The sequence below is a fragment of the Ursus americanus genome, chromosome 17 (assembly GCF_024610735.1).
Source record: "Ursus americanus isolate L20-20 chromosome 17, mUrsAme1.1.p, whole genome shotgun sequence".
NCBI classification, from domain to species: Eukaryota; Metazoa; Chordata; class Mammalia; order Carnivora; family Ursidae; genus Ursus; species Ursus americanus.
In genome coordinates, this window is record NC_142143.1 from 54,929,390 (window position 1) to 55,053,450 (window position 124,061).

General features: G+C 51.6%; 6 protein-coding genes and 2 long non-coding RNA genes across 13 annotated transcripts; 5 read left to right on the forward strand and 3 right to left on the reverse strand.

The window, feature by feature from the left end:
- Nucleotides 1–27,692: 27,692 nt before the first annotated feature.
- Nucleotides 27,693–33,661, forward strand: LOC123787192 (uncharacterized). The gene is made up of 3 exons (XR_006778129.2): nucleotides 27,693–27,869; nucleotides 32,112–32,245; nucleotides 33,580–33,661. It is a non-coding gene; the product is annotated as an uncharacterized LOC123787192 (long non-coding RNA).
- A 7,364-nt stretch (nucleotides 33,662–41,025) lies between these two features.
- On the reverse strand, nucleotides 41,026–49,989 carry LOC148108688 (uncharacterized). 2 transcript variants are annotated; one of them, XR_015727209.1, is made up of 3 exons: nucleotides 49,790–49,989; nucleotides 45,722–46,052; nucleotides 41,026–44,937 (listed from the first exon to the last, which is right to left on the reverse strand). It is a non-coding gene; the product is annotated as an uncharacterized LOC148108688 (long non-coding RNA). The 2 variants fall into 2 exon arrangements; XR_015727208.1 differs by lacking the exon at nucleotides 41,026–44,937 and adding an exon at nucleotides 49,130–49,207 and having other exon boundaries at nucleotides 45,536–46,052.
- Nucleotides 49,990–50,338: 349 nt separating this feature from the next.
- Nucleotides 50,339–73,741, forward strand: CTDSP2 (CTD small phosphatase 2). Its single transcript, XM_045789720.2, has 8 exons — nucleotides 50,339–50,689; nucleotides 63,978–64,126; nucleotides 66,169–66,207; nucleotides 66,623–66,724; nucleotides 67,278–67,334; nucleotides 69,311–69,403; nucleotides 69,527–69,712; nucleotides 69,902–73,741. Exons 1-8 carry the CDS (start codon nucleotides 50,626–50,628, stop codon nucleotides 70,025–70,027), a joined length of 816 nt encoding a protein of 271 aa, XP_045645676.1. The 5' UTR covers nucleotides 50,339–50,625; the 3' UTR covers nucleotides 70,028–73,741.
- Nucleotides 73,742–75,793: 2,052 nt separating this feature from the next.
- Nucleotides 75,794–93,170, forward strand: AVIL (advillin). Of its 2 annotated transcripts, none has more exons than XM_045789710.2 (19): nucleotides 75,794–77,040; nucleotides 78,366–78,440; nucleotides 79,121–79,317; nucleotides 80,750–80,858; nucleotides 80,938–81,048; nucleotides 81,368–81,570; nucleotides 82,023–82,101; nucleotides 82,206–82,304; nucleotides 82,947–83,100; nucleotides 83,202–83,302; nucleotides 83,784–83,921; nucleotides 84,027–84,185; nucleotides 85,221–85,400; nucleotides 86,789–86,934; nucleotides 87,127–87,304; nucleotides 88,786–88,974; nucleotides 89,616–89,684; nucleotides 90,906–91,022; nucleotides 92,400–93,170. In XM_045789710.2, exons 1-19 carry the CDS (start codon nucleotides 76,855–76,857, stop codon nucleotides 92,511–92,513), a joined length of 2,604 nt encoding a protein of 867 aa, XP_045645666.2. In that variant the 5' UTR covers nucleotides 75,794–76,854; the 3' UTR covers nucleotides 92,514–93,170. The 2 variants fall into 2 exon arrangements, with proteins under 2 accessions (XP_045645666.2, XP_045645668.2); XM_045789712.2 differs by having other exon boundaries at nucleotides 75,804–77,040; nucleotides 87,160–87,304; nucleotides 92,400–93,168.
- Nucleotides 93,171–93,870: 700 nt separating this feature from the next.
- TSFM (Ts translation elongation factor, mitochondrial) lies at nucleotides 93,871–104,427 on the reverse strand. The gene is made up of 6 exons (XM_045789714.2): nucleotides 104,280–104,427; nucleotides 103,841–104,014; nucleotides 103,098–103,226; nucleotides 101,807–101,929; nucleotides 96,525–96,612; nucleotides 93,871–94,462 (listed from the first exon to the last, which is right to left on the reverse strand). The coding sequence occupies exons 1-6, from the start codon at nucleotides 104,334–104,336 to the stop codon at nucleotides 94,056–94,058; spliced, it is 978 nt and encodes a 325-aa protein (XP_045645670.1). The 5' UTR covers nucleotides 104,337–104,427; the 3' UTR covers nucleotides 93,871–94,055.
- Nucleotides 104,428–104,600: 173 nt separating this feature from the next.
- Nucleotides 104,601–112,078, reverse strand: EEF1AKMT3 (EEF1A lysine methyltransferase 3). The gene is made up of 3 exons (XM_045789721.2): nucleotides 111,756–112,078; nucleotides 111,522–111,633; nucleotides 104,601–106,552 (listed from the first exon to the last, which is right to left on the reverse strand). Exons 1-3 carry the CDS (start codon nucleotides 111,930–111,932, stop codon nucleotides 106,161–106,163), a joined length of 681 nt encoding a protein of 226 aa, XP_045645677.1. The 5' UTR covers nucleotides 111,933–112,078; the 3' UTR covers nucleotides 104,601–106,160.
- METTL1 (methyltransferase 1, tRNA methylguanosine) lies at nucleotides 112,073–115,774 on the forward strand. 4 transcript variants are annotated; one of them, XM_045789716.2, is made up of 6 exons: nucleotides 112,073–112,177; nucleotides 113,372–113,535; nucleotides 114,480–114,664; nucleotides 114,755–114,868; nucleotides 115,027–115,128; nucleotides 115,291–115,774. In XM_045789716.2, exons 1-6 carry the CDS (start codon nucleotides 112,092–112,094, stop codon nucleotides 115,444–115,446), a joined length of 807 nt encoding a protein of 268 aa, XP_045645672.2. In that variant the 5' UTR covers nucleotides 112,073–112,091; the 3' UTR covers nucleotides 115,447–115,774. The 4 variants fall into 4 exon arrangements, with proteins under 4 accessions (XP_045645672.2, XP_045645674.2, XP_045645671.2 ...); XM_045789718.2 differs by having other exon boundaries at nucleotides 112,134–112,265; XM_045789715.2 differs by lacking the exon at nucleotides 112,073–112,177 and adding an exon at nucleotides 112,320–112,648.
- Nucleotides 115,775–115,877: 103 nt separating this feature from the next.
- CYP27B1 (cytochrome P450 family 27 subfamily B member 1) lies at nucleotides 115,878–121,629 on the forward strand. The gene is made up of 9 exons (XM_045789713.2): nucleotides 115,878–117,139; nucleotides 117,789–117,979; nucleotides 118,497–118,699; nucleotides 118,779–118,979; nucleotides 119,065–119,237; nucleotides 119,444–119,616; nucleotides 119,821–119,899; nucleotides 120,183–120,380; nucleotides 120,699–121,629. Exons 1-9 carry the CDS (start codon nucleotides 116,945–116,947, stop codon nucleotides 120,810–120,812), a joined length of 1,527 nt encoding a protein of 508 aa, XP_045645669.2. The 5' UTR covers nucleotides 115,878–116,944; the 3' UTR covers nucleotides 120,813–121,629.
- Nucleotides 121,630–124,061: the final 2,432 nt, after the last annotated feature.

Here is a 124,061-nt window from a genome sequence, read left to right on the forward strand (position 1 = left end):
GAGTGTAAAACCACTTTGAAGAACAACTTCTAAAATCATCAAAGATTCTACTATTCCAAGAACCAGCCATTCCCTCCTAGGCAATAAATACCCTAGAGTAGTCCCGCATACTGACAACAGAGAGACACACACAGGAACGTGCCTAGTGGGGGCGCCCAGCCGGCTCAGTGGGTACAGCACAGCACTCGACCTCGGGCTTGTCAGTTCGCGCTCCATGTTGGCTGTAGAGGTTACTTAAAAATAAGTTCTTAAAAAAAAAAATGTTCATAGCAGCATTGTTGGTAGCAGAAAAGATGGATACAACCTTAATGTCCATTAGCCAGAAAACGGATGCATAAGTTGTGATATATTCATATAATTTGAAGTTATTTGGTACTGAAAGGAAATTAACTCAAAAATGGTATCAAGACGGAAGAATGTCAGAAATATAATACTGAGGAAAAGATGCAAGTCTCAGAAGAATACATACAGCAAAGTGCCCTTAACGTACAAGGTTAAAACATTCGAATCATTGATAAATACCAGGATCCTGGCATCCTTCAGGTGGAATGGGAGGGACGACAAGCAGGGCTGTACGAAGGAGCATTTGCCTGTGTTGACAATACTGGTTTTTAAGCTCTTTTTATTCCTCGTCTTTTTCTTTGTGTGTATGCTTTATGCAGTACAGAATAAAAATTTCTTAAATTTAATGTATACGTACTTTCACTTAATTCCACTGCTAGGAACTTATCTTCTGTATGTGTCAGCATATGCACAAGTGTGCAACGGTATCTACGAAGATGCTTCTTGTCACAGCTTATAAGGGGGGGGCAGGGAAGCAATACCGTCTGGGAATATTATATACAATATTCAATGAAACGCCAGAGCTAGGCAGTCATTAAAAAGAATGAGACAGGCCTGTATGTCAAGATATATATTTAAGTGGAAAAAAATTGTAGGACTAGACCATTTGTGGAAAAATATTAGATTAGCCGTACACACATACACATGTTTAACAAAAAATTTCTGGGTCACAGGAAACCATTAACTTCAATCATCTCAGGGGATGAAGAATGGATAATGAGAGGGGACTTCTACTTTTCATTTTACACCCATCAGAATGATTTGCATTTCTATTTTTACCATTAGTGTGTATTACCTTTATAATGTGAATAAATAGATAAAGCGGTGGAAAAATAAATAACAGCATAAGATTCAGATGCTGCTTTACTGAGATTTTATTTTAACGGTAAAAGTCATATGAAATTCTTTTCATCATTTCTATAATGCTTATCTCCTGGGGAATTGATACCACTCAAAGAAATGACTCCTAACGCTGGCTGCTTTGTACAGGACGATAATTAGTACTGAGTTAGAGTAAATTACCTGTGGCTCTTTCACAGCTTTATGTAACTATCTGCAGAGCATGTCACCAATACTTGCTTTATTTCAAATCAACATTCTAAAAACCATAAACTGGTTGGTTTTGGGTTTTTTTCACGTCAAAGAGTTTGTTTTTCAAGAAACACATTCAAAGAGGAAATAAAGACCCAAAGCACATTAGCAGAGCAGGCCAGCGTACCCCAGGCAAGGTGATACCCGAGCCCTGACATGGGGCACTGCTGTTAGGGTCTGACCAGAGCCGGCCACCTGGCCTTCTGCCTTGGATCGACTCTGGTCCTGCTCAGCTGGTCCACACCCCTGGCCTCCGAGACTCGGGCAGAGCCGAGCTGCTGGCATCACCACCAGAGATTACACTTGGTTCACATCATGAGTACAGCTACGGGTCCACAAAGCCTTCTTGGGCTCCAGCCTGGCCTCTGAAGTCAGGAAGTTTGTAGCTAAAAAGGAAGAGAAAGAAGCTGAGTGTGGAGAAAGAGGCTCCGAGTGCTTCTGGCTTGCCCCAGCTGCAAAGTCCCATTTCCCAGACTGGCCCGGGGCGGGGGGGGGGGGGGGTACAGGAGTGGGAGCATCGCCGAGCAATGGACACTCAGAACCTCCCCACTCCACTGAAGCCAGAACTTGGGTTTTTGTACCTATTTTACCTGCCAGGTAAAATTTATTTCCAAAAAGAAGAGGCTAAAAATAAAAGTTCGGACATCTTTGACCTATACGGTACTCACAGGTGGTTCTCTAACACAAAACTTTTTACAACCATTCTTCTATTTCTTCAGCTATAGGTGTGGGGAAGGACCTCATAATACCTGTCCTCCTGAACCTTGCAGGCTGCTGGAAAGAACAAATGAGGTCATTGTCATCTTCAGCTAAGAGGCCCTTAGGAAACAAATTTATTATTTCCTTCCTTTATTAATGGAGGGTATATCCGGTTCAAATAATTAGTCATGCAAGCAAGACTGTGTGTTTCTTCTAGGAGGAAAAGGAGAAACAGCAGCAACCACAGAACAAGGACAAGGACAAGGGGGGGAGGAGCAGAAGGGGGGTTAAGAAGAAGAAAAATAACCTCAACAACAGCCCAGTTAAATTTTTAAAGGGAGCATTATACTCTGTTCAAGTGCCTGCCCTTCAAGGAGATGAGGGAGGGGGCGAGAAGGGAAGGAGGTGCGGAGAGAAGGACACTTGCTTAAAGCGCTTGCCATGTGCCAAGCACCGTGCCGTGTGTGTGTGTGTGTGTGTGGGGGGGGGGGGGGGGTAAGAGATGCTTCCTACGTTTCCTTTCATCCAAACAGAATATGACGCAGGTGTTGTCATCCCCATTTTACAGATCAGAAAACTAAGGTTCAGAGAGAGTACACAGCTTCACCAAGTTCGGGTAGAACCTCTCCTCACCCAGGCCAGTGCGTCTGCCCTGCACAGCCGGGCCACCGGCTCCGCCTCCCAAACGTGGGTGTTCCCTGGCCCTGTTTCTCTTTCTCCCTTTCTGTTAGCTCCCTTTCAGATCTGTAGTATCGCTTTCATCCTTTGGGTTATTTCCTCTGTGCTGATCCCTGTCCTGATTTCCAGCCCCCTGGACAGTTCCCAGTTAAGATCCCACTGTCCTTACAAATGGTAGCTCTAAAAGGAGCTCCTCCCGTCCGGTTTACACACCCTCTCCACCTGGGGGTAGCCCTCTTCTCCCTGCCTCCCAAGCTCAAAATCGCCTTCACTTTCGGTCATTTCTCTCCTCCCCAAATACACAATCACTCGATTATCTCCATTCCTTCTTCAAAATATCTCCTACCTCTCACTTTCCATTTCTACTTTTTCTCTTAACATCCTAGCGCTGTGAACCTTGTGTTTGCCTGGCTTCTGCAGAAGCCTCCAGCTGGTTCCTTCAGTGCTTCCAGATGATGACGTGCACTGCCGCCAGACACCTCGCACCACCTACCTGCCCTGTACCCCTGTGGGATCCCACACTGCCTTCTTGGTCAAATCAAATCCACACAGCCCTGCACTCCAGGCTGCCCGCATCTGACCCCTGGGGCTTTCCAGCCTCAGGCCCCACTCCTCCACTCCCCAGTTCCTCCCTTTAGCCAAAGGACTGCTTACTGCCCAACACCCTAACACCGGGCTCCTTTCCTCCCTGCCCCGCCTGTGGTCCCTGGGTCCCCCACAGGCTGTCCCCCTCCTCCCTCCTGCCCTCTTCCAGGCCTCCCTAGAAGCCTGCACGCCTCAATTATCGTACTGCTCAACTGGCAGTAATTATGTACCACCTGGAACAGGCATTGACATGGACCAGTGCTACCTCTTCTCTCCCAAGTCTGTATCTCATCGCCCAAACGGTACGAAGCACTTGAAGGTGGAGACTAATAGGTCTCGGTTTCTCCCTGCAGTGCCTCATACTTAGATAGTAGGTGCTTAATACCTGTGTTGATTTTGTCTTCCCACATACGTTGGCCTGAAACAAATAGCCAGGGCTGGTGAGAATAGAAAGCATCGGCCTTGGAAACCTGATTTGGGCCACCCAGATCTCCCACAAGTCAGTTTCATCTGAACCCCTCGACTCAGGATCCCCGACAGGCACCCTGGGCATCAGCGGCTCTCAGGACCCGCTGGTCTCCAGAGAGGTCTCTGACCGACCTCGCCAGCCCAGCTCTGCCTGCTCATTGGGTGATCGAATTTCCAGGTCCTTCCCCGGTTTCCAGCTAAAACGACACGTCTCCGGGGTGGTGACGGATAGGGGGCTCCCCAGACCGGGAGCCCTGGCACCCTCGTGGGGGAAGCCCCCTCCAGCGCAGCTCAGGGGTCGGCAGCAGCACCCCGGGGCACCCGGCCCTGGGGAGAGAAAGGAGACACTGCACCTTTAAGTCTGCAGCCAGTGGAGAAAAACAAGCTGTGATTTATATAAGCGGGAAAATCATGTGATTTGCGGGAACGCTCCCTCCTCCCCCGGCCCCCTCCCCGCGTCGCCTCCAGCCCTTCCCTGAGGGGCCCGGCCGCGGGGCTCAGCGGGAGGGAGTGGGCCGGGGCGCCCGGGGCCTCCCTCCCCGGCGCTCCCTTCCCGCGGCGCTGCCCGGGGGGGCCCCCGACACCCGGGCTGGCGGGCGTTCGGCCGGGCGCGGCGGGTCACGTTCGGCAGCGCGGGCGGGAGGCGCCCCGGCCCGCTCCCCCCGCCGCCCGCGCGTCCCTCCCCGGCCCGCCGCCCAACGTGTGCGTGAGACACGGAGGCTCCCCCCCGGCGTCTCCCGGAGGGAGCAAAGCCGGGGCCCCGCGGCCGGCCTTGTGTGTCCCTGAACACCCGGCGGGGGCGGGGGGGGGGGGCGATTTAAGGAATGATCTGGTAGGGTCGGCGGGATGAAACCCAGGCCTTCCTAGAGAGGAGAGGGGCTCGAGTTTAGCCTAGAAGACCTAGCTTTCAGGGAAAACAAAACAAAACAAACGATGTGGCCTTTTCAGACAGAGCCAAGGAAAATAAATACAAGATCTGGAGGCCTCGAGAACCAGCGCAGATCTTTTAAATATTAGAAGGAGGTAGTGTAGCTACGAGGAGCCCACGCCCACGCGGAGTTCACTCCGACAGCTTCTGAAGAAAAGGAGACGTTTGGCCGCTCCTGAGACGCACAAACGGTGGAGTGGGCAGGGCTGGAAGAGGTCATCTCAGCCATGCCTGTCTCTGGAAGTCTGAACCAAGCCCTTCCAGGAAGAGCTTACAGTGGGAGAGGATGAAAGATCACTGCCAAAACCAAGCCCAGGAGAAGCTGGGGGGCTTTCTGGGGGAGAAGAGCTGGGAGGAGAGGTAAGATCTCTCTCAGTGCCAATACCAGGAAGATGGGCTCTGAAACTGTGCACGGAAGGCGACCCATACCTTCCTGGAGTACCCAGTTCCAGGGGTTAAACCTTGCCAGAGGTCAGGTTTGAATTCCGTTTTCTTTTCCTCCCTTGGTCAGCTGCGGGGACGGGCATGAGCCCCGCTGTCAGGTGGAGGTCAAACAGGGTGCGGTGCAGGAGTCCACTGTGGCCAGCGGACCTGGGCGAATTTCGGTCCACACTCTGTGTCCCAGAGCCAGGCGGGCCCCGACAGGTCATCCCGGCCCTCCTCCAGTGCCCCTTCCTCCCCACATGGAGGGTCCCAAAACAGTGCCTCAATGCCCTCTGACCCACCAACAGTAAGAAGATCCTTCGTGAAGGGGAAAGCACAAGGTAGGCAAATATTCTCCATTAGTCTTTAAATCCCAAAGAAGAAAAATTTCAGATAATTTGGGGATTCAAGAGAAGAACACTCCGTGAGTTCGTTCAGTTATTTGGTGAGTGCCTTCTGTGTGCCTGGCCTGAGCTGGGCACTAGAGGCACCATGGGAACAAGACGGACACCACCCACTGCCCCCTGCCCAGAGCCCTGTCTGCTCCCCCACTCCACCTCTCAGGAAGACCTTCCTCTCCTCCACCAGCATATGTGTGTCCCCTCTCCAGCCCCCACCCAGCGTGTGTTGCCCCCAAGTCCAGCTGAGTATGTCTCACGCATCAAGAGCTTCTATCAGAAGGTGCTAACTCTCTGGTGATTGGGTGGCGGGTGTGAGAAGTAACCCAAAGGCCTCCAGAAAATGAGATCAAAGTTGGCAGCCTCCTGGGCCCCTCCCAAAATCTGTAATTTAGTTCAGGCCCCACCTCACTCCGTGCCACTTGTTTTCTCTCTCTGTCTCTCTCTCTCTCTGCTCTTTTTCTGCTAGGCTGGGTGCTTCCATCTAGGTCTGCTCTTCCCTAAGCTTCCAGAGCCCTCCCTGACCAGCCCAGGTGCCTTCTTCCTAAGGCAGCTTATCTGCTTCCACAGCGGGCCTGAGCCCTCCCGCAGCCCTGCATAGATGCCGAGCCTAGGTCTCTCAGCAGTGAGGCTCCCCGGGAGGGCGCAGACATTCTCCCGTAACCACAGGCCTGGCGCCCACGACCTCGACCTTCCGACCCTCCCGGACCATACCAGCCCCTGCCTTAGTACAGCCTTTCCCTGAGTTTTCCTGTTTCTGGCTTCCCTCAGCCATTCACAAGCCCAGCCCGATAACGTGCAAAGGGAAACCTGGCAATAAGCCTGTGGTGAGCGATCGTTTTAGATGAACAAACAGAAATGATGGCTCCAAGCTGAAAACACCCCGCAAGCCACAAACCCTTGTTACTTTCAAAGAAGCCAGATTAGACCTCTGAGTTTTCTTTAAAACGCACCAAGGAGTGCAGCGAGGGAATGGGTGAAATCAGCTCATCTCAGACACTCTTTCAGGAAATGGGGCCTCCGAAGAGAAAAGGCATCCCAGCCACTGCCAAATTCCATTCTGTTTCAAATTAGCCTTCCAGCAAAATGGGGGGGGGGGCTATACTAGCTGGTCTCTAAGATCCCCCTCCCACCGAGGCTCTGAGGCTCTACAGTTCCCCGAAACAACTTCTTAGAACACTCCATGTCTCCTGAGTAGAAAATGCATTTGTACTCCAGGCCTAGGTCCACAGCTGAAGCTCAGAATTGGGCTTTCACTGCCGCTTTTTCAAGCCTGTTTCCTCTTTCTCCTTTCCCTGAAAGGGCCTCTGGTCTTTCCCAAGCTGCCAGAGGAGAAGGGAACACACAGCTCCCCCAGAGCAGAGGGGCCCGCCAGAGGGAAAGCTGGCCCGGGCCCAGGACAGGCTCGCCTTGGATTCTGTAGGGACATTCCACCCTCCCCAACAGGCAGGGAACTTCTGGAACTTCTAAAGACTGTATCGTCTGGCCAGCCCGGGCCCCATGGCATCCTGCACCCTAGTTTACAAGCTTTTAGTGGCAACTAACACATTTGGCAAAACATTCCTCAAGTGTGAGCCAAGCCAGGCCCTTTTCCCCAGGACCCACTGATGAAGGGTTACTGGGCTGGGACAGAAATGAGGTCCAGCCAGACAAGCCCTGAGCCTTGGTTCTCTGGGCCAAGACCGGAGAGGACCGGAGGGAGATGTCCTCGGTCGGCCTCACCGCCACCACGCAGGCTGGTCCCAAGATCTCAGGGCGCATCATTAATTCCAGGCAGGGCTCCACCCCAGCCCACACTCAGCCCAGGACCTGGTCAGGAAAGTTCCAAGCGTTCCCAGCAACATCAGGCTTGCTTTCCATGCCAGGCTTCTCTGGGGTCTCTGGGTAGGAGCAGTCAGACCCTCTCACTGGGCTCCTGCTATGTCTAGGAGGTCCCAAAAAGTATCCATCTCCATCCGAGCTGGTCACAGCCCCAATTCTCTGCTTTCGGACGATTTTAAATAGAATGGTGTTTTGAAAGCTCAAGACATGTTCTGGGCTTGGCTTTGGTTCGAGTTCCATCTCCATCGCTCAAAAACAAGTAGCCATCCCCAGGCACACAGAAATCATAGAAAGGCGGCAAGCTGAGCTGAGGGGACCTCAGGGGGGGGGGGGGGCTGCTTCCTAAATTACCCAGCTGGGTCCTGGCTAGATCTTGCTGCTAGGTCCCCAAGAAGAGAAGATCCACACCCATGCCTTCCTTCCGGCTGTCTACCTGGAATGCCTGCTACCTAATACTCAAGAAAATGACTTGAGCCCCATCCCACTAACTGCAGAGACCCCATCATTGTGTCCCCCCAAACTCACAATCCTCCTAGCCTCCTGCCTCCTCCATCTCTGTGCCCAGGGCTCACAGAGGGTCTATGCTTCCTCTGGTGACCTCTGGCTCTGATACCCTGCTTTTCCCTCTCCCCTCCATCTGCATCTCACCTCCTGCAGCCATTGTCCCTCCCTCCCTCCTGGCACTGCCCCCTTGCTCCCTTCTTAATCCCCCAGTTGCCCCTGGACCCGCAGAAGGCTGACAGAGAAGCAGGCGTTCACTCAAACTTTGGGGTAATAGAGCGGGGGACCACAGTAAGCACATTCGAATCCACAAATAGGCATTACTCTCCTAAAACTTCATCAACCATTCCCCTGCCTCGAAATATTTCTCATGCTATCTTAAGTCCCAACGTATCCTATCTTCTCCAGCCTCTCTCTCCTCCTCCAGACCCTTCTATCCAAATTCCAAGGTCGTGTGGATTTCTCCTGCAGAACCATTTGTCTCACCTTCTGCGTGGTCCAAGGGCCACACTGTTCTCACTGGAGTGGCTTCCCCATCAGGGTCCATCATAGCCTAAGCCTCAAAAAAGAGGCATCCACCTTCAGGGAGGATGCTAGCCCTCCCCCAGAATGATAAAGCACCCTGTTTTCTATGTAACACTTTCTTCCTATCCGCCCGCCACCACCACCCCCTTACATCTGGTACCCCTGACAGTCAAGAATCCACCCCAAATCACTCCTGTTCTTTCTCTCCCTGTTTCGTTCTCTTGGTTTTGTTTTTGTTTTTTTACTCCTCTATGGGCATGGGGCGCTGCTTACCTGCACCTCTGTTGTTGAAAGTGATAAGCCCATTAAAAATAAGTCAGCATAAGGCAGACACAAAAGGGCAAAGACTGTAGGATTCCACTTACATGAGGAACCTAGAGGAGTCAAATTCCCAGAGACAAAAAGTAGAATGGCAGCTGCCAGGGGCTGGGGAGACGGGAGAATGGGAGTGACTGCGTAGCGGGCATGCAGTTTCAGTGGAAGGTGAAAAAGGTTTTGAAGATGGCAACTAACTGATGGTAGTGGCGATGGTCGCGCAATGTGAATGTCCTTACTGCCCCTGAGCTGCGCGCAGAATGGTCAACTTTAGGTTACCTATATTTCACCACAATGCAAAAGTAATGTCAGCAACATTCACTCTGACCCCAAAAGAGATTCGCGGTTAATTTAACAAATGGGGGCTTTTCCCTCTGCTGCCTTGGACCACCGCTGCTCTGGGAACGCCTGTCACAAAGCTCCGGAGCTGAGGGCGGCAGCCTCACCTGCTCTCAGACTCAGTGGTCAGTCGTCTCTGCTGACCCCGCGCATCTTGCTGGAGGCATTCGCTCCCTTCTCAAATTGGGGGAAAACAGAAGAATCACAAAGGGGTCGCCATTGGAACAGGAGCCTTCGGATCTTGGTTCTAAACCTAGTTCAGTCATTCATTAGCGGTGCACTCTTGGACAAGATATTTAATCGAAATATCCTTATAAAGAAGGTGAAGAAGACCATAGCCAGCCTTCAGTGAGATAATGGATGTGAACACACTTCGAGAAGCGTGTGCAAGCTGGTCTCATCATCTCTCATTTCACTTTGTCAGACTAAAAACACGTCGAACATAGGAAGGAAGTTGCTACCTAAAAATGAGGAGGTATACAAATAAACCTAAACTGATACTTGGATCTTCAGTCCACATCCGGAAATCCTCATCCTCATCCAGTGTACAATGGAGCAAATCCTCCACGGGCGGCCCTCGGCCACAAAAGCCCCCTTTTGTTGAGATACTTATTTTCTCCGTGGTTAGCCTTTATTCGGAGCCAGCCTCCAGCCTAGCCCACAGGATGCCCGTAGCGTGGCCGGGATAAAGCGTGGCGTGGGGTTCCGAGCAGGAGCACGGCTGGGGCGGGGAGTGGGAGAGACGCCAGGGAGAAGTGTGTATCCCATGAGCACACATTCAAAATGGCCCCTTCGAATAGTGTTGAAAACACTCCAATACATTGACATGACTGTCGAAAGACTGATGGAAAGGTGCCAGCACACGTAGGGTGGCCACAAGACCACAAACCCCATAAAGAAGGTGGTCCAAAGGTGGCCTCAGTTGGCTGAGTTGGCTGCCCCTCAGTCTGACCACCAGCTGGTTTCCTGGCTGCTAGAGCCCCGCCAGCCCCGGCTCGGCTTGCACGGGATGTAAGAGGCAGCACTTCTTTCTTTTTTTAAAGATTTTATTTTTGTAAGTAATCCGTACACCCAACATGGGGCTCGAACCCACAACCCCGAGATCAAAAGTTGCACGCTCCCCCGACTGAGCCAGCCAGGAGCCCCTAGCACTTCTTTCCAATAAAAGCCTCTCTTTCCCTCAGGCCTAAGGAGGACGTTCAGGTCACCCACAGCCCAGGTAGGGCCACACCCCGCCTTTCCCCTTCCTTTTGCCACCCTACCTCATACAACTGTTTCTGGTCCTTCTCTCAGCCTCCCTTTCCCTTTGAGGAGAGGCTCAACGTTCCCTCCCCACCTCCATAAAACGTTCTAAAAGGAGAGGTCCCAGGACTCCCGGTCTGTGGCCCCCGCCATGCCTCAGGGCCAGCTCATGCGCTTCACAGGGACCCAGCTGGGCCCAGATGGAAGTCATCTGCTTAAGGCTTCATACTGATTTCACCAATAATTACGTTATGCTCATCCACACCCATTCCCACATCACCTCCTCCCGAGTCCCCTTCCCACTCACTGAGGCAGTGCCAAGAAGTGAAAATGGAAGCAGGCCTGAAGGAACCAGGGCGGGCAATCTGGGGACACAACTGGAGCCCAAGGCTCAGACCACGTCCAAGTTCAGGCTCCCGACCTCGTCCAGCCCAGCCTCCCGTGCAGCGGCCTAAGCCCAGCTGCACAATCTGGAACGTCAAGGAGCCAGTTCTTCCCTAAAGGCACAGGAAGGGGTCTGCAGAGATTTCCAGGGAAGCCGGCTCCCTCTGGAGTGGCCTGTTTCCCTTCCCTCCTCTGGGCCTCATGGGCACTGGAGGGAGCCTATCCCTGCTGCTGCCCTGGAGCCCTCCCCCCACAGCCAGCTAGAGGCATCTGTAGCCTTGCCGCGGGGATCCAAGGACCCTGAGGGGCAGAGGGTGGTCGTGAGGTTCTCCAACTGTCACTACAAATGCCAAAATGTTCTTCTTTCCCATGTTGTGGGCTTTTAACTGTTCTTAGTACCCAGGCAGAGCCGATCAAGGGGACTCTGATCCCAGGGGTGCCTAGTAGAATAAACAGGGCCTCATCTCGGACTCCTCTCCACCCTGCCTCTCAAAGGTGTATTCAGAGAGAGAGAACCACATGACCACACCTTCCTGGGAGCTCAGGAGCAGCCTCTGGAAGGGGAGGGAACTCAAGAACCCCCTTCCAGAAAGAGCTAGAGTGGTTCCTCACAAGAAACCAGGAAGTGTCAACAACGTGAGGCTAGCGCAGCCTGAGATGTCTGAGCCACCGGCTGCCTCTCACCTCCTCACTGGAGGCTGGGGGTGGCAGGTGCGGGAGGAGTACTGCTCCCCTCCCCCCAGGAGGCAGGCCCTGGAGAAGCCCAGCCTTCTCACAGGGGCTTTGAGGAACGGGGGCTTTGAGGAAGGGCAGCTCCGGCTTCCCCAGTCTTTGCCCTCACAAAGGCACCCCCTGTCACAGCCTCCCTGAGAACAGGCCTCCTCCTCCCGCTACCCACTCTCTCCCACTCCCCCAGCACACACATGCACTTCCTACGGAGCGGATTCCAAGCTGAGTTAATGTCGGATACTGTCTCCCAACAGCGTGCTCGAACAAAGGCTGCACGTGACTAACCGCGTTGGGGTGCTTGTCAGGGCTTAGGCAAACGTAATTATAGGGAGGGCAGAGCCCCTCTCCGCAGCCACACCTGGCCGTACAGTAAACAGCACTTCTTCCTGTCGAGCTGGGGGGAGTTGAGAGACAGGGAGGCGACAAACCACAATTTGAATCATTTGGAGAGAAGCTATAAATATAATAATGAGTCATTTGTAAAATATAATTTCATCCAAAAGCCTGGAAAAAAAATGGGAAAGAAGTTCTTATGCTATTTCAGGCTAAATTGTTCAAGGGTGTTCTGCCAGAACCTGGGGAGGGGACCCAGCTGCCCACCAAGAGCGAGGCTGGGCTTCACATCCGGGCCTTCCCGAGCCCTCCTCCTGGCAGGGTGCTGCCTTAGACACCCCTTCCCCAGTTCTCTCATAATATTCTGGGATTGGAATGCTCCCTGTTCAGAGCTCTCTCTCAGAGAGCCGATAAGAATCGTGGACAAGCAGCCTAGCGCCCGGGCTGTGCAGCTGAGAACAGTTTAGGGCAGGCTTGCTGCTGTTTTTGGCACTCTTCCCCAGCCCTGGGGCCCTAAGAGTCTTTCGTGCACAGGGTGGCTTTTCCAGTGTGGCTCCAAAGTCTCTTCCAGAGCACTGGGTTCCAGCCCTGAGCCCCAGCTGGCCTGGGGAAGGAAGAGGCTGCACAAAGCTCAGTCTGGGGAGTGGGCTGTCAGTGGTCTGACCCAGGTCGCCGCTGCTGTTCAGGGGAGTTGCAAAGAGCGTGAGCTCTGGAACTAGATTTTCCGTAGGTTTGGTTACAACTGGGCCACTTACTATCTGTGTGACCTCAAGTAATTGACTTCTCCTCTCTACGCTGTTGCCTCGTCTCTTAGATGGGTTTAATCGCAGTACCTTCCTCAAAGCGTTGTTGAGATGAAATGAATACGTAAACCACTTACAGTAGGGCCCAGCATAATGAGCACTCAGTAATGGTAGCTGGTAAGGTTCTTGTTGTTCCTCACTGAGCATGTGGTGCAATGACGAACCACAGAACAGGGGTGCCATGGCGAACGTGGTGGGCCCTGGTTGATCCTGGATGAGCCCGAGTCAGGTCCCCCGGCCTGTCCTTCAGCCATTTCATCACATCAGCTTGCTTGTTGACCCAAGCAAACTCCGTCGTAATCTCTGCAGCCAGAGCATCCCCTCTCTCCCTCCTTTCTCGAAGCTTCGCCCCTGACCTGAACAGCAGGCAGCATGCTGCCATGTTTAGAACCTAAAGTCAAGCGGTGCTTTGAAGCCCCTGAGTGCACACTGAGCCCTAACACCAGCCTCTCCTGCTGTCTTCCCTGTCCTTCCTCCTTTCTTTCCTCTTCTTCTTGCTAGGTCTCCACTTCTTGGTCTTCTCCCCCTGGGGCAGAGCTGGGAGGCGGGGATGAGGTTAGGGTGCTCAAAGCCTCTGTCTCACCCATGTTGCTGGGTCCTTGTTCCTTGTTACTGAGAGTGGCCTTGACAAACCTCAGGACTTCTTCCTCCCAAGGAGGCCCCTACACCTAGGGAGGCTAGAAGAGGTCGACAGAAATAGTCTCCATGTCAGTATCCTGCCTTTTCCTGTTTCAGACACCAGAGCAGCTGAGCCTGCCCGAGCCTGGAGATAAGAGAGGACATGTATGCCACAGGAAACTTCCAGACCGCTCCCCTCTCACTAAGAGGGCATGCCTGGGCACTCCCTCTGGAGTGACTTTCCTCCTCTCTTAGCCTGGGTCACTTTTTTTTCTCCAATAATTCCTTCACATACCTGTCAATGTTCACATTCACCTGAACGCCTTACAAGTTTTCCCTTTTCAGTTAGAATTAGGGATCTAAATAAGAGCCACACGTTGTAATCGACTGATGTATCTCTTAAGTCCCATGCAGTCCATAGATCTCCTTCCTGTCACGGTCAGGCTTTCTCATTCTGTCTCTCCTTGCGAGTTTGTTTGTTTCCTTGTGTATTTGTTTTTGATTTAAAAAAAAATCTGGTGGTTTATCCTACAGAATTTCCCAAATCTGGATTTTTTTTTATTTTTTATTTCTTTTTACTAAAACCAAGTAGTGTCACTTAAATGCTTTCCTGTCCCTTATATATCCTGTAAATTGGTAAATTTGGTATTTAGATCTAGAGGCCAGAATCAGATTTGATTGTTATGACTGCTTTTTGTTTCTGCTTTTTTTGTCAAGGTTATTTCACACAGGTGGTGAAGTACGTCTCTATCGATGTATGCGATATCTGGTTGTCTCCCTTTTTGTCGCATTGTCAGCCATTGTTCATGACCGTCTAGAGCCACTATTCGTTGGGGTTTCAAAATTGTGATGTTCTAATTATATTACTCCTGCATGTATTAGATGGAATACCTCATTTCTAGGGCTCTTAACTGACTTGTGTAGATGCAGACTTCGATCCGGTATAACTTTCCTTCTGCTTAAAGGATTTTGTCAACGTTTCCGATAGTGCAAGTCTGCTGGTGATGAATGCTTTCACATTTTGCCTGAAAATTTTTCATTTCACTTTAATTTCTGAAAGATATTTTTGTTGGGTATACAATTCTAGGGTGACATTTTTTTCTTTCAGTATTTTAGAGATGTTGCTCTATTGACTCCATTATTTTTAAAAGAAGTCTGCTGCCGTGTTCATCTTTGTTGCTTTATAGCTGGTGTCTTTTTTCCTCTGGCTGCTTGTAAGATATTCTATTTAGCACTGCTTTTAAGCGGTTTGACCATGATGTGCCTTTGTATAGTTCAGATTCTCGTGCTGGGGCTTCATTGAACTTCTTGGCTCTGTTTGTTTATAGTTTTCATCAAATTTGGAATATATTTGGTCATTTGTTTAAATTTTATTTACTTATGTACTCTTGAGTAATTTCTACACCCAACGTGGGACTCAAACTCACAACCCTGAGATGAAGAGTTGCACGCTCTTCCAACTGAGCCAGCCAGGTGCCCTGGCCATTATTTTTTTTAACATATTTTCTGCCCTCCTTCTTTTACTGAGACTCCAATTACACATATGTTAGGCCCCAGAAGTTTTCTCAGAGATCACTGATATTCTGTTCTTTTTTTTTTTTTTTTTTTTTTCTTTCCTATGTCTTTTTTTCCCTTGTGTTTCATTTTGGATAGTCTCTATAACTTTGTCTTCACTTTTTTACTGGTTTTTTCTTCCTCGGTGCCTAATCAATGGTAATTCTACCCAGGGTATTTTTGCACTTCATATATTTTTCATCTCCAGAAGTTTGACTTGGATTTTTTTATATCTGCCATGTTTTTACTTAGTATGTTTAATCTTTCTTTTACTTTCTTGAACATTATATGTCTTTGTCTACTAATGTCCTTATTCTAACATCTATGTCATTTCTGGGTCTGCTTCCATTGATTGATTTCTTTTCTTTGTCATAGGTCATATTTTCTTGATTATTTGCGCACCAGGTGATTTTGGACTGAATGGCAAACATTGTGAATTTTACCTTGTTAGATGCTGGACATTTTTGTATTCCTATACGAAATTCCGATACTCTTGAGCTTTGTTTGGGGACACAGTTAAGTTACTTGAAAATAGTTTGATACTTTTAAGGCTTGCTTTTAAGTTTTGTTAGTTGGGACCGCATATTCATTAGTCTAGAGCTAATTTTCCCCACTACTGAGGTAATCCCCTTTGGAGTACTCTGTCCAATGTCTTGTGATGTATGAGACTTGCCATTCTGGCTAGTGGAAACAAATTATTCTTTGCCTTGTGTGAGCTCCAGAGATTATTTCCTATGCTCCTTTTTCATGGTTGTTTCCCTAGACTCAGGTGGTTTCCTCACACACATGCTCTGACCAGTACTCAGCAAGAGACTCAAAGGAACCCTCTGCAGATTTCTGGTTATCTCTGTTTCTATCTCTTTTTCTATTTCTCTCTCTCTCCTCTCCTCCTACCCTTCTCATGTCTCACTCTTCTCTGGTACTCTGTCCTGAAAACTCTAGCTGCCTTGGCCCCCCTAGACTCCCTGGCCCATCTCCTCAACTCTGAGAGACTTTTGAACTCCACTTGGTTCCTCCTTTGTGCTGCAGCCTGGGAACTCTCTCAAGACAGTAGGCTGAAGCTATCACGGGGCTCACCTTGGTGGTTTTCCCTCTCTTGAGGATCATTGTCCTGTGCTGATGTCCAAAACCATTGTTTCACATATTTTGTGCAACTTTTTCATTGCTTCAGGTGGTAGGGTAAATTCCATCCCTGTGATTCCATCTTGGCCAGAAACTGAAGTTGGCCTGGTTAACTTCTACTTAAGTTTATATATTCAGCCCAGGACCCTACTCCCAGAAGATTTCCCTATACCCTACCATCATTTCCACCACTCCAAGTTGTATGTCCTTCCTTAATGAACTTATAATATCTACCTGTGGGTGTGATTATTGTTCCTGGGTCTCTCTGCAGGACCACTATGTTCCTTTCTAGTCTGTGGGCTCATTTGGGGGAGGTTTGTGCCTACACATGTGTGTAACCTCCCTGGTGGCTGGCATACAGTAGGTGCTGAATTAAATATTTAGGAGAATGGACGAAGAGAAATCTGCGGTCACTTGGCAATCACTAGCTAGAACTAAACAACAATATGACCATACCCATAACTGCTGTGCGCTGTTAGACCTGCCATAAACAGTGGCCACTAACCCTGACAGCTGTCCTCTGGCCACTTCTCTCTTCCTGAGCTGAACTGGCAGTGTCCAGAGCACTCCCAAGAATGTGGTTTTAAATATCCTGACCTTGACAGTTCCAAGGTCTTTGATGGTGTGTGGAGTTGAGACACATGAGTCACCCAATGTGCCAGAAAAGTCTAATTGCTTCACTGAGGCTCTCAGAACACTCCCTGTCCTGAGGTGTGGTGGAAGGAAGAAAATAAACATGAGAAGCCCAGTAAACACTCTCTCCAATGTTTGACACATTCCTCACCCCCACAGATGTGTCCAGAACTCTCTGCCTCCATAAGGGGCACTGACAGAGGAGCCCGGGCATATTCACTGCCCGCTCAGTGTCTGGATATGGCTGCCCCAATAGGTGCAAAGCAGGATCAAGCAGAAACAAGGAGCAGGAAGCAGGAATGCAGGGCGGATCAGTCTCTGGAATCACCATCTACATACTTCCCAAATCCACCTTGGCTCTGGAAACCCATGCTTTTCAGGTCTAGTAGACAAGGCTCTGCCAAGCTCCCATTCTGTGTGCCCTACACAGTGCTAGATACTGTGAGGACAAAAGAAGTCCTGTTGCCCGTCCTTAAGGAATTTATTATTTCCCTAAATGCAATGTCTCCCAAAGTGGGGTTCCCTCGTCGCCCGCATGTGAATCATGAGGGACATTTATCAATAATGCTTATTCCTGAACCCAATCCCAGACAAAAGGAGTCATATTTTGGGGGGATGAAGCCCCAAAATTGATACTTGTGATAAAATTCATATGTACATAAAAAGTGTAAGAATTGTGGCTTTAATGTTTTATTTCTATGAAGATTGATTCACTGTGTTTGGGGACCTAAGAGTTGAAAAGTCTCTAGACACTGTCATCTGGGCTTAGAGTTTCTTTAGCACTATAACTCCCTTGGTAGGCTTCTAGTCTATTTGCTTCCGGTGTATTCAATGAGCTAGTATATAAAACCAGAGATCTTGCTGAGACTAGTCTGGGTCTAGAGTCTGGTATGCAACGGGCCTTAGTGCTCTTCCAGACACTCGGCCTTACATTTAATCTTGAACTGTACCTTAGAACAACTGGGGAGGCACCTTAAGTCTGGTCCTTACCTGTAGGCTATATCCCACCTACATCTCTGGTGGGATTGATAGTTCCCTTTGTCTTGGAGGTAGTAAAAAACAGGAGGTGCTGAAGAAAGGGCTAGGGAGCAGGATTAATCTATATCCCGGTCTTATCTCATGCAATGTATTCCCCCACCCCTGTTTCTGCTTATAGTAACATACCTTGGGGCAAAGTTTTTGGGATCGTCCAGTCCTGCCAGTTTCCAGAATCTCAGCTACAGCCACACTAGGCACATGATCTGCACCCCAAGATACAATAGGAAACTGTATAACTAGCTGTATCAGATTACCAATTTCTCAACCCAAGATATAGGGGTTCTTACTGCTTTTCATCTTACTTCCTTGGTTGAATCAATTTCATTGGGGGGGGGGGTCCTGCCTCTTGAAATCCCTCCACACTCATGGTACTAATTTCTGTACTAGTTAGGACTCTTCAGGTTGCAATAAACAAAAACCCAACTCAATAGGCTTAAGCAGTAAAGATAATTTATTGGCTCATGTTACTCTAAAGTCCTGAGGAAGAGCTGGCTCTGAGCAATGCTTAATCCAAGAGTTCACACATTGTCACCAAGGACTCTGTTTCCCCCCTTTGCCATACATATTTCATCACCATGTTTCATGTAGTGACCTTCCAGCAGCTCCAGCTTCTCCCACTGGAGTCGTAAAGTGGCTCCAGCAATTCCAGACTCACATCCTCATACTCGTAACTGCTTTACAAGTCCTGAGACTCATATTCTCCCATTCATTTGAAATGGGTCAAGTGCCCATCCCTGAACCAGCCACTCTGGCCAGTGTGTTGATTAGCTAAGGGATAGTTGGGGTCAAGAGTCCATCCTACCTGAAACCCTTGGCTGGGAATAAGTGAAATCCTCTAAGGGGAAACCACATACTGTGGCAGGCGTAGGGAATGGCAACTGAATAGACAACAAATAAGGAATTTAGAAGACACATGTAGAGGGAAACAGACACCTAAATGCTATTACCGAAATGAAGTTAGGACTGTAACAGAAATGGGGATAACATGAACCAGTGGAATACAAGAAGGTGCACCTAAGTATGCCTGGAGAAACGTAGAAAGGCTTCTCAAAGGAGGAAAAGAAGTTTTCCAGATAGATAGGGAGGCAAAGAATGAAGGAGAGCATGAGGGTATGGAGGCTGAGAGAGTCAGACATATTCAGGGCATTCCAGGTCCTGTTGGAGAATAAAGGGGGAGGGAGTGGCTGGAATAGAGAGGAATGCCAGCTGATGGAGCTGGACAGGTAGGCAAGTGCTAAGCTCCTTGACCATGTTATGGGCTTACACAGTTACCAGGTGGGTGACAGGGAACTTCTAAAGAGATTTGAACAGAGGAATAACATGAGACTTTTGTTTTAGAACAAGGATTTTGGGGGCGCCTGGGTGGCTCAGTTGTTAAGCGTCTGCCTTTGGCTCAGGGCGTGATCCCAGAGTCCTGGGATCAAGCCCCACATCAGGCTCCTCCGCTAGGAGCCTGCTTCTTCCTCTCCTACTCCCCCTGCCTGTGTTCCCTCTCTCACTGGCTGTCTCTCTCTGATAAATAAATAAATAAATAAATAAATAAATAAATAAATAAATAAATAAATAGATAGATAGATAACAAACAAACAAACAAGGATTTTGGCCACAGAGTGCAGGATGTGTTGGAGAGGTGAGAGATCCCAGACCTGATCCTACCCATTTCCCCATCTCAGTGAATGACGTCGTCACTCTCCACCCGTGGTAGTCACTGGTGGTGGTCACCTAACATGCCCAGTTCCCCCACTGCCAATCGCATGGTAAGACTGCATCTCCCTGCCCCCTTGAAATGAGGGGAGGCCATGAGCCTTGCTTTGGCCAAAGAACACTGAGTGTTAATTTTTTTAAAGATTTTATTCATCTATTTGTCAGAGAGAGCGAGCACAAGCAGGGGAGCAGCAGGCAGAGGGAGAAGCAGGCTCCCTGCTGAGCAGGAACCCAACACGGAACTCAATCCCAGGACCCTGGGATCACGACTTGAATCAAAGGCAGACACTTAGCCGACTGACCTACCCAGGTGCCCCACTGAGTGTTAATGTTAAGGGGTTTGCCACATCTCCTTTTGCTGCCTCAAGTGACTGGGGAAGCAAGTACTAAGACACAGGCTCTGTCACACTGATGCTTGATAACAAGAAGCTCTCTTTACAATCTGTGATGGATACACAGCAAGAATGAGAAGTAAACCTTTGTTATATTAAGCTACTGAGACTGGGGGCGTGTTTGTGGCTACTCTTGAGCAGAACCCACGCTAACTGAGGTACCACCCATTTGCCAAGCCATAGACCCGGGCATCATCACAGACTTCCCCCACACTCCCATTTCCCACCTCCAGGTCCTTCCGAGTCTACCTCTAAATATCTCTCCAATTCATCCATCTCCCCACCCCCACTGCCACTGCTCTAGTCTACTGCCTCGTCCTCTCCTGCCTGGTCAGCCGTCACCCTCCCCCAGCTGCGCTCTTCCTCTGATCTGGTGTGACCCGCTTACTTTCTTCCATACTTAAATGAAAGTGCTCTTACTGAAACTCCAGTTCAACCCCAACACTTTCCTGCCCTAAATCCTTCAGGTTTCCCATTTCCTTTAGAATAAAGTCAATACTTCTTAATAAGGCTTGCCAGGGTCTGCATGATTTGGCCACTGTTTACCTCCAATCGCTCTCTCTCTCGTTCCTTCACACTTGAAATGAACCAACCTCCCTTCAGCGTCTTAAATTTGCTCTGTTCTTCCTCAGCTCTCACACTTGCTTTTCCCTTTGTCTGAAACCTCTAACCTTGGCTAATTCTTACCCAGTCTTCAGATCCCAGCTTAGCTGTCACTTCTTCCTGAAAGCTTTCCCTGAGCCTCTGGCACTGAGTTAGATACCCTTCTGTGTACTCCTTTGTGCTTCCAGCACCTTGAACTTTTCATGGCACATCATTCATCTGGTATCATTGGTACTTAATAAAAAGTAAAGAGGTCATCATCATGGTCCTCAAGGAATGACCATCTGTTCTAAGGGGGTGACAGCAGAGGCAAGTTATCACCCCAGATAAACTCCCTGAACCCCCAATCACTCTCCAGATAAACTCCCTGAACCCCCCTGCTTTCACCCCAGATAAACTCCCTGAACTCCCCTGCTATCACTCCCCAGATAATCTCCCTGAACCTCCCTGTTATCCCCCCAGATAAACTCCCTGAACCCCTGATATCACTCCCCAGATAGACTCCCTGAACCCCTTAATCACCCCCAGATAAAACTCCCTTAACCCCCCTACTATCACTCCCCAGATAAACTCCCTGAACCCACATCCAAACCTCAGCCCCTGCTCTCGTCCCATACAGTAGTCACTGAAGATGTTCTGACGAGGAAACAAGAGGAGAAGCAGGCTGAAGGGAAGTTGCCAGCACGTAACTGCCATGTTCACTGTGGGGCCCCCACGGGGCCACAGGAACATGACCCCTGCTAAGTATACAGGACCTTTCTGCCTTTATTCCCCACTGATTACCTCTCTCCTTGACATGCGTCATGGACACAGTACTTGCCTGGTTTTCCTCCTACCTTCCTGGCTACTACTTCCAGTGCCCTTTGTAAAATTAAGTTGACGGTGTTGAAGATGAGTGATGGGCATGTAAGCGGTTGTGATCGTATTTTAAACTTTTGTGTGTTCTACATTTTCCAGAACCACTTTTTAAGAATAACTTTGAAATGGGGGGCGCCTGGGTAGCGCAGTCATTAGGCGTCTGCCTTCGGCTCAGGGCGTGATCCCGGCGTTTCGGGATCGAGTCCCACATCGGGCTCCTCCGCTGGGAGCCTGCTTCTTCCTCTCCCACTCCCCTGCCGTGTTCCCTGTCTTGCTGGCTGTCTCTCTGTCACATAAATAAATAAAATCTTTAAAAAAAAAAAGAATAACTTTGAAATGGAGTTTCTTTTCCATGGTAAGTTCTCATGTCCGTCTTCCCCAGTCGTTCTCAACTGTGTGCAAAATCTAGGTAAACAGCACGTGGGGATTGATGAAAAGCTTGCTCACGTTGCTGTACTTGACCTGGCCCCTGCCATTTTTCTGATCTTATCTCACACCACGCTTCCTCGTGCTGACATTGCTCCAGCCACGCTGGCCTTCCTTCTCATCCTCAAGCACGCTCATAAGTTTGTGGCCTTCGCACTTGCACAGCCGCGGGTGACAGATGCCACGACAGGCGGACCTCATTTTATTGCACTTCACTTTACTGCACCTGGGTGGCCCAGATGGTTATTGTGTTTTTTACAAATTGAAGGTTCGTGGCAACGCTATATTGAGCAAGCCCGTCGGTGTCATTTTTCCACTTCATGTGTCTGTGTCACATTTTGGTTTGTCATGGTGATCTGTGCTCAGTGATCTCTGATGTACTGTTGTAATTGTCTGGCGGTGCCACACACTGCACCCATACAAGATGGCCAACTCAATCAATAAACGTCGTGCGTGTTCTGACTGCCCCACTGTCTGGTCGTTCCCCGGTCTCTCTCCCTCTCCTCCGGCCTCCCTATTCCCTGAGACACAGCAATACTGAAAGTAGACCAGTGAGTAACCCTGCAATGGTCTCGCAGGGTTCAAGTGAAAGAAAGTCACACATCTCTCACTTTAAATCAAAAGCTAGAAATGACTAAGCTTAGTGAGGAAGTCATGTCAAAGGCCAAGACAGGCTGCAAGCTAGTCTCTTGCACCAAACAGTTAGCCAGGTTGTGAAGGCAAAGGCAAAGTCCCTGAAGGAAATTAAAAGTGCTACTCCAGTGAATAGATGAATGGTGGGAAAGTGAAACAGCCTTATTGCTGATATGGAGAAAGTTTAGTGGTTTAGACAAAAGATCAAACCGGCCATAATATTCCCTTAATCCAAAGTGTAAGCCAGAGCAAGGGCCTAAATCTCTTCAATTCCCTGAAGGCTGAGAGATACGAGGAAGCTGTGGCAAAAAAGTTGGAAGCTAGCAGAGGTTGGTTCATGAGGTTTAAGGAAAGAAGCCGTCTCCATAACATAACATAACATAACATAACATAACATAACATAACATAACATAACATCATAACATCATAACATAACATAACATAACATAACATAACATAACATAACATAACATTACAAGGTGAAGCAGGAAATGCTGATGGAGAAGCTGCTGCAAGTGATCCAGAAGATCTGGCTAAGATCATTCATGAAAGTGGCTACACTAAACAGATTTTCAATGTAGATAGGACAGCCTTTATAAGAAGATGCTATCTAGCACTTCCATAGCTAGAGAGGAGAAGTCAATGCCTGGCTTCAAAGGAGAGACTGACTCTCCCGTTGGGGCGAGTGCAGTTGATGACTCGAAGTTGAAGCCAGTGCTCATCGACCATTCTGAAAATTCCAGGGCCCTGAAGAATTATGCTGAATCTACTCTGCTGTGCTCTGTAAATGGAACAAGGCCTGAATGACAGCACATCTATTTATAACATGGTTTATTGACTATTTTAAGCCCACTGTTGAGACCTACTTCTCAGAAAAGAAGATTCCTTTCAAAATATGACTGCTCATTGACAAGACACCTGGTCACCCAAGAACTCTGATGGAGATGTCCAATGAGATTGTTTTCATGCCTGCTAATGCAACATACAGTCTGCAGCCCATGGATCAAGGAGTAATTCTGGCTTTTGAGTCTTATTACTTGAGTAACATATTTCGTAAGGCTCCCATAGATAGTGATTCCTCTGATGGATCTGAGCCAAGTCAATTGAAAACCTTCTGGAAAGGATTAATCATTCTAGATGCCATTAAGAATATTCATGATTCATGAGAAGAGGTCAAAATATCACGAACAGGATTTTGGGAGAAGTTGATTCCAACTCTCAAGGATGACTTTGAGGGGTTCAAGACGTCAGCGGAGGCGGTCACTGCAGATGCGGTGGAAATAGCAAGAGCACGAGAATAAGAAGTGGAGCCTGAAGATGGGACTGAGTTGCTGCAACCTCGCGGTAAAACTGTTCCCGATGAGGACTTGCTTCTTATGGATGAGCAAAGAGAGTGGTTTCTTGAGATGGAATCTACTCCTGGTGGAGATGCTGTGAGGACTGTGGAATAAGATAGTTGAGATGACTGAGACCATCACGTAAACTTAGTTGATCAAGCAGCAGCAGCAGGGTCGAGAGGATTGTCTCAAGTTTTGAAAGAAGTTCTACTATGGGTAAAATGCTATCAATCAGCATCACATGGTACAGAGAAATCATTCGTAAAAGGAAAAGTCAAATGATGCAACAAACCTTATTACTGTCTCGTTTTAAGAAAATGAGATGCCTGGTGCCTCAGTTGTTAAGCGTCTGCCTTCGGCTCAGGTCATGATCCCAGGGTCCTGGGATCGAGTCCCGCATTGGGCTCCCTGCTCAGCAGGGAGCCTGCTTCTCCCTCTGCCTGCTGCTCCCCTGGTCGTGCTTGCCCTCTCCCTCTCCCTCTCTCTCTGTCAAATAAATAAATAAGATCTTAAAAAAAAAAAAAAGAAAGAAATTACCATAGCCATCCTAACCTTCAGGACCCACCACCCTGATCAGTCAGCAGCCATAAACATCAAAGCAAGGCCCTCCAACAGCAAAAAGATTATGACTTGCTCAAAGCTCAGATGATGGTTAGCATTTTGTAGCAATAAAGTATTTTTAATTAAGGTAAATACATTGTTTTTTTAGACATAATGTTATTGCACACTTAATAGACTACAGAATAGTGTAAACACAACTTTAATATGTACTGGGAAACCACAAAATTCATTTGACTCACTTCATTGTGATATTCCCTTTTTGCAATATTCCTTTTATTAAGGTGGTCGGGACCCAAACCAGCAATATCTCTGAGGTACGCCTGTACACGATCTCTGCTCAAATGCCACCCCCTAACACAGTCATGGTAAAATAGTGCAAACACATGCACACGCGAGCTCTGTCACGGTGACCTGTTTTATTGTCTGCATAACACTTATCACTGTCTAGAATTATCTGATTTATTTATTTATTTGAATTTTGTTCACCAGCTCCACATTGTCTAGCACTCCTAGAAAGTGAGTTCCTATTTACTGTTTTATCCCAACTCTTGGCATATTCAAATTGCCCAATAAATATTCGTTGGATAGATAAATAGATGTGGGGCACCTGGGTGGCACAGCGGTTAAGTGTCTGCCTTCGGCTCGGGGTGTGATCCCGGCGTTATGGGATCGAGCCCCACATCAGGCTCTTCTGCTATGAGCCTGCTTCTTCCTCTCCCACTCCCCCTGCTTGTGTTCCCTCTCTCGCTGGCTGTCTCTATCTCTGTCAAATAAATAAATAAAATCTTAAAAAAAAAAAGATAAATAGATGTGAGCCTGCAGAACTCAGGAGAGAAAGCTGAGGGGGGTGGATTTGGGAGGTGGCATCATAATAGGAACAGTTGAAACAATTTCATGAATCGATTTGCCCAGTGAGAGTGGGCAGAAGTTGGGAAGACCAGAATAGAATCCAGGAGATCATCTACAGAGTGGAAAAAGGAAAAGAAGCCTGGGAAGGAAATCAAAAAGACATGGTCAGAGAGACTGCAGAGAAGTATTGGAGGGAGACGCATCCTAGAAACCAGGACAGAAGAGAGTTTGGGAGCAGGAAGTAGGGGACGACACAGCAAAGAAGTAATTGGATGAAATGTGCCCATTGGCTTCTGGTCACTGAGAAGTCACCGGTGATCATCCAGTTCCAGCATAATTAGGGGCAATTGGCAACCAATGGAAGTCATTAGATAAATGCCTTGGCCTCCTGCCATTTGGAGGGACAATTCTGATGTCCCTCAGTGGGTCCCCAGCAGGATTGAGCCCCAGTGGAACAAGTTCAGAAATACACCCTTGGGGGCGCCTGGGTAGCGCAGTCATTAAGCATCTGCCTTCAGCTCAGGGCGTGATCCCGGCATTCCAGGATCGAGTCCCACATCGGGCTTCTCTGCTGGAAGCCTGCTTCTTCCTCTCCCACTCCTCTGCTGTGTTCCCTCTCTCACTGGCTGTCTCTCTGTCACATAAATAAATAAAATCTTAAAAAAAAAAAAAGAAATACACCCTTTATTGGCTTATCTTTCTCTCCTGTTTCATCCTCTCTACTCTGTTTCCCCTGCTCCCTGGGGTCCCCTCCCACATAAACTATTAGCATTCAAGTCCTCTCTCAGGCTCTGCTTTCGGGGAGATCCAAATTAGGAGAGACTAGTTGCATTTCTCTTTCCATTTTTGGGGGATGGAACGAGACTTCCCTTTACATCCCATCATCTGGAACTCACGTGTGTCCATGTGTAAACTTTCATAACCGCAAGGGCAGGGGATTATTACGACTGCCTCAGATCAATATTGACCCATCGCCTGGGGCTGGGTGTACCATTCATTGATAATATCCAAGCCAGATTCCAGCTCTGGCTCCAAGCCATCACAATTCTGTGACTAATGAGTGTGGGGGCCCCTCGCAAGGACGGGACATCTTAACCCCTGCACATCCTCTGCTTATACCAACCCCAAAGGGTGAGGCGTTCAGTTCACACCTCAGCTCTGCAGGGCACCATGCCAAGTGCTGGGGACCGGAACGCAAAGACCATAAAATAGAACTCCTTACCCGAAGGGCGGTATTATCCAGAACGTTACATATACAGGGACGGTAATGCAAAACTACAGAGATAGCACAGTTGATGCCAAATCAGAGAGGGGAGCATTATTAGTCAGGATAGACTAGGTTATGCTGAAGAAACAAATAATCCCTCAGATTTATTTATCCCACACTACGGAGCCCTCGCGGTGGACAGGAGTTTCTAGTCCGTGGCATCATGCTCAAGCCAGAACCCAGCCTGATGGAGCAGCTGATATCTGGGTATTGCTGAGCCAGAGGGAAAGAGAGCTCCAAAGGGTTTTGAATTAGCAATTGAATTCTTGGCCCAGAAACGAAATGTATGACTTCCACTTATAACTCATTGGCTGAAACTGGTCACATGGCCCCATCCGACCTCAGAAAGCCAGGAAGTGAGATTCTACCAGAAGATATGCCAGAAGGCAGGGAGGCGGAGATATCTGGTGAACAGTGTAAAGACTTCCAGAAAGCATGAAGATGAATGACGTTTAACCGAGCCTTGAAAATACTTTAGTCTTCAATAAATGAAGTTAGGGTCAAGGGAGAGGACCCACCAAATAGGGAGCCGCATAAGAGAAGTCCCGGAGGCCAGAGAGCACCTGACGGGTGTGAGCACAGCCAGGCTTCATGAGAGGGTGAGGTCCGCACCAGACTAGGAACCGGGCTGGAAGGCTGAGTTTCCGCGGTGAAGGGCTCTGAATATCCTAATAAGGATTTTAGACTCTAATAGATGATTGGCAATAGGGAGCTACCAAGAGGATTTTAAGCAAGGAGGTAACATGATCTGATTTGTGTTTTAGGAAGATAACACAGTGGCAGAATGGGAAGGAGATTGGAAGGGAGAGAGACCCAAGTCTGGGAAGCTTTGTCGCAGACAGTCCAGGCAAGAATAGGGCGGCAGGAGCCGAGGGCGGGGCTGGGAGGATGCCGAGGGAAAAACAGATGGGAGAAGACACTTCCCATCTAGAAAGGATCACTGCCTTTTTTTTTTTTTAATGAAAATATTCAAACATATACAAGAGGAGAGAAAATAGTTTAACAAACCCCCATCTACCATCACCCAGCTTGAATTGTTCTATCCACATGGCCAATTTCTCTTCACCGATGTCCCCACCCCCTTCGCTCCACTGCATGACTTTAAAGCAAATCCCAATTGCCATTTTGCTTAATCTGTCATTTCTTCTGTATGTGTTCTAAAAGATAAAGACTTTTTAACCACAAGCACAATACCATTATCCCACCTAAAAAAAATAACAATTACTTAACGTTATCACATATCCAGCCATTAGCCCAATTTCCTTACTGGTCTCTTAATTTTTTCCCAGTTGGTTTGTCCGAATCAGGATCCACACGGGGTCCACACATCCCATTTGGTTCTCCCTCTTCCTCTCTCATGGTATTTACTCATTGAAGATTCTGGGTCATCCCTCCTCTGGAATTTCCCCAATTCTGGATTTTGCCAACGGTCTCCCCCTGCCTGCTGACATTTGACATGTTTGTCTTCCCCTCGCATTTCCGGCGAACTGGTGGCTGGATCTGAACCTTCCCTCCTTTGAACAGAAGCAGAGGGAGGAGAAGGGAAGCGGAAAGGGGGCCATTACTGACACGACACCTTCCGTTTGCCAGGCACCGTGTGGATTCCGTATAAAGATGATCTCCTTGAACCCTCACCGCGACTCCGTTGAACCCTCACCGCGACTCTGAGGTGAGTGCTCACGACCACTGTTTTGTCGGACGAGGACACTGGGATGGAGGGGGCGAAGCCACCTGCCCCAGCTCATAAAACCAGAAAAAGAGGGAGGTGGGGTCGTAACCTAGTTCTGTCTGACCCCGAAGCCCCTTCTCTTTCCGCTGCTGCGGCAGGGAAAAGGGACGTGGCCCATGCTGGCCATGCCGGGAGGAAACCCAGCTCTCCTGACTCCTGAGACGGCTTCAGTATTGAGAATAGACATGGCCACTTGCTATGTGGCCGGTACCTTCCATACATCACGAGGACAGGAAATGATGCTTCGTGATCCCCATTTTACAGGTGGGGACACCAAAGTCCAGAAAGGGTGAGTGGCTTGCGCTGGGCCCTGCCGCTGGCGCACAGAGCCGGGATACACCCCCAGGTCCGTCTGACGGCAGAGCCCATGCCCTACACGGCCTCTCCTCATGGGTGGCTGCAACTTTCCTGGGGGCCTTGGGGGTGTGGGGGTGGGTGCAGAGAGGGGAAGGAGCAGGCTGGCTTTTCTGGCTGGAATCGGGGAAATGAGCTGTCACTGTTGGGCAGAGTGGATCTGCTTCTTCCTACCACATTCCCCAACCCAGCACGGCATAGACTCGGCTCACAGCCGTGAGGCCGGGAGGGAGGGCCGGCCCACGCCCAGCCCCATCAATCTTGGTGGCAGGGACTCCCTCCTAGAGCTTTCTCCAGCAGCCGCACTCCCTGCTGCAACGGGGCAAGAATCCAGGAGGACGGCACTCCGAGGGGAGACAGAGGCAAGGCTCCCCATGCTAGGAAGCCCTGCGAGCAGCTCTTCCCCCTCAGAGCCGCAGGGACAAGCGCAGAGAAAAACCAGGACATTCCCCCCCACCAGGATATTTTGTATGCTTTGCACTTGCTGCTGTGTTTCCTTCATCTAAAAGCTCTCAAATTTCAAATAAAAAGGTACAATGAAAGCAGCAGCAGGATAAATAGCCCCAGCGATCTGAGCCGAAACCCTGGAAGCTTTATTCACATCTTTAGAAAAACTCAGAAGGCTCCTAGTAGCAGCTGCGTACAAAGCCTCGCACTTGAATTCGAAGGCTGCCAGAAATAGGCCTGTCAGGCCTGAAATATCACTGCATTTCATTACTCTTAAATGTGCGTCACCATCTCTGCCTCATTACCAGCTGGGGGGTATTCTCCAGACCAACTCGAGAGAGAACTGGGAAGTGGGAGCTGTGGGGAAGGGGACAGGCCGAGCTGGGGCAAGAACACGGGGATGGGAGGGGGACCGCAAAGCCTCACGAGGCCTAGTGTCTAGCGGGAGGCCCACAGCCCTGGAAGATCCTGCTACCCGCATGTCCCCAACAGGAGAGTCTGATGTCACCAGCTGGGGCGGTGAAGCCAGGAAGAGACAGGGAAGAGGCAGGACTGCTGAGGAGGCAGGGAGGACAGTCTTTGAGCAAAGAATGGGGCCCGAAGATGCAGCGGGTAAAGGGCACTGAGGCCTTCACGCCTGGCGGCAGGTAGGAACCAGTCAAAGGCAAATTAGGCCGGCAAGACCTGGGGAGTCTAGAATCACAGGCACAAAGCCAGTGGAAAATCCTGGAGGGAGATGGTGCTGGAGGGTTGGAAGTTTGGAGCCCGGAGCAATCTGCATGTTTATAATAAAACTGACACTCAGGGCAGCTCTGAATAATTCAGTAGGCGCTGTGATCTCCTTACAGTGTGTGTCCCTGGGGTACAAAGGGAAAGGGGCTGGCTTGCCCAGGCCGGCTGCCTTCACTGGGCCCTCTGAAAGGGCGTGACAGACGGGCCAGCGCTGGCCACCACCCAGTCACGCTTTGCACGGTGATTGGTTTTCAAAGGAGGACAGGGTTTGTGAATGGAGCCAGCTTGTTGCTTGCTGCCTTCCAATGGACGCTGCTGGGTCGCGTGGCCAGCCTGGGCCCCCTTGTGAATGGGGCATCACCAGTGGGTGGTGAACAAGCCAGAGGTGACTCCCCATCCCCTCCCCCTGTCACCGCTGAGGCTGAGGTGAGGGAAAGAGGGAAAAGTGCCCCTGACCCTTCTCTCTGCTGACGGGTTTAACCCTCTACTGGTCCTCCTCTGTGCTGGCCCTGTATCAGTCCGAACCAAATTCGGCTGCATAAAGAAAAAAAAAAAAGTTGAAACAAGATGGAAGTTTATTTTTCCCTCACATAAAGAAGTCTGAAGAAAATCAGCACAGACCTCCTTTGTAAGTTCCAGCACCGTCAGAGACCTGGGCCTCTTGCATCTTGTGGCTCTGCCATCCTTAGGCTTTCTGTGCCACTCCTGGCCCAACATGGCTGCTCACACACCAACATCATGTCCACATTCCAGCCATCAGGAAAAAAGAACATGAGGAGAAGGAACCCAGGGTACATGCCAGCCATCTTTTGCAATTTCCCAGAAGCTGTCACACAAACACTTATAGTTAATAGACCACGACTTAGATAAGGTTACCCTAGCTGCAAGAGGGGCTCGGAAATGTATTGTTTGTTGCATGTGGCCGTGTGTTTGCTGGCAGACAATTCTCCACAGTTCTATTGCACTTCTTCACGTCTTACAAGTGAAATGCTGACTGCCCTTTGTTCCAGACTATCGTTTTCAGGATAGGGACCGTGCACAGAAGGTATACAGTGCCTCCCCCTAGAGCAAAGGGCAGGCATGCTGCCCGTTATAAAAGATTCGGTTTCCCCAAGTTTGAGTTCCTCTCCAGAAATGCACCCGGCAGGCGTGTGTCCAGGCATCACCTGGCTCTCTTTGGGAAGCCCCGCAGGAACTGAGGCTGCTGCCGTCCTACTGCTATTACTGAGAACAATAAAACGTCCCTCGTCCCAGGCCCAGGAGCCTCCGCTCCTGCCAGCAGCTATGACATGGGCCAGCGTGCTAGCTTATAAATAGGATAAAATCACAGATGTTCACAATTCTCAACAGTGTCCAGCTAAGAATCAGGGTTTCTGCAGGGATAGGTACTGAAAGTCTGCCACATGTCCCTTCCCAGCTACTTGAACTGTGCGCACAGGTGTTTTCAGGTGCCTCTGCCCCTCCCACAACCAGAGGGAGTGGTCTTCACGTGAACTTCAGCCACTTCCAGAATCCCAGCAGGTCCTGAAATGCCCAGACATGGGGGAGCCACTGCACCGGCTCACCTCCTCAGCTCTGAGTGTTCGCCGGGGCCCCATGGACGGCTTGGTCCCACCGAGTCAGTCCCCACATTAGAGGAGGGTGCTGAGACCTCCTCTAGCTTCTGCATCTGGAGTGACTTGGTGACTTTCTCCTCAGTTCCCTGAACCAAACCGCACCCCTTCTCTTTCCCCACCCCATCTCTTCCAGATCCCCTCCTCCCCACTTCCCCACCAAGGTCTTCCAGGTCAGATCCCCCTAGAACCACAACCCTCAGTTGGCCTGCTCTGCAACTGCCCCCCTGCCCTGAGACGGTCCTCCTCTGGGCAAGAAGGCTGGGACCCAGCCAGGCCATGTGTGCAATACGCATCCTCACCCCCACTCAAGATGCTTGTGTGTGTGGTGAAAACAACTCCAGGTCATTCCACATGCCCCCACCCCAGCCCACCCCCATCCCTCTCCTCTTCATCCCGCAAACCAGATCTCCCTCCGAAGTCACCCTAACTCCTCTTACCCCTTACCCCACTTCACCATCCAGTCACTGGTGGAGCCCTGCCTCTAAGCTTCTCTGGTGTCTGTCCCCTCCGCCCCAACTCCGCTGCCCTGTTTCAGACCCTGTTACCTCTCACCCAGAGTCCAGGCTCCAAAGAGGCGCCCAAGTGACCATTCTAACAAGTAAATGAGCTCATAGCCCTCACCAGCCACTGAACAAAGTTTAAACTCCTAACTGTGGAACCTAACACCCGATTGTTCTGCTTGTCCCTCTCGTGCCATCCCCTACACACTCCCACGCTCCAGCCACACTGGGCCACTCTGCAGGTCCCCAATGCTCCCCGACAATCTTCGATGCACCAGCACTCTCACACCTGCCTTCACCTCTGCTAGGAGCGCCCTTCTCTCCTCTCCCTGCCCCCTTCCTGAACACCCACCAATTTCCATCCGTCTTTCAAGACCCAACTCAAGCATGACTTCAGGAGCTGTCCCAATGTTCCTCCACGATCTAAGTGACCAGGCTCTGCCCCTAAGTGCTGCCCCAAAGTGTGTACACACACTATCTCTATAAAGGCATGTTCCCGATTATTTGTTCATATTACCTGTCTCTTCCTCCAGACCGTAAGACCTCAGAGAGCAAGGATCAGAACTGTTCATCTTTGTGACTCAACCAGGCTCAAGAAATCCTTGCCAACTGAATAAACGGATTGTCCCTCACTTCGTTCATCTCCAATCCCAAGGCCAGCTCAATGGTGAGCTGTGAGCAAGTAACGTGGCCCAAAGCAGAAACCTCAGCTGCTTCCCTGGGGATTTCGGGCTAGAAGAGGATTCCAGGATGGGGGAAAAGGAGAGTGGGGCTGGGGAGAAGTGAATGGGGTCTGTCCCACATGAAGACCAAGGAATGGGTGCCAGAGGCAGGTCCCAAAGGAAACGCAGACGCGGGTCACACCTGGAGCACGATGTCCGTCTTCTTTCTGGTATATGCGTGGGGGGGTGTGCGGGCAGAGAGGGGAGACCCAGGGCAGGCTTCTGGGTCTGGATTTGTACCAGACGCTCCCAGAGCCCGCAAGGAGACCCAGAAGGAATCCCTTAATATCACTCTCAGGAAATCCATGGCTCAAGGTGTTTGCTAGGCCCCAGGACAGGAAGCTCAGTCCAATGCCAGGGACTCTGTCTCCTGCATTATTGCCAAGGAGAGAGACCCTACACGATGAGATCTAGATTACACATTAAAAGGCTTCCAGCCCAAAATGCAAGGAGATATCCCAGATTGGGGCTTGGAACAGAAAAAGCATCTGAGTGAAAAAACATGAAATCCAAGTAAAGTATGTTGTCTGGGTAATAGTATTGCACCAATGTTAATTTCTTCGTTTTGACAAATGTACCAGGGTGATGTAAGATATTAACTTTGGGGGAAGCTGGGCGAAGAGTATATGGGAACTCTTTATACTATCTTTGCAACTTTTCTGTAAGCCTAAAATTATTCCAAATGAACTAAAATAAAACACGCACGCACGCACACACACACACACACTTTAAAACCTAAGCTCAAGATTTAAGAGGCAGGAAGAGAAAGCAAGCATGAGTTTCAATGGAAGGTAAAGGGGCAAGAAGGGAGGATACATGTTTCATTCTTAGGAACCTGAGGACCTTTACCAGAGTCATTCATCCACTCAACAAGTATTTATTGAACATCTGCTATGTGCCAAGCATTGTTTTCAGACCCTGGGATACTGCAGTAAACAAAATAGCCAAATCCCCACTGGGGCTTATATTTTAGTGGGTTGAGAGCTTAATATTACCTACTCACAGCCCCTCCTCGGGGCTCCAGCACTCAGGTCACATCAGGGTGCAGGAAGGGCTTTGCTTGAGCAAGCCTGAGGTGGCTCCAGAGAGGGCGCTCAGTTGGGCTAACTCCTTGGCTTCTAATCAGTCATGGAACTACAGGCCTGGGCTTTCTACTTCCTAAAATAAGGGAAATAGTGAGAAGCCAACTTTGTCCCAGAAATACGTTGTCGCTCAGGATGCATGACAGTCTAGTTCAAGGGCCTGTATTAATATGATTGTTGTAAATATTTGCATTCAGGCCAAGAACTAGGTTAGGACCGCTCTTCTGTAGTTTCTACAAACCTTCGTCTCTCCGTCGTCAAAGAATCCTCAGAATTGGCAGAGAAACTCGAAGCAAAATTTGCGTGCTCACACCGTGCAGGACCACCAGCTCCACGATCAAGGCCAGGATCAGGCCCACGCACCGACCCAGTGCTCAGGCAATCCTGCCACAGCGGGCGGGAACTCAGAGCTGCGCTGGGCCCTGAGCCCCTCACCCCCACCCCTGCGCAGCCTCCGCTCCCGAGCGCAGGGACTGCGCGACCCCCGCCGCGTTCTGCACCGAGACCCGCGCCTGGGGTGCCGCGGGAGGCACCGAGGCCCGGGCCGCGCCCCTCTGGCCCCGGCCCAGCCGCCTTCGGAGGGAAAGTTGTTGCTCAACTCTGAGGAATGCGGAGCCAAAGCGGCGGCGAGAGGAAGCGGCCGGAGATGACGGCGACAGCCGCCGGGGACCGCGCCGGGGCGGCGCGCGGCGAACTTTGCCCAAATGTAAACAGCGGTCCGGCCCGGGAAGCGGCGCCGCCCGACGCCCCGCGGCCTGGAGGTGACAACCACGCGGGCGGCCGCTGGTGCGACGTGGGGCTGCGATGGCCCGAGCCCGGCGCCCGCCCCCGGGCAGTTGGGGAACGCGGGGCCGAGGAAGGCCCCAGGACCGGGCAAGAACCGCCCACTGAAGACTCCGAGGCGCAGGGAGTTTGGGTTTTTTGTTCCCGATGGGTCTCCCACGCCCAAGAGTGCCTTGTGAACACAGTAGGCGCTCAAGACACATTTTTGAGAGACTGACCCCACCCCCCAGCCTCAGTTTCCTCCTGTGTACCGGGAAAGGTTGGATCCCCGAGGCCCCTGGCCACTCTGAAATTCTAGGATGCCGAGATTAAATCCCATGTGTACTGCTGTGGTTTTGCTTTTAGTTTTTCAGGGACATTTTTAGTGCTACCCTTTATGATGTGCCAGGAGTGAATTTGACACCAGATGGCTTTTTTTTTTTTTTTTAAATAAGAAAGAAGACAAAGGGAGGGAGAAAAATATTTTCCAACTGGCAGTGCTGACAGCATTTTGGAAGAGAATCCAGGGAGGCAAAGAGGAGCTGTTTCAGCTTGATTTTTTCCTCCTCCCGCACACTTTGCCACCCTGGACTCCACCGTGGATGGGATAGATCACACTGGAGCTTTTTATAGATGAGGCAAAGGGAACATCATCACAGGAAACGCCACCCCTGGTTGGTTCTTGCTTTGTCCTCTCTGGCTCTCCCAGAGAACTGGCCCCAGCCATGGGGTTGGGGACTGCGGCTACAGGCAGGGCTCTGGCGGAAGACTGACTCTGGTGTGAATTAGAACAACAGAGACACACCTGGCAAATCAAAAGTCAGAGCTCCCTGCCTGGGGAGCATTAAGGAAAACTAGCCAATATGGCAGTGTCTTTTCTGGAATTCCTCTTCTCTTGGATCCCAACTCCCTCTCTTCACACAGGGAGGAGAGGAGCTGGTCCTCACGCAGAATGGCCTCCAGCTCGGTTCTTAATGTTGTGGCAAGAAGGGAAATTCCTAGAATGAGCCGGTTTGGCAGCACGTACAATGGCGTCACCCCGGGATGCTGCAGTCAGACTGCTTGGGTTCGAATCTTGGCTGCACCTGTTGCTAGTGGTTTGACGGGGACACGTGACCTTACCTCTCTGTGCCTTAGTCTCTTCAACTGTGAAGTCGAAGAAAGTCCCCCTCTACTAGGTTTGTTGTGTGGATTTAATGAGATAATACACGACAAATGCTAGTGGTCCGCCTCTTCAACAGACCAACATGGTATGCAATCGGCATTCTCTTGTTCAGCTACAGGACCCCCAAAACTAGGACCTTGTGCTGGGTTGGTCCCTGAAGAGCCCACTGGGGCAACGTCACCTTTGGGCAAAGGAGCCCTGGTCCAGTTGACTGGTCCCTCCCTCCGCCTCCTTCACATCCCTAGGAGACTAGAGGAAGGCAGCACCGAATAAGCAGAAATCATGTGTCAGGCTCCAACTGGATGAACTACCCCTCAAGGGGCCTGGGTGGGGGGCTCAGTAAGAAATAGGCCACTATTAGCCCTAGGGGAAGACGGGAGCAGTGGGCCAAGAGAGGAGGGCTACTGGTGCTAGGTTAAGAGGTTGTGACCAATGCAGTGAGGGTCTTGTCAGGGCCACCCATGGTCTATGACCCTATGGGGTGTCCTGGATTTTCTGCTGATAACTTGTTTTCTAATTGTTTCATATGGAGTACTCTTAAATCCTTGACCAGCACGCTCCGCTCCGTGAGGCCAGATCTTTCTGCTGTGGGATCCACCCCCACACACACACACACACCCAGCAAAAGCCACACAAACACGCTGGAGGTGCTCATTGATCGGGCTGAGCTGTTGTTTATGGCCTGAATGTGAGATCCTAAACCCCAGTGTGATGGTATTAGGAGGCTGGGCCTTTGGGAGGTGATTGGGTCATGAGCCTTCAGGAATGGGATTAGCGTTCTTATAAAAGAGACCCCATAGAGCTCTCTCGCTCCTTCTGCCATGTGAGGACACAGACAGAAGACGGCCATCTCTGAACCAGGAAGCAGGCCCTCACCAGACACCGAAACTGACAGCACCTTGATCTTGGACTTCCCAGCCACAGAACTGTGAGAAATACATTTCTCACCTAGTCTATGGCACTCTGTGACGGCAGCCCAAATTAAGACATGGTAAAACAGGGGAACAGGTTGGACGTCCAGACTCGACGGGCAAGGGGAGACAGCAAGTAGCTGGGCCCTCGGAGACCAGAGGGTCATCTGCTGGCCCCAAGTGTCTTTTCTTCAACCCACAGGCTTGCCCTGCAGATACTCCATTCACACTTTTCCAGCCTCTAGGAAGTCAGTGACACCTAAGGTTCCCAGCCTGTCCTGCCACAGGGGCTGTCTCCTGCTACTCTGTCGCTCCCGGCCCACGTGAGCCTCCGAGGCCAGTTTACTGCCACCTCTTCCCTTTCTGGAAAGCGCACTGAACTCTCGGCCAGGACAGAGCCAACTGCTACCCTGAAACATTCGGGAAATTTCTGTCGTTATTCACATGGCTGGCTCATTCTCCCTCGGTCTCCTCTTCTACCTTGACTACCATCTATCAAAATTAACTACCCCCTTAAAATTACCTACATTATCTTATCCTGTTTATTTGGTTATTTGCACACTCAGTGTCCTCCCCACCACACCTGGGCTGAAGGTTCCACGACGGCAGGGGATCTTGTCTTCTGCTCATCATTATCCTCATCCTCGCCCCTTTCACGGTGCCCGGTATGCAGCAAGTGTCTACTTAATGAGTGGTGACCTCCTCCCTGAATTGTTCTCCCTTCTCTCTAGCATCTTCCATCCATTGTCAACTGTTAGGTAATTCTTGTGTCTCCAAAAGATGTATCGGCCTCCTTTATTTTGAAATCTGATTAATGCTACCCTTTCAGCCGTCAGCTTCTTTTCCCCTCAGTCACCCCACCAAATACCCAGGGAAGATACTTGGTATTTATGTGATAGTTGGGACCCTTTGGTTGAAAGCCACAGAAGACCAAGCAAAAGTGACTTAGACAATGAGCAAGTGTCTCATTCTTCAAGAGGCAGAGAGGGTTAATTCCATCTTTGGTAAAGTCAAGGTTCCATTCAAGCTTCCAGCCAGCCTGTGGCTCTGTCAGGGCCCCTGGCCCAGCGGACTTCCCCTAGGTCTCCTTGGCCAGGGCTGCCCCACATGCCTGCACCTAAACCAGGTGCTGAGAGGGGGCAGAAGCCCCCTGACCGGCTGCCTAGACTTATCAACACTCCTCTCCCATGGCTGACAGGGGGGTCTCCTTCCCTGGGGACAGAGCGATGTACATTCAGAAACAAAATCAAGGCACAGGAAAAAGGAAGGGAGTGCCGTTGAATCCATGAGCTGCCTGCTAACCTTCCAACCGTCTTCCTGCTTAAGTTAGCCAGCGTTGGTTTCTGTGGCCTGTGACCACAGAGTTCTGGCTGATGCAGATCTGCGGCTATGCAGTGACGAGTGACAGGAGCAGTGTTCGTGGCCAGGAGGGTGACGTCAGCACACATCCATGACATAGAATGGTCACACAGAAGAAGAGGCGAGATGGCCCTAAGACCCTGGGAAATGGCTGGTGGGTTCTGAACCTAGGTTGTTAGAGCTCAGAGCCAGAGGCTGAATATTTCAGGTGAGCTGACTACGCCTGTGTCCCCAGGCTCTGTGACCTGGGGAAGGCACTCAATGGATGCTCAGTACGTACTAAAGTGGCCTAAAGTGACCACCCCTCCCTTTTTAAAATCCTTTCCTTCCTTGGTGTCCAGGGGGCCATGCCTCTCGATGACTGGCCTCTCCCACCCGTTGCCTTCCCTTCGGAAGACCTGAGCAAGTGCACAGCCATTTTCCCCGGCTCATCTCTCGCCCTCCTCGGGGACACGCAGCTTCGTGGTTCTGTTCTCAAGCAGCTCTCCCTCCTCTGGACCCAAGACTCCAGCGTCACTCAGACCTGCCCCGTCCCCCAGTCTGAGAGTCAGAACTTCCAGCTGGGACCTTCAACTCCTTTCCTTCCTCCTCTCAGTGCCTGACTCCCACTGCTCCCATGGAGCCCGCTTTGAAGAACTTGGTCCGGTCCCCGGCACACCATCAACGTCTGACTAGTGGTCGTCAATCGTCTCTTATCTTCTTCTGCCTAATGGCCTGCCTCAAAGCCAGCCACTTTGCTGCCCCTTTCTCTGGTTCTAGAATGTCCCCCACCCCTCTCACGTCCTTCCTGTGAGCTGGGGCCTACTCCCCACTGCTCACGACCTCCATCCTTGTTCCACTGATTCTCACTGTCTCACCTCAGTTAGACCTCCCTGGGCCCCAGTAATCCTTGTCACCTCTGGCGGGTTTCCAGTCAAGTTCCCAGAGCAGCTCTTCTAAGCTCCCGAAGCTCCCCTCTTCCCCCGGCTCACCTTTCTCCTACAGATAACCCGCCCCCCCTTTGTCAGCCGGAGCAGGAGTGCTGGTTACAGACATCACTATTCTCTACCTCACGAAGACGGCTCAGACTGCTGGTCACAAGATGGTGGAGCAAAGCTCTTCCCATCTCCTTTTTCCCCTCATAAATTAACCCCCCAAAATGACATGGAGAATAAGAAATAGAAACCCAAACTCCATCTTTAACCAAACTAGGAGACATTTAAAATCCTAAAGTACATCGTATGAAAACAGAAAGTGGATGCAAAAGTGGCAAATGGCTAAGAAAGGCAGGCCCAAAACGTCCAGAGGCATATTCCCAGGAGAAGCAAGCTGATGGGGCGCCTGGGGGGCTCAGCTGGTTAAGCGTCTGCCTTGGGCTCAGGTCAGGATCCCAGGGTCCTGGGATGGAGCCCCCTGCAGTGTCCTGCCAGCTCTCTGCTCAGCGGGGAGTCTGCTTCTCCCTCCCTCTCTGCCCCTCTCCACCCTAATCGTACTCTCCCCACTGCAAATAAATTTCAAAAATCTTAAAAAAAAAAAAAAAAAAAAAGGAAGCAAGCTGTCTCTTCCCTCAGAACCCCCGAGAAGCTTGGGCACTGGAAGCTGCAAGTAAACTAGAAGACGGGGGTCTAAAACCTGGGGGCCTGCTCAAAGATCTATTTAAAGAGCAAGAGCAATTCGATAGTCAGAAAAGTCAGCTGTACCCAACACAATCAAATGACTTATTGTGTCCCCTTCCCCACTCACACAGGAAACAGGAAGATGGATTGTGGAGATGTTCAACTTTCCGGGGGGGAGGCGGTGGGAAGGAGGGGCGGGAACAAACGCAGAGCGAAAGGCAGCCAGCCACGCGCTGCCCCCCCCCCCCCCCCCCGCTCGCACGCTGCCCCCAGCCCCACGACTCTGCGCAGGTGGCCTCACAGCCTTCGACCGGGAGACTCCACCAAAGGATCCTACTCTGGAAAAACCAAACTGGGCCACTGATACTGACGATGGGGGCTCCCCAGTGAAACAGCCCAGCCAGCCCCCTGACTGCCCTACCGTGAGCCCACGTGGAGAACTTCCAGCTGTGCCCAGTGCCACCCCGTCCGTATGAACGGACGGCCAAGGAAGACCAGACCTCTATGCAAAGTCTCCAATGTGATACAGATCAAAACAACAGAACATGCGAAATTGGAGGAAACAAACAATATAGAGAGAACAGTTCAAATTAATATCCTCAGAGAGAAGACACTACATGCGTCCAGAGAACCAAGAACATGAAGCCATTCAAAAGGAAAAGGAAACAAAAAACAGGGAACATGAAAGCACTCTTGAAAATGAGAGAGAGAGAGAGAGAGAGAATGAAAGGGAAAAGGAAAAGAAAAGAAAAAGAAAAGAAAAAAGGAAAGGAAAGGAGAGGGAAAAAAGTTCATGACAACATACTTAGTAAATAAATGGACTGGAATATAACATTAATAAAATCTCCCAGAAAATAGAAAAAAGAGATGGCCAATAAGAGAGAAATAATAAGAAAAATAAAGGATCAATCCAAGAAGTCCAGTAGCCAAATAATAAGAGTTGCATTTTGAAGAAATAATAAATTCCCAGAAGTAAAGATATAAGTTGTTAAAACAGAGGTTCTTAAACCTTAGCATGCACAAAAATACCTGGAGGGCTTGTTAAAACACAGATTATATGTATAAATATATATATTAATATATAATATTACTCAGCAATAAAAAAGAAGGAAATCTTGCCATCTGCGACAACATAGCTGCACGTTGAGGGCGTAATGCTAAGTGAAATAAATCAGACAGAAAAAGACAAATACTGTCTGATCTCACTTATATATGAAATCTAAACAACAAACAAAAAACCAAGCTCACAGACACAGAGAACACACTTGGTGTCTGCCAGAGGCGGGAGGTGAAAGTGGGCCAAGTGGGTAAAGGGAGTCAAGAGGTACAAACTTCCAGTTATAAAACAAGTAAGTCGCAGGGACACATGTACAGCAGGGTGACCACACTTAATAATACTGTGTCACATATTTGAAAGTTGCTAAGAGAGTAGATCTTAAAAGTTCTCAGCATAAGAAAAAAATGTGTAACTGTGTCTGGTGACTAGACTTAGTGTGGTGACCATTTCATGGTGTGTACAAATATCACACCATTAGGCTGTACCCCTGCAACTAATATCATGCTATGTCAATAACATGTCAATTAGGGGCGCCTGGGTGGCTCAGTCGTTGGGTGTCTGCGTTCGGCTCAGGGCGTGATCCCGGCGTTATGGGATCGAGCCCCACATCAGGCTCCTCCGCTGGGGGCCTGCTTCTTCCTCTCCCACTCCTCCTGCTTGTGTTCCCTCTCTCTCTCTGGCTGTCTCTCTGTCAAATAAATAAATAAATAATCTTAAAAAAAAAAAACATGTCAATTATATGTGTGTGACATATATATATGTCAATTACCCTCAATAAAACAACAGTAACACCACCACCACCCCATAGGTTGCTCGGACCTAAGCAGAGTTTCTATTCCTTAGACGTGGGGTGGGGCTCACGATGTGCATGGATACCTACCATGTGCCCACAGGCGATCCTGACGCGGCTATCTGGGGACTACTCTCGGAAAACCACTGTTAAAGAGTCCTATCAAGTGCCAGGAGAAATGACCCACACCCATACCTTATGATGTTTTACTATAGCAGAGATAAAAGAGAAAATCCTAAAAGCCAGGGTGGGGAGGGAGATGAATTCAAAGTCTCAGGAATCAAAAGAGCGTGAAACTTCTCAACGGCAAAATTTTCGAAGCTGCAAGACAAAGGAGCGATATCTTCAAATTTCTGAAGGAAAATGATTTTCAACCTAAAATTCTATACCCAGCCAAAGCTCTGAAGCAAAAGGGAGGGTGGGAATGAAACCATTTCAGGTATGCAAAAGTCTCTAACATGTTACACCTCCCAGGCACTGCCTCGAGAAGCTACTGGAGGATGTGTTTCATCCAAACGAGGAAGGAAACAGAAAGAAAGACACGGAGTCCTTGAAAGAGGAAAAAGGGCAAAGGGAATTCTTAACTACTGGCAATGGGAAGTCCGAGGGTGACAGGCTACAGACCTCGAGAGCAGTGCATCCAGGGAAGAGCGGAAGGATGCGTTTCCCCAGGACAAATGTCTCCAAGGAAAAACAAAACAGAACCGGTAAGATTATATGACAGGTTTGGCCATATGCAAAATTGTACTGAGAAGGCGTTTTACAGAACTGTTGAAGGGTGTGGGAAGACAGAGCCAGAGATTCAAAGAAAACCAAGCGAAGAAAAAAATGAGGCAATTAACTCCAGGAAAAACAAGAAAGTTGTACAAGAAAGGAAATGTAAACAGAGCATACAACAAAAAGTTACATTAGAAGAGGAAATGTAACCAGAATACTTGCCTCAAAAGTAAACAATATTTTCAAAGTCAATAATGAAATCGCGGAGCATGGATTTAACATAAATTATGATCTAAACGTCAAGGGGGTGGGGCAGGGGAGGAGGGGAGCAAGAATCAAAATCCTCGTCTACCAAAACGAGAAGTCCGCAAATGAGCTGGCCGAATCCAGAATGGTAGCGCATAGATTACTTAGAAATAAGGAAGGAAATACCAGAAGAAACAGCTAAAACAGTTGAAAGTGGTTGCCCTTAGGGAGTTGGATAAAGAGTGGGAAAAAGGCCAGGGGACTTCTGTTTTTGTTACAGCCCTTTAGAACTATTTGATTTTTTAAGCTGTATGTAGTATCTTGATAAAAATAAATATTGATTTTATAGAGCAACTAGAAAAGGAGCTGTCACATCCCCCACTGTCGCACTCCCACAGGACCCTGCGTGGACTCCAAGGGGCACCTTCCCTGGGGGCATTCTTTATCAGTTCAGCCCTCTGCCTCTCCCAAATGCAACCTCTCCATCGCCTCCTGTTTTTGTCAGCCAGCAACCGAGTGGCTGTGTGCCAACCCTGCTTCACTGGCGGTTTCCAGAATGTGCCTCTGGGACTTTGCATGCACTATGCCTTCTACCTGGAAGGCTGTTCATTCTTCCCTTCTCTTCTCTCAGCCCAACAGATTAAGGATGGTTATACCTCAGGCCTCTGACACTTTCTCTTTAGCCAGCCTCCTTCCCCACCTAATCGGGGCTGGGTGCTCCTCTCTCCCACCGCCCCTCTGCCCCACTGACGCTCTCAGCACTGTGAATACCCCTTACGCTTTGGTTTTCCCACAAGGCTGTAAACTCTATGAGGGCAGGAATCCTGTCTTCCTCACTGTAGCCCCTGGACAGGATGATTATGCAAGTCAATGATTATGCAAATGGCTGAATGCAGGACCCAACATTTAGTAAGGGCTCAATAAATATTTCAATAAGTGAGTTAATGATTCACCAAAAAAATGCAGACCTCTTCCTCCATCCAAAATAGGGCTCCCTTCTGCCATCTCCATTCACCATCTACTCTCCTTCCTACAAGGTCATACCTCGCAAGCAGGGTGGCTGTGGCCGGTACCTCACCTTCCCATCCACTCACTCCCACCTCAACCCCAAAAGGAAGCCAAGGCCCCCTGATGTGACCAGGGTCAGTTCTAGGACAGGGCTTTCTAACTCTCTGAGTTGGCTCCAGAATGGAGTAAGCAGCTCAGGGACTAGCCCAGAAAGAAAGCAATCTCCTCTTAGTCTCCCTCCCTATCCCTAGACCCAAAGTACAGCTCTCAGAGGTCTGGAACCCAGGCTAACCAGAGGGAACACAGTTAGCTCCTCACTTGGCCTGCCTGACAAGGATAGAGTCCTAAACTAAGAGATTGGATCCACCCAGTCTTCCCGCCTCCCTGTCCACTTCGCAGGCCAAGAGCCAAGGTTCCGGCCCTCTGAACTGCCTGCCATGCCTTGGTAACTCCCTGCTGGCGTCCTCCCCTAGGAAGAGTATGCGGCCCGGGCCTGGGGTGCAGCGAGAGCTAGAGGTAAGAAGCCCGAGTGCTCAGCAAGGGCCAGACACACAGTTGGCCCTGGAGGGTAAAAACCCGCTGTGCATCCCTCCCAGGGCTCCAGAAGCAGGAGCGAATCTGGCCTACACTAGGTCCGGGGAGAAGGGACCAGAATCTGCAACCCTGGAAAGCTGGGTCAGGAGCATCCTGCCACCCCACCCCCCGCGTGCCACGTGACCTCAAAGGGCCGCCAGGGGGTTGGAATGCGGTGACCCAAGCTGTGCCCCCAGAGGGGCCGCCAGAGCGGCGGTGGAGGGAGGGGCCGCACCCGGGAGAAATGACTGGAGGGCTGGGGGTGGGGCACAGGAGGGGCCCCTTCTTTCCTTTCCCACGGCGCCAGCCGTGGGCGTTGGGGGTGGCAGGTGGGGAGCGAGGGAAGGAGGAGGTCTGGCTTCGTCTAAGGAACCTGTAAATGCGGCCCAGAAGCTCGATCTGCTCGAGTAGCTTCCCTATTTAGAAGGGCTGGAGCCGGGCGGTTAGTGGCTGCTGGGGGCGCAGGTCACGTGGCCACCTAGGACTAAGTGATGGGGAAGAGGGGGAGGCTGTGCCGGAGAGGAACCTGGATTGAGGGGGGCGGGAGTCCCCGCGCCCACCCCAAAGAGTACACTGACCGTGGGATGGGGAGGTCTAGGGTCCACCTGCTGCAGGATCGTCCACCCAACGAGCTCTTTACTACCGGGGGGAGCTGTGTCTGTTGGTTTCACCAAGCCTTTATCGGCTTCAGTCTAGTTTCCAAAGTTCCGGGCAGACAGGACTCCCGAGTAGGCTCCGGTGTCTGTGCTGCCGGCTAGGCTCTCAGGCTCCACTCTGGGTCCAGGACTCCCACTTTCTGGGTGGTAGAGAAAGTGCCTAGGGTGCTGGCATCCTGCCTCCCAGCCTTCCTGGCTCAGTGCCCAGGAGTACAGCAAGAAGGAAGATGCCTACTGGAACTGGCCTCCAACAGAGCCTACTATGTGCCAGGCTCAGTGAGAGGCATGGGGGGGATAGTACCTGCCCTCAAGGAACTTATACTGGGGGGTTAACCAAAACCACCAGAATGAAGATAGGAGCACAGAGAAGCATCTCAGACAGACCTGGGTGGATTTGAGGAAGAAGTGGCAATTGAAATGTATTTGATAGGGTGAGGAGTCCGCCACAGAGAGGAAGCAAGGCATCCACGCAGAGAGAACTGTGTGTGCAAAAGTAGACAGGCAAAGGGTGTCAAAGAACCACAGGTGTTCGGTTCCCCTGGACAGAAGCACGGGTGGGTGTGTGGAAGCTGTAGAAGATGGGGTAGGTAAGCCAGTAGGAGCCAGATCCTGGAGACCATCTGTGCCCAGCTAGCATCTGAGCTTCATCCTGAAAGTTCCACGCAGACGGGATGAGAGCTGCATCTTCTAGGAGAGCTAGGATTTGAATTTGGGACCTAGAGAAGGAGAGAGGTTGGTTAGGAACCTGTTGCCAGCCTCCCCTGAGGTAGCAGAAGGGCATGTGAAGGAAAAAGCCTGACTAGTAACGCTTGGGAGGGGAAGAGTCCCCGGTCCTGAGGACTGATTGGGGGTGGACGTGAGCCGGGAGGAAGAGTCTTGGGTGACCGCAGGCTTCTAGCTTGGGGAACTGGGCCGAGGCAGAAGGAACAGGCCTGGAGGGAAGGTTGCTGGTGGCGAGAGTAATAGTTCCGAAGGCCTGCCGGTGGTTCAGGCACTAACTCTTCTCATATCGTCTCATTTAACTCTCACGATCACCTATGAAGAAGGTGCGAGGGTTACCCCCGTTTTAACCTGAGGAAGGCAGTCAAAGGTTAAGTAACTAGGTGGTAGGTTCGAATGATCAGCGTGCCTGCACCTTGCAGCATGCGTCTCCCCAAATCTGAGGCCCCAGATGTCCCAGGCTGTTCGACAGAGAGGCTATAACTCCCCCCTTAGCTCCTCCCCAGTCCCCAGTATCTGGCGCTGCCACCAACTGTTCACTCCCCTGTCCCCTCAACCCGACCCACCCCACCCCACCACCCCCTCAGGACCTTGCCCTGAGCAGCCAGGACAGGCCTGAACAAGCCTTGTGACAGGAGGGCACAGGGCTCTGGAACCCCGGCACGGAGACCCCACCTTCCCAGTTATAATTCCAAATGGAACTGAGACTCTGCAGGGACAATCAGAGAAACCAAGAAAATGGATGTGTTCCGTTTGCAGTAAGAATAAACATTTTTTTACATGGAACATTTCAGTGACATCAGAAGGTCATGAAAGGTCTCCCGTGGCCCAACCCTGTGTTGACTTTCTGTGGTGAAAGGGGCAGCGTTCTGCAGCGGCATGTATCGCCCTGGGAGGAAGCCCCTCCAGCTCTATTTCCCTTGCCCAAAGCTTGGCTTAGGAACACCGGGTCCAGGGCAACCTGGGTGGCACAGTCGTTAAGCTTCTGCCTTCGGCTCAGGGCGTGATCCTGGCGTTCTGGGATCGAGTCCCACATCGGGCTCCTCTGCTGAGAGCCTGCTTCTTCCTCTCCCACTCCCCCTGCTTGTGTTCCCTCTCTCGCTGGCTGTCTCTGTCGAATAAATAAATAAGATCTTTAAAAAAAAAGGAACACCGGGTCCAACTCGAGCAGCTACAACAGACAGACGGAGACAGCTGCTCCTTTGAGCCCCACCCTCACCACCCCAATATTCTGGCAGTTGGTGGTCATGGGGACGGGGTTGGGGGGGGGTGCTTCTGTTTTCCTACTGCCTCTCACCAGCCCTCCAGGTGAGGGAAGGATGAGGCAAAGGGATGAAGCAGGTAGGTGAGCTTTCTCTTGGGAGAGATGTCAGGCCCAGAGAGCCCTGGCTTCAGCTGTCACCCTCAAACCTAATTAAACAGCCTACCCGAAGTCACACAGCCAGCAACGGCCCCGGGCCTCGAGGCAGGAGGTTACTGAAGAGGCTGTTTTAGGCAGAAGTGGGACTGTCCACCTACCTTCCGCTTCCACCACCCCTGTAACCTCGAGCTTTCTCGGGTGGAGACCTATAATCTAGGAGCAGAGCAGGAAGAGACCCATGGCCTGTGTTTGGGGGTTCCGGGCTCCAGGAAAGCTGACTCTACCTTTCCATTTCTTTTTTTTTTTTTAAGATTTATTTTTATTTATTTATTAGACAGAGAGAGACAGCCAGCGAGAGAGGGAGCACAGGCAGGGGGAGTGGGAGAGGAAGAAGCAGGATCCCAGCAGAGGAGCCTGATGTGGGGCTTGATCCCGGAACGCCAGGATCACGCCCTGAGCCGAAGGCAGATGCTTAACGACTGAGCCACCCAGGCGCCCCTACCTTTCGATTTCTGAAGGCACAAAGTTTCCCACCAGGACTCTCAGGGACCTTCCCTCATCTGCCGCCCCCACCCTGGATTCTATTTGCCCCCTTGTGCCTCTCTGTAGTCTTGGAAGGGCTTCTGTCTACTTTCGTATACATGAACCTTGCTTTGACCTTGAACAATGGGTACTTGAGTGCCGTCTCCTCTGCCTCTCTTAGGGACAGCTAGGCCCTATGCGGAGAAGGCCTCTACAACAGATGGGAGATGAAAGCAGTGATGTTCCGATTATAAGTCACTACCTTAGTAGTGGGTCATGAAATCAATTTAGGACATCATGGCCAGCACCTTGAAAACATGAAATATAATACAATAGAAAATATCAGGGGGTGCCTGGGTGTCCCAGTCAGTTAAGTCTGACTCTGGGTTTCGGCTCAGGTCATGATCTCATGGGTTGTGAGATGGAGCCCAGAGATGGGCTCTGTGCTCAGTGGGGAGTCTGCTTGAAGGGTCTCTCCTCTGCCCCCGCTCCCCACCCCCCCAACATGCATGCCCTCCTTCTTTCTTTCCCTCGAATAAATAAATAAATCTTAAAAAAAAAAAAAAGCTTGTACTCTTAAAAAAGAAAATATCAAAAAAAAAAAAGAAAAGAAAATATCAGAGCGCATGTACATAGCAAGGGTAAATACAGTTCCACGAAACTTGTTTTAGTTATCTTATAATATGAAATGTGTTTCTTGCTATGGATCTCTGAACTCCTGGTCAAAAGAGCACTGGTTAAGACATAGAGTCAGACTCATACACCAAACACATAAGGCTGCCTGCCCTGTGACAGGCAACACGCTAGGTACAAGAGACACACTAATAAATAATACATAATTCATTAGTCTCAATAATTTCAATCCATCTTCTGCTTGGGAAGCCAATAAGCAAACTGCCAGTTGCAGAGCAAAATGTTAAGCACTCTAAGAGAGTGTGTAGAAGGCTATAAAGCCCTGATGTGAGATTGGGTATCTGGGAGGGCTTCCCAGAGGAGGTGATGCAATTAGAGTTCTTAGCAAGAAAAGATGGTGACGAGGTTCTAGTATTTCCTCCATTCTATACATAGGAAAGGACTATGGGAAAGGTTCGAGAGTTCTAGTCTTAGAAGTCTAAAGATAAATTCTAGTCCTGCCTCCACCTCCTAATAAGCTTGTGAGACCTTAGGTAAGTCGATTAGCCTTTCCAGACCCTGTTCCTCATTGACAAAATGGGCATAAAATTGCTCTGTCAGCCTCAAAGAAATGAGAGGTTAAATGAGACAGAGAGTGTATGTGAAAGTACTTTGTAAACTATAAATGGGGGAGGGACTGTCTCCATGGATGAAGAAACAGAAGCCTGGAGAGATGGAGTGTCCTGCCCACCACTACAGAGCTGGGGTAGCAGTGTCTCTCAATCCTCAATTCTCAGCTCCTGCCTGCACTCTTCCTCCTACCATTCCAACCCAACTACCTTGCAAAGGGGCAGGGAGAAGGGCCCAAAAAGGCCCCCCCACACACACACCCTGACTATTGAAGATTTACCTTTAAGAATCCTATTGGTTTAGTGATCTTTTAACAATGAGGGGAGATAAATACGTAAGAATGCCTCCCTGGGGCACCTGGGTGGCTCCATTCGGACATTGAAGTATCCCATTAAGTGTTCCACTCTTGATTTTGGCTCAGGTTATGATCTCAGGGTCGTGAGATCGAGCCCCTGCATCAGGCTCCAAACTCAGCCCCGGAGTCTGCTTGTCCCTCTCCCTCTGCTCCTCACCCTGCTTGTGTGCTCTTTCCCTCCCTCTCTCTCAAATAGTCTTAAAAAAAGAAAAAAGAACTCCTCCCTTTCCCCTTCCGTTAATGAATTAAGATCTACCCAAACTCAGTTTTTAAAGTTACATAAGCATCATTCAGATCTTCTGTAACAGCTTTCATTTTGGAAGAACAGTATTTCCATTAATATGGTGTTATATAAAAAGGCTTCGTGTATGTGTGTAGGAACAGAAGAACCAGGCACGCATGAGCACTACTAAGGCACACAGGCTGATACACATCACAACCTCCCCTGTCTTCACGAAGAAGGGACCATGGGGGGGACAGGTATTTGACGGTACCTGGAGATTTAAGATGTGACCTACTTCCCCCCCCACCCCCCCACCCCCAGTGAGGCCTGGTGTAAGTTAGGCAATGGAAACTGCAGAGGGAAGGCCATCAGCCGCTCCCCCTTGCCGGGTACCAGAGAAGTCCTGACTCTCTGGAAGCCCCTTCCTTGGTAGGTAAGTTCCATTAAATCATTGACTATTTGGGTTGGAAGTAGCTGAGAAGTCACCTTGTGAGTGCAGTCTCACTCTACATCACTCCTGCCAGGCTTGAACAGTTCCCTTCCTCCGAAGGCAGCCCATGTCACCTGTGGACAGATGTAGCTCACTAGAAAGCGCCTGATACTGAGCTGAAACTTGCCTCTGTGGAACTCTCACTTCTTGGGAGCAAATGTGTGTGTATATTCCTCACCTAAAGCCTTGGAAGTCCAGGAGCCATAGCGGGGGGCGGGGGGGTGTGCCTGAGGCCTAAGAGCAAAGAGGGAGGGCAGCATTGAGTCCCTCGAGCAAAAGCTCTTCCCTTAAAGATCTCAAGCCATCTCATCTGAGGCTGGGACTACAGGGGAAGGGGGCGGGAAGGAGGTAAGCCCTGAATGGGAAGGAGTGAGTGGCTCTGAGCAAAGCCCTGCGACTCATGTCTCATTTGAACTGTAGGTCAGACCATCCCGAGGTCAGTTCCAGTTCTGATATTCTGGGGTCCCGAGTCCGCCCCCACCCACATCCCTTTCGAGATTCAATGGTTGTACTTTTATGTGAAACTGTGGGTCCACGATTCGAGGAGCCAAGCAGGAAGTAAGAAAACTGCCCCAAACCCTCCCATCCTGGCCGGACCTGGGTTAGGATTCGCAGCTTGCCCTGGTTACCCGAAGGGCGGAGCCATTCCACCTTACCCGAGAAGAGATGCACGGACGTGAACACACCAGCACCGAGTAGGGAAACGTGAGCTTTGGAGTGTCCTTTTAAGTAGTTGGGAAGGGGGTGTGGCCGAGGAGACTGGGAGGCCTTAGCCGGGCGAGGGGGGAGTGGCCCGGGGGCGTGGCCGTAGCGACTGGAATGTTGTTGGGTCCTCGCACCGCATAGTAAGGAGGGGCCACGCCCCTTTTCTCCGAGAGGGCCAATCGGAGCGCCGGAGCGGTTTCAAGTCTCCCCCGCCAGCCTGCCCGCCCGCCACCCCACCCCCCTCGGGGATTCGCTTTTTTCGTAACAAAATAGCAAAGCTCCGGATGTTCCGCAGCCCCGGCCGCTCACGAGTGGAGGGTCCTGGGGCCTAGGACGGTGCTCTGGAGAGGGAGGCGCTGGCGGGCCGTGGAGAGGCCGGGTCCGCAGCCGGGAGGCGCGCGGGGGTGGGCGCTGCAGCCGCGGGTTGTTTATCCGGAGTACGGAGGGGAGGGGGGAGCCTGGAAACCGCCCCGTGTCCCATTTCCTCCTCTTGTTTTCGCTCCGGATTCTCCATGTTGGACCCAAACTGAGGAGCCCGGAGCTGCTGCCGGGGGATCGGGGCCGGGGGCACCCGGGGAAGCCGCTGCCCGGGCCGCCTGCCCTCCGTACAGGCCGCCTCCCTTCCCGGCCCAGGGAGGAAACGAGAGCAGGGATGTGAACAGCTGTGGGAGTCCGAGTCTCGGGAGCCGGAGCCGGAGCGGGCCCCCGCCCAGGCCCCCCAGCCCAGCTCAGCCTGCGCGCCTGCCGGTCCTCCCGCCCAGCCAGCCCGGGCCCGCGGGATTGTTAGATGGAACACGGCTCCATCATCACCCAGGCGCGGAGGGAAGACGCCCTGGTGCTCACCAAGCAAGGTAGGGGCAGCAACTTCCCAAAACTTTGCGTCGCCCCCGGCCGAGTGGGGGGTTAGCACACCCCGGAACCCGAGTCTGGGTCCCTGACCTCCCAGGGATTAGAGCCGGCGATTCCGACCCGACTCTCTATTCCATCCGCCCCCGCGTCTCTGTCCGCACTCAGACTCCCGTTGGGGCTGCGCGGGGCCCGGGCTGCTGGCGCCCGAGGGGGATGGGCGTCATCGCGCAGCTGTCACCCCGTCCTGCACCCCCTCCCCCCGCACGGAGAGACTGAAGAGTAGCGCTCGAAGCGCGAGTCACCCGCGTCCGTCCCCCTCCTGAGTTGGGAGGTGGGGTCGTCACTTTCCCACACGATGGCGCGCAGCCGCCCCAGGGCCACGGGGAGAGGGGTGGGGAGGAGGACGGAGGGGTCCCGAGCTGGAATGGAGCCGGAACTGGAGTCCAGCCCTTCCCAGCGCCCCCCCCCCCCCAAGTCCGAGGTCGCTCTGGCCGCGGGCGGTGACGGCGTCCTGCGGGACTTGGGACCAAGTTCACCGCCCGGAGGCGGGGGCGGCCGCGGTGGGGGAGGGGCCGAGCCTGCGGGACCCGACAGGCCCGCCCGCGGCCCTGCGCGGGGCCCGGGACCTCGGCGGCGCGGCGCTCTGGCCCGGCTCCCTCCTGCCGCGTTCGCTGAGCCTTTGGGCCGGACCCCGAGGCCCGGCCGGAGCCCCTCCCTGCCCCGGTGCGCTTCCCCGGGGCCGCGGCTGCTCACACACAGCGGCGTTTGTTTAGCCCGGGAGCGGTGTCCCTGGTTACATAATTCGCCGGATGGCATCAGACCCCGACGTGTTTCTGAATCGCGCAGCGAAAAAGTGCGAGTTCTCCGTGGGCAGCAGCTCGCGGCCCCCGCCTTCCTGAGGGTCAAGTGGAGACGCTAGGGGGTCTCGGGCCCTCTCTGGGGTGGTCTTGGGGACGGGAGCGGGGTGAGGCCGAGGCCTCTCGCGAGGGCGGGGAAAGGTCGCGGCCGGAGGGTGGAATCTCTCTTAGTTTGATCACTCGAAGCCCCGAAACTCTTTTTTCTCCTCCCCCACGTTCCTCCTCGAACCTTGAAGAATGTGTCTAAAATAGCGGACAGAAATTTCTTTGGGGAGTAAGGACTAGAGTCGGGTTTTTTGTTGTGTTTTTGTTTGTTTTGGTTTTTGGGGTTTTGTTCTGGAAAACTTCCCCCGACTGGGGCCACCTGGCCCTGCGACTGGGGAGAGCACGCTCTTCGTACCAAATCCCGAGCGTTCCTGCCCTTCCCTGGACCACCCAGAATAGGACGTGCAGGGCCAGTACTGCATTTGAATATATTGAGGCCTAGACCCTGGTGGGGGGCCCGTTGCCCATCCTCACTATCGCCCACATCCCCCTATTTGGAAACATTAGTCAGCAGCTCACTTATTCCTGGGGTTCACAGTCCCAAGTAGCTCCCCAACTTGCCTAGGGGCAAGCTGATTTCTGGAGTGGAATGGGTTGGGGGGGCAGTGTATACTTCCTGCGTGGCTTGTCCTTCCTTAAATAAGCTTGCCCTGGGGAGGGGGAGAGCCTAATCAGATCCCAACCCCCAGAAAGCCCCTGCTCCCTGTGCCCCGCCTTTCTGGCTGCATCACTAACAAGGCTGTGTGACCCCAGGGGCAGCTTCACTTCACCTCTGCTGGCTGCCCAGCTGTGCTGAAGCCTGAAGGGGGGAGGCGTTCTGTGTTGAGAACTTCACTCTGGCCTGTTCCCAGTCTCATCCCAGGAAAGGACTCCAGGAGGTAGCCAGAAGTGAAGAGATTTGGGTGTGGAAGGATTCCAGAGGGGTCCCTGTTAGTGACACGTGGGAAGAACCATCCTGTGCTTGCCTGCTCTGGTCCTCCTCCCGCAGAGGCTCCAGAGGGTGCCTTCCTGGTGAGGGACTCACACCAGGAGTGAGAGAGCAGGACTGCTGAAGGGGCGTCTTACATCAGAGCGGCAAGTTTCAGCCACCAGGGCGGGGAACAGAAGAGGTGACAGCAGGAAGCAGAGCAGCCGACTTCTTGACAGTGTTCAGGTGCTCATGTTGGTTGGATTTTCTGGGAGTTACGTGTTTTGTTTTCTTTTTTGTGTGTGGTTTGTCCTTCAGACTTATCCCTGGAGGAATCTGAATTTTCAAGCCAGCAGCCATGGGTCTCTCTCTCCATGTAATTTGACTGCGTTCCGGAGAAGACGTACTATTTTCCTGGGCTGCTTGGGCACCCAGCAACCAGCAAGCCAACTTTCTGAGTCTCTCATTATTTACAAATCCTGCATCGTTTTTTTTTTTTTGTTTTGTTTTGTTTATTTGTTGTTTCTTTTAAGCGGGGGTGGGGAATAGATGTTTTAATGATCTCCTTCAGGAGTTCCTTGCTGCCTGCACCCCCCCCCACCTCCCCATCATCCCATCTCTCTGCCCTGTCTCCCTTTGGAAAAAGGGGAAGGGGGTGTGATGCAGTTTATTAATAAGTTAATTTCTAGAAAAAAAGAACAAATTGCTCCCAGCTTGGGTGGCGTTTTAGTGAAGTTGTTTGCCATTGCAGGGTTGTTGTTTTTGTTGGTTTTTTCTTTTTCCTTCTTAGCATTCAGTTCTTGGAGCTTGAAGGCTGGCTGGGTGTGTTGATGATTCAAAAGTAATTACAGTAAGGAAAATAGAACAAAGTTGCTGAAAGTATTGATGATAAAAGGACCAAAATTGGATCATCTTCCCAGACAGATGGGTGAAATGGCTTCCTGGTACAGCGAGGACAGGCTTGTGTGTAATATCAAAAGTAGAAAAGAAAAGTTAGTATCAGTTTGGCCAGAGAATAGCCATTTATTAAGCCTCACGCAAGGGTGTAGCCCCGTTGCTGGGAGGTTGTGCCACGCGCTTTGGAGTTAGATGGGGGAAAGCTCGAGAAAACTGGACCAACCCGTAACTCCCAGTGGGAGAGGAGAGGGTGGAGGCAGCCTCCTTCCGAGCTCACTGTGACCCACAGGTCCTGCGGGGGAGTCAGGGCCTTTCTTGTTTTCCATGAGACCTGATGACCCTTCTGTCAGGGAGAGGCGAGGACGCGGGGAGTCGTCTTCTCACACGTGAAACTGCGCAGGTGCGAGTAGCTGACCATCCCTCCGAATCAGGGCGATGGCGCGTGTTTCTAGCTCTCGCTTTCTCCCCATGACGGAGAAATTCTGCCTTACTCTCTCATGAAGAAGCTCAAGCCCCTTTCATCACGGTTGCTAGCGCAGAGCAGGTGCTGTTGGGGCTTGCTTCCTCAGTGGCTCTTGGGGGGCCCCGGGTGCGGGTTTAGGCTTGGGCTCCTCTCCTGTCCCTGCCCAAGCTCAGCCTCGGCCTCTCGGGGGCTCTGAGGCTCCCCCAAGGCTCCTTTGGAGTTTGTCCTCCATCTCGGAATGGGGTAGGGCCTGGGTGGTGCCGGAGACGCTGGGTTTGCTCCCTCGGGAAGACCCCGGGCAACTTCCCACCGCCCCAGGCAGGAGCCTCTGCGGCTGCCTCCCACTTGCAGAGCTCTCGGCCAGGCCAGTGCAGAGGCCGGTTCATCCTCGCGGGCACCATCCGTTAGGGTCGCGGACTTTGCCGCAGGGGTGACTCCTGTAGCAGTCGCTCGTCTAGCCGAGGAGCCCTGCTGCCTTTCCGTGGGGAGTTAAACGATAGCAGGGTACGGGAAGGGACAGGACAGACAGCATATAAATGTATACAGCTTCACGCACAGGTGTGTATCCCTTCCTCTTCCTCCTGGGCCCTCTTCCTGCCGGCTTCTGGGTCATTTAGGCTAGTGTCTTTTATTCCCATCTTGGGAAGTTTGGTGTTTGATTGGGTGAAATGGGAAGGGGTGGAGGGCCAGGCCTGGCCGCAGTTGAAGTGTTCATTGTTACTTCAAAGAATTGTTCCAGGAGGAAAAGTTAGTCGCTTCAGGCCTGAGTGCACATCCCTACTTTTCCTATTCACAGTGAGACTTCACAAATCATTTTAGTGTTGGGAGTGACTTATCTGTAAAATAGGAATATAGATATTTACACTTCTGTAATACTTAGTACTTAGGAGGTGATTGAGAAATGCTAATGCCCTTCTTTTTTACACAGCTAGACCACCGCTCCTCCTCCTTTCCCCCAAGGACACGGTGCAAACAGCACGGGGTCATGTGGGTTTTATTGTTAAAGACAGGTGGCTGGGGGTCAGAGGGGACACTGATGTGGGGGCTTGGGCCTTCTGGAAGGATCAGCCTCCGAAGCTCGCAAAAGCCTTGCTGCACAGACCCCTTCTTTGTGCCGGTGTGACTTGGGATGGGATTTTATCTGCACTAATGCAAGCAGCGTGTGCCTTGGGGCATTTGCCGCTCTGCCTGGCGCCTGGGCATCTGGGGGTGGGAGGAGGCCAGGGGGCCGTGCACCTTCTGTGAAGAGTCTCTGAAGTCGAAACCTTCAAGCAGTTGCTCAGCCTCTCAGAAATGGATACAATGAACACTTGAGACAACTGTGTGCTGCGTTCTCGCCCTGGCTGCATTTGCTTTGAGAGTTAATGGACCCAGTGAGATTCACATTTCTTTTAGGGAATTCTAGTAACAAGGAGAGAAATGAAAAACTGGGGTTGTGAAGAGTAATAGATGTTCTTAAGCGGTGTCTTTGCTGCTGTGGTTTTGGGGTACAACATCGAGAAAGCAGAAAAGCAGCATTAAATTGCTTTTCATCCTGTCTCGGGCCAGCCTGCTTGCGAAGCACAGAATTAACTCACTTGTCTTGGGGTCATGGGGCTGGGTGTGGCCCTGACACGATCCCCTCCCTCTTCTGAAATGGAGGCATGGTTCCCAACTGGGATGTAGATGAGCTCATTAACATGTACCTCTTCCGAAGGAACTGGTAGAAATCAAAGTGGAGAAATTGACTTAGAACTGGAAGCCTCTCTGGACCAGAGGCCAACTACAACAGGGTTTCTTTGTCCAGCAAAGTGCCCAGCCCTTTCGGGTCCGTGTGCCTGCTCCAGGGCTGTCGTTACAGAACGCGTACTCCAGGGAGCACCCACTTCCCTCTAGGCAGGAGCTGTGTATGTCCTGTTTTATGGGTCAGCTATTCTAGGGGTTATCCTTGAACCTGATCTCTGAGTAGCCCTCCTGACACTTCCTTTCCCTTCCTAGGTGCTCCTAGTCCTCCCCTCCGCCCCCTAAAAATCAGACTTTGCTCTTACTCCCTTTTTATTCTGTACCTTTTTTTTTAACGTGTGAATAGCTTTTGCATCCTGTATAATTTGCTCTTCCCCACCTGCACTGTTCTCAAGGAACAAGTGTGGCCCCATTCCCAGTGAGAGCCAAGCGGATTCATTGGAAGGCGCAAATCACCTAACACAGGCCTTTGGAAATGTCTTCCCAGTGTGGTAGGTCCCAGCTCTTCTGTTCCCGTAGTAGAATGGGGCTGGGGCCCCTCCTTCACAGGAACAGAAGCCTGTAGGAGAAGACCCCAGGCTTGGGTCTTTTAACTCAGTGATAGAGAGAGCAAGTACTCCTAGAGGGAACATCAAACCCTAGGGTACGAATCCCCTGGGACGTGCGGAAACACTGAGCCAGTGAGATATGGTGGGGAAAGGGACCAAGGGGACATTGGCTGAATCACTCTCCAGTCCTGGAAGGGTTAGTCAGGGACCACTGGCAACCTTTAGGCATTGGCCCTCAGCCAGGGACACACATCAGGATCTCCTGTGACACTTACTAAAAATACAGACCCCACCTGGGTCCTGCCGAATCAGAGCATGAGCAGGTGGGCCAGGCATGTGTGTGTTCCAAATGCTCCCTATGATTCTGACAAGTGTCCCTGGAGAAGAGCCAGGTAAACACAGCAGTGGCCCCAACTGCCTGCTTAGCCCTGAGCAGGAAGAGTGCCCTGGAGGGATCCAGTTTTGCTGTTTGTTAAAGGTCCTGTGGGTCCTAAAGGGGAGCCCTAAAGTTTTCTGAGTGCGAACAGACAGAGTAATGGTTCTCACCCAGTGACGACCACGGACTGTACAGCACTTACCATGGGCCAGATACTGTTCCCAGCTTTTTACATCTAGTATCTCACTTAATCCGCCTACTGACGTGTGAGATCGGAATTAATCTCTGCTTCACAGATGAGGAAAACCTCAGCTTAGAGCTGAAGCCCCTTGTCCGAGGCTACATGGCTGGTTAGTGTCAGCCAGGACTCAGACTCCAGGTCAAGCGCTACCTGTGACCCGCACGGCCTTTCATTTGCTTTGTGCAGCCCCACTTTTTAAGGTAACCTGAAGCCACCTTGTAAGACCCTGTAGTGTAGACCTTTTTCCGTTGACCTGTGAGGAAACTGAGCCTCAGAAAGGTTGTGCCTTAGGCGAGACCACAGAGCTGTTGGAGAGGCTGAAGTGGGGCGAGAGCTGGGTTTCTTGACTTCTGCCTCGGTGCTTCGTCAAGTGGACACACCTAGACTGGTTGGCTGAGCCCAGGTGAAGCTGAGGGGTGTGGCAGGAGCAGGTGAGTTTCCATGGAAGTAAGGCAGTCTCCCTGGTGGATTCCTTCCAGTCCTTCTGCAGAGGCCAGCCACTGGAGGAAGAAGGAACTGGTTGGCCAACCTCAGTGAGAATGGGGGAGAGAGAGACAGTGTGTGTGTGTGTGACAGAGACAGACTGTGATTGGTTTTTGTGGAGTCCCAGAAAAGGCCAGTTTCCAGGCTTGGCCATGCCACTACCTCTGTGTGACCTCTGGAATGAGAAGAAATCTCTATGGTCTCCTCCAGTGTGAACATTTTGAGATTGAGACTGAGATTAGGTTATGAAAGTACCTTGCAGTTAATGACTAGCAGTTGACATTAGAGCCAGGACATACCCTCAGCTCCTTATAGTTCTCATAGCTCTGTGGAGTAGGTAGTGTTAGTCTTCCCACTTCACAGGTGAAGAGACTGAGGCCCAAGGCCACACACCTTATATAAGCAGAGCCAGGACTTAAAGCCAAGTCCATGGTGCTTTGTGTAACCACTATATTGTTCACTGGTTGGGGGAGAGGTGCTTGAGGGTCCCTTTGTCGTGTGCCTTCACTGCTTTTTCTGCATCGCACGCGTGCATCTGTCCCCAAAAGCGGGCTTACATAGCTGGAGGGGAAAGAGGCACTGGAATCTTCATGGCTTTCCACCAAATCCAGCATTCCAGGAGTCAGCCAGAGAGCCAGAGCAAGAGCTGAAACAGCCAGCGTGAAGGCGTTCGTGTCCTGCCTGGCAGGTTTCTCTTAGCCGCCCAGCCTCCCGCAGGGGCCTGCCCCCCACCTCCTCCTGGGGAGAGGGAGGCTCGGGTGGGCAGGTGTGGTTTCCAGGCCCCCACAGTGACATCTCTGCCCCCGCTGGCATGCATGGGGCGAGGCCTCCCACAGAGGCAGGAACAGGATCCAGCCCTTCGGGTTCTCCTGGATGGAAGCTCTGGGCTGTCTCAGCTGCCTCTGTGGGCCATCGATCACTTCCTGACATCCACTGAGAGCCCTCCGGCGTGGGGCTGGGGGCCAGGCCTGCTGCTGACACTTATGTGAGGAAACAGCCCCTCCCTCCCTCGTCCAGGACCTGTTGCTGCTTTGGGGAGCCCCGCCCCTACCCCAGCATGTTTTCGAAATATGATTTTGTTTGGGCTTTTTTTTTTTTCTTTAAGATTTATTTATTTGAGAAAGAGAGAACAAGCAGGAGGGGCAGAGGGAGAGAATCTTAAGCCGACTCTATGCTGAGCATCAGGCTGACATGGGGCTTGATCTCAGCACCCTGAGATCATGACCTGAGCTGAAACCAAGAGTCTGTCACTTAACCAGGTGTGCCACCCAGGTAACCTGAAGTAGGACTTTAAAGTATGTTAGAGTGACCTGGGAGGGTGTTTTGGCAATAACTTGTATAATGTTGTATAACTTGATCTTGTTTCAGAAGTTGCCAGGAATCCCCTGCTCCCAGAGCAGTCCTTCTTGAGGGAACATCCCTAACATTGAGGCCCTGCGTTGAGATCAGTGACCAGCTTGCTGAGGGGACAGGGAAAGGGCAGGAGGCAGGTAGCTAGTGACCTGTAACCCTGCTCCCCCACCCCACAGGCGGCATTTAGGACCTAGGACTGAGAAAAGCCTTCCTGTCTGAGAAGAAAGGGAGATGAAGGAGCCCTCCTGCCCAGAGAAGGGGGGACTGTCAGGAGACGAGGCATGAGTAAAACAGCCTGAATGCTGGCCGCAGGGAGGGCCCCAGTATAGAATGTGCTGGTGTGAGCTAAACAGCATGGCTAAAACTACTTTTAAAAGTCCGCGCTCTCAGATTCACAGCTGCCGTTGGAGTTTTGGGAGCTGGTGCTGAGCTGAGCGAGGCCCTTTCTGCCTTGCCACCTGAAGAGAAGTGTCAGCACTTGGGCATTGTGGGCACTGGTATACCCTTCCCATTGTTTCCAGTCTTTTCTGCGTGGGGGATGTCTAGGCATCCCTCAGCCTCATGTTCCCCTGCTGACTCACCTGCTGGTCCAAGGAGCCCTTCCGTCCACCTGGCACTTTAGGGCCTGTCCTTAGCCAAGGCCCAGATGCCCCTTGCTGTGGACCTGGGAGGACTCCTCTCTGTGGGGAGCCCCAGTCAGACGTGTCTTGGCTGCAGGGCCCAGGCAGCTGGCCAAGAAGGGCCGGAAATGCTCCAAATACTCTCCTTCCTCCAATAGCTGAGGGGAGGGAGGCCCCTCAGAGAGGCCATTTTATAGTGATAGCCAGACTAATCCTTTGCTATGGGGGGATGGGAAATGGTGGGGAAGGAAGTACTTCTGAGGGAACCGAGAAAGCATCCTTCTACGTGAATGGGCTTGTTCAAATCCGATTGCCTGAGAGCTTGCCTTCTGCCGGCTCCCAGGCGGATGTGTGAGGAGTTCCTTTGCTGGGACACGAAGCTGTGTTGTTGGCAACAGTGATATCTGAACCTGACCTTCAGAAGAAGGTTAAAAATAGTGTTGTCCTGGCAAAGCCAGTCTCCGTCTGTGGGGGGGGTGTGAGTGCGCGTGTGCGTGTATGCGCATGCGTGTGCGCGCTTGCAGACCTGTACGCGCACCAGCTGAGCGGCGTCCCCATCGGGTGCTTCTTGGGGGCAGCGGTGGTAGACAGAAGGGGAGAGGGCACTGTTCATCTCAAGTGGAACAGCCTCACCTGCTTTGCTGTGATTTGCAGGCTGTTAGCAGGGGTGTTTGCAAGCTGGAGAGCAACTTGCCTCGGGGGCTTGGAAGTAGTGTAGGGGTTTTGACTTTCTGAAACCTGCTCGTGACCAGAGTTCTTTGGCCCCTTTCTCACCTCTCCTGTTCTTGAGCTTCAGTCACCTGCTGGGGGCGGGAGGGCCTGGATTTCCTGTTGCTGGCCTCCTACAGTAAGGTCCGGGGTTGCTAACTAGCGGTCATCTGCCCTTAGATAATTCAGACGAGCACAGCGCTTAGCTTTAGAGTTTGCACAGCACATTACTGTGCAAACGGCCAGTTTTGTTTATCCCTCCATTCAGGAGTGAGGTCTTGGTGTTATCCCAAGTCGTGGATGAGGAAACCAAGGCTCAAAGAGGCTGCGTGTCGAAGTCAGGCCCCCAGCCCAGGGGATCCTCAGAGCGGGGGGTACCTCCCATGTTGCCCCTCCTCTTCACAGCCTGCCTTGGTAGGAAATCTTGCAGCAGGGAGCTTCCTTGTTCTCCGCCGCCTGCTCACTTTCTTCTTGAGCCACAGCTCCCCTCGTTCAGTCTGTGCTGGTCCTCTCTGACACTCGGCCCCAGACCAGATGTTTGGAGCAGAGAGAGCAGGTGCATATCAGCAGCTGGGCAGGAGAGGAGGGGCGTCCCCAAAGCGCGGGTAGCAGGAGGAGTGAAGGAGGGAAAGCAGCTGGTTGTGGGGCTACATGGCACCCAGTGGAACCCTGCCCTTCCTGGTTGGGAGACCGTGTACCACAAAATCCCTGAGGGCCTGTAAATCCTCTTGTGCCTGGTGTTCCTGTCCTGGGAGGGGGGCCAGTGTCCTCCCCATCCTACACGGAGGGGTTGGGGTGGCCTGCACCTGGCTGCCAGGGACACAATACTGAGTGCTGGCTGAAAGGAGCCCTTTGAAGGGCTCTTTGACACAAGTTTCAGATCCCACTCTCATGAGTGTTCCCCCTCATCCTTAAACCCACTGAACAAAGCAGGTCTTGGTCCAGAGCTCCTGTTCCAGCCCCTACCCTTCCCCCTCCCCCATTGTCCTCTTGATTTCCCAGAGGTGTCTATCAGTCAGAGCAGGCGCAGGGCTGGGATGGGGGTGAAGCAAGCCGTGGAGTGGAATCCCAGAGCCTGTACTGTTTTATCCCTTGCACCTTTCATAGTCTGCGCAAGAGGGCAGCTAAGAAAAGGGCTGGGCCCCAAACTAATCCTTTGCCGTCCTAGCCTAGAGAGGAGTAGAGCAAACATTCTAAGAGACTGAGAACGCCCCACCACCTCCCTGGTGTTGTAGGAATAAATATACATGATGCCCCTGAGCCTGTCAGAGTGGGTAAGAGCTCTGGCTCTGGGTTAAGGCAGATCTGGGTTCCAGTCCTGCCTCTGCTGTCCTACTACCTTTGTGACCTCGAGCAAGTGGCTAACCTCTCTGCTTCAGTTTCCCTTCTGTAAAATGGGGAATTAGTGCCTACAAATGGGTCTGTAGTGGGGATTAAATGAGGTAATGATGTCAAGTGTTCTGACACAGGCCTGGCACAGCATCAGTTCCCAGTAAACGTGACTGAGGCCCAGAAAGACTTAAGTCGCTTGCCACAGGTGCTCAGCTCCTTTGGTGCCCACCTTCGTGTCGTCTCATAAAGGATGCTTTTCTGGGGCGCCTGGGTGGCACAGCGGTTAAGCGTCTGCCTTCAGCTCAGGGCGTGATCCCGGCGTTGTGGGATCGAGCCCCACATCAGGCTCCTCCGCTATGAGCCTGCTTCTTCCTCTCCCACTCCCCCTGCTTATGTTCCCTCTCTCGCTGGCTGTCTCTATCTCTGTCGAATAAATAAATAAAATCTTTAAAAAAATAAAAATAAAATAAAGGATGCTTTTCTGTTCCTGCCTCTTCTGGGTTGTTGCACACCAGTGAAGGCTTCCCTGGGCCCCGACTCTGTAGAAGTGACAGGGCCCGGAGTTCTCAGAGTCACTCTCTCAGCCCATCACAGTCGCTGAGCCCCTGCTGTACACAGGCCCAGAGGCTGGGGGACGTACTCCTCCAGGAGCATTGCAGGCCCCATCAGCAGGCAGCCGTGCTGAGGGGAGGCCAAAGAGGCCGTGGTGGGGTCTCAGAGGCAGTGTCCATAAAGGTAAGGAGGACAGACAGCCTGGAGAAGGGCTGTGGGAAGTGGGGCCCCAAGAGAGGGACATGTGGAGTGTTGACCTTGCTGCTGTGGGCCCAGGGTACCCTCCGCAGGCGCCACAGCTCTGTGCTCTGCTCCGAGCACCTGCCCCCAAGGTCAAGGCATTTGTGGTCTCTGAGGCCCAGGAGCTGCCTGGTTACATTGTGTTTGTGAGAAGACCTTCGTCCCCTGCTGAGTCCCAGCCAAGCTGAGGAGCCCCTCCCCCCGCCCACCAAGCTGTGTGGAAGGCGAAGGGCCCCTGCCTGTTGGGCCTCCCGCAGTGGCACCAGGAGGCCTCTGTGTGGCCCCCCGCTGCCCCTTTCACCCTCCTGCCTCTCAGGATTACTTAGCCTTCACAGCGGCTGTCGCTAGGATGCTGAGTGCGTTCTTGACGGCCTCTCTTCAGGAGAGGCCCGGGCTGTGTGGCCTCTTAAGAAAGGCTCCGTGCCCGGGTTAAGCCTGTGATTGTGGTTCTGCGTGAAGCAACCATAAACCAAAGGAAAAGCGATGGTGCGGCGTGGGTCTCGGAGCTTTGTGTCAGCGTCCGCTGGCGTCCCCGGCCCCGAATTGACTGTGGGCCGTACGGCACCTGCAGGAAGCCCTGGGCGCTGCTGCCTGCCACTTGACTGACTGCCGCCCCGCGGCCAGTCCCTCCCCCTGGTCATGGCGAACAGAGTGTGGTTTTCTCTCCTCCACTGCAGGGGTACAGGCAGCCTGCACCTGGGTGTTAAATGACCCTCTCACCACCTTTGCAAGGGCCTCTGTGCTCGGACTGAGCCCTGCCTTGCTTCTGGGTGGGTGCTGCCACATTGCCTCCCCCTTGCCTTCCTAAAGGGGACAACTCAGGGCAAGCCGTCCTTGGTGCCACATTCTGTTTGCCTGTTTAACCCCCACAGAGACAGGTGTTTCCCGATTTATTTTCTGTTTCCTGCACAGTAGTTAGTCCCGTGTTGTAAGGTGAGATGGGCTGAGCTTAAGCCTCAGGCCCCTCCCGCCCCGGCGGAGAGACCTGTGGCTGGGGACCGCTCTGGCGGCAGTTACGTGGCGCCACCTCCTGGCCACAGTCCCCGTCGTTCCTCCGTACTCTTGGTCAACAGTTGCCAGAACTGTTCTGAACAGTTTACAGTTCCTGTAAAAGCAAAAGGCACTTGAAAGATATTCTGAAGTCTGTATCTGGTTGATCCTGTAACGGCCATAGCTGCTTGTATCAGCCTGGCTTCTCTGGGGCTGCCTTTCCAAGCCTCCTATTCGAATGGCTTTGTATTTCCAAAGCCTGAATTACCAAGGCAGGAATGAGCAGCTGCAGTCTAGAAGCCGGGCCATCGGTCTAGACCCCAGCGCCTGGTGTGTTTCCCAAGGGGTTGGCATGCCTTTGGTGTACAGGTCAGGCCTCACACCTGTGAGGGGAGAGAGGAGGAAGGACAGCGGCCAGGGGAGTGGAGGGGAGTGTAGCCTCTTCTGTTTTCTCATCTCTTGTCCCCGGCCTGGCCTCAGCTCTGCTGCCGCTGACCCAGCACCTGGGGAAGCTGACCCCGAACAGAACCGCAGCTGCACTAACGTGAAGGAGCCTAGGTGTCTCCCTTGTCTAGAAGAGCTGGTTCTGCGAAGAAGAGAACCAACCAGGGCTGGTCAGAGGGGCTTTTGGCCTTGGTAACTTTTACTGTTGAGGGGACCCTCAACGTGCTGCTACCAGAGTGGTGGGACCCCTGGATTCTATACCTGGCCCCATCTTTGCCTCGCCCCTTCTCTGCCTCTTCATTTCCCAAACCAGAGAGTGGTGATTGCTGCCATTCCTGCTTTAGAGAGATGTTGGAATACAGCGGCGCCCTTCACCGTGGACTGTATTTGGTGGTCTGCCAAGCACGTGCTGTGTGCCCTGGTGGGGCTTACAGGTGGGCGGGAGGTGGGCACAGGGTACCTGTGGCCAGAGTGGCCCTGTAGCTAACGCCTCCTCGTTTCCTCTGCTCTAGGCCTGGTCTCCAAGTCCTCTCCTAAGAAACCTCGTGGACGGAACATCTTCAAGGCTTTTTTCTGCTGTTTCCGCGCCCAGCATGTTGGTCAGTCAAGCTCCTCCACTGAGCTCTCCGCGTACAAGGAGGAAGCCAACACCATTGCCAAGGTAGCTAGAGGAGGGTGGTGTGTTGGCAAGGAGGGGCTGCTGTGGGGGCCCTGCAGCAGTGGCACGTGGGCAAGGTAGTCTGCCCTGAAGTTGAAGTCTCAGAGGCCCCTCCTCTGTCCTTTCTGTCACCCTCCATCTCCTTTCTCCCGGCTCTCATTGTGATATGGGCCGTGTGGCTCTCCGTGTAGTTTCCGAGGGCCCCTGTGGGCCAGACCCTTCCAGGTTCCAGGAACTGTGCAAGGCGCTTTGCGTGTATTGTCTCATGGGATACAAATAGCCCTGCAGGGAGGTTCACAGAATAGTCCCACTTACACACCTGGAAACTGAGACCTGGAGGGTCTGTGTAGCCCCTGAAGAGTTAACGGCTAATAAATAGTGAGAGTCTGAGCTCCAAGCTCTGTGTTGGTTGTTGGTTGTGTACTGTGCAAAGCTGTCTTCCAAGTACGGGACTTCCCGGGAAGCAAGAAATTAAAATTCTGCCACTCTCTCGATACCCTCTTCCAGCCCTCTCTTCTGTCCTGGGGGGCCGTTGGAAAATGTGTGGGTGTCTTTGAGCCTCACAGTGAGCAAAAGGTACGTCTGGTATTTCAAGGGTGGGGGCAGCCCAGACCAAAACCCCATCTGCACCCAGTGCCATTGGTTACTTCTTTCAGAAACCCCAAGGTCTAGCTATCCTTTTTCTCTCTCAAACGAGGCTGAACACGTGTGTCAGCGCATTATCCAGTAGGGGGAAACCTGTAAATAAAGTGCAATATGACGGTATTGTTAGCAGTTGGTTTTTACGAAGTTCACGATAACACGGAAAAGTATTGATTGCAACATGAAGTTGAAAAGCAGAATGTGAAATTACATATTATGGGGGGGAAGCTGCTAAAACGGACTTGAAGGAAATACACTAATATGCCAACGTTCAGTTTTTCTAAACGCTAGGATTTCCATCTTTCTGCAGGGTTTCCCTTAAGAACACACATCACTTTTACAACCCTAACATTTTTATTACTAGCAGAAGTCCAGGGAAGCCTTCTGACCTCTCTGTACTCCACTTCCCCTCACGTTTTAGGACTCACAGTGTGGGTTCACGTTGGCGTACGTGATGTTTTATAGGGGCTCAGCACCCTCCCCCAGTTTGTACCCCCACAAAAGAGTATATAGAAAACACACCACAGTGAGGAGTTCCGATTTTTTTTTTTTTTTTTAAGATTTTATTTAGGGAGGCGCCTGGGTGGCTCAGCGGTTAAGCGTCTGCCTTCGGCTCAGGTCATGATCCCAGGGTCCTGGGATTAAGTCTCACATCGGGCTCCTGGCTCAGCGGGGAGCCTGCCTCTCCCTCCGACCCTCTCCCCTCTGGTGCTGTTTCTCACTCTCTCTCGCCCTCTCTCAAATAAATAAAAGTAAAATCTTAAACAAAAAAAAATAAAGATTGTATTTATTTGCCGGAGAGAGCGCACAAGCACAAGCAGGGGGGAACGGCAGGCAGAGGGAGAAGCAGGCTCCCCGCTGAGCAGGGAGCCCGGTGCAGGGCTCCATCCTAGGACCCCGGGATCGTGATGTGAGCCGAAGGCCAACACTTAAGCGACTGAGCCAGCCAGGCGCCCCAGAGGAGGGGTTCCGACTTTGGTTCTGCCTCGGATTCCATGTCCCTGCGTCAGCTACTGGAGTTCCCTGTCCCTCAGTTTGGCCGACAGAGAGGCAGTGGCAGCTGAGAACAGAGACACTGCCTTCTCCATCCTTCATCAAACCTGATGTTGAAAGGCAGCCCCGGTGTTTCCCCTTTCCTGTCCAGCTAAAGAGGAAAAGTCACTTTGGGGGCTGGCTCAATCAGTAGAGCATGAGACTCTGGAGCTCAGGGTCATGAGTTCAAGCCCCACATTGGGGGTAGAGCTTACTTAAAAAAAAAAAAAGGTCATTCTTTTATGTCAGAACCTTCCAGGGGGCTGGGGTTTTGCAGAGAAAATGACCCTCTGGGCCTGAGGCAGTAGCAGTGGGCTTAAGCTAGGACGGCGTTGCCTGGTGGACACTGACTGCCTCCTTTTCTCCCACAGTCGGATCTGCTCCACTGTCTTCAGTACCAATTTTATCAGGTATGTGAATCAGACAGGGTACGTGGTCAGAAGCCCCAGACCTGTGATCATGTCAGGTGATGCCCTCATTCTTCTGTGCCTGGCCGGCGCTGCCTTGGGAAGCTGTTTGTCCCAGATATTTGCCGAGGGCCCACTAGGTGCAAGGAGTTCGAATTTGGGGGGATAGCTGACCTCCATCCCATACCAGTCCTGGCCTGCATCTCAGCGTGCAGATCATTTCATAGTCCAATGGGGGGCAGGAGCTGAGGAGCCAACTCTCTTTCTCTGCCTCTTGGTCTTCAAAGGGTGCCTCTTCTGGGATGAAGCTGGGGGTCTTCTATGTCTTGCGATGACCCCGGCCCTTCCCAGAATTCTACTGAGGAGAACACTTGGGCTTTCTTGGTGGCAGACCTCAGCAGTCTGGCTCTGGTTTCAGATCCCGGGGACCTGCCTGCTCCCAGAGGTGACAGAGGAAGATCAAGGAAGGATCTGCGTGGTCATCGACTTGGATGAAACCCTTGTGCATAGCTCCTTTAAGGTAGTCGCACACCTGGAGTTGTTCCTACGCGCATCTCCAGCTGTCTTGCGTGCCTGAGTGCAGGTGCTCAAGGGCAGCCTGAAGCTCGGGGCGGGCTGGGGGCCGCTGGCATTTTGGCCACGCTGGCGTCACAGGTGCTCAGAGGCCACACTGAAGAATGTGGAGTAGGAATCCCTGCTCACCCCAGAAACTGCCCACAGTCTTCGTCTGCCCCTAGTCATGTAGCCCAGAGAGCTGCCAGGGCTCTGGACAGGGCAGGCCTGTGAGAGGGTTTGAATCCGCCTTGGACCTTGTCTCCCTCCGTTCTGTCAGGATGTCTGTTAATTCAGGAGGGCCCTGAAACTCTCGCAGCTCAGGTAGAATCGGGGGTGGCAGTAAGTAGGGAAAACGAGGAGGGGATATTGTGCTCCTTAGTGGGATGGTGGGAAGAGCTTCCTGGAGTCTCTGAGATCTGTTCCTTCCCAGCCTTCCCAGGGGACAGTGCGGTGGCCGTGGCAGGGGCTGCTTGTCTCCTTCCCACCGTGTTGACCTCATTAACTTCTCCGCCTTCCAGCCGATCAACAATGCCGACTTCATAGTGCCTGTAGAGATTGAGGGGACCACTCATCAGGTGAGCTGCCCGCCAGGCCACAGCCAGCCCAGAGGCATCGGGCTCCCCACCCCCGATGCGCTCCGTCAGTGGGGCCCTCTCCTGCCACTTCCGCCTCTCCTGCCACTTCCGCCTCTCCTTTATTGGTTCCTCTCGCGCTCAGGGCTTTCTGATCTTAAAAACAATTCAACCTCTCGTCCCCCTCTAGCTGTCGTGATGTTTCGCTTTACAGCCAAGCTGTTTAAAACTAAATATTACTCATTAAGAGTAATAGCTGTCATTTACTGAACACCACCTCCTAGCCGCAGTGGCCAGCGATGTTAAATGATTGCGTTTTCTCTAATCCTGAAGAGCTGGGGTCTCTGCCTGTCTTCTCTCCTCCCTGTGCCCACCCACTCCATCTAGCCAGGGAATTTCCTCCTCCCCCTGGCATCTCATCTTCTGTGAAGCGTCTCCACCTCCCCTCCCTGTAGGTCCCTGCCCTGGATTCTGCCCCAGTAAATGCTGTCAGAGAGCATTTAAATCCTAGTAAGCTCAGGCTCTGGCCCTGCGTAACCTGCTCAGTCCATGGTCATGCAGTGTTGATAGTGAAAAAGCATTTACTCCGAGTGCTGGCCTGGAAGGCCTGCCAGCCGGCCTGAGAGGCGGGGACCGGCTGGAACAATGCCTCGTTGGTCCCGGTACCGTTCGCATGGCCTGCTGGGATAGAAGACTGCCTTGTAGGGAATGTGGGAATTGAGGCTTCCCTGAGGAGTCACCACTACCCTGTGTCCCTTTGAAGCTTTCGTCCCCAACACCACCGGCCTCCCGTCTGAGGCGACATCAGGCCCAGCACCGCCCCTGCTCAGAACCAGGCTGCCCTTCACATCCGGCCGAGGTGATGGAGGTGCACAAAACCTGCAGAGGGGAGAGGAAGGCATATTTGCACACGGGCGGATATGCCAGTGAACTCCTGGTTGACAGGGAGAAGCCTGCCCCATGAGAAAGGGCTGAGATTAAAATTGGGGGGCGGCTATAGCAGAAGGCGGGTTTTCAGCAGAGTGGGGACAGGATGCCAAGCTTGAGGAACAGCCAGGAGGAGGGAGGGACCTGTTAGAGGTGGAAGCAGTGGCACATGCAAGGGAGCCAAGTCGTGGCTCTTCGGAGCAGAGGGTTTCTGCTGCAGAGCCACAAGGGGCCTGGAGAGTTGGTGGCCCGTTCAGGCCACCTCCAGGGAGAGAGAGGCATGGCAGGCATGTGTTGTTGAGCAGGGAGTGACGTGGATAACGAGTTTTGAAGGAATGCTTCTCGTGGCATCGAGGCTGGCTGAGAGGGGAAGATCCTGGAGGCAGGGAGGCAATAGAATGCAGAGCGGTGAAGGCCATGTAGCCGACGAACCTTTGAGGCCAAAATGTGCAAGATTGGGAGAGGCGGGCATGAGTGTTAGGGGTGGCTGACTGGGCAGGCACAAACGGTGGGGCACGAGAGCAAGACGTACAGGGTGTCTGACCCGCAGTCACTGAGGGAAAGAGTCACTTCTCCCTGGCGCATTTCAGAGAAGCCGTGTGAGGGCGTGAGGTTTCACGAGTGTCTGCGACCTTGCCTGATGGTGACCTAGACACTGTCCCGCCAGAGCCAAGGACAGGAAGCTCCCACAGAGGCTGTGGCTGGATTCAAGTAATCCAGGATAGGCTGTTTCCGTCTGTGAGGCCTATTCTTGATTACTTGTTTCTGGAGGCAGCTGATGGTTCGCCGCCTGAAACCAAGATGGCTTCTGGGACGTAGGCGTGTGCGTTTCTTCCTTAGCTGGGTCACGGTTGGGCCGCCAAGCCCGCAGAAGCCTGGTGAGGAGGTGATAGCAGTGTCCCTGTCTGTGGGGCAGAAGGTTTCCAGGGTGTAGGGGCCCGACAGTAAGGTGCGACCCTGCTGGCCACTCTGTGGAAGTGGGGACGGTGACCCCTGCTGTGTGTCTCCCCCTCACGGGGGTGCCTCCAACAGGCCTCTCTGCTTTTCCTCAGGTGTATGTGCTCAAGAGGCCTTACGTGGATGAGTTCCTGAGACGAATGGGGGAACTCTTTGAATGTGTGCTCTTCACTGCCAGCCTGGCCAAGGTACCTGAGGGCGGGCCGGGGGTAAGGAAGCAAGAGCGGCCGCGGCGCTGCGTGGGGGGCCCGGCAGAGGCCGCCGGGGGAGCCAGGACTGCATCCGGACAAAAGCATCCTCTCTGCTCCTAGTACGCCGACCCAGTGACGGATCTGCTGGACAGGTGTGGCGTGTTCCGGGCCCGCCTGTTCCGGGAGTCCTGCGTGTTCCACCAGGGCTGCTATGTCAAGGACCTCAGCCGCCTGGGAAGGGACCTGAGGAAGACCCTCATTCTGGACAACTCTCCCGCCTCTTACATCTTCCACCCGGAGAATGCGGTGAGTGGTCCAGACACACGCTGCAGCACCGGGGAGCCCCTGCCCCGCGGGGGGAAGGGAGTGGGCAGTGGAATCCAGGCTTCTCCAGAGGAGCGTACCACCCAGCTGCCCCGGCCAGCCTCCTGGGGCTCTGGGCCAAGGGAGGGAAGCACTGGCAGGCAGAGTGACGCTGCCTTTTCCCTGTGCCAGGTGCCCGTGCAGTCTTGGTTTGATGACATGGCGGACACTGAGCTGCTGAACCTGATCCCGATCTTTGAGGAGTTGAGCGGAGCAGAGGACGTCTACACCAGCCTTGGGCAGCTGCGGGCCCCTTAGCCTTCCCTGCTTCCGAGCAATGGCCATCCCAGTAGGGGACTCCCCTCCACTGTGCCTTTATGCTCAGCCTGACGGAGCAGAAGCCGCGGCATCTCCCCAAATGGGGCCTGGAAAGGACGTGATCGCAAGGGGCTTTAGGACAGGGTAGATGCGAAGTGGGCACGTACCAGACCAACGACCCCCAGAGCTGCCTGCTCCCTGAGTCGGGTTCCCAAATGTGAGTGTGTGTGTGTGTGTCTGTGTGTGTGTCTGTCTGTGTCTGTGTGTCTCACCCTGAACTGTGGCCCCAGGATATAAGTATTCAGGTTGAGGGAGAAACTGAAAGATTGAGACTCCCCAAGTTAGTCTGCCTCCTCTCCGGTCACCCTGAGAGCCCTTGAGCTCAGTAGGGATGAAGACGTTGAAGGCTCTATTGCCAAACCCATGGCCTTTCCTCAGTGTTACAGGGGTCATGCCAAGGAGAAAGGGCGAATCAGAGGCTGCCTTCAGGTGTCCCAGGCACACGTTTCTGAAACCTTTCTCCAGCCAGCTACTGCAGACAGAAAGACCACATTTCTGGAAAGATGAAAACTTGTTTCCAGAACCAGTAGCCCCAGCGGCCATCAAGTCCTGTGGTCTGAGGGCTGCACCTGCCTCCAGCCGAGTGCCTGGCATGGGCCCTTTCTGTGTCTCCCCAAGGCTTGGGCGCAGCCTGCCTTCCTCATCACCTGGCCATAGTCTTGAACCTGCGGGGAAGGAGGTCTTCTCTGTGCCCTGGAAGAGGACAAACAACATTTCCGTTCTTCTGACTCTGTTTTAAAATTCTCTTTCTAAACACGGAGTGTTGGGCCTGTTTGTTTCTGACAAAGTTGCAGTCCTGGGCCTGAGATGAATGTGGGAGGCCCTAGGGGTGCAGGGAGGAGGAAAACCCCCAAACCATGAATGTGTGTGTCCCCTTGGCTTGTAGATCAGCTGAGCATGGGACCGTGTCCCTCAGTCTGCTGCTCTTCAGGGATTCTCTGCTGGTGCTGGTGCGAGGACTTCTGCTCCAAAGTCTGGGAAGGGCACTCTGAGCCCAGCCCCTCCTGTTTCTTGGGCAGGGCTCTTTCCCGTTGTGTCTTCCCCCAGGGCCTGGCCTAGGTCTCTCGCTCTCTGCTCCTGTCTTGTCCCTCCTGGGCTGATTGCTTTTTTGCTCCAGGGCCTCAGAGACATTCCTGCTTCTCCTGGGCTGAGGGAGTGGGGCGCTCATCATTTCGTCGCCACCCTAATGCGCATGCCGTCTGCCTCCGGTAACAGGTGTAAGCGAGCCCTTCACACACGTGCGCTTTGCGGGTCTCTGGCTTTCGGAGTTTCTTAGTAGGGAATGCTTTAAAAAATCGCCACAAAATGGAAGTTTCCTGAGAATGGAAAAGGGGACGTGCTGCTGTAATTGGGAGCACAAGGGCCCCCCCAAAAGGGAGCCCCACCCCAGCATCACTGCCTTAATCGTGGCCTTCCCTGGGGCTGGTTGGGGTTCGCTCCTCTTCGCCCTTCCTCCCTCTCTCCCTCCCTCCTGGGGTTCTCTCCTCTTCTCCCTTCCTCCCTCCCTCCCATCTCTGCGTTGCCTGGCGGCAAGGGTCACAAAACATTTGTGAGTTGCTTCAGGTGTGAAGACTCCGCCCGACTCAGGACTCATCCCTATTACCCTTTTCAGTGCCCACGCTGGGTCCAGCCTGAGGAGTTGGCCAGTTTTGAGCAAACCAGGTGGCGGAGCAGCAGCTTGGTGTTCTGAGAGGCCGTGGGCTGACTGGCATCTTTCTCTAGCGTTGTGGTACCACCTCCCCTCCTTGTCCCAAGGTCGTATGGCCTTGTCTTTCCCACTGGTGTCACAGAAGTGGAACAGAGTCCCCGAAGCACGTGTGGTCATTTCCCCCAGTATCGTTCCCTGGTGCCCCGGGGCTTTACAGGTAAAGGAAGAGGGCTCCAGTGCTAGCCAGGAACGATACCTCCTGAGGGGAAGCGGGAGCTTCTGATCCTAAGGCCCTGTCTAGGCCTCTATCCTAATGCTGTGGAAGGGGCCTCTCTCCCAAGCCCCACCCTAGGGGTTAGCCTCTGGGCCACATCTGCCACCTGGGCCCAGCCAAGCTTTTCTGACTAAATAAGCAATAAGAGGCTCTAAGCTGGTCCAGTTCTAGGACCCTTTCTGCCCTCCTTTGGGTCTCCCATGTTTTTCCCAGTGAAGGAAGACACTTTGCCCACCCCCTTTCCTATCAGGCTCATCCAAATTCTCCGCGTGTGACTTGTGACTCTCTCCACCAGGATATCTTGGGGGGTGTCCCTGCTGCTGCTGCATGAAACCCCTGCTCTCTAGGCCTTGTTCCCATCAGAACCCTGCCCTGCCTGACTACAGGTCCTTGACAGGGATATCATTCCCTCTTTCTCCCTTCTCCTGCCTTGGGCAGAGAAGGAACTCGGCCAAATAAACCTAACCAGGGTCCATCCGTGTGGACCAGAGCCAGCCTGAAGTCATTATTTTGCTGTCTGGTTTCCAGTTTCACAGGTGTTAGGGGTGAGTGATAATTGCCAAACTTGCTCCTAGGAGGAATCTGGCCAGACTCCATTTTGGAGGAGGGCAAGATTGGGAGGGAAGCAGGTTAGCCCAGAATCTGTTCTGGGGCTTCCCATCAGCCCTTCCCATTGGAGGCTGTCCTCAGGAGGCAGTAGGCCACTGTGCCTGCTCAGCCCCAACTCAAGCCATGCCCAGACTCTGCCACCTGCCAGCTTCAGTTCTTTAAGGTGCCTCTTCAGGGACACAGTGTGTCTCTCTGATTGGGCTTCTAAATCAAAAGCCTGATGTTCGTGTCCCCCTCATAGGGGGAGCTTTGGACACAGGACCAGTCTGGAAACGGTCAAGGGAAGGGTTTCCACTCTGCACATTGTAGAGGGGACACTCTGTAGGCCCGTGGGGCCTTTTCTCTAGAGAGGTTGAGTAAATACGCCTTCAGTTAACCCGGGACCTTCTGTTTAATTCTCTTCTGCCTCCCAAAGATTTTGACCGTTTTGTAAGTGTATAAACTCACCTCTGTTAAACAGTGGCCCAGAAGCATCTTTGTGCTAAAAGCATGGGAAGTCTATAAAGGCAGTCATTCCCTGGGAGATGCATCCCATTCAGATCTGCCGCCCCTGCCCTGGTCCTGAGGCCTCATTCAGGAGGGCAGCCCCCACGTAGGGCTGGCCCGTATCCCATGTCTTGGCCAGGCCAAGCGTCTGTGGAAGGTAAACCTCTTTTCCCCTCCAGGCCTTCAGTTGGTTACCATTGTTGTTCCTCAGTCATTTTTTGTAAATTGGGATTGGTTTTGTCTTTTTTTTTTTTTTTTAATGCCGATAAATACTTGCATTTAAGCAGAGGAGGGAAGGCAGGGATGTGACCTGCTGTCCCATGCCCTGCTGTAGGGCTTGTCCCTGGAGCAGACCCTCCTCTTTGGGCCCCATGAGCTTTGCTTATAGTTATCCCCGGTTTGACACATTCCACGTCCTGCCACTTCCCCCCTCAAGATGCCATTCGGAGGGCAGGGGACCTGCTTCCCACTGTGACTGGGCTATGGGACTCTGACTACCTTGCTTACAGATTCATGGTTTGATACATTTGTTGTATTCAAAAACTTGAAATATAGGACGCCGTTAAGTGTCTGTTTATATTTTTGGAATATTTGTATTACTTACAATTAATTAATAAAAGCAGGTTTAAAAAACCTATCCAGAAATGGGGGCTGCTTCCTCAACCTGCTGTCGTTCATTTGGGCAGTCTCTGGGCACACACTCTTCCCTTGCCACCCTTCGTGTCAGGACAGAGCTGGCGCACCCAGGCTGGGCAAGCTGTTGCCTCTGGCAGAGACCAGCTGCGGACTCAGCACGGACTGGGCTTCTGCTCAAGGTTACAGAAGTTGGACTCCATGAGCTCTCTTCTGCCCCCATTTGGAACCAACTCCATTGCCATCCAGGTGCTTAATAAGCATACACTCGGTGTCCTATTGACTTCTGGGGACAAACCAGAAGCCCCGAAGTACTGGGAGTCTTCATTCTTCTGTGCCCCTTACCGATTCTCCCAAACCAGGATCCCTAGAACTTAGAGCCCAGCAGGGTTCTCGGCACATAGTAGGCACTCAGATTTTGATTGGACTGCTGTATGGACCCCAAGGGAAACCCTAAGGAGCAAAACAGGATGACCTGATACAACACACTCCTGGCCCCTCTCCTGGACTTCCCTCCCTCTGAAAAATGTCCAGAAGCTTCTCAGGGAGGCACTTGCCGGCCTAGACATCCCAGGCACTCTGGGGCAGCTCCGGCCCCTGCCTCCCGTCATCAGTATAATGCATCCATATCTACAATATGGCAAATTTCATATCCTCCCACCCTCTTTCCTGCATTATTGATGGGCTATGCACTTTAAAAAAAATCAATTAGATCAGGGTGTGGAGCCAGAGTCAAAAGAGAAAAGAAGCCTTTAAAAGTCCGCTCTTCTTGTTTCTGCTGTTTTGAATAGGAGCAGATAGAGCTTCCCCTCTGGTTTGAATAAGTCAAGCCCAGGGCTAGGTTGGCGGTGATTGGCCAGGATTGGGAAAATGAGGTTAAGATGCAAACACAAGCAAATATAACCCAGTGTCTGTGCAGCCGTTCCTAAACTAAGGCGGCAGGAGCTGGCGCCGCCGGCCTTGTGGTTCGCGTCGGAGAACTGCTGCTCAGAAGACCCAGCAGGAGAGAAGGCAAGGTAAGGTCGGCTTGGTGGATGGGTGCACGTCTGCAGAGCAATCCTGCTGAACAGGGAAGAAAGGAAAAGAAGAGGAGATGGGAATTTCTGTGCCTTTGTTTTCTTGGATGAGGCTTTTAAAGGATTAAACCAGGATGCAAACTTCTGCTGAGCAGTCAAGGCCCTTTTTAGAAACCACTGAACAGATAGGGCATGGTTTCAAAAGCTGGGAAATAAGGAGACTGCCCCGTTCGCCTAGCTCGGAAAGACAGTGTGGACCGAGGCAGAAGTTAGAACCGGCTTCCTCTGCTTGGGGTCCATTCACAGAACTGTGGAATTTCAAAACCACACCCCACCCCAAGGGTTTCTGCAGCACTGAATAAATAAGGACTTGGGGAAGAGGGAGGGAGAAACTGAGCTTTGGGGGACTTCAGTGTCACAAATGCCATCACATTTTCTGGGTGTTCCAGTGTGGCAGGCAGTGCCTTCTGTGAGTATGTCCTCTCCTTCATTGGGGGGCCTTGGCCGAGTGAGCTCCTTCTCGATCGATCGCTAAGTCCCTGCTTGGGAAATGGGACCGCTTTTAGGCCTCTGAGAGTCACAGCTCTCATTAATGTCAGTTGGTTTGGTTTTACCAGGTTGAAACTTCTCAGTTTTCGAGAAATGAATTCATTGGCCCTTGTCCCCTTCCCCTAGTTGGGTCACGGCATTTGCCTTTAATGAATGAAATCTAGGGTCTGAAAAAAACCTGAGCAAATATTTCCTGGCCGTTCTGAGCGGCACAGGGGAGGGTGGGGCAGCACGAGTTATCAAATTAAATCCTCAAACACCGGCTGCTCGTAGTCACTGCCGGCTTCAGTCTTGCTGTAACCCAACACAAAGGGAGTCTGGTTTTTTGTGCTTAGCCAAAGGCCGTGCTAGATCATGGCGCCAACTCTCCAAACCTGCCTTCATCCGCCAAAGCTCGGGGATGGAATGGCCAGACGTGCTCCGCCTAAGTGCACAATGCCTCCGGATAGCAGAACTCCACGCCGCCCTTTTCGGGGTGGGTCGTGGTTTTGTTTTTGGTTTTGTTTTTTTTACTTTATGTAAATCCACCAAGCACATCTTTTTTCCTTTGCCTCTTGAGAGCATTCATCAGTTATAGGTATTGCCGGAGTGCGAGCTCTTTGAGAGCAAGAACCAGGAAGGCATTTTGATGACAAAGCCGCTACGTGAGCGTGGATGTGTGGAAGTAACTTGATAATCCTAGACACGCCCTGAACACAGACGGGGCGGTCCACCCGCGCTCCTCTCCACCGCTTCCTCCCTCTCCCGCCCGGCCTTGTGGGCGGCCACGGCACCACCGCCACGGGCTCCTGTGGGTCTGTGTGGGAGGGGATAAGGGGGGCGCCCCCAGGCAGAACCGGCCACCCGCCCATCACTGCCGGCTCCCAAACACTGTCCCACACCCCACTGGCCATTTTACTTTCCCTCTTGTGCGAGGCACAGGGAATATATTAGAGGACAAAAGCAAGACGGGCTGTTTGAGTTTTAGGACAGTTTACTTAAAAGAGGAAAGTCTGGAAAGTAAAAGCCCAAAGAGGAAGTCAAAGAGTTGACCTCGCACAGAACCTGGCAAGGGAGGACTCTGGGAAGAGCTGGACGGGATGAATGAGAGAAGGCAGCTCAGCTCAGAACGACTCTGACATCAGCTCTTCCTCCTGCGTGCCACTGAGGGCAGATAAGATCAGGAAGGGTTACACGACATCAAAGCGACAAAAAGCACAGGTTTTAGGGCCAGATACGGATTTCACTCCAGTGTATGACATCAGGAAAATTATTTAACCTCTCTGAACTTCAACTCGCCTATGATGTAAGATGAAAATATACTCACCTTGTAAGAATTAAATGATATAAAGTGAACCCACACAGGTTTACCATATTTATCGGCCCCTCAGTAGATAACCGTGGCAATTACCAGAGTTCTTGACAAGGGAAGTGGCAAGGGGGAAGCCGACCTTCTTCCTGGGTGGGCCACTCCCCACCCCCCAGGGCAGCCAGGCTTACAGTGGGAACATGGGCAAGTCATTTCCCCCATTGTCGTGAAACAGTGCAGGGTGCCCCACAAGGACATGGCAGGATGGCTGACAAGAGACTAGGAAATGACTTAGGGGAAAAGCTGGGAGGGATGCCTGCCGCGAGAGGCATCATCTCCTCTGCTCACTCTGTGATGTTGCAGTCCTGGGAAGACACACGCGCCATGTCTCTGAGCACTGCCTTCAAGGCTGTGGGCAACGACCCCGGGACCATCACCTGGAGAATAGAGGTGAGCTGGGCTGGAGGCGCACCTTCCTCCTCGCGCGGGATCTGGGGGTGGTCTCGGGTGGCCCCGGTCTGCTAAACAACAGCCGCCTGCCACTCCTTCAGTCTCCTCGGTCGGTCACCTTTTCCTATCCTTGACCCCTCCTGGGTGCTCGAAGCAGGTGGTGGCAGGTGGAGGAAATGCTTTTAGCGCTGGAGAGCAGGGCTCTAAGCAAAACTAAGTTTGCCCTTTATCCTGCCAGCTGCTCTGTGAGTCTGCACTTCCAGTAAATGCCCTAGAGAAATGGGTGGGGCCTGGGCCCACTAGGGAGACCGAAGACTCCTGGCTGTTTCTGTCAGAAAAACGGAACCTCTCTTTTTCACAGGGCACTCTGGCTCCTGCCAAGTGGTAGGAGAGGTGGAGGTCGGGGGGTGGGGGGTGTTACTGCATAGATCAGGGCACCGCTCACCCCTTCTCCCATCTGGGCTTGAGCCCCTCTGGCTGACTTTGAGCTCCAGAAGTCTACAGCCCTGGCCTGGGCAGCTCCACCTGCTATATGTAAGAACCCCCCTCCCTGCACCCCTCCTCCCTGCTCCGAGCCCAGGGAGGGGCGGCTGCCTAAAACCCAGAGCCCTTAAGTCTCCCTGTTTATTTCAAAATAGATATTAAAAGTTACCAAAAGTATGGTATATTTAACACTGTTACATTTAACACCCACATCTTACATAGAATATACACGAGTATGGCTGCAGGTGTATGTCGCTTGGAGAGAGTAATGAAAATCCGTATCTGAGACCATGTGAATGGCTCTCCTGGGACAAGCCATATGTGCAGGGGACACATCAAGCCCCCACCCTAGACTCCAATACAGAACGCTGGGCATGGAGCCCCACACACTGCTGGCATTCACCTCTCAGAGCCCCACGGCACCCCCACGTTCTGTCTGCAGCCCTTGCCCGTACTGGGCGGTCAGGGTTGGAGAACAGTGTTGGAGGCAGTGGTGCAGCGGGCCGGAGGTAGGACTGGACTCGACTACTTATATCCAGCTCTCTTCCCTGCAAAGGGCCGGAGGAGCTCATAAGTCTCACAGTTAGTGAGACCAAGCAGGTGGGGAGGGGGAGGGGCGGAAGACAGGGACCCAGACTCAGCCCTGGGGCCATGGGGCAGAGCTCAGCAGAAGCTAGAGTAGAGGGCTGGGCCCGCTAATCCTGGGGCTAGCCTCCACGCCCTGCAGGATCAGCGCGGACATCCTCCTACCTCTCCCCTGCCACCTGTACCACAGGATGGAGGACAGGGAGGCTGGGGCTGGGGGGTGGGATGCAGACTATACACAGCCCTTGTCCTTCCAGAAACTGGAGCTGGCGCTGGTACCCCTGAGTGCCCATGGCAACTTCTATGAGGGGGACTGCTACGTCATACTCTCGGTGAGCGCCGCCACCCCTCCTTCCCTAGTTCCCATGAGCTTCCCCCCTAAGAGCCGTTCTTAGCTTCCCCGAGATCTGCCGCTGATGCTAATCAGGTCCCTGGCACCCGACTTGATTCTTCCTCAGTGTCCTACGGAACAGCCTCCAGCTTGACTAGAAAGGCCATTCTTAGGGGATGGGGCCCTCGGTCTGAACCTCAGTGAGCCCCCCCCCCCCCGCCAGCAGCACTTCTCCCTCCTGGGGCCCACCCCCACATTAAAGTGGCATGGAGGCAGGCCAGGTAAATACAAGGCCACGCCTCAAAGTGCTCATTCCAGCTGAGGAAGCAATATCCCACGTGAGCGATGCCGACAGAGCCGGGCAGGTGGGCAGTGTGTCGGCCGCGGAGTGCAGGAGAGCAAAGCCGCACAAGGTCAGTCCGCAGCTCCACTTGGAAAAGATCCTCACGGGTCTCCCTGCGGTTGGAGAACAGTAAGCTGCCAACTCTCCCCAGATGCAGGAGGAATCTGGGCTGCCAGAGCTTGGGCCATGTAGCAGGTCTGCACAGGGACACCGCCGAGAGGAGAGAGGCCCTGAGCTGCCTCGGGCAGGCCACGAGCCTCCATACACCGCGTTCGTCCTACGGCAGTGGGGGGGGGGCAGTGAGCTGGCCCCTGACCTGATCTCTCTGGACATCCCAGACGCGGAGAGCGGGCAGCCTCCTCTCCCAGGACATCCACTTCTGGATCGGGAAGGACTCCTCCCAGGATGAGCAGACCTGCGCGGCTGTCTACACCACACAGCTGGACGACTACCTGGGGGGCAGCCCTGTGCAGCACCGAGAGGTCCAGTACCATGAGTCTGACACCTTCCACGGCTACTTCAAGCAGGGCATCATGTGAGTAGTGACACCAGAGCCAGGGCAGAAATGGCAGTTTCCCGAAGAGGAAACCAAAAGGGCCAATCAGTATATGAAGAATCAGAGAAACGGAGATCCAGACAAAGCTGTCACTTCCACCGATCAGAGCAGGGCAGACTAGAGGGCCGGGTGGAGGCAAGCGGTGGCAGGCTGTGGGGAAAGGGGAGCCCTCGTGCCCCACCGGGGGGAGTGAGGTCCAGTCTGGCGGTCAGTGGCTGGAGGACATTCTGCTGTCACGGAGGCCAATCAACTTCCGGGTGTATAACTCGGGACCTCTTAAGCACCCAGCTCCGCAACGGCTCACGAACCAGAATGTTCGCGGCAGTGTCAGAAGTGGTGGTGTGAAGCCGTAGGCACCGTAAGCGCCTGTCACGGGGAGACGGGACAGGAAAAAGTAGCCCATGAGTCCGGGCGGCAGCGGGAGGCGGTGGAGCGGATACCGGCTGAGCTGCGGACAGCTCCTACAAACACCGCGCTTAGGGAACAGAGCAAGACGCAGACCGGAAATAAACAGCAGTGCCAATTTCTGTTTGAACAAAACACATGCCCACAAAACAACAGGATACATTTACCCAAATGAAAATAAAATGGCAGTTGTTCAAAAGTTGGAAGGGATGCCTGTGGAGGGGAGAGGACTGGGGGAGCACATGCAGAGAAAGGGGAATGCATAAATACCGAAAACAGGAGAGGGCTCTTGGATGATAATGTTCCAAGAACTGAGGAGTTTAACTCTCAACTTTGCGCTTGAGATTGGAAACAAAAAGAGGAATTCCGAGGAGCTTGAGAGATCTGAGGCTGGTCCGAGGCTAGCTTCTTGCCGGCTGGCAGTCGCACTGACCGAGGACCTGCTGGGCACAGCGCGCCCCAGAGAGTCACCAGGGAGCCCAGAGACAAACGCCCTGCTCCAGGGTGACTCTCTGCTCGTCCTGCAGGTGCAGGACAGCTACCTGCAGGACAGCTGGGATGGAGACGGGGTGGGGGTAAACGCCAGGGCCAGGAGAGCAGACTCCCTGAACGGGTTTGTCAGAAGGCCAGCGTCATTAATGCTGCTGCCCGGCCTGGGCCCCTCTCCTTGTCACACGCTGAGATTCAGACAGTTGCTAGAACCAACCAAGCTCGCACTACGGGGTCCTCACCGTGGCTGCACCCGCTGGAACACTAGTCCTCTGTTGGTTCCTAGTCCTCTTAATATGTCGGCTTGAATGTCACTCCTTCGGAGAAGACTGCCCCGACACTCTGTCAAAAAGGCCGTCACTGTGTCTCCTTCTGCGGCCGCACTTACCACCAGCTCTATTTCCCTGGCTAGTTAGCGCCGCCGCCCGGAGGGCAGAGGCTGAGTCTGCGTAACTGACCCGGGGCTCCCCAGACCCGAGTGCATAAATAACTGGGGGTTATCTGGATGTGCCCTCAGCTACAAGAAGGGGGGCGTGGCCTCTGGGATGAAGCACGTGGAGACCAACACCTATGACGTGAAACGGTTGTTACACGTGAAGGGGAAAAGAAACATCAGGGCCACCGAGGTAAGTCCTGCCCACCGTCTGTCCTGGGCCCAGAGCCTCTCCACCTGGCTCCTGAACGACGTCTCCATCTTCTCTGCAGGTGGAAATGAGCTGGGACAGTTTTAACCAAGGTGATGTCTTCTTGCTGGACCTTGGCAAGGTCATCATCCAGTGGAATGGCCCAGAGAGCAACAGCGGGGAGCGCCTGAAGGTGTGCTTCTTCCAGTCTTAGCACCTTCTCCTCTCCCTCAGGCCTGCTCACGGGGCTTGCACTCTCTCAGTTGCCTTTTCCGTCTTCCTTCCCCACGGCTCTTCCGGGAGATGCGGGAGATGCGGGAGATGCGGAGACAGACCCCTGCCTTGGAGCAGTCTGTTTCAGAGACAGGCCAAGTGCGTGAGTCTGTGACTCACCCCGGCGTCCTGAGCCTCAGAGTAACTCCTGTGTCTGGGACCCAGGTCACTTCCCCGGAAGCCAGCAAGCACCAAGGGGGCCCAGCGGGACTGAGTGCTTCTTTGGGCTTCTTTGACAGGCTATGCTTCTGGCAAAGGATATCCGGGACAGGGAACGAGGGGGCCGTGCTGAAATAGGCGTGATCGAGGGAGACAAGGAGGCTGCAAGTCCGGAGCTGATGAAGGTCCTTCAGGACACCCTTGGCCGGCGCTCTGTTATCAAGCCTGCCCTGCCTGATGAGGTCATAGATCAGCGGCAGAAATCAAACATCACGCTGTACCAGTGAGTAACTAAACCTGGCTTAGGGGGGAAGATGTCCCCTCGAAAACCAAGCACCTGTGCCTGGGTCCTCATTGTGGGTATAGGCGTCTGGCTTTCTTTTTACCCTTTTCAAGGGCGGCTTGCAGAAGGAGCTCAGTGTTCCCCACTCAAGGAGGCAGCTACTGTCAGTTCTTGTCAGCAACCCTCCCTGGTCTCTTGAGAAGACTCTTCCTTTACTTGAGTCTATCCATGCGCGGGGATGTGGAGGGGATCCTGTTCGGGAGAGAGTGCACCAAAGTGTCCTCTTGAGAACAGAGTCCCTCACACTCCTGTGTGCGTTCAAGCCATGCCTGTCAGAAGAGGGCAAACTGTCCCCAGAAACGCTATACTAGAACGAAGCCAGCAAAATACCAAATTGACTACAGGATGCTTTGTAGAAGAGAAGGCACAGGCTAATTTCTCCCCGTTTCTAGTGTCTCGGACTCAGCCGGGCAGCTGGCCGTCACCGAGGTAGCAACGAGACCGCTGGTCCAGGACTTACTGAACCATGACGTGAGTAGAGCTTGGGCGGGCGCGGCTTCCGTGGCCTGCCCTGGCCTCAGAGATCTTCCTTATGGTCCCGAGTGGCAGTAACCACCTCTCTCCCTGCCCCTCAGGACTGCTACATCTTAGACCAAAGTGGAACCAAGATCTATGTGTGGAAAGGGAGAGGAGCCACAAAGATTGAGAAACAGACGGCCATGTCTAAAGCCCTGGTAGGAGCTCCGGACGTACGGTATTGTCCAAAACCCTCTGTCAGGAAACGTCAGATGTGTTCAGAGAGCCAGACGGGGCACTTGGGCTTATGGCGTCACAGTTACACACACGGGCTCCAGTCAGACAACCTGGGAATAAATCCAGGCGTAACAGACAACTCCTGGGGTTGTTCTGAGGCGCCAGGGACGCCTGTGAGGCACTTAGAACGGCGCCTGGCGCCAGCGGCTGCTATCGCCGAAGCACGTCACAGCCGACGGCCCCGGCCTCAAGGGGCCCGTGACGCCGTCGGGCCCCCGCAGATGAACCCAGCAGGACGCGCTTACGCAGCGATAAGTGAGCGAATGAATGTGGCGCAAGCTCAGCGGGGACGTGAAGGCGGCAGGAACACAGTATAAAGGTCTTGCAAAAAAAAACAAAACAAAACCTGGTAATAATCATGACAGGCCAATCCGGAGGTATGAAAATGTTCCCTCCGTCCTCTCCTTGAGGCAGGTAACTTGGCCCCTAGACATAAGTGAGTTAGCATCTGCCTCTGGCTCCCCAGTCCTACCAACTGGCTTCGAAGGGGTGAGTCACCAGGCAAGCAAGGAACCAGTGCATTCCCTGACCGACCTGCCTTTCGGGGGCGGGGGTGTCTGCAGAACTTCATCCAGATGAAGGGCTATCCCGGCAGCACCAACGTGGAGACCATCAACGACGGCGCTGAGTCGGCCATGTTCAAGCAGCTGTTCCAGAAGTGGTCAGTGAAGGAGCAGACCGTGGGCCTGGGGAAAACGTTTGGTGTCGGTAAAATCGGTGAGACTGCTCCCCAGATGGCCTGCCCACCGCTGGACTCTCCAGAGAGGCAGGCGCAGGTGTCTTCACTCACTTGCCTTCTCCCAACCCCGTCTCTGCAGCTAAAGTTCTCCAGGATAAATTCGATGTGACTCTGCTGCACACCAGGCCGGAGCTCGCTGCCCAGGACCGGATGGTCGATGACGGCACCGGGGCAGTTGAGGTGAGTCCGTGGCTGGCATCCCAGGGCAGCGGGCACCGGCCTCCTACGGCTTCGCTGGAGAGGAGGGAGCGGGGGACTCTGGTCTGCTTTGCTTTCGTTTCCATCTCTGGGACCTCAGGAGTCGTCTCTCAGAGGTGCCCGGAGTCTGCCGCGCTTTCCCACAACCCCCCAGGGAAGCGAAAGGCCGACACCCCCGGGTGCTATCAGTAACTCACCTGGCAGAAATAGTCAAATCATCTCAGAGCCATGATGGGGACGCATGTGAGCAGGAATGATCCGGTTCTTCTCGGGATTCAAATCATGCAAATGTGATAGGCCCTCACAACTGGGAAAGAACCAGAGAGGGAAGGTGGTCTTGGGGTGGATGTTAGTGCCTCACCGGCCTGGATTCTCTGCTGAGCCCAGCCCAGTTCCCTTCGGGCAGCCGTCTCCTCAAATAGCAAGCCCATCTCTGGGAAACCGTGTCTCCTTCCGTGTCCAGGTCTGGAGGATCGAAAACCTGGAGCTGGTCCCCGTGGAGCATCAGTGGTACGGCTTCTTTTACGGGGGGGACTGCTATCTGGTTCTCTACACATACGAGGTGACTGGGAAGCCACACTACGTCTTGTACATCTGGCAGGTAGGGCTGATGCGGGCTCTTGACTTTGGATCCTGACGCTTCCTCTGGCCACTGGCCGGGGGCGAGGCGGGGCAGGGACCCATCACTCCCCTCTCACCCCTGCAGGGCCGCCATGCCTCCAAGGATGAGCTGGCGGCTTCGGCATACCAGGCGGTGGCGGTGGATCAGCAGTTCGGCGGGGCGCCTGTGCAGGTCCGAGTCACCATGGGGAAGGAGCCACGCCACTTCATGGCCATCTTCAAAGGGAAGCTGGTCATCTTTGAGGTGAGACCCCCTCGAATAAAAGGACCCCAGGAGCAGGAATACTCAGACAAATAAGTCAGCAGGAGGCTACCATATAGGACGGGAGGGATGGAGACCAGGGCTGGGGGTAGACACGGACGAGAAGAGGGTTAATCTCCCTGAAACATTCAAGGGAATCCCAGTTGCCCAGGCCTTCAAGTCCAAACCACTGCCCAGCTAATGTTCAAGGTCTTTCACGATCTGACCCGTGTTACCCATGCGGGCGTGCTACTCTCAGCGCCCTAACCCACGCTTTTCACTCCAGTGAGGGGGTCTCCTCATTAGAACGCCCACGTGCCACATCACGCCCTGTCCAGCCTCGCCCCTGGATGGGCCCCTTCCAATCCAAGTCCCGCTTTTTCCGTGAAGCCCTGGCTGAAGCACTACCAGGAATGTATGATGTCATATGCTTGATATCACCCCACCCTGTGTCAAGTCCTAGTCTTGTCATTTATTAACGGTTGCTAAGCCTCAGTTTTCCCCTCTGTACCGGAGGATAATAAACACCTGCTTCAGAGGCGCCTGGGTGGCTCAGTCAGTTAAGGGTCCTACTCTTGATTTCAGCTCAGGTCAGGATCTCAGGGCTGTGAGACTGAGCCCCAAGTCAGGCTCCACACTCAGCAGGGAGGCTGCTTGGGATTCTCTCTCTCCCTCTCCCTCTCCCTCTCCCTCTCCCCCTCCTTCTGCTCACAAGCATGTGCACATGCTCTCTTTCTCTCTCTTTTAAATAAGTAAGTCTTTAAAAATAAATACCTCCTTCACAATTATTATGAGGTTCCATGAAACGATGCAGGTAAGGCACCAGCCACAGAGCCTAGCATATGGTAAGTCTCAGAATGAGAGATAATATTTTTGGTACCATAATTCCAGCTCACCTGACCTCTCCCCGTTGGCATGGAAACTCCCCCAGGGCAAAAGCAGCGTTAAATTCATCCGTAATCTCTACAATGGCTAGCCCAGTGCTCTGTTCACACGGTGCTCCCTAGAACCAGATTCTGCTTTTCTCCTCCTCTCTAGGGTGGGACTTCCAGAAAGGGGAATGCTGAGCCCGATCCGCCAGTAAGGCTCTTCCAGATTCAAGGAAATGACAAATCTAACACCAAAGCGGTGGAAGTTCCAGCCTTAGCCTCCTCCCTAAACTCCAATGACGTCTTTCTGCTGCGAACCCAGGCAGCGCACTACCTGTGGTACGGCAAGGTAAGACGCCGAGCCCCGGGGTCACACCAGCCCTTTGGAGCCCAGCCCTATGCCCACCTCCCTGTCAGCAAGGGCGAAGGAACTATAAAGTAGGCTGGAGCAGGCCTCCGGAAGAGGAGGCTTTTCCTCAAGGATCTCCAAAGGAACTGCCAGTGTTCCCCACACGTAGAAACTCACTGGCAGCATTGCTCACACCCAGGAGACGCTCCATCAGCTTCTACACAGAGAGAGGCTGGATAAGTCAGTCTTTCCACACCAGTGTGGCGGATTGTGATAGGACAGGCATTAACATTGCTCATAAACACTAAAAATGTAATTTTGTCAATTCGGAGGGCATCTACATTAAAAAGCACTAAAACTGTTTTACAAAAGAGAAGTGAGCAGGAAAAGATGCCCCACGGCCATCAGGGCAGTGCTAGTGAAAACCCCAGAGGTGCGCTGTATGCCTAGCAGAACGGCTAAAAAACCTGACAGTATCAAGTGCAGGTGAGGACACAGAATGATAGGAACTCGGGCGCACTGCTGTGGGGACGCAAATACAGCCTTTGGAAAACGACTGGGCAGTTTCTTGTAAAACACACGCCTGTGATCCAGCGATCCCACGCCTAGGTGTCTACCCATGAGAAAGAGAAGACTACCTTCACACAAATATATATAGCACCTTTATTCGTAACCACCCAAAACTGGAAGGAACGCCCCTGGAGAATGGAAGACAGTGGTACATTCATACAGTGGGCACTGCTCAGCAGCACACACACAAAAGCTGTCGGGCCTCACGACAAGGGTGACTCTCCCGTGCCCCGTGCCAAGTGAGGGAAGCCAAACTCAAAGGCTACCTAGTGGATGATTCCGTTGATACCATTCCGGAAAAGGCAAGCTGTAGTGAAGAACAGATTGGTGGTTGCCAGAGGTTAAGAATTTGGGGAGGGTCTGATGACAAAAGGGGAGTAGCCTGAGGGAATTTTTTGCAGGGCTGAGGCAATGTTCTCTATCTTTGTTTTGATGGTTGTGTTGCTGGAGACTCCTAGAACTGCACATCAAAAAGAGTGAATTTTCTTGAATGTAAGCAATAAATTTAAATTTTTTATCTTAAAAAAAAAAAAACAACAAAACAAAGGAAGGTGCTAAAATTCCAACCGAAGCTGAAACAAAGGTACAAAGGTGCCTCCTACCAACACCCACTGTGGGTTTCGGAGTCTAGGCCTGCTCTTTGCCACCACGCTGCTTCCCCCGCCCCGCCCCTCCTTTCCCAGCACCAGAACAAACCTCCCCATCCTGAGGCACTGTGGCCTGCTAGCTGATCCAGGTGCACTCAGTGTGGCTCCCCCCACACACATCGACGTGTCTACGTGTGACTAACACTTGCGCTGTCCTCACCCCGCTCCCAGGGGTCCAGTGGGGATGAGCGGGCGATGGCTAAGGAGCTGGCCAGCCTTCTCTGCGAGGGCACCGAGGACGCTGTGGCCGAGGGCCAGGAGCCTGTGGAGTTCTGGGACCTGCTGGGAGGGAAAACGGCCTACGCCAACGACAAAAGGTACGGCAACGCGGTGTCCCCTCCTCTGGGCTCCCCCTGCCGCCCAGGCTTGTGAAGTGCACAAACTCTAGGATGCCTTTCAGTTTTAAAAACCTGGTTTAATGAACCACTGAACTCTACCCCTGAAACCAATACTGAACTGCATGTCAACTAACTAGAATTTAAATTTTTAAAAAACGCATGATTCCTCAGTAGCCCAGTCCCTCTAAATGGACCGTATTGCAGACTACAGCAGGAAATCCTAGATGTGCAGCCTCGTCTCTTCGAATGTTCCAATAAGACTGGGCGGTTCGTTGTCACTGAGATCACAGACTTCACCCAGGACGACCTGAACCCAGGTGATGTGATGCTCCTGGATACCTGGGACCAGGTAAGACACAGCCAGAGAACCCGGAACAAGTGACGAAGACCTGCCCACACTTCAGGCTATTTTTCATGTCACACCTCCCCTGCCAGGATAACCCCGAGGTAGCCCTGGCCCATCCCCAAGTCAACCAAACATCTGTCAGTGGCAACCAAAGGAAGAGCCCACTTTTTGCCAGGGATGGAGAGAACAGACTGTTGTTTCAAACTGACCACCTTGGGAAGTTTCCCACCCTGCCTCGGGAAAATCGGTCCATCTTATCATCATGCACTTCTTTTTCTTACGCAGCACCAGGCTCCACACTCAGAGAGATGGGCCGCTTAGGGAACATAGGGCCGTAAAGGGGAGATCGCCAAGGCAACCCCTCCCTGACATCCTATTTTCTTCAGCTCAGCTCAGCAAACATACTCAGCACTTCCTTCGTGCCCCAGTGACTGTGGTAGGGGTAGGGTCACCAAGGTGAAGGGCCGCTGCTCTCAGAGTTTACAGGCTGATGGAGGGGCTGGACAGAGAAACATCATTTTGCTACATTGGAGGTATGGTGCCACGGGAACACAAATTAGGGGCGTTCAGCATAGTTTAGGGGTTCAGAGAAGACTTCCTGGAGGAGGTGGCTCCCAGGCTGAATCTGAAAGGACGAGTGGGCATTAATCAGGTAGAGAGCCTCCTGGGCAAAGGCAACAGCACAAGTAAAAAGCAAGGCCTGGAATAGTTTAGTATACAGGGAACTACCGACAACATCATCAGACCATGAGATAGAGTAAAGGAGTTCGAGATGAAGCTGAGAAGTAGGTATTGGCCTTACCTACCATGTCGAGTTTGAAATTTATCCTGAAAAGCTATGGAAATTTAAGCAGGTGAATGACACGGTCGCTGTGTTTTCAATAGATCACCCTGCAAAGTGGGGGGCGGGGGGACAGGGGGAAACAACAGAAGAATGTGTGCTGGGAATGTGTGCTGAGAGCACTGTAACAGTTGAGTAAGAGGAATAAGAGCCACCTTGGGCAGCACAGGGGCCGTGGGGTCAGGGTGGAGGGATGGTGATACATATGACAAATGCAGAGGCAGTAAACGGTGACTCGATGGGTACAGGGGGATCCGGGATGGCTCCCAGGTTACTGCCCTGGGTGACTGGATGGATGCAGACACAGACACAAGTCTAGAAAAGAAGAGCTGCATTTGGGGGGTTCTGTTTGAGGTTCCTAGAGACAGCCGTGGGGCAGGGGGGTGTCCTGCAAGAAGCTGAGTTCGGGAAGCCGAAGTTCAGCAAGAGCTGGGGACGGGCATGCAGATTTAGGAGGCACACGTGGAATGAAAGTCACAAACACCAAGCCGATTCTGGGAAAAACCTTTCTCCCTGCTGAACAAATGAAGCTGGGAAAGTCTCTGAGGCTGTGATTCGCTGGGGAGGGAGAGGAAGGGCAGTGGTCTGGCCTAGTACTTAGTCCTTGACAGAGCGCGTTCAGGTGCCACCTCTCCCACGACAGGTGTTCTTGTGGATCGGGGCCGAGGCCGAGGCCACAGAGAAGGAGAGCGCCCTGGAGACAGCCCGGGAGTACCTGCGCGCTCACCCCAGCGGCCGGGACACCGGCGCACCAACGCTGATCATCAAACAGGGCTTCGAGCCTCCCATCTTCACAGGCTGGTTCTTGGCCTGGGACCCTCATATTTGGAGCGTAAGCACAGAGAGAAGGGGGGAGACTTCCCTACTGCCCGGGTGCTCCGCACGAATAGCTCAGTGCGAAGGGGGGTACTGACTCAAGGGCTGAGGCGATCCAGGACCACATTTCCCCAACCCCTCTCCGCTCCCCTGCTTTTCACGTTCCTTCTCTTTTCCGCCCACCACGGCACTAAGTCCGGCTAGAGAACTCACAGCTTGTCTCAGGAATAAGCCATGTGTGGAAGTAACAAATGGTTGATAAAGTTTATCCACACACATCTCCTTTTTGAGCTTTACAGCCACCCTGACAGCTGGGGCAAACGTTGTTTCCCAGTTAAAAAGGAGGAGGCTTACAGGAGAGGGGACTTGTCAAAAGTCACAATGAACCACTGGGAAGAAGCCGGGTTTTCTGACTCCTAGTCAACTGCTCTGTCTTCTTTGGTCTTGTATGGAGGATTAAGGAACACCAGCAAAGAACGCAGATCATGTGTAAGGACCTTCCAACCTGGCGTGGACCCAGAAGAGGGGATTTTCATTTCTGCTTGGCCCTGCAATGTCTTCTGATTCCCCGACTGCTTTGCTTTCCTCACGGGGCGGTGAGCCTGAGATTCCCTCCCCCCATAGGCAGCACCTTGTCCTGTCTTCTCTCTGTTTCAGGCACGCAGGTCCTATGAGCAGTTAAAAGAAGAGCTGGGAGATGCCGCTGCTATCACGAGAATCACTGCTGTGAGTTGGGTCTGCTCTTGGAGAAGCAAGTCGTACAGCAGCCGGGGCCAGAGAGAAACCCTAAACGCTAGAGTCCCCGCACGGGTGAAACCCTATCATGTCCTTCTCAGTATCACTCTCGTGGGCTATTTTGATTTAAGATTGTTTTAAGCAATAGCAAAGCAGGCCTCAAAGCCAAGTTCCTCGTTTTACGGCCTTCCAGAATTTAGAATAGACTTGCTGCTTAAAGAAACAAATATATTTTTAAAATATAAATATAAGCAATTCTGACCGAGGAATCACCTAGAATTATGGACTGAACATTTTTGTCTTCCAAAATTTGTATACTGAACCCCTAACCCCTAATGTGATGGTATGTGGGGGTGGGGCCTTTAGGGGGTAACGAGTGCCCTTGAAGGAAGAGCTATGAGGGCTTGCTCTCTTGCTCTCTGCCGTGTGAGGACACACTGGGAAAGTGCCACCCACAAGCCAGGAAGCGGGCTCTCCCCAGACCCAGGATTTGCGGACACCTTGATCTTGGACTTCCTAGCCTCCAGAACTATGGGAAATGACTGTCTGTTGTTTAAGCTGAAAAAAAAAACAAAAACTACAAAAACTAATTTTATTATTCAATTCTATCATTCAGGACAGATTCAAATGACTGGCACTATTTTTCATAAATAATAAGCTTCTAACCCAAATGATATGCTTACCCGCTTCTGACGGCGAAGTCCACACACACTCAGCCCATTACCCCCTCTCTGGCCAGGAATCCGACCGCTCTTGGGCAGCAGGATGAGCCGTGGTCGCAGATGTCCAACCCATCTGCAGCTCTATCCTCTGTGCTCTACAAACTCAAGATTCCAAAGCTAACGGCCATGTAGTATCTTTAAAATGTGTTTAACCACAGTATGACTTCAATTCGAAGTCATTTAAAGGCTGGAAATGTAGAGCCTAAAGACAAGTGCCGAAAGGAGGTCTGTGATCACAGTATCTGAAAGAGACCGAAGCACAGCACTACGCCACACTGGCTCCATAGGATTTACCAGACTCACTGAATCCGCTTTCCCAAGAAGGACCCCAACATCTGAATATTTTAGATTCCCAGGGGATTCTGACATGCAGCCAGCTTTAGGGACCATCGCTCAAAAAGACGATCGCAGCGGGTGCAGTGGTATCAGCACTTCACCTGCACAGACCCTGAACAGTCTCTTACCCTGTCTCCATTCTTATCTCACCTAGGACATGAGGAATGCAACCCTCACCCTGAATTCTGAGCCAAAATATTACCCTATTGAAGTTCTGTTGAAAAACCAAAATCAGGAGCTGCCTGAGGATGTGAACCCTGCCAAAAAGGAGGTGAGTGACTAAAGGAGCTGTGTCTACTGTGAGCGGAGCTCGTCGTCAGGAAAGCGCCCGTCTCCGTCCATGGCCTAGGACACTCTGGCACTTTGTAGGCCCCTCAGATCACATCTGAGCTACCCAGTAGCTCAAGACAAAAACCGGGGACTCTTTTTTTTCACCCCCCACATCGGCCCATCAGCTCGCCTCTGTCCACTCCTCCCCGTCTCTCTGCTGTCCAGCCACCACGGACTACTCCAGTAGCCCCCCAACTGGCTTCCAGCCCTGTCCCTACGATCAGCTCCCCCCGTAACAGCCCATAGGCTTTTAAAACAGACAACACTATTCTGTTTAAAACATCTCAAATGGCTTCCCACCGCAAATAGAAAAGAATCCAGAATCCTCTCTACGGCCTCCGTGGCTCTTCACAACCTGGCCCGCGCCCGCCTCTCTGATGTCATCTCATGTACCACTGCCCCCTTCACTTCCCACCCTCCAGCCACAGGCTTCCCTTTCACACACACTCGTCCAGCCTTGGAGCCTTTACACCGCCGGAGAAACCTTTCTTCTCTCAGATCATCACAGAGCCAGCTCCTCCTCATGGCTCAGGTCCTGCCTCCAATGCTACCTCCCCCGGAAGGCCCTCCCTGACTGCCCTAACACTGCTTAAGAGCAAGGACCTTCTCTGTCTTGTTCACCACCACGTTCTCCACTTTTCAGCACCTAAAACCATGCCTGGCAGAATGTATGCACTCTTGAAGTTTTGGTGGAATGAAATAGCATTTTGATGTTGAATGAATTCACTTATTTTCCCCTCAAAGGAGTGGATTTGGGAAGGGTCTCTGGGTTTTCCGCAATGTCTTAGCTAACTAACTCTTAAGGATCTGGACTACAACTTTCTTGAAAACAGAAGCCGTATCTTAGTACTTTTACTCAGACAGCAGCTATCCAGAAAGCATCAATAAATAAATGTTAGGAGAATTTTATGCTCTGAACAAGATTCACTTGATCGTGCATTCAAAAATGTCTGGATAAAAAATGGTAGATCAGGGCATGGAACAAGGAAACCCAGCACTCTATTTCGTTCTCCATGCAGCCAAAACCTCATGTCTAGAATTCATCATATATAACCCAATTCTTGTTCTTCCGGCCAGAAACTGGTGCCAGATGGGACCAGAAGAGCAGCAAATCCGGTCAGCTTCTGCTCAGGCCAAAATGGGACTCCATAACCCCAGAACCCTCCAATTAATAATTCAAGTCCATTCCAGACTTTCTGAAAAATCCCTTCTCCTTCCCCCTTCAAAGACGGTCTCTCGGCTCTACCCTCCCCCGCTCTGTTGGTGTTGATGGGTGCCATGCCTTCCTCCTAACTAGAGACTTTGTTTTCTCTCCTAGAATTACCTCTCTGAACAGGATTTTATTTCTGTGTTTGGCATCACAAGAGGGCAATTTGCTGCTCTGCCTGGCTGGAAGCAGCTCCAAATGAAGAAAGAAAAGGGGCTTTTCTAAGGCAAGAAGCTATATGCCTATTGCAAGACCACAGAAGAGAGCAGACAGTCCCAATAACAGGAAAGAATTTATCTACCAACTTTTGCCTAATAGCCAGCTACTTAGATACAGTAAGGTCTGCAAATCACAGCACGTTCTCCATCTTTCTCACCCCTGCATTCCGTAGTTATATACCTAAAATGTTAACCACTTACTTTTTGATTTTTGTGGCCTTCCGGCTAAGGTCTCAGCAGAAAGCACCACAACTGCATGAATCCAGAAAAGTCAGAGAAAAAAAACAACTGAGTTTAAAGTGTTTCATAATGGGGCAAGGATGTAAGGTTGTTTTAAATTCTAAGATCCGTGTTTGCAAAATCTATTTAACCCACCAATCACTGAAGTTATTCCCATATATACCCCAAGGGCAAAATCCAAATGCCCAGATCTGTACGTGCCAGAGATTTTTAACTCTTCAAATAAAGATATCTGTATGAGCAAATGGGAGTTCTTTTCAGTATTTGGGGTTTGCCGGTTATGGTAATTATTTTGTGATGCTGGTGGGGTGCCTGGGTGGCTCAGTCGTTAAGCGTCTGCCTTCGGCTCAGGGCGTGATCCCAGAGTCCTTGGGATCAAGCCCCACATCGGGCTCCCTGCTCTGCTGGAAGCCTGCTTCTTCCTCTCCCACTCCCCCTGCTTGTGTTCCCTCTCTCGCTGGCTATGTCTCTGTCAAATAAATAAATAAAATCCTTAAAAAAATTTTTTTTTGTGATGCTGGGAGAAACGTCTCGGTACTGGGGTAGTAAAGAGGCGCTGCTGAGTTCTCTGGATAACTGGACCACTGTAAGTCCTGTTTCTGGCACAAGAATGTCAACATCTGCCTTACAGCTGTCCAGGAAACCTCAGTCCCCACCCATCTCTACCCCATTATCCAAAAGAGAAACAGGGCCATGTGTTATTAATTTCAGTAACAAGGCCAGAACCAGTGTGCACACCACTGCAGAGAGCCTTCAAAGCACATCACAGACAGCAACAAATGAGCCCCATTTTCCAGACAGCTCAAAGTTAGTGTCAACCACTCCCAAGGAATCCGTGTGACAGAAGTAACATAACGGAGGACGTTCCAGGGTAGAAGCACCATCCAAAGCGTCACAAAGTGAAAGCAGAACAAGGGTGCCGGGTCACAGAAGCAGTGAGATCAATGGAGTTCAACATATTAGGGCCACCATGATCGATCTCAGTTGAAGGAAGTAGCAGCACAAGTGCTTACGCCCGTCCTCCCGGATCCTCGGCCCCTTCAATGAGGCCCACCTGCTGTTCTCAACAACTTGGCACAAGTAAGGCACAAAAAAGCTAAACCCAGCATTACACAAACAAGGAAAAGATTCTACTCTTCTTTATTATATAGCAATTTTATTTGATAACTACCCATCGAGTCTATCGTTACTTTATAAACGCCGATGAAAAACAACTTCAGGGTTTGAAGAGGCTTAGGAAATCACTTCTTTTCATAATGATACCCAGAGCCGAGAAGACACATGTCCTTCGGGGCCAAGTCTCTAGAACCTACTCAGCTTCTGCTGCCTCTTCGCCTTCTCCACACTCAAACCGCACAAAGTCGACGACAGATACCCCTTGAGGCTGCACATACTGTCCCAGCGTGATGGAGGGATCCAGCAAGTACGGCTGGGACAGCATCTTGGTTTCTGCCTCTCCCCCAGGCTCATCATCCAAAGAGCCAACAGAGAGAGGGGCCATGCCCACCACATGCTGCCCGAGGCGGCGGCCAAGATCTTCCAGGCCTGCTTTGCGCTCAGACGTCTCGCAGACGACCAGGGCCCCGTACTTCCCCAGCACCAGGTTGTGAAGCGACGGGCTGTGCATCGCTCCGTGGACGTAAGAGCCAACGTAGAACCCAGCTGGCACCTTCACCCATGCAGCTCGTTTAAGAGTCATGTTTTCTCCCAGTTTCCCTATAAAAAAGCAAAAACAAGTAACACCCTTCCAGAATATGACACCTGTGGCGGTACCAAAATATGCATAGAAATGGCCGAGGCTGGGAGACGGTCCTCTCTCCCCACATTTACACTGTGAGTATGCTGTAAGATGGAGAGGTACCATTCGCCATTTATGAAGAGGAAAATGTACGTGGGAGGAGAGGGCAGGGGTGGGAGAAATAAAGAATACCTTCATGGAACACCAACAATGTGCGACACTGGTATTTAAAAACATAGGCTATGGGGTCACACAGACCCTGGACTCAGGGCTCAGTTCTGCCCCTTACAGCTACATGACCTTAGGCAAGTGACATAACCCCATCTGCGAATTTATCAAGCCTTAGTTTCCTCCTCCACAACATGGAGATGATACCACTTAAAATAACCTGAAAGCAGGGTTCTTAGCAGACATAAAGTAACATATGGAAGCGCACTTAATTACACTATCTAGCACAGGGCGCGCTCAAATGCTGGCCATCGTTACTATGTTAAACTTAGGCTTCGAAAGCTCAAGCTACCCTCCCAGGCTCACACAGCTAATACATGCCAGAGCTGGAAGAAAACCTCCATCGCACTCCAAAGCAATTAAGTGTTTTCCTTCCCTGAAATTACCATCCCTCCCGAAAATCACCGTAGCTGACACAGACAACTCTTCGTCATCCACTGTAGCAGGAAAAAGTCCACAACTAAGAGCCCCAGAAAACCCAAAACCCCAAACCATCGGATAGTTTCAACTTCCTCTCATCAAAAATAAAAAATTTCAGTGGCATTTTTAAGATTTTATTTATTTATTTGAAAGGGAGAGGGAGCGCGAGCAGGAGAAGGGGCAGAGGGAAAAGCAGGCTCCACGCTGAGCAGGGAGCCCGATGAAGGACTCTACCCCAGAACCCTGGGATCGTGACCTGAGTGGAAGGCAGACGCTTAACCTGCGGAGCCACCCAGGTGCCTCTAGAGTTGTTTTTAAGAACCAAAAATAATTCCAGGTTTCCCTGTCTCCTCAGGATGCTATCCTCTCTAACATAAGTCCAAATAAGCCAAAAGGTAGGAAAGGGGTTAGGAGACCCCAAAAGGGATCTAGGTAAATATCCCTGCATTAGCCATAGTTATATCGAAAAGTCTTAACGGGAAAGAAATCAAAACAAATCTTCAAACAACTCAAAGCATCTCAACAACAGTTAATTCTCAGAAATTGACAAAGCTGAAACACCCAGTTCTTCCAGAATTTCTTAATAAGTCCCATTCACAGCTGTCTGCCTGGTTTCTCAGCCATGACTCACTAAGACATCATACATATTTCAAGATAACCTGATAAAAACAGAATTGATGCCTTGACTGGAAACGTCAGATGAGCAGTAAATTCCCAGCAAGCTCCAACCCAGCCCTACTCCCCTCCTTCCATCAAGGACACGTAGGAAGAAAGCAAAATCCCCACCAGTTCTGGCACAACGAGCCAGATGTGGTTCCTGTAGCCAGTGGTTCTGAAACAATAAACCTTCACAAATTCACGATCAGATTTTTCAAAAAAAAGAGATCAAATTCCTATATACGACACCTCCAAATATTCCTGGATTGCTTTCTGAAGAAGGTGAGATGACTTCTGATGTAGCATGTCTCCCACGGCATATAGAGAGGTAGTTAACTAGAAGTCAAAGGCCATCCCTGCCTAAAGACATGCTTTGGTCAGCCTGCAGAGTGCGGAAAATGATTTTAATTAACTGCAAACATCTAAAATCTGAAATTTTTACACACAAAGCTAAATTCTTTTGAAGGAATTTAAAAATTCTGACAACACCGGGGCCCCAAGCTAACAACTGGCGAGAGCTAGGAAACAGTTTCCCTCAGCAGAGTGCGAGCTTCTCAGGGAGCCTACTGCTCACTAGTGTCTAGCTCACAACACAACCCACTTCTCACATTCATATTATCTGATCCTTGTGGGCACATGAGCTTGCAATTCCTGATCTACGTATGGAGGAATATCAAAGATACCAGGAGGTCTAGTTCTTAATTTCCAGTTCCCACAGTCCTTACAAATACTCACCAATCGCTAAGGCTAGCTGATCCTTGAGACAGCCCTCTCTCTCAGGCCCAACCGGAAGTTCAGAGAGCTCAGAGGAATTCAAGAAGCCCTAAGTACACACAAAAAAACCAACAAATCAGTTCTGTCCTACTTAAATTACCAAGAGACTAGGCAAAAATCATGTTTCTCAAAAAATGATTTAAGATAACTAAGTATAAATGAATGTTTTGGGGCTTTTTTAAAGATTTATTTATTTCAGAGAGAGAGCATGCATGTGCCTGCACAAGGGAGGGGCAAAGGGAGAGGAAGAGACTCTCAAGCAGACTCCCCACGGAGCACAGAGCCCAACGCCAGGCTTGATCCCAGGACCCTGACATCATGACCTGAGCTGAAACCAAGAGTCAAACACTTAACCGACTGAGACACCCAGGCATCTCTAAATGAATGTCTTCATTAAGCCAAAGATGTTACAAATTGGTAACAGTTCCGTTTTTATAAGTATTTTATTCTATCACTGCAGTACCCCCAATTCCATCTCAATCCCATCCTCTGGTTTAACTTCTTAAACTATAGTTTCTAAGCAATCAGGAACGGTATTTTCCAACAATCATAAAATGTTAAAGCTAAAAGACTGGTTGAATAAACCATGGCACAGCCACATAATGGAAAACTACGCAGCTGCAAAAAAGAAAACAAAACAAAGATCTGTATGAACTGCTACAGAGTATTTCCAGATTATATTACTAAATTAAAAAAAGCAAATTAAAAGAGTACATATATAGGGCCAACTGCATCGGGCTCCGTGCTCAGCAGGGAGTCTGCTGGAGATTCTCTCTCCCCTTCTGCCTTTACCCCTTCTCCTATGTGCGCACACTCTCTCTCAAATAATAAATCCTTAAAAAAAAAAAAAGAGTACGTACATATACCATCATTTGTGTAAGAAAGAAGTATTTACATAAATATGCTATTTTTGCAAAAAAGATTTAAAGGATACCCCAAACCAATGAAACTGGTTATCTACAGGAGTGGACAAGAATAAGGTAGAAAGGAGAGAAGAAGTGAGACGTGTGTGTGTGTGTGTGTGTGTGTGTGTGTGTGTGTGTGTATTACAGCTTCAACTTTCAGAATCTTGTTAATGTTTTACATATTCAAAATCAAAATTAGATTAACAAGAATTTGGGGGTAAAACCAAAATTAAACGCACAGAAACGTTAAGACTCTAACTGTATTTCAAATGAATAATTTAACTTCACAGAAGGGGGAAAAAACTAATCCAAGTAACTTTCAATACAGTCCTTTGACCACACAACTTCAGTGGGAAGACAAAAAAGACATCAAAGAAATCTTGAACTCCTTAATAGGTTTGTTCTTTGCAGTGGTCAGGTATAGTCACTAAACATTTCAGTGTGTATTAGAACAACGAGAACATAAGTAAACACGGAAGTTGCTAAGAGCCAGTGTACCAACCGTGGGAGAAGGAAGATACAAATATAGAATCAGGGAAGAAAAGGAAGAACCCTGGGATGCAGGATTAGAACTGAAACACACACACACTTCCTGCATCTGTCTGCTGAAAGAGCAGAGCAGCAATGACATCTCAGTAGAAATAAGCGTGCCTAATTTCCACATCTTGGTTTCTAAAAACTATTCCCCCATTAAAAAGGATCAGGACTCCTTGGAGAAGGGGCTAATTCCATGGGTGGTGCAAGGAAAGGATGACATAGGCCCAGAGCATCTTGTTATGCTAAAAAGTAAAGAAATACTCGAAAATAATCATTACAAAAAGTCAACAAAGCCAGCTTACACTGGTCAAATCCAGGAATAATTTGAGCATCAAACTGAATAATGGATTGTAGGGTGAATTATAACACACTGTATAAAATAAGAATCCGTGAGGCAATGCCAGTACTAAGTAAAGCACTCGACATAGGGAGAAGAGAAGTCTCTTTCTTACAGTAGAATGCCAACTAATAAAACTAACACATGTAAAAGAAATTTTAAGAGTTAAAAGAGTAACCACTATGCAACTCTCATAGTAATAACTGATCCTGACAAAAGTCATCGATAGATGCTCATAATTTCAGGTAAAAATTTTTTGGGGAACTGGACACTTACACAGTCTCAAAGCATCCCCCATACAGATTACATGTTAATTACAAAGAGGAACAGAAAAACTTTACGTGGAAAAATCTGGAAGATACTACCCTGAGCAAGAAGAGACCAAAATTAACATCACCAGGGATGAGGGGGTGACTCAGTTGAGCATCCAACTCTTGATTCCAGCTCAGGTCGTCATCTCAGGGTTGTGGGATCAAGCCCCAGGGCAGGCTCCACACTCAGTGCAGAGGCCGCTTGAGATTCTCTCTCCTTCTCCCTCTGCCCCTCCCACACTCACTCCGGCGTAAGCTCGCACTCACTCTCCCTCTCTCTCTAAAATTAATTAATTAATTAATTTAAAATCTTTAAAAATTGACATCATCAGACGTGCCTGGGTGGTTCAGTCGGTTAAGTGTCTGCCTACAGCTCAGGTCATGATCCAGAGATCCTGGGATCCAGCCCTGCGTTGGGCTCCCTCCTCAGCAGGAAGTTTGTTTCTCCCTCTCACTCTGCCCTTCCCTCTGCTCGCGCTCTCTCTCTAGCTTGCTCTCTCTCTCAAGTAAATAAATAAAATCTTTTTTAAAAAAAAAGAACCAGTTAACTGTAAAATACAGTTAAAATGGAGAGAAACAGGGGCACCTGGATGGCTCAGTCAGTAAGCGACCAACTCTTGATTTTGGCTCTGGTCATGATCCAGAGGTCCTGGGATCCAGCCCTGTGTTGGGCTCCCTGCTCAGTGGGGAGTCTCCTTTTCCCTCTTCCTCTGCCCCTCTCCCTGCTTGTGTGCTGTCTCTCACTCTCCCTCTCTCAAATAAATAAAATCTTTTTAAAAATAATAAAAAAATTAGGGCGCCTGGGTAGCGCAGTCGTTAAAGCGTCTGCCTTCGGCTCAGGGCGTGATCCCGGCGTTCCGGGATCGAGTCCCACATCGGGCTCCTCCGCTAGGAGACTGCTTCTTCCTCTCTCACTCACCTGCTGTGTTCCCTCTCTCGCTGGCTGTCTCTCTGTCACATAAATAAATAAAAATCTAAATAATAATAATAATAATAATAATAATAAAAAATTAAAATTAAAATTAACATCATCAATAATGGGACCAACGGTCATTACATGCCTCCTGATATGATATCCTGAAAAAAATACACGATAATTTATTTAATATTCATGCTCAAAACCCATACTCTAACTGTGAAGAAACATCAGACAAACCCAAATTGAAGAACATTATACAATACTGTTTTCTACTCCTCAAAAATGTCAATGCGGGGCACCTGACTGGCTCAGTCAGAACAGCATGTAACTCTTGATCTCCCAGCTGTAACTTCAAGCCCCACCTTGGGTGTGGAGATTATTTAAAAATAAAATATTAAAAAAAAAAAAAAAAGGTCAATGTAATGAAAGACAAAGAAAGGCTGAGAAACAAAGACAGGATACTAAACAAACATGACAACAATGGCAACACATGATACTGGACTGGATCCTGGATCAGAAGAAAAAGTGCCAGCTGGTAAAATATGAATATATATCATATATTATATAAATAAAAATGTATCAGCGTTAAAATTCTGGAATGTGATTACTGTACTGTGGTTACATAGGAGAATGTTAGGAGATATCCTATTCAAGGGAATAAGGGCCTGAAGTCTGCAAATAATGTGCAAAAAAATTTTTTAAATAGTGATGGGACACCTGGCTGGCTCAGTTGGTTGGGCATGCAACTCTTGATCTTGGGGTTGTGAGTTCCAGCCCCACGTTGGGAGTAGAGTTTACTTAATACAAAGAAGGAAAGAAAAGAAAAGAAAAAGATGAGAGCTTCTAGTTCAAGTGCTTCATCTACTCAATATAATTCCAAAAACTAACCTCCACATTGTTTTCCATATAATCACTATTTAATGCCAGTAATAATTAACATTTACCACAAGCTCTCAAGAAAAGAATAGGAGAAAAAAAATAGTACTGAAAACCAAAAAAAAAAAAAAACCTACTCTGAGTAGTTGGTTTGTTTTTACCATGACAATCAGGATGAATCAAAGGCAGACTAATATAATTCCGTCCTGGTGCTCCTATGGACACGAATATGCTTCTTTTCCTGAACTGTGCCTTCTCCAATATCTGTATTTACAAATCCTTTCTTCAGAAAGAGAGAGAGAGAGAGAGAGAGGGAGAGAGAGAGAGAGAAAGAAAGAAAGAAAGAAAGAAAGAAAGAAAGAAAGAAAGAAAGAAAGAAAGAAAGAAAGAGAGAGAGAAAGGGAGAAAAGGGGAAAGGGAAGAAAAGAAAAATCCTTCCCTCAGGCCATTCTAGATTTCTGAATACAAAGCTTCACCTGCTTGGGTTGCCTGGGTGGCTCAGTCAATTAAGTTTCCAGCTCTTGATTTCAGCTCAGGTCTTGTTGTGGGATTGAGCCTGGAACCAAGCTGTACCCCTACCCCCCACCCCAGGGAGCCTGGAGCCCTGCATAGGGCCCCCGCCCTTGGCAGGGTGTCTACTTGCGATTCTCTCCCTCTCCCTACCCCCTCTCCCCAACTCGTGCACACACTCTCACTCTCTCTAGAATGGATAGGTCTTTTTTTTTTAAAAAAAGAAAAGCAGGGAGCCTGGATGGCTCAGATGGTTAAGCGTCTGCCTTCGGATCAGGTCATGATCCCAGGCTCCTGGGATCAAGCCCCACGCCAGGCTCCCAGCTCAGTGGGGAGTCTGCTTCTCCCTCTCCCTCTCTTCCTACTCATGCTCTCTCTCTGTATCTCTCTGTATCAAATGAATGAACGAACGAACGAACGAAAGAAAAAAGCTTAGCTTCACCTGATCTGACAGACTCTACCCCACTGGCATTCATTCATTCATTCAACAGATTTAACAAGCCCCAACCAAATGCTGCACCCACTCCTCTTTCACCAAAAACACAGTAGTGAAAAGACAAATTCTCTGCCTCACGAAGCTCACATTCTATTGGGGAAGACAAACAACATATAAATAAGTAAAAACATAATAAATATATAGTATTATAACAAAAGTATTTCAACGAAGCAAAATACAAGGATAGAGCAACACGAAGGATACTCCTCTCCAAAGAGATAACATTTAAGCAGGGACATGAAATAAGGGAGTAAGACATAGAATGTCTGAAAAAAGGGAACAAACAGCAAACACCCTAAGAAAGGGGTGTGTGTGTAAACCCAGCATATTGAAAGACAATCCCAAAACTCACTTTACTGTATGTGGAGAGTTGATCCTTTAGGTTCTGACAATGCAACAGGGTTCCCAGGGCGACTTGCTGGACCAACTGTTGAAATTTTAAATTTCTGGAAACAAAGTCTGTCTCACAGTTTACCTGGTGGGAACAAATTGACGTTGCTGTATAGGCTGTTGATGGACAGTTTGCAGAAGTGTCTTAAAGCTAGAGAGTAAACCAACGTACAGCAGAACCAGCTGCAGACTCCACAAAACAGAAATAAGTGACCCTGGCACTGAAGGCTGCAGTCCCTCTCCTAGCTTGAGGCCAGAAACTGAATGCAGTGTCCTGCTCCGCCAGTGAGTTAGCAATGACCCGAAGCACACTCAAAAGATGGTTCCATAATGTCCCCAACGGACTCACTACACGTTCACCACTTGCCTGTGGCTGCAGGCCAGCATCCCCCCATTCTCCAGCCTCCTCCAACACCAAACCACTTCTGCTATCAGCGTGCTTATCTCCTTTTCTCACCCTAATTCACACCTGATTCTTCACCAGTTGAGGCCCTGAAACCTCCTCTAAAACAGCTACATGCTATCCATCAACTCATTAATATAATTCCTAGCTTTAAAATCTAACTGTTCCAGGAAACACTCAGTGGCAAGGTATAAGGCTACAGGAACTCACATTTAGAACTACAGGTTTGCCCCACTATCCGAAAGTAGTGTTCCTATGAAATCTTTCGTAAGCCAAAATTGCATAAAGCGAAAAATCAATTACTATTAATTCATATGCACACGGATGCACAAAATAAATCTACCTAAAGCACAGACGCTCACAAAGTCCAAAGCTATGGAGGCTTGATGCCGAGATGCTGAGTGTGGGGGGGTGCCATAGTTTGACGGGGCAATTCTTCCTGCTGGGATGCCCCCTGCCTCTATAACGACTCAGTCCAAAACCAACGCTGAGTGCTATTTTCACTTTTTGCCTTTTTTCATAAAAGAGAAAGTACTCTTTGGATTTCTTTTGGTTAACAAAAAGCAAACACAGGTACAAATGTAGGTCTTCAGTAAAAGCAAAGTGTATAACTCGAACTTTCGAAAAGTGGGGAATATCTGTAATCTTTCTGACTTCTAGGTCTTTAATCGTCAACATACCTGGGCATTCCTGTACTGAAGTGAATTCACAATAACTGTGGTCTCACCGGCTTGATTCCAACAACCTTTTGCGGTTCTCAAACACCTCTTTAAGAATGCAAAGGGACAACCACAAAGCTTTCCACCCAAGCGACAGCTGTTTCTGGTTATCTAGAATTCCGACAACTCACCTCTACTAACACAGTTGTGTTCCCTTCCTGCAGTAGCCCAATCAGACCTTCCTTAGTCTTCCTGCCATGGAGTTTGGCAGCTCTGCTCCAGCCTTCCTTCTGGGCCTGTTTGTGGAGCCAGCTCTCTGCCTATAAATTAAAAATAGGGCAGATGACAAAGTCATAGAATTTAGAACTGAACGGAGCTCTAAAGTATGTTCAGGTTCCCTAATTCTTTCTGCTTCTCTTCAGTCTTATAATGGAAACTAAAGCAATCTCTCATTTACTGGCAGGCTACCACTGAACGCCAAATGCCAGGCATTGTGCCTGGTGCTTTGGATAAATTTAATCTTCACAACAACCCTATGGAGCACACAGTAGTATTTTTATTATATAGACAAGAACAATGCAACTCTGAAAGATGAAGGTGTCCAAGATCACCGGGTTAGTGTGAGGGCACCACAGTATAAATCCTCGTAGGTCTGACACAGGGCCTTTGGGCTCCAAGCAGCAGGAAACAGCACAGCAGTCGTACTTGGAATAGAGTTTGTTAACCATGGGATCCTGAGTTAATGGCTTCTGGAGTCAAAACACAGTCAAAGGGCGAGGTTGTCACTTAACTCGGAATCCTATCCAGAGTTCTACAGTTATGGGTCCCCGGGGCAGCAGGTCTGATTTACTGCTCCCCAGCAGCCCCTCCCTGAGAGACCGAGGTCGGGGCCTAGTACCGGGCACTGCTCTCCTCGCCCTCCCCCCCCCCACACCTGTTTGAGATCCCCGCCACAAGTCTCCAGCGCTTTCCTGCAGTTTACAAAGGAGTAGCCTGTTTTTCGCCGCAGCTTCATAAGAAGCTCCTTGCTGGAGGCCGAGGAAGACAGCCAGGGCCCAGTGTGAAATGTGTGCCACGACTGAGGCGACTGAAGCAGAAGGGGTCCCACCTGCAGAGGTAAGAAGAAAGGGGTGAGAAGCAGGAAGCAGCCAGGAGCTCCGGCGGGTGGAGAGCACGTCGGCAGGGAGGCCACCTTAGTGGACACTGGGGCTCCCGGGGTGGGGGAAGGCAACAGTGGCCACTCAGAGAAAATAACGGCGGGGCGGGGTGGGGTGGGATGGAGTCGAACGGAGGACGGAGGAAGGGAAGGCTGCGTTCCGAGCGACGGGAGATCTGCAAGGAAGGCGGGACGGTGGGAGACCCAGAGCCCTCACCGGGCAGCTCCCGGCCCACCCGACCAGGTAGAGGCGCAAGGAGCGCAGCAGCGACATGTCTCCGGCCCCAGAGTACACTGCTGCCCGCCGGCGCACGGTTGAGACCACAGGCCTACGGCGCGGCGGCAGGGCCAAACCTCTCCACCGCAAAGCGCCAAGCGAGGACGGCGCCGCCTGCCGGCCGGGGTGCACACTCACCGCTTCTACTTGGCTTTCGGAGACTGTATTTCACAAGGGAATTACACCCCTACCCCCACCCAGCCGTAGGTAAAATAACAGAAACCATGAGACAAAGTCGTCGCAAAGTTACAATTCAAAACATGTGGCAACATTTTATGTTTTTTTATTTCCGTTCATCTTTCATAGTCATTATTCATTTAGGACTCACGACAAACTTGTGAAGTAGGCGGGTGGGTTCAGAAATTTGGCTAAGGGCTCCTGGGGAGGTAGGGGTGGAGTCCTTTCAACAAACCCTGTAAATATTTGTTGAATGAGCAAAGTATTTATCGAACATCTACTGTGTGCCGGGAGCTGTGCTAAGCTTCAGGGAATTAGAGGACAGTAAACCACAGCCCTGTCCTCCAAAGTAACCTAACGGTGAGAAAACAGGGAACGGACAAGTGAACGCTCAAGACAAGGAAAGTCCCATAAGATGAACAAACAGTAAAAGGGAGAAAGGAATCACATCCAAACAGAGGCTCTGTAAAAGCTTTTTTCAGGAAAGAGGCAAAGAGTAATAAAGATTTTGACAGGTAGAAATAGCCCTTCCAGGCAGGGAATCATCAAAGAGAATGAAGAGAACAGGGAATTTGGGTGTGGAAATAGGGAACAAAGAGTAGACATTTAGAATTTGTCCAGAGGTTGGACAAATACATGTAGGAAACCAGTTGAAAATGAAATAGAAGGGTAATTTGGGATCACACAGAACAGACTGAGTACCAAGCCAAGGAACTTGCTCTTGCTGTAGGCATCAGAAGCTAATCAGAGCTGATTTTGGAAGATCAAAAGAGTTTGATAAATGGTTTGAAGTGGAGAGAATGGAGGCCAGGAGTCGAGAGGAGGTGATATGTGGCCCAAGGAGTAAAAGAGAGCCTCAAGCAGAGGTACCGCAGTGGGAAGAGAAAAGAGGTGAAGACAAAACACAGTAGCAAGGAAGGACCGACAGGGTTTGGAAACCTAGAGAAAACTCAAAGATGAGAAGAACCTAGTACTTAGTGATCGTGGTTCCAGCTCCAAAAAGGATGAGGAAGCTGTAGTCCAAAGACAGCTCTGCTGCCTATCCCCAGCTTCAGGGCAGGGAGGGCTTGACCCAGTTAGAGCCATTGTCCCACCAGACTCTGTCTCCAGAAGCGAGAAGTGGGTGGTCTGAGGTTTCTTCCTTCCTAGAGCCCCCCACGCCAAGCAAAAGCTTGTGTTCTTTGGATGTGGAGATGATCTTCTTTCCCTTTAAAAAAATTCCATTAGATTCTGGCAGGGGAAAAAAAGTCCATTCTGTATTTAAAAAACAAAACAAAACAAAACAAAACAAAACAAAACAAAACAGCAGGACTGGAAGGGTTAGGGGCAGTCTCTCTATAGCCACTGTTCTCACCTCCCATTTGCCTCCCCTACCCCTAAAAATCCTGGACACCTTCCTCACTTTGTCCTCTGAGAACGGGAACTGGGAACTTCCTTTGTGCTCTAATCCAGTGCTATTAGGGCTCTAAGATTCCTAGCAAGCAGGACATCCCTGCACCGGCCCAAGAGTATCTGGAGGGACAAAGAGGGAAGGAGGAAAGAGAGGCAAGGGAAACCCGTACTTTTCTTCCTCGTGTTCATGGCTTTGGAGATACGGCAGCTCCTTTCTTAGGACAAGGGGTTCAGAGGAGCAGAAGGGTGATGTCAAGCAGCTCTTGGCTCCCTGTGCCTGGCCCTATAGATGTTGACATTCTCATCCTCATCCCGCTGGGCCAGCTCCAGTTGGAAATGCTGGGGCAGGAGGTGCTGAAAGAAGCTCTCTGTCCCGTGCTCCTCTCTCATCTTGGAGGCCAGATAGACGGTGCCATGGGGCCCGCACAGGTGTTGGAGGGTGCCCAGCAGCAGTGGGAAGGTGGGCTCCAGGTACACGATATCAGCCCCCAGCACCAGGTCATAGTCTCCAGGGAAGACATGCTGGTCAATCCCCCAGGATAAGGCGCAGACCTGGGCCCGGGCTCCAGCTGGCACATTGGCCTGGACGTTGCCCTGGATCTGCTCTAGGGCCACGGGCAGGTCAGTGATGGTAACATCCCCCCCTGAGAGAGAGGAAGGAGGAGAAATGCAAGTCAGACGGACCAACCAAGGGGGTCTCGGCTCCTACCCAGAAGGTCCAGAGACCGGAAGGCCTAGAGGACGGTGTTTTGACAGCCAGAGTGCACACTTTGGCTTTTAGTTACCCTAACCTCCATCTCACCCGCTGCCTTGCTCATTACTCTACGTTCTACAACATCAACGTCATCTCTGAGTTCATCTTCAACCTCTCTGCCCAACACACAACCATCAGGTGTCAGCAGAAGCCTGGGCAGGGCCAGGCTGGAGACAGGCTATGTACCCAGCCCCTATAGACCCAAAGCAAACTTCATGGATCTGGAAAGCTTCCCAGAAGACATGGCTTCAGCGAGCCTTAAAGGACAAGTAAGAGTTAGTTAGGTGGAGCTTTCCAAGCAGAGAACAGAAAGTACAAAGGCCTGGGGGCGAGAGCAACGCATATTCAAGGAAGGCTGAACCTTAGGGGATGTGGAAGGAAGGAGAAAAGTATCAAGACCAGAGAATAATGATGACAAGCTGAAGAGACTCAGGCTTGATCCTGAGGGGGATAGTTATTATAGGTAGAAGCGGAGGGTGAAGATAATCAGATCAGCACCTCGGAAAGCTTCATTCATGCAAGAAATACACGTAGTGAGCACGTAAGTTCTGGCAGTACAGTGGCGAGCAAGACACGCTAGGCACCGCGAACTCATCATGGTCAGGACGACTGTTACAGACACAGGAAGTACTAAGAATTCATTCATTCATTCGTTCATTCATTTGTTCATTCATATTTATTATGTGCCTCTATGCCAGGTGCTGAGAATACAGCAGTGAACCAATCAGACAAGACTCCCTCCCCTCATAGGGATTATGGTCTAGTGGCAAAAAATGGACAACAAACAAAACAAATCAAAGAAAGTACATTGTACATCAGATGCTATGGTGAAGAATTAAGCAGAGAAGGGGGATGGGGCGGGGAATGTAATTTTAAATTGAGTGGTTAGGAAAAGCCTCCTTCAACAGATTATGTTTGGGCAAAGACCTGAAGGAAATGATGCAGCAAACCATGTGGACCTCTCAGGCTAAATGTACCAAATAAGGGATTAACGAGTGCAAAGGCCTTGAGGCAGGAAAATGCCAGCAGGTGTAAGAAAGAGCAGGAAGGCAAGGGGCTGGAGCAGAGTCTGCGTAAGATGCTCCCGCTCCCTCTGCCGCTCCTGCTCCCTCTGCCCCTCCCCCTGCTCTCTAAAATAAATAAGTAAACAAATAAATAAAAATCTTTGAAATAAACAAATGAATAAAAGGATCACTCTGGCTGCTGTGATGAGAAAGAACCGCAGAGGGGCAAGGTCAAAGGCGAAGAGACCAGTTAGGAGGTGGGTCAGTGACCCAGGTGAGAGGTGATACTCGTTTGAATGAGGGCAGAAGCCACATCTAAGAAATGCTCAGATCCTAGGGGCGCCTGGGTGGCTCAGTCGTTAAGCACCTGCCTTCGGCTCAGGGTGTGATCCCTGTGTTCTGGGATCGAGCCCCACATCAGGCTCCTCTTCTGGGAGCCTGCTTCTTCCTCCCCCACTCCCCCTCCCTCTCTTGCTGGCGGTCTCTCTCTCTCTGTCAAATAAATAAATAAAATGTAAAAAAAAAGAAAAAAGAAAAAAAAGAAATGTTCAGATCCTGAATGATTCTGAGGGTACAGTCAACAGGATTTGCTGACAGACAGGACACGAAATACTAGAGAGAGAGATGTGTGACCCGACTAACTAGAAGACCAACTTGCTATTTACTCGGAGAGGAAGGCTGTAGGAGGAGCGGGCCTGGACCGGAAGATCACGAGTTCCCGTCTAAGTGTGAGATGCCCAGCAGACAACCGCATGAAGATACCGGGTAGGTAGGACGTTCCACAAACACATCTGGAGATGGAAATGGGAGTTACAGGGTCATGAGCGCATAAAGGGCATTTAAAGCCATGAGGTGATGGGACTGCTTGGGAGTATAGACAGAAAAGGGAAGGGGTCAAAGGACTACTCCTGAGCCCTGGGGCACTCAAACTTCCAGCGGTCAAGACGAAAAGGAACCAACAAAGGAGACTGGAAAAGAGTGCCAGTGAGGTGGGCAGAAAGCAGAGTTGTGGTACCCGGGAAATGAAGGAGGCATTTCAAGGAGGAGGGAGAGTCAAATGCTGCAAAGTCAAGTAAAGTGGGCTCATAACCGACTCCTGGAATTGGAAATGAAGCTCACCACCTTGACTGCTGCAATGGGGGGCAGGAATGTGGAATGGATTGCAGGAAGAGTAAGGCAGGTCCTACAGACAAAGAGGATTAACTCTCTGAGGAGTTTTGTTGTAAAGCAGAACAGAGAAATGGGGTGGTAACTAAAAGGGTACGTAGGACAACAGATTTTTCTAAGAGAAAATATAGTGTATTTCGATGTATATAGGGGTGTGTGTGTCTACATAGAATGTTCCAGAGAAAAGGAAAAACTGATAATGGGGGGGGCGGTACTGGGGATGGGGAGGAGGTTTGCTGGAACAATGTCTTTGAGTAGATGAGAAGGTTCGGGGTCTTGCGACAAGTGGAGGGCTTAACCTTCACTAGGAGCTCAGTGTGTTTACCCGGGGTAACAGGAGAGAAGGCAGCGCTTAAAACAGAGACAGCTGAGTAGACATTGCGTTAGGAACGTGTGAACATTTTCTTTAAGAAAATAGAAGCAATCAGAAAAGATGGGCAACAAAGTCATCAGCTGAGGGTAAAGACAGGGGAGGAGGCATGTAGAGGTCTGAAAGGCAAGAAGGTAAGAAACAGATGTGTGGGAGAGTGAAGAACACGTGGACAAGGGAAGTGTAATAGACTAGCTGGGCAGCAACTAAAGACGTGCCTAAGGTTAATAACAAAAATTCAGAATGAAACCGGTCAGCTTAGGAGGGCCTAAGCTAGCTTGGAGGTGGGGATATCAAAGAGGCCTTCCCTTGGAAGTGAAGTTTGAACTGAGCACTGAAGGATACATATGCATTAACCAGGTGGCCCAAGGATTCCAGGCATAGAGTACAGTCTGTATGAAGGCTCCACGATGGGAACATCAAGACAGACTTGAGGCACTGAGAGAAGGGTAACAGACAGCACAAGGAGCACAAGAAGGGAAGAAGAGGCACAGAAAGAGGCCAGAGAGGGAGGCAGAACCTTGGAGGCAAAGGTATTGGTAAAGGTATTGGTTTGAGCTTGAAAGAACAAGAAGTCATTGAAAGATGAGAGTCAGAGGTGATGACAACTGCATCTTGAAAATATCACTCTGCAGGGTAGAGTGGGCAGAGGTCTGGCGGGGGCAAGGAGTCAAAGCAGGAAGACAGGTTTGCCTAAATGCAGTTGTGCAGGCAGGTGATCACAGTGGCATGGACTGGGGAGCCCTCAGTGCCGATGGAGAAATGTGAGATTCAAGAGATTTTTAGAAGATAAAATCCGTAGGACTTGAGTAACGGCTATGGGGGTGAGAAAAAGGGATGTTACAAAGGTAATATCCAGGTTTCCCACTGGGTGGATGATAGTTTGATTCACCGAGATGGGGAAGCCTGAAGGAGAAACAGCCTGGGTGCAGGAAGAACACAAGATCTAGTTTCGGCATGCTCACCTTCCCATAGAAAAGCTTGAAGACACTTGTGAAAACCCAGGGAGCAGACAGTGGGGGAAATATTAAAGGACACGTGATCCACAGGTCTGACTGACAGCCTGGATGTAAGCGGGTGAGGGCAAGGGACAAGATGACACTCAGATATCTTACTTGGCAACTGGGTAGAGGGCAAAGGAGGAGAAGCCAGTCTTTGAGCAAATGGAAGTAGGTGTTCCCATCCATACTACACACTTTTCTCCCATTTTAGCATAACTGCACACCTCTCCTCTGCTTTTCCTTCGTGGAAAATTGCTTTTAACACTTCCTTGATTCTTTGTGAGCCTGCTGTGTTCGCACTGTTCACCTTCTCATCTGACAGTGCTTCTCTTTGAATTCCCAGGGAGTCAAGGGAGACATAGCCAGAGCATGTCCGCTGGCTCTGAGAATACATCACCGTAATCCCAGTCCCGTAACATCCTCTCCCACCTTCCCCACTAGACCAGAAGCTCCTCGGGAACAGGCAAGCTGTCTCACTCACTGTTGTATCCCAATACCTGGCATGATAGAAGACTCCAAATAGATATTGACTGAATGAGTACAAGAATGAATGCCTGCCTCTGGGAAGACTTCCCTGAATGTGACCTAGCTGTGTTCCCATAAACAAAGATATTTGCATTACTAGGGAGATGACATCATATGTGTTTTAAATGAGTGTTTTGGCTGTGAGGTTTTGCCTGCCCATTAAATTATAAAGTGAAGCACTGTTTCCTTTGTAGTTCTGGATCCTTAAAAAAAGTGAAGCAACATTTTCCTTACCTTTTCCTTTCCCAAGTCTGCGGTGCCTAATTCCTACCCCACTTCCCCCACAAAAACACCCTAACCCTCAAAAATTCATGCTTGTTTCTCCCAAGCAGTCAAAAACCTTAAAAATCTAATATCTACTCATATTAAAGTTATAAAGCACTCCTCAGGTTTAATACATGCAGATTGCTCCCCCTACAGAATGCCCCCAAAGATGCGTTTTGACAAAATACCATGTCGAAAGCAAAGGCGGTTTTAAGTGACAGCATTATTCATGAAATCACAAAGAGCAAAAAGGTAGAAAAAACTCCTTCTACTAAGGCCTGCCCGGTTTTTATTTCCTGCCCCAAATCAACTACCCTGGGTGTTTTCTCTGGCACACAGAAAGAGGTACACACACACACACACACACACACACACACACACACACACACACACACACACGGTTTGTTAAAGAGTCTGGTCTGGTCGCAAATCACTCCCCTCTCCCAAGAATCCAGGGAGTGACAATTTCTCCACCACCCAGTACCCCGCCCCCCCCCGCCACTCACTACCGCCACGAAGCTCACGCACCCTGCAGGGCGGCCAAGATCCCCACGATGCCCGTCCCTGCGCCTAGTTCGATCACTTTCTTGCCTCGGAAATCCACATTTTGACTTTCAAAATAGTTGCACAGGCTCAGAGCCTACGGGGGGGAAAAAGGGAGAGAGAGAAAAAGACTGTCGCGGGGATGGTTCCATATGGCAGAAGGAGAGTCCGGGGTCCGGACCTCCCAGGGACCCTCGCCCAGAGCCGCCCACTCCTCACCGCGTCCCACACGCGCGCCGCCACCCCAAGGCGGGACCCGAAGTTCTGTGTGATGCTCAGCACGTGCCCACAGAAACAGAACCGGCTCTTCTCCGAGTAAGAGTCCGCGAAGAGGCCGACTTCCCGCGGGAACACGGATTCGGGCTCTGATTCACGATCTGGGCAGGGGTCCGCCATCTGGCTGAGAGCACGCGGACCCCGGGGCCAGCGCCGGTATCCCGGATCTGGGACGGGGTGGGGGTGTCGGGCCGCGGGTCTTCTGGGCTTCTCCGTGGCACCGAGCCCCGCCTCCCCGAGTTTGCCCTCCTCCCTTCAGTTTGACTTCCTGGAGGTGGGATGAGGAGCTGTCCCTCCCGCTCCGGTCCCCAGCGCACTCCCGACGGGGCTCACGTGGGACCACGCGGGGCCGACCCGGCCGACAGGTCTGAGACCGGGGGAGAAGGGAGAGGAGTGAGGATTTTACTGTAAGAAGCGGGGTCCTGGGACTCCTCTCACCTGCGGGGTGCACAGGTACCTGCAACTAGGATAGTAACCCAGACCACGCAGAAGCGGGCTAACGAAAGAGGTAGGGTGCCAGGTCTGGCCTTGCCGGTCCAGCCGGAGACCCGCGCCTCGAAGGCCCCCCTCCCACTCCGGCCGCAGCCCACCGTCCTCGCCCAGGTAGCTGAGTACACTTTAAGAGGCGGGGTCTGCTCACAACGTGCCTGATTGCGTCATTATCGTGCGCCTCGGGCGTTGGTCTCCACGTGGGCTCAGTGGAGAAACCCGGGACTGGGGATCATGGCGGGAGCCGAGGCTGGGGACGCGGCAGGAGCGGAGGCGCCGCAGCCCCAGAAGCGCTACTATCGGCAACGTGCTCACTCCAACCCCATGGCTGATCACACGCTGCGCTAGTGAGTGAGCAGGGCAGGGGGGCGGGAGCAGAGGAAGGCAAAGGAGGGCGGAATGTTCGCAGCAGCCCACAGCAGTCCGGAAGGGCTGTTGCTCTAGCACTGCCGGCAGGGTCTCAGATGGACCGGGGAGGGTCGGCTGGGTGACGTCAGCTTTAGAGGTGGGACGGGGAGATTTGGGGAGGGCGGAGATGGAGGTTTGGGAGGGGGCGTGGCGTTCTGCCGGAAGTCTCGGTAGCGGTGCAAGTCTGGGAAGAGAGAGTAACTTAGACTGGAGTGTTGCTGGCGAAATGTCGTTTCCACCTTTCGGTTTCGTTGATCGGATTTAATAAAAAGACAGACACACAAATCCCGCCCACACCTTAGTCCGTCCTCTTCCCACAGAGCACATAAACAGAGTAAGGTCCCAGTGCCTTGGGCAGCCAATCTCTGGGGGAAGGGGAATTCGTGACCCAGAAAGGAGAGCTGTCTGACCAGAGTCACATTAACTCCTAGAAGTGAGGATGGGCAGGTCAGCAATCATGAGGCTCATGATGGGCCTATGATTCACACTGGGGGTTAAGGGTGGTTTCCAGTGTGTCTCCTAGAGACCGCAGGGCCCACTGTTACAGAATTTTTGAGAATCGCTCTTCCCATTTACCTCCCACCCTTACCCATCCGCCCACACACATGTACTACCACTTCTGCAATGTCTTGACCAACCCTCTCATGTCTTCTCTCCAATAGCCCTGTGAAGCCTGAAGAGATGGACTGGTCTGAGCTGTACCCAGAGTTCTTCACTCCACTGACTCAAAATAAGAGCCACGATGACCCAAAGGATAAGAAAGAAAGGAGAGCTCAGGCCCAAGTGGAGTTTGCAGACATAGGCTGTGGCTATGGTGGCCTGTTAGGTAACACTCTGGCCTGTTCTCTAGGGCAAGGAGAGGCGATTTCCTGGTTCTGCTACCTCAGCAGGTTTGGTGGGGGCCATAGTTGGCCTTTTCCCTTCGGACCAGACACCAGTGCTGTGACGTCAGTGTGGAGAGCCTCTATTTTCCCTGCACCCTGGGTCTGGCCTTTGTCCTGGAGAAGGGAGGGTGTTGTCTCAAATGCCTCTTAGACCTTGGGTTGTCCTGTCTGGCTCCACCCCTGGTCTCAGTCCCTACTTGAGGCATTTCACCTGCAAGGTGCCGGGTCAGTGAGCGGGTCAGCACAAGCGTCAGAGATTAGTCACTGTAGGCAGTGATCCTGAACTGTCTTTCTGAGGGATTCCACCACACTCCCTCTCCTCCCCCTCCTTCACCAGAACCCATTGTTTCTGCTCTACTCTCATGTTTTCAAGTTCCTCTTGTATTGTCTGTATTGTCCCAGCCCTGCATGCCAGGCCAGTTGTCTATTTTTAGATCTTCCCATAGAGGTAACAGCATGACAGAGAGAGGAAAAACATGGTACTTGGGGGCAGAAAAGCTCAGTTCAAGTTCCAGTTCTGCCTCTTCCTAGCTCTGTAACCTTGGGCATTTTTGACTTCAGTATCCTCATCTTCTCAATTTACCACAGAGTGTCAGAAGGATTAACTGAGACAATGTGTGAAACACTGAAAACTGTGAAGCACTTGCAAATATACATGTATTCCCAGGCCCTCCCCCTCCAGTCCAGTGACAGTCTTTGGATCTAAGCCTAACCCTAACTTCAACCCTCTTCTCCAACATAGAACCAGCCATCCAGGTATCTCTCTGTCCGCACTTGCCATTCCTGATTTTGGTAGTTGCGGATTGACACTTCCTTTCCTTTCTTGACCCCTTTTCACTTCCTGCAAGTATGAGGTTGATGATTCCATTCCTATTTCTGTGTCCAGTGGAACTGTCACCGTTGTTCCCAGACACACTGATTCTGGGTCTGGAGATCCGGGTGAAAGTCTCAGACTATGTACAAGACCGGATTCGGGCCCTTCGAGCAGCTCCTGGAGGTGGCTTCCAGAACATCGCCTGTCTCCGTAGCAATGCCATGAAACACCTTCCTAACTTCTTCCGCAAGGGCCAGGTGGGGAGGGGCCCCAGTGGGTTAGGCTGGTAGGCAGGTGGGGCATTGAAGCCAGGCTCTCAACCCTATTGATGCGTGTCTGTCTCCCAGCTGACAAAGATGTTCTTCCTCTTCCCCGACCCACATTTCAAGCGGACGAAGCACAAGTGGCGAATCATCAGTCCCACGCTGCTGGCAGAATATGCCTACGTGCTTAGAGTCGGGGTGAGTCGGAGTGGGAGAGAGGGGGGGCGAGTGGCCTATTCAGAGACCTTCTGCTAAGAATTCAGTGGGGGTGCATTTAGGACTCACACCACCACTCCCACCGTCTCCCTGTTCGACTGCATGCGGCCCCCCCGTCTCGGGCGGTCTTCCCTCCGCAGGGGCTGGTATACACCATCACTGATGTGCTGGAGCTACATGACTGGATGTGCACCCATTTTGAAAGGCACCCGCTGTTTGAGCGTGTGTCCCTGGAGGAACTGGTAAGTAGGGGGTCTGGGGGGAGGTGTAAAGATCAGGCCTTTCCCAGAGTGGTTCTGTACTCTTTGAACCCATCTCAGTGCCAGGAGGATGGGATGGGAGTCTCAGGGCCAGGGGCCATCTGAAAGGTGGGCAAGGACTTATTGGACCCTTCCTTTTCCCAGAGTGAAGATCCCATTGTGGGACATCTGGGCACGTCAACCGAGGAGGGAAAGAAAGTCTTACGCAACGGAGGCAAGAATTTCCCAGCCATCTTCCGAAGAATACAGGATCCCACCTTCCAGGCAGTGACCCCCAATCCCACCCCCCTTGGCCACTGACGGCCTGCCTTGCCTTAGCTTGACCCCTGGACCTTCCCAGCTAAGACTGCCAGGGCCGAGAGGCAACAGTCTGTCAAAGAAGTTGGGGAACTGCTCAGGCCAGAAGCCTGGGGTTCACAACTGACCTCTCATCTTCTTGCCCGTCTACCACGAATAGAAAGCAAAAGAAGCTAACTGGGCAGGTCAAAAGACCTTGGACCGGAGGGGTTGTTTGGAAGGGTGTGGGGTCTTGCTCTTCCTTAGCACTTCCTTCTCCTGGGATCTCTCCTCAGCTGGAGTGAGGAATGCAATTCTCCACTGTCCATCTAAACTGCTTGCTAGACTCAAATCGCCTGTCCACTTGTGTTTACTTTGCAGTCCAGGGGATAACGTGTATACGTGTGCACATGTCCGTGCTGCTATTTCTCGGGAAGGGCTAGAGCATGTATCACGTGCCTTCTCCCATCCCCCATCCCCTCCCTGCCTGAGTCAGGAATCTGCTGTCTTTATTGTTGCTGTCTCTGGAGAGTCCTGGGTTGGGGTGGTGGAGACCCTCTCCTTTTTCATGTTGACCTTCGATTCCAGAACTTCAGAGCTAACTGACTGGCACAGAGCCCAGTGGGGGCAGGGTGGGGGACTGAGGAGCAGAAAACTAAACTGTGCAGGATTCTGAGGCTTAAAGCAAAAATGGGCTGCTGACTAGAAATCCCCCCCCCCCCCCTCCGCCAAAGAGGACTGAGTCAGCTGGAGATTCTGGGCACTCACGTAGCCCTTGATCCATCCAGGAGCCCAGAGAAATCTCTGAACTTTTCTAATTTGCAAAAGGTTCATTTTGTTTCTGCTTCTGAGCCCTAGGTTCCCATGGCTGGAAGGACGGGGTTTGTTGACCTAAAAGACCACCCCCCCCCCTTCCCAAGAAACAAAGATGAATGCTCCTGGAGTCATTTTAACCCATTAACTCACCCACCATCGGCCCAGTGTCAGGTACAGGAGGAGGGGAAGATGTGCTAGTGCCAGAAAGTTCTACTTACCTATGGAGAAGGCACAGCCCCATAAGCCAAGAATATGGAGACAGCTACAGCTGTGCCCCTTCCCTTCCTGAAGGAGCTGAAGGATGGGGAATCCCTGAGGATGGTCCCAAGGGGGCCTGGCTCCCTGGGAAGTGGGAATACTAAGGACTGACTCTGTACCTCCATATCCTAAACCTCACCAAAGACCCTTTACCAGGAAGAGAGTCCAGGGCTGCTGGACTAGGGCACCTGCCCGGAAGGGGAAACTAAGGTAGACCCTTCCCAAGAGGGTCATTGCAACATGAGACCCAAGAGAGTTGCCAGGCAACCCCAGCCCTGCCTACTGTGCCTGGGTGCTAATCCCCAGCTCCACCACTCAGGGGAGGGGATTGGCTGAGGAGCTCGAAGGGGGGCGTCGCCACTACCTCTCTCAAAGGTTAAATGGGGGTTCAAGCAAGGACGCAAGATGCCTGGGAGAAGTGCTCTCCTTGAGTCCCCTGAACCAGACCATGACCCAGACCCTCAAGCTCGCCTCCAGGGTGTTCCATCGCGTCCACTGTGCTCCCAAGCTGGGCACCTCACTGGGCTGCAGAGGCTCCGACTCAGCGCCCCGGAGCTTGGCGGACATCCCAGGCCCCTCCACGCCCGTCTTCCTTGCTGAACTGTTCTGCAAGGGGGGTCTGTCGCGGCTACATGAGCTGCAGGTAGAGGGGGACGTTCCTGGGAGTGGAATGCTGGGGAAACTGGCTTTAACGACACCAGAAAGGACAGGCTAGTGCAGAAAGGAGGAGGAGGGCCAGTGACAACAGATTCCCACGAATTAGAAAAGTTGGGGCTGCGGGCGGTGGTTCGACCCGCTCGGAGTCCATTCCACATCCAGCAGAAGAGTGTGCTGAAAAAGCGCTTTCTCGCTGTGCCGAAGTCGGGGCTAGGTAGGTCCAGAACCAGCGCGCGGGAGGCGGAAACGCACAGTACCTTCCCCGCGCCTCCGACTTAAAGCTACAGGCGCTCCTCTTCAGTTACTGGGCGTTCGTTCTGAGATAGTCCACATGAGGAGTCGTCAGGGTTTTCTTCGCCTTGGCTCAGCCCAGGTGACCTAAGAGAGGTTCAGAATGTATGCTTTGTGCAAAGTTCCTCCGCTTTGCCCATCACACTCAAACTTCCTAGGGATGGGAAGTGGGGGAAAGAAAAGGAGGAAGGGTTTGCAGCATCAGGGCTATATACTAGCTGGGAGCCTGTGAAGAAACAGAAGATCCCTCTTGCAATGCCCAGCCAACATCCTTGACGTCGGCACGGACCAAGCTGGAAGTCCCTGGCCCGGGTCTCCAGTGTCCACCGTGCCCGTTCTCCCAGGTGCAAGGCGTTGCGCGCTTCGGGCCCGTGTGGTTGGCCAGCTTTGGGACGGTGCGCACTGTGTACGTGGCGGCCCCTACACTCATCGAGCAGCTCTTGCGACAGGAGGGGCCCCGGCCTGAGCGCTGCAGCTTCTCACCCTGGACAGAGCACCGTCGCCGCCGCCAGCGGGCTTGCGGGCTGCTCACCGCGTGAGTCCTCTCTGGCCCCAAAGCCCAAACGCCCGGCTGCGTCCCTCTCCTGTGGCTGGTCTGGAAACAGTCTGTCCCGGGGTGTGGAGGGAGGTTGGCCTTTTCCCCCAACCGTCTGGCAAAGTGGGCTTCCCACCCCAGCCTGTTTCGCCCAGGCTCAGGTAGAACCCCGCCCCACAAAGCGAGTTGTCCCCCACCCATCTCCCTGTCTTTTGAGTCCGGAATCCTGGAAATCCGCGGACGGGGCGAAGGTACCAGGACCTAGATGGAATTTAAGATTCCGTGACTCAAGATACCCAGGAACCCAGGCCCCCCGGGCCAGGAAATGAGTAACGAGGAGGGGGGACCGAAAGCAGGCGCAAGTAGGAGCAGGTTTTTGTACCCCAAGGAAGCAGCCGCAATCCTTTTCCTGGCCACCCCAGCCAAACACGCTCCATCTCCTCTGCAGCCAGCCCCGTCGGGCCGCCTCCATACACCCCCATCCGCTCTGATGCGCCCCCTCTCTGCACACCCGCAGGGAAGGCGAAGAATGGCAGAGGCTCCGCAGCCTCCTGGCCCCGCTGCTCCTCCGGCCTCAGGCGGCTGCCCGCTTTGCCGGAACCCTGGACAATGTGGTCCATGACCTTGTGCGGCGACTGCGGCACCAACGGGGACGCGGTGCTGGGCCGCCCACCCTGGTTCGGGACGTGGCAGAAGAGTTTTACAAGTTTGGACTAGAAGGTGGGTCCCAAGACAGGGGCAAGCGTGGGAGGCACCCGCCTGGTCTCCCCGTGCCCTGACAGCGCCCCCTCCCGCCCAGGCATAGCCGCGGTGCTCCTGGGTTCCCGCCTGGGCTGCCTGGAGGCCGAAGTGCCTCCGGACACAGAGACCTTCATCCGCGCGGTGGGATCGGTGTTTGTGTCCACGCTGTTGACCATGGCGATGCCCAGCTGGCTTCACCGCCTCGTGCCGGGACCCTGGGGCCGCCTCTGCCGAGACTGGGACCAGATGTTTGCATTCGGTAAGGCACGGAAACGAAGTGGGGATAGGGGACATAAAGCTGTTCAGGGACGGTGAGGCATCCCTGTACCTTCTCCCCCGCACAGCCCAGCAGCACGTGGAGAGGCGAGAGGCTGAGGTAGCCTTGAGGAGCAAGGGAAAGCCTGAGCAGGACATGGGATCTGGGGCACACCTGACCTACTTCCTGTTCCGGGAAGAGTTGCCTGCTGCGTCCATCCTGGGCAATGTGACGGAGCTGCTACTGGCTGGAGTGGACACAGTAAGGTTCTTCTCCATGTTGGGAGCCCCACTTCCAGAGCTTAGCCTCTCCGGTTTCAGGGGCCACTTTGCTGCTGCAGGGGATCCACTATGACCCTTTTGGCCAGCTTGGCTTAACACCTCCTGAGCTCCAGACTGCCTCATATTCTGCCCCCTTTACTGGGTGTCCACTCTCAACAATTCTGAGGCTCTCACCTGTCCTCTCAGGTATCCAACACACTCTCCTGGGCTCTGTATGAACTCTCTCGGCACCCCGAAGTCCAGACAGCACTCCACTCTGAGATCACAGCTGCCCTGGGACCTGGCTGCAATGCCCACCCCTCAGCTACTGCTCTATCCCAGCTGCCCCTGCTGAAAGCAGTGGTCAAGGAAGTGCTAAGGTGATGGGATGGGAAAGAGAAGCTAAAGAAAATGTTGAGAAGGGCTGGGGAAGCAGATAGTGAATGGGAGCGGGGAGAGTGAGCAGAAGAAAATTGTACCGGCTCCTAGCCAAGAATGGGTTTGGACGTAGGAGGCTTGGGGACGAGAGGGAGGCTACATCCCCCAGTCTCACCTTGCTGTTTTCCTCTTGTTCGGCAAACCAGACTGTACCCTGTGGTACCTGGAAATTCCCGTGTCCCAGACAAAGACATTCGTGTGGGTGACTATATTATCCCCAAAAACGTGAGTAGAGCCTATGGGCCCCTTTTATTAAGCCATCCCTCACAATATTGGGCCCCATTGTCTTCTCAAACACTCCATATAAGCCCTTCACCTTCCCTTTGGCATGAATGCCTCTCTCTGGGATGTTATGGGGCAGTGGAGTAATCATGCCAAAGTAGCCCCAGAAAACTTACCCCATCACCAACCGGAGCCTGCTTTTGCTCCAATCTATATATCCTCTTTTCCATGTCCCTCCCTGCATTCGTGGGCCCAAACTGACAAGTTTATGTTCCTTCCCCATCAGACGCTGGTCACGCTGTGTCATTATGCCACCTCAAGGGACCCTGGCCAGTTCCCAGAGCCAAATTCTTTTCGTCCAGCTCGATGGCTGGGGACAGGTGCAGCCCCTCACCCGTTTGCCTCTCTCCCCTTTGGCTTCGGCAAGCGCAGCTGCATGGGGAGACGCCTGGCAGAGCTTGAGCTGCAGCTGGCTTTGGCTCAGGTGAGTGATCTAGACATACCTTCCCCAGACATGAGAGACCCTAACCCTCTAAAGCGGTGAGCTCGTCTACAAGCATAGCAAAATACATGACTTGGTAAACCTAATCCTCTGAAATATAGCAATCCTGTTTTAAGTCTAGAGGGTGAGCAAGAATATTTGGACTATTTTTCCCCCTGCCATAATCCCTTAAGGAATTCCCTACTGACAACAGGTGCCATTTCAATATCGACCAACCTAACACTAATAATACCCTTTACCCATCAAACCCACCATTGTAGACCCCTCCCAAAGTGAGGGGCCTTCTTCCTCCCTTTCCAGATCTTGACCCACTTTGAGGTGAAGCCTGAGCCAGGTGCTGCCCCAATCCGACCCATGACCCGGACTGTCCTGGTACCCGAGAGGAGCATCAACCTACAGTTTGTGGACAGATAGTCCCGTGGAAGGAGGCTATCATCATCACCCTTTCTCTCATTGTAGGGATTTATTAGGCACAAGACCAAGAGATGTGTATTCCCCCCGAGAACTGTCTATTTGACCAGACTGATTAGAAGGACCCTGGCAAACTGCTTGAGGCAGCCCTGACCAAGGTGTGGAATACACCTTGGCCTGACCCATCAGGCCCTAAGAAAACCATGGTCCTTCTGCTTACTCAGCTTTTCTCCTGGTCTTATCATATGCATCCTTCAAGGGCCAGCTCAGATCTTAACTAATAGTGTTGAGTGGCCTGAGGAAGGATTCAACCACTGTCCTTTTGGGGCTTCCACAGTGTTCAGGAGCTGCTGGGTAAGCACTTATCAGCACATGAGCTGAGTAATTATGCATCTGGTCTGCACCTGGTTGGTCTTCTCTCCTTGCATGTGAGCTCTTTGAGAGGAGGAATGAGACCTTTATTCAGTTTTTATATCCCCTGCCAAGGCCTGTCCCTGATTGGATGGTGCTATACAGGTTCTCAGATTGAGTCTGGACCATGTGGCAGAAGGGACAAGCAGCTTCCCAGGCTCTGTCTACTCGCCTTCTTCCTCATCTTATCCCTAGGAAGGCGAGTCTGCCCTCACCTGGTTTATGACGTTTTAAAACTCTCCTTGACTCTCTGGTCACTATTAGGGGTTGGCTTGTCCCACCATTTAGTTCCTGGGCAGAGACATCTTTGGACCTATACCTGCCTAAGCCTTCCTTTTGTATATTGGAAATTTTTCATATTCATAGTTTTGAAATAAAAGAATCAAATGTTCCATCCTTGGTTTTTTATTTACTTCTCTTCCACTTCTACTTCCTATAATCCTGGAGGCAAGACCCTCACCCAAATCCCCTACTTTGATTCCTCTGGTCCTGGGAGTGACCTCCATAACCATGGGAGGTCTAGACACCTGGGAGAGTGGTTTGCATCACAAAACCAACACGTTTCTGTCTGTACTGGGAAGAGCCAGAGTCTGGCTCCCTGTAAGAGATTAAGGGGGTGGTGGTGAAAAGCAACAGCCTAATGCCAAGGGTTAGGCTGTAAAAATGGGTTGAGGAGCTAGGGATTTGCTAGAGATGGCCAGAGGCAACTGACTCTTTGGTGGAAGTGCTTTTGGAACCTGGACTGCCAGGACCAAAGGATATCTGCCCTCTCTAGAGAAGTTGCTCCGAGGTAATTTCCTTCAGAGAAAGACAGGGATACATGCACAGAAGTGAAGTCAGACAGACAGGATGAAAGCTGAGTGTGGGGGTGGCCAGAAGCCCCGGGCACTGAGGCAGAAGGGGGGAGGGCAGAAAGAGCCTCTGTTTCCCTGAGTCAGCATTCTCTGGCCCCCCAGAGGCTGGGCACAGTTCTCCCCTTGTGATGTATACAGATTAACTCATCTGCCATACAAATAAATCTCTCAGCACACTCCCCGCAGCCCCTCCCTAGCCTAGATTACCCTCCCCACGTCAGGACTTGCCCCCCTGCCTCCGGCTCCTCTCCATTCCAATTAGCTGGATGGAGATGGAGACACTTCCTCCTCCTCCTCCTCCACCAGCTCAACCCCCTGCCCTAGACGGGGCTCCCTGACCACAGACACTGTTTGCCACCAGGCCTTCTGAGGGCATCTATTTTTGTAAGATCTACAGTATAGCTGAGGCCTTGTGCAGAGACCAAGGTTTGTGTGCCTTTACTACCCCACCTCTCAACTCTACTGTATTGTGTCCGCCCCCACTCCCCTATCACTAAGCTTAACTTGAACCTAAGTGACCTGATTTTTAGCAGATCCGAACTTTGAGGGAGAATAAAGCCCGGCTTCCTCTCACATTCTTTCCCCTGGAATCAGTGATGAGAATTCTGTACACCCACATTCCTCACTGGGCAATTATGACTGATCTACTTGAGGGTAGCAGTTCCCATCATCCCATTGTGACCAGAATCTCTTTAAGTTGGATAAGGGAAGAAGTGACCATACTGATTGCTGGTCCCAACCCCCATACCAAGCAAGACTGCCAATGGTACCGAAAGGCAGGGAAACATACTGCCTGGCTTGGCCTAGTTTTAGGACCCAGAGTGCAACTGGAGAGGGTGTGTTTGTGTATGTCTGTTCTTCCATGGAGGGCCATAATGAGGGATAGTCCGGGTTTGGCAGAAGAAACCCCACCTGTGTCATACCTACCTGTCATATTTGCCAGGATAGGTACTAGTAGTCACTCTGATTTGCTGTCTCCCTTCTGGCCCCCACCAGCTATTTTGTGAACAGCAAATCAGGGAAGTCTGGCCCTTCTGCCTTCCCAGGTGGAGAATATGGAGGGTTGTCTCTCTAGGGAAACAATATCCCACTGGAAAAAAAAAAAATGGGGCACTTGGCCTCTGTCCCCTCTTTTAGATCTCCTCAGAGGTTAGAGGTGATACACCTCAATACTTCCAGGTGACTCAAACCTGAGTCTAGCTTCAATGCGAACATTCCCAGGCAAGTCTGGGTGCCAGCACCATGGACAGCAGCCAAGACCCTCTTTTAGAGAAGGACGGGGGAAGACCATTTCCAGGGCAAGGATGTGTGACCTTTAGTAGAGAAGCATTTCCCACAAAACATCCCCAGGGAGGAGGCAGAGCAGAACCTTCCTGAGAAAAGGACAATAGGAAAGGCATCTGGATCTGACTTAACAATGTATGAAGTAATTATTTTAATTGCTGATGAATAGTTCATTTAAAAGACACCATCATTCATATAATACACAGCCCCAAGGCCTCAGAAGAAAGGGAGCAGGCCTCAGGCTGACCCACATTTTAACCAGTCCTTCCCAAACCCTTTCTCTATAAACAACAGCGCTCTACACTGCTGTCTCCAGACACAATACCTTCCAGTTAATACCACTAGCTGGGGCACAGGATCAGACCTGTGACCCTGAACTGCCATAGGAATAGCTTAAGCTGGGGTTGGAGATTCATAACATTGGGACCTTCTGTCTGTCTCACTGCAAATGAGTCCAAATTCATTTCACACCACTTCCCTGGGTGAGCACATTATCTGAGAAGGACTAAAAGAACCCACAAGTTCCCCAAAGCAAGAAGGATAATTCCATCCTTCCCCAGCCCCCAGCGTTTAGGGGGCTGGGGGAGCTCTCATTTTTGCAAATAGCCACCATCCTTCACATTTGCAATATCTATTTCCCCTCATATTTCCATTTCTATTATAACACTCAACACAAATTCCCAAGGCTCTGTGCAGCTCCAGA

Excerpts from the sequence above, each read along its gene's own strand:
- CTDSP2 (XM_045789720.2), top strand. The coding sequence starts at position 50,626 with ATGGAACACGGCTCCATCATCACCCAGGCGCGGAGGGAAGACGCCCTG. Across the intron at positions 50,690-63,977 it reads CCTGGTGCTCACCAAGCAAG|GCCTGGTCTCCAAGTCCTCT; the intron begins GTAGGGGCAGCA and ends CCTCTGCTCTAG. Across the intron at positions 69,404-69,526 it reads TCACTGCCAGCCTGGCCAAG|TACGCCGACCCAGTGACGGA; the intron begins GTACCTGAGGGC and ends CTCTGCTCCTAG.
- AVIL (XM_045789710.2), top strand. The coding sequence starts at position 76,855 with ATGGCTGACAAGAGACTAGGAAATGACTTAGGGGAAAAGCTGGGAGGG. Across the intron at positions 83,303-83,783 it reads ACGGCACCGGGGCAGTTGAG|GTCTGGAGGATCGAAAACCT; the intron begins GTGAGTCCGTGG and ends TTCCGTGTCCAG. Across the intron at positions 83,922-84,026 it reads ACGTCTTGTACATCTGGCAG|GGCCGCCATGCCTCCAAGGA; the intron begins GTAGGGCTGATG and ends TCACCCCTGCAG.
- TSFM (XM_045789714.2), bottom strand. The coding sequence starts at position 104,336 with ATGTCGCTGCTGCGCTCCTTGCGCCTCTACCTGGTCGGGTGGGCCGGG. Across the intron at positions 104,015-104,279 it reads GGTGGGCCGGGAGCTGCCCG|GTGGGACCCCTTCTGCTTCA; the intron begins GTGAGGGCTCTG and ends TTACCTCTGCAG. Across the intron at positions 94,463-96,524 it reads TCAGCTAGCCTTAGCGATTG|GGAAACTGGGAGAAAACATG; the intron begins GTGAGTATTTGT and ends GCTTTTTTATAG.
- EEF1AKMT3 (XM_045789721.2), bottom strand. The coding sequence starts at position 111,932 with ATGGCGGACCCCTGCCCAGATCGTGAATCAGAGCCCGAATCCGTGTTC. Across the intron at positions 111,634-111,755 it reads CGGCGCGCGTGTGGGACGCG|GCTCTGAGCCTGTGCAACTA; the intron begins GTGAGGAGTGGG and ends TCCCCCCCGTAG. Across the intron at positions 106,553-111,521 it reads GATCTTGGCCGCCCTGCAGG|GGGGGGATGTTACCATCACT; the intron begins GTGCGTGAGCTT and ends CCTCTCTCTCAG.
- METTL1 (XM_045789715.2), top strand. The coding sequence starts at position 112,536 with ATGGCGGGAGCCGAGGCTGGGGACGCGGCAGGAGCGGAGGCGCCGCAG. Across the intron at positions 114,665-114,754 it reads ACTTCTTCCGCAAGGGCCAG|CTGACAAAGATGTTCTTCCT; the intron begins GTGGGGAGGGGC and ends TCTGTCTCCCAG. Across the intron at positions 115,129-115,290 it reads GTGTGTCCCTGGAGGAACTG|AGTGAAGATCCCATTGTGGG; the intron begins GTAAGTAGGGGG and ends TCCTTTTCCCAG.
- CYP27B1 (XM_045789713.2), top strand. The coding sequence starts at position 116,945 with ATGACCCAGACCCTCAAGCTCGCCTCCAGGGTGTTCCATCGCGTCCAC. Across the intron at positions 117,140-117,788 it reads CGCGGCTACATGAGCTGCAG|GTGCAAGGCGTTGCGCGCTT; the intron begins GTAGAGGGGGAC and ends CCGTTCTCCCAG. Across the intron at positions 119,617-119,820 it reads GTGGTCAAGGAAGTGCTAAG|ACTGTACCCTGTGGTACCTG; the intron begins GTGATGGGATGG and ends TCGGCAAACCAG.